Genomic DNA, 129,632 nt, shown 5'->3' on the forward strand with positions numbered 1-129,632 from the left:
CTTATAACAAAAAGAAAACAACAATTTTTACAACACAAATTCAAGTCGTCTATTTTTAAAATTGGCAAAAATATCAATAATATGATATATTTGATCTAGAATATCTACTTTATGATATGCATTAATTAGACATAATGTTGATAGTCTATCATCAGTCATCATTGAACGAAGCCAGGTTTTTAGTCCCCGAAGTGTGGAGAAACTTCTTTCAACCGTCATAAATCTATGGCACTATATAAATACTTGTGCGTGTCGTATGAAGGTACATATTATAATATGCATTTTTTGTTAACAATATACATTTTTTTATAAATACGGTACGGGATTGGGAAGGGGCCACGTTACCTAGGGTCCTCTCCTGGAGCCGCTTCTGCGGTGACGATAGGTAAGCATCGCATAGTCGGAGTCCGACTTGGACGCAGCCGTATATGCAGGATTTTCGAAAACCATCCCGATCGCTTTGTCCGAGTGTGCCGTGTTCGGTGGTCGTCGTAGGGCTTGAATCTTTCGTCTATTACGCGTGAATGTACACAGTACCATCATGCAATCGATATTGTTATTATAAATACACAGGGAACGCCTTCAAAGAATCGAGCTGAAGCCACCGAAACGAAAAATGTAGACATGTCCTTGAGTTTGTGTACCCGCGAAAAACGAAATCATTCCGGTTAAAATTATTTAAAAAACAATAGACCATCGAGTTTTGGAGTGTTTGGTTTTGTTAATGTTCTGTTTCTACGATTTCCGTGAACCTGAAAGCTAAACAAACCGCATTCGATCAATTATTTCAATCGGAGGAGGTCTGGTCCGTGAAATACGTAAACAAATTTAACATCTATTTTAATGTATTTATCTTATCGAAAAATCGAAAATAACCTTTCTCTAGTACCATATGCCCGCGTTCTGCTCTCAATTTTCGACTTTTTATTTTTATTTCTGGAATAATGGTTTATATAAATATAACCCCATAGGGCTGGAAATTTTATTTTATTTTTTCAACATGACAAATCGAAATCAATTATTTGCACGTCATTAGTTATTTAACATGCGAGTAATAAATTGTTGGTAGAACAAATGTAGAACATAAACTTGAGGGATTTAAGGAAAATACCTCAAGTCCATTGCCAACATTTTACAAATTTTGTTGTTAACAAAGTGGAAATAAATTGTTTTCCACAATGTTGTTTTGGTCTTGACGCGCCTTATGAGGTCTCGGCGCAATGCCGGTAAATCTGATGACCGACACTATAGGATTAAATTTTGGTAAATTTTACTACCTACACGCGCGTAATACGAGTACATAAACCGAATATTATTTACACTTTAGACGAGTATAATATCTGCTTACGCGAACGGCCGCTCGGGTAGGATTTTCGAGATTACGTGACGTTTTTTACGACAGAGAGGAAATTAATAATAACACTGCATGACGGTACAAGTAAATAAGTAACACGGTATACACTACTGACTACTCATGCATAGCACGGGATATTTTCAGCTCGACGATTACGAACGAACCTACCATAAGCTGTATACCCATTTAGTTTCATATATTACAATATACCAACTATAATATAATAAACTATATTAATCGATAAATTTTTATATGAAACAATTTGAGAATACATTAGCTACAGAGGATTAAAATTGTTATACGTTATTATTTTAAAATTGTTCGCAAATCAATTAGTTGTATTGAATTGTAATGTTTTAAGTGCACAACAATAATATTTTATCATAACATTTCATTTACTCAAAAAATAAACCGTGGGACGTAATTCTGTATTTTTAATTCAACAAATTACAATAAAAAAATGAATAATGTTGTGTATCATATGAATAATTATAAAATTTTATTTTTTATGTATTTTCTTTGAAACCGTTTTTTGATTTTTTCAACATTACACCTGTGAAATTTTAAAACAGAAAAACCACTTATAAGTTTTATCGTATAATGTTGACGTATTATATTAACTATTCTATAATAATAATGCTGCACAATTTATTTTGAAAAATAATTTTCGCCTATCTTCTGAAATTATTTATTATTCTATAAATATATTATTTCAAATAAAATAAAATATACGAAATAATATTAGCTAAGTATATATCTTAGTAATAGTAAAGCTAAATAATCTTTCAATAAATAAATTATTAGTACATACTTGTAAATATTAATAAAATAAAAGCATTTTCATTACTTATCATCACTTATAATAGTATATACCAAGTTAATATACAATTTACATACTATTTCATTATTAGGCATCGTTGAATATTTTTTAAAAGAAAAATAATTTAACAATACATGTACTATAATTAATCATATTTTATAACTAGATTATAGGTATGTTAATACAAGCATTCTGTACTATAAGACAGTTAATTATTAGTTAACAACAATATATAGTTGGAAATACGTTAGCTTTATATATTTGCAAACCATTAGTTTAGTAAAAATTATTAATATTGCGGTACATTATAGTTGAAACTTTATTTAACTTGGTCAAATAATAGAATATTAAAATTAACTTAATTTTATGTTAAAGACGATCGAATATTGTATGTAGTAGTATAAGTAAGTTATAATCAAACATGACCTTTTGAGATAAATTAAATTTAAAGTCACAAGAAACTAATGTCCGTTTACATATCAATCAACATAAAATGTAATTATAATCGTGTATACTCTATCTAACTATAATAATTATATTAATTTTTCTTTTGATGTACATACTTTAATCAATTTAGAAATTCAAATATGAGGAACTTCAATAATTTTGAACGTAAAACGTACGTATTTACATAAAAGTGATTCTATGGAAAATTATAGCACAGCAGTCTATATTCATGATAATTAATTTCCATTCAATATTACTTTATGGCGAAAGTCAAATTTTCTAAAACTCAAAGACAGCTATGAAGGATTTTTCCCAAACAAAATATGACTAATGACATTTTGTTCATTATATCATATTCAAATAGACGTAGGCGTATAGTAACCATTAATTTGAATTTCAATAATTGACAATGATAATTAAGCAATTATTATATTCATTTAGAGGTCTAAATGCTCATAATTTTTTATTTGTTTTTTGTTGGTAATATTTAAACGAACAAAAAACATTTTATGATATCATTTGTTTTTCAATTGCACAATTATTGTGAAATTATTTTTATATATTTAATTTAATATCTAATCTAAATGTATTTTGTTCTAATTTTGAACATATTAATCAAACGTGTGCACATTATTTACATAAAATATATTACACATTGTATTTGTTGAGTAAAAAACAATACCTAATTATAATAATTTAATATTAAGACAGGATGAATTAAAACGCAACAATATAATAAATTTGTAATTAGATACTATTTCTGGTACATGTGAGCAAATTGTAATTTAATATTGAAATAATTTTATTCTAGATATGGATATGCACTGGAAAATAAAATAACGTAAAACATTAGGACCTATAGAAATATACATCTAAGGCGTATATTATTTTATTTTTCAATAAAACTATTAAATTTATGAAAACCATGTTTTATATTCGTGAATATATACATAGAATTGTATTTATTCGTAATTGTACGTATAAAAATATAGACGTTATGTAACCAGATAATATTAAAAATGCAGTAATTACTAATGAATGATAAATTATTTAGTATTCTATTTCAACATTCGTATATCATAGCAGCAATGATGAATATGGCTCAAAATTAATTAATTACATTATAATGTTATAATATGACAATATGTGATTTATGTTCATAAGATGATATACAGTATGAAAAAGACCTTGAAGACAATAAATATTTCTTGTTACACATTAAAAACTATTATTAATAAATTAAAAAAATTAATACTTGTGTCATATATTTATATAAAACAAATAACAATTAGACATACGACTTCTTTAGATAAACAAAATCGATGTCAATTTCAATTTCACGCATTCATTGTTAAATAATATATACATTATACATGGAAAGAAATTTAATTAGACCGAAAAATGGAACAGATAATATTTGTTGCAATTAATAACTGACAATATAATTGATATTACTAATATATAATAAAATTTATTATACAAAACAAATATAACCATTTTGTGCATTTTTCTTTTATAGTTCACAATTTGTAGTAATTATAATTTACTAATTATCGTTGCCCAATATTTCTCTAAATAATACAATAATTTGTGTTTAATTGATATTATTATATGAACTCCAACTATGAACAGAGGAAAAAAGAAGAAAAGTTGTTACAATTTTTAATATCAATGTAAATTGTTTAGCGGCTAGTTTTATATTCGATAATATATTTTGAAAAAGCATAATATTCAAAATACTTTGTTTCCCTTTGAGTAAATACTGATTGAAATGTATAATTAAGCGTACAGTTGCGAGGGGATGATTAGTAATAAGTACTCTTAATTAATAGTTGTATATTTGCTAGAGTAATCATGATTTATAATTTTTCACGCTTACTATGAAACATATTTTACATTTTAATAAACATTGGACGTAGTAATTTTTATTTTTTTAATTTTGTACCGTGACTGATTTAACTAGCATAATATGTCAAACAATAGTAAAGCAACGAGGGTAAACAAAGTTACAAAAAAATGAATATTTATATTACTTGCTGCGCGTATACGAGAAAATACAATCGTATAATATTTCAACACTACAAATATATTAAATATTTAATGAATAATAATTCATTTTTATGTTTTAGTTAACCGTCGAGATTGTTTAGGAGTATAACGTTTGAAATAGTTCCACGCGACAATTTCTGGGGAACATAAAATTTAATTTCGATTATAATTAGTAATAGCCCACGTGTTAGGGAAAAAAATTGTTTTTAATCGGATGTGAAAACATTGAAACGCAGTGCACGAGGCAAATAATTAATAATTGAACGCGCATCAGAATATTTTTAGGCGTAGCCACGGTATTTATACGGATCTAAAGGTATTTGATATTTATAAATACAAACTTGTACAAAGTTGAAATATAATAAATAATAATACTATGCGAGTGCCAACAATCGTTAGCTGTAATCGTGTAACTGTTAAAATCAATACACCTCGCGCCTTACGGATATGGTGAGTTCATAATTGTAATAGTTGAAAATGAACTGTTTATTTAAGATTTTGACTATTAGGTAATAATTCTAAAACAGCGGAATTTAACTTCTTCTTCTCGTTCGACTTTCTCGTAACTATTTGAGGTCGGCCACCCTTGTCCTAAACCTACACTCGTCTCGATTTTCTACATCAATTACCTAACGAAACTATTGAACCATAATATTAATAAGCATAGGCGTATACGAGCATAGAGACAAATATTGTTATAAGCTTTAATAAATGTATTTATACGATTTGTATTCAATTTACATAAGTGATTTCTTATGTTTGTAAAATAATATTTTTTTAATGCGTATAGTGTTGCAAGTAAAAACTATTTAAACACATTTTGAGTTACCAAGGTACTTTTTTTTAATCACACTTTATGAAAACACAAAAACGGAACAGATATGTAAATTCTAGATCCTAAAGGGTTGTTCGGGCTGTATATAAAAACTTTGCTGGCACCCAGAATTCCTAAAATACATATTACACTAAAGTTGTATGTGTAATTAATTTATACAAGCTCTATTATATTTGTAAATATTAATTATTTACCAATGTTATATATTTTGATGGGGCGTGATCGTTTTTTACTAAATACTTTTAACACTCGTGAATTTGAATGTATAAATATATGTTATTAGTTTTCGATAACTAATAATTGTTAGAACATTAATTGTATTTTTTTTTCGTTATTTTTTTTTAATCGTGAATATGTTAAACATAAAAGGTCAACACACATTATCGGTTCCGCAACGGAGGCACAATGTCACCTTAGTTATACGTTTCTGGATATATGTCTCTGTCATACGCAAATAGTATATCCACGTATAAAGATTAAAGAGGTGGTACATCTTATTATGTACGTCGAACACATATATAGTAAATTTACATCAAATATATTCATATGAGATAGAATGTGCACACTGCATATTAAACTAGAAACCATAAGCATTACTCTCAAATATTTTTGAATTAATTTTCCTCAATATTATAATATCTACTCATTGTACTGGAAAGGGCAAATAAAACAAACGCGTAGTAAAAAGCTTTTCATTCCTAAGTAAAACTATATTTCCTGACTTCATAATTATTATGACATTTAGTTTAGAGGTATTTTTTGTATTTTTATTTTCGTTGTATGACGTTTTCATCTTCCAATCCTCACTATATTATATATATAATAATTAGTATTTCCTCTACGACAAATTTCAATTAGATTCGATAACTTTTTATAGCGATAGAATATATAATTGTTGAAGTAGTTTTTTTACATTGCCTTGAAGCATAATAGCATCATATTTAAACTTGATTTTCATTAATATTGTGCTCGAATTCATTAAGTCGGATATAACCCTTTTTTAATTTCTAGTAAAACCAACAGTTCTTTGTATTAATTACATATCAAAAACTGAGATAAAATTTATTTAGTTTTACGAGTATACTTTCCATGCTACACATGGCTTGTTTTTGGGTTTTTTAATGAGCTTAAGTTAAATATTCACACTTGTTAAACACCATTCTTGCACCTCGAATTTAATTTTTCAGTGTAATCTTGCAAATTTTTCTATAGTAAATATGTGTTTTATATAATTTAAAACGAAAATCTAATGAATACATTATGTTTCGTGGTGAAAATATTATTATTAATATTTATTAATTATTAATTTTTAATTATTATAATTATATATGAAGATGGTAAGTGTTTAAGACGCGATGGCATATCTGACGTCAGTATAAAGTAACTTACATTATATAATATCACCGATCAAAGTGCAGTTACCCTCATGTTTAATTGTACAATTACTATTCACACGACTGTCTGTCAACATCACAGCTCTTGAACCAATCGTTACAGTATGTACAAGATAAAGACTACATTCCAAACACATATCATAATATATATTAACTAGTATGCCATCGAACAATGTTATTATTATAATCATGAATAGATGGTAATCGGTATAATTATAAAGGTAAGCACTTGGAAGTTGGAAGGCATTGAAAACCGAAATCATCGTTATTAGTTACAATTCCATAATAGATTAATTATATTTTATACACAATGATATTTAAACACTATGTTATAAATTATTTGGTGCTTATTTAAAATTAACAATCAAGCACATAGGCAAACATATTTTTCACATTAATTACGAAGAACGATAAAATGTAAACGAATTACAAACATTATTTTATGATTTTTGTAATTGTTGAAAATATGTTTTGTGTTTCCTTCAAATTTTAATCTGAACAATTGAATACAGTGAATAAATTAACTGTATTTGACGTACATCAGTAATACGAGCACGGCCGAGAGCAATTAAATACAGATAAAATGTAACAGGCAGTGAATAGTTTATGCGTTAGATTTATTTAGAGTTTGGTTACAATAGACATGTCAAATTCAAAGTATCTAGCAGTCTAAATATATTCAATAGTTAACTACTCGGGAAGCACATAAAAATTTAACGGAAAAAAATATTTTATATTATTATTATATATAAATACACCTATACACATAAAATAAAAATTTTCAATTTTTATTCCAATCATTTTTAATTATTAATCGTTTTAATCATTTTTAATCCAATCATCAATAAAACTTATTCGTTTATAGTTTATCAGAATATAAAACATAATAATGTACACCAAATATAAAATTCTCTAAGAATTTAAGGTAGTTGTGATACGAAATTACTATCTTATATTTTTTTTTACCATTCATTTTTTATTTCACCCATTAATATCAAAAGCTACGGGTCATAAAAAAATTAGCTGCGGGCCACATGTTTGACATGCCTAAGCTACAAGTAACTGTTTTCGTAGACGGATTATATTATTTAGTTATTTATATTATGTTATTATACCGAATATAGTTGAAATATAACTTCGAGACAAAGTTACAATGATCATTATAACCGGTCATTCAAATATTTTGATACATGTCGCCGATTACACCGCACAACCTTGACTATAAGCATATCAAAAGAGTACATATCATAATAGGAAAGATCTGTATTTCAAGATCACTACATTTTAAATGGCTAATGACTTCTATATGTGGATTCTACGTGATTATTTTATGAATAACATACAATATCACTGATTGAATTGTGTATTGATTTTTTAAATTAATTGTTGTTTCACGAAGTTGTGGTTTTTAATTAAAAGTATTATTTTATTTATTACATGGGCATGTGTTCGAAATGGCACAATAAAAACACAAAAACGGACATTCATGTGTATTAATAGTTTTCATATTTGTTTTTTAAGCTACATCTAGAAATGATTCGGAAAAGTACATTGTTTTGACTATAATACGAATCATTGTGTTACGTTTATGGTACATGAATGTTCAATAAGTTAGTGATGTAACGCCGTGAAACGACGGAAGAACAAGAATTCCCTAAACGAAACGATTCGAAAATGTGTAAAAATTTACATTATATACGTGTTCATATGCGTATCGTTTTGTGATGTTCATCGTAATCTGTATTGTTCGTAAAATAAAGCTCATCACCGCGGATACTGCAAAACAATACCATAATATTGGGATGTGTACGTCTCTGCTTATAGTCATTTATACATAGTCATAAGCTTACATAATATTACAATAACGTATTACGTGTAAATAGTTTTGTTTTATTTTGTTTTGGCTTCTTATACCATTTTTTTTTTATTTTTTTTTATGTTAATACCCTTGGTAACGTGCATCATTTATTATACCTAAACGTAATAAGTAGGTACTTGCGCAATACACAATAGGTGTCTGTGTACATATATATATATATATATATATATATAATACGTCCAGGTTCCTCGGGTACCTACTGTACTGTGTCATTATTATTCGTGTGTATTCTTATAACATATTATCACCTCTGTAGTTGTATTGCGTGCAAATCAATGTTTGCTCGCGATAATCTGTTTTCGATTGTACCGTTGGTACGCGTAAAACAGATAATCGAATTACGTACAGTATTTATCGAGCACAGGTCAACGGTATAGGATAATTACGTTATCAATGGTATCCGTGACGTGGTTTGTCGAGCGCATGTCTCGAGCCGGGTTCACACTACACCGTGACGTGTATTTTACTAGACCGTGTGCTTTGAAAATGTGTGCTACCAATATAATATATCTTATGGTGATGCTATCAAATTTTGATTACGTATTTCGTAGTTTTTTTATTAGATATGAATTATTTTCATAAGTTTCAATAAATAATAACTTAGGCAGTGCCGCAAAAACCGGGTGTGCAGAGTGTGCCGCGCACACGGACCCCAAGGCTTACATACATTTGTGGGGCCCCCCTAGTCCCAGCCTAAAATAAACTACATTTTACAAATACACAATTATTTAATAATTTTATATTATTATTTTATAATAAAAAGAAACTTTTTTTAGAATTTAGGTAAGGATGTTATAATATTTTAGAGTAATATAATCAGTGGCGCATTTAAGAGGGACGGACGAAAGGAGCAAATGCCCCAAGCGGTAAATTTTTGGAAACGGCAAAATATTCTAACTTTTATTATTGATGTGTTCATGTTTATTTTATTATGTATATAATTAATAATAAATATAATATATTTAATCTAATGAAAAACCATGTATTGTTAATCATTATGCATATAATAAGTGTTGATTCCGTTTTCTATGTTTAATATATATGGTATATATATTTTTAAGAAAGGAGTATTCACTTTTAAGATTTAAAGATTAGGTTAACGTTAGGATATGTATTATTATAAAATTATCTAATACAATATCGCAAAACAATTGATTTATGATTTGTTTCATAAAAATAATTTTTTATTGCTTAACTTTGAATTTATTTATATATATATATATATTTTTTTTTTTTTGTATGGGGGAAGAACGGAAAAATTATTTTGCAACGGGGCGCGTACATGTTAAATGCGTTACTGAATATAATATTTATTTAACAATGAGTCCATTGATTATTTGAGTAGGCATACAACATACAACAATTGTAGGTATTTAATTTGATATATATGCATATATCATACAGTAAGTGATGTGAAACGTGTTTTAAAACCTAAAAAAATTGATACCTACTTATAAATAAGACGTACAACAAAAATAAATCCTAGGAAAGGGCCTAATATAATTACTGCACACGGGGCTCCTATTTTGTAGTTGTGGCACTGAACTGCTGAATATTAAATTATATAGTAGACAGTATGTATTATATTATTATAAGGGCTCGGAACTTAATGCACTTAAAAAGTACTAAATATGCATGCACTTATGCGCTTAAAAAAGTACAAATATACTGCACTTAATTTTTTTTAATGCAAAAATGTTCATAAAAAAAGATATTTTATTAAACATAATCGTACATAACAGTACAAATGTTATTAGTATATTATACTAAGCTAAACATAATTTCTAGGTATAGATATATAAGATAAAATAAAATATAAGTAAAATAAATAATTTGAAATTTGAAATTTTCTTTCAAAATGTTCCCATTAGGTTTTTCATAATGTCATAAAAATAATTTCAAGGTAACTTAGCAATAAATTGAATAGCCCAATAAAATCAGCAAATGCAATACCTTCTGAGCCCTTTGTTATTATGAATAATGTTATCAAAGAATATTAAATTACTACTACATGTATTAAAATCGGTAACCACACGTTCAAAAGTTGGATAAAATCAACTTCACGGTATCTTATGGTTAGTGAGGTAACTTGTGATTTATTATAAGGTATACCTTAATGTAACAATATGGTTCAATCGATCAAAGATAATTATTTTAGAAGACACGACACTGCACGGTGTAGCGTGAACCCGGATTTATTGTTGTATGCCGGTTGTGTAGGTGCAACGCGGTTAGTAGCACGCGGAGATGGAACTATAGGAATTTTTACGCCCGGGGAAAATGTTAAAATTACGTCCTATTGTAGACCAAGGATTAAATACTCTTCTCGAGAAATTTTTCTTTCTAACAATTAATATACAATCATTGCGTTTTAACCTAATAACGGTGTTTGACAAGGTCAAAAATATCAAATTAACTGTAAATAATTACGAAAATTACACCCTCTACAATTTTACGCACAGGGATGAATCCCCGTCCTCCGCCCCCTAGTTCCGGCCTTGGCGGCACGCACGTTAATACGCGAGTTACGGCGGTCTAAACGTATCGCTCCGCGTCAACAGCGATTGGCGAAAAAATACGTAATTTAAATATTACGGCACGTGAAGCATTATAAGAAGTAATGACGTGCGCATGAGTACCTAATCCAACATACATTACAGGCGCTATGCTCGCGCACGCAAGGTTTACCGTATCGGAATACTGTCCCACGGGTCTTGTTTGTATTATTATATTTCCGTGGGTGGGTATTACGTGGATCGGAGATTTTTATCGAAATACGCACGGAAAAAAAAAACAAAAAGCAAACCACCAATAATTTTCGTACGTTTGGAATCGGTCGAACGACACCGACACGAACACTTTCCAGCTCATTGCATAACTCGTTTTTTATTCATAGAGTCAAACGTTCCAGTGCGCTGTGCTACTGTGCACATTTCGTACGGTGACACGATTTCGGTTCGTGTGTTACGTTTATGGGTACAACGGTCGTACTGCACTTACGTGTCTGTCTCCACGTCCGAACGGGAAAACACACACGTCGTATGTTTTCAACATTAAACGTCATTATCAGACTTGGTATATTACGGTATATATGGAAAATAATATTTTTTTGGGTTTTAATAAGTTAAAAGTATTTGCTTTGGATTTTGACGGATCCCGAAAATTTTCAAAATTCTCAATGTGGCCCTCCAAAAATATTGATTTGCGACTCCTGGTGTACGCTAACCGTCCCGATTATAAAATGTTTAAGAAATAAGCAAACGTAATAATACAAATCGACAGCTGCGTGCCAACATTTTCACAAATTGTTAACCTCATAATTAAATTTATGAGTTTTTTTTTTCAACTCCTAGTCACGAGGTTTTGAAATTACAATTTAACCGTATCACAATGTATTGTACACTACAATCGCTTTTATGGCGTGTACAACTTATGCTACCAATGCTAATTGGTATTGTAATTGGTAATTGCTGTTTTTAACAAAAAGTGAAATGTACAAAATTTCACGTTACGAGGTAGCTGTCGAAATGTTTTGTACAATGCTCTTAATTATAATATCGAATATCTTTATAACCCAAAGGTTCATAACAATATAAGATTACAGGAGCAAAATTAAATCAAATGTCAAATATTAAATCTGTTTTATGTATACATGTTTTTTAAAACATGGCCTATGGATATAAAATTGTGTATAAAATATAGAAAAAGAGCTTAAATCATCTGAACATTTTAAAATGTGTAGAAACTCTTTTTCATTATACAACTATTTTATATAACGTAGCCATTATACATTAACAAATTTATTTTATTTTACATTTTATATATATTTTTTATTCTTGCTTTCTTATTATTAACATGACATTTAATTCCATAGTATTATTTCTTTTTACTTTTTGTTAGTGGTCAATAATATAATTTAATATAATTTAATGCAACGAACTCTCTCTTTTTAGCACAAGGCTAGTTTTTAAAGAGAGAATCAAAATCACAATATATATCTTTTTTCTACTATGTTATTATAATTATGATTATTATTAAAATTCGTGCGGCGGTTGTAATGTTTGGATTTTTTTAAAATCGGTATATTTGTTTACAGTTATATGTTTTTACAGGTATTTCATCATTATCGTTAGAATATTATACTATCAATTTTGGTGTACTTAAGGTCAATGGCGTGATTGAGCGGTTACAAAGGGTCACACTTGCGACCCCAAATATAATGCATGGGTTGCAAAAGTATTATTTTGCAATCCCTGAAAATTCAATATTTATGGTTTATTGCTAGATAGGAAAAAAATTAAAATAAGTAATTATTTAGTTAAATAATTATGTAATAAAAAAAGTTGGAGAATGAGAAAATTGAGATGATAATAACGTAAATTACGATGACATAGAAGTTTAATCTAAAAACAAATTATATAATATTAGATATAATATCGGTTGTAATTATATTATAATTATAAAAGATTATGTGATTTAAAATTTAAATAAAAGTAATGTTTGTGGTTATGTATTTATATATAAGAATTATTTATATTTATAATGTACTTTATATTAATAGAATATAATACTATGATTATATTAAAACATTGTTTTATAAGGTTGGAAGTGTAAGGGCAAAGCCCCCATGAGTTTGTGTATTCTGAGTAATTTTTGCAACCCCTGATATTTTTTTCGAATTACGCCACTGCTTAAGGTATTTTAAATACAGCACATAGGTACCACATGTATAATACATGTGCTATTTATATAAACTGTAACAAAGGCTATGATATTTATGTTTTTTTGTGCTTATAAATTGTTAAAACATACTGTAAAAAAATCTTATCAGTATAAAAATGTATGAAATGTTCAACTTAGGAAAAACAAATTTATAATCTTCTAATAAAAATTGACAGAGAGTGAAAGCTAAATTTGATTGTGATTTTTCTTCCACAATGACCGTTAGTCGTTAAATTGTATAATAAATTAAAAAATACCTAAATTAATACCTTTTAACCTTCTTAAAAAATTAATGTGATTACTATATAAACACTATAAGATTATAATAAATATAATTATAATTTAAAATAAATGATTAACACATGAAAAATAAATTTTTTCACGCAATCTTTAGCTAATAGATCGAAAATCTAATTCAGTTAAAAACTGCCGTATAAGATCAGTGAAGTGTTATTATGGGTATCATGTAAAATCATTCGACAATCAGATAAGTATTTTAACCGTTCTAAATTATATTAGTTAGAATAATTTATGTTGTTATTTGTTAATTTAGAACATATTTTCCAGAATTTTAGAAAATGTCTTCATTTCTAAATAATTAAATCTACCTCCAAATGCTTTAATCCTAGTCAGCGATATACACACCATATTTATGGAGTTAACAATAATTGTTAAGAATAGTTCTTAGTCCAACTGTATCAAAGCAAGTCAATGAAAAAACAATCGAGTTCAATATACTTTTATAAAAAAAATTCTAAGACTTATGCGTTAAGTGCAATTTTTTTGAATTAAGTTTGCTTAAAATCTTATAGTAAAGTTTCGTTTTTAAATACGAGTAACGTTAACCGGGTAAGTTGTTTTTATGTTATCATATTTTAGACAATTCAAACATCGAATAACACTCTTTCGACAATCAAGTCATAACTTCAAACCAACCAAAGTCATACAAAGTACAATAATAATCATGCACAAATAAGATATTATTGCAGCTATGGTTTGTTATCTACGAGTACATAAATCGCAGTACAAAAAAAAAAGTTAAATTTCAACCAGATAGGTACATATTGTATATTATATGATTTTCATGCTTTATATAAATATCGATACCTTAGTTTAAAAATACCTATATAACAGAAAACGTGTAGGTAAACGAAAAATACCTCGGATGCATATAAAAAAATATGATGAAATACGACTCTTTGAGAGCCCCCACATGGCAATCTCTAATACCTATCCAAAAAATTAACTTATCCAACACATTCAGAAATTGATATCTGAAATAAATAACTTTACAAGTTTCATGTGGGTTCCTTCATACATTTAGGTACCTACTCGAGCTAAAATAAGCCACTCTCATCTAACTCATGTTTGTCTAATTAAAAAAGAACCTACAACAATACGTGGTACTTGCAATATAATTCTTGTTTAATGTAATAATTGAACACATTACCATCATCTGCCCCAAATACATCGAAGCATGCAAGATACTCAAAACTCTTGTTTCACTCCATCAAGCATTCAAAGATGAGAACACATCTGCCATCAGTATATTTTTCTTTAGTATAAATTTAAGTAACCTATTGTAAATAATGTAGTAAAATTTGTATCAACATGTATAGTATACATATATTGTTTTTTCTTGTCTAACTTTTGACAAAACGTAGGCTAAAAACTTGTTATTGAAACCTTAATAAAAATAATATTATAAATAAAACCCAATATAATTATATCTTATCTACTCTCTTCTTTACTTTGTCAATTTTATTTGGGTATGACAGTTGATTTTAAAATACACAGATTGTTAAATTTGGTTGAGCAAATGTGGACGCAGTGTCACTGGATATCACTGTAATCATTTTCATTCATTCAACTCGATAAAAACAGGTTTTAAACAATAGAAACAACAGTTTTGTAATGTTTGTACATTATAAAATTAATATTACCTATATAATTTATTATATTATAACATACACATAAATCATAAAGCCTAAACGTTTTTCTAAATACAATAAACAAATATAGGTAACCCAACCTTGTTACTGAAGAATAAAATTAATTTAATCACATTAAAAATATAATATATGATATTTAGTACTTATAAATGCCTACTGTATTGTATTCACTAGGTAATCAGACCAATATTTTTAAATAGTTTATACATATATATATATATATATATATATTGTGGCCAGTAAATGCATTCTATGAAATATACTTTAATAATATTTCTTTCGTTATAATTATTTGTTGTCAAGTGCCAATACAATATAATATGATGCCTACTTGGAACAATATTATTGATTTAGTTATACAAATTGGTGCTATTGTACTATATTTGACTTTTGATTATATATTTTATAATTAAGAACTAAAAATAAATGTATGCATAAGTTAGTTTAGGTTAGGTTAACAATGATTGAACAAGAAAAACGAATGCCATAAATATTATACATTAAAGTCAATTTTCTATTTATCTATAATTATAATAATAATAGTTTAACATATTACATATATACTGGACAACAGAGTAGGTTTTTAATAATAATAACTTTTTTTTAAAAAAAAAAAGAAAAGATATTTGATTCATCTTTAATACATTACAAATAATAAATCATTTTATGGCTATTATAATATATTTTTAAGTACTAGAAAGATTGCTCTATTTTGATATAACTCTATAGTAGACTATAAATGTCGATTGGTAGGTACATTAAAAACTATTTTTATTAACGCTTGTATCGGTACTGACTGTGCAACTAACAAATTATTACAAAAATTTGATTTAATTAAACAATTATTTATACAAATCATTTAAAATCTGATAATACTTAGCATATAATCGATATAGCAGCACAGGCAGTATTCATTTAGCATTATAATTATGTATTATTCAATAATACAATTTTAAAACTAACATCAGTTAAAAATAAATAATATATTTTATGATGGGGACATACATTTGTGACCAGTCAATGAGTATATAATATTTCATAATGATTCTACACAAAATAAAAGCTTTAAGTGTTTAATATTAAAATTAGTTCGAAATTATTCTATACAGCTACTGTGATCAGGTGATATTAACTAAACATTTTCAAACTCGACCATCAATAATAATTGTACAACTATAACTTGGCCAAAAAAAAAAAAAAAAAGAAATGATTAACGTTATAATTATTTAATTAACATATTTTTTTATATCTTAAAATTTATATATATTTATATTTATTTTAATAATACCTAAACTATATTACCATTAAACTTAATAACCCATCAGCAACATATATAATATAAACAGACTGAACGCGATAATCGGAGTAATATTTTTTTAATAATACTTTTCCCTCATCATTTTATAGCACAAACATTGTATACGTTATTAGTAGATAAAAAATAAAATAAAATAAAGTAAGTCTAAAAAAAAATTACATGTGATAATAATAACAATAATGATACAAGTAAAAACAATATTAACTTTTAATGTTCATTGCAATAATTCAAAATCACCAAAAACTACACTCAATGTCTCAACAATAACATTTTTGACTCTAAGTTAATGAAGAAAAAAAAACAATAATAATTATAGACATGATGCATCCTTGTCCATCAACAACTAACCAACCTTAACAACAATTTTCCCGTTCAATATGAATACGTATCGTGAAATAAACAATAAAACAATCAATAATATATATGTATTTTATCACACGAAATGATCCGATTTACCATCGTTTGCTGACTGTAAGTAATACACATTTTGTAATAATATGGAACGAGTCATAGGTAAGACGATAGCGTAAACAAGATCTGAAGTTGGCATTGCAGCGAGTTAAATAAAAAAAAAAAAAAATGTTTACAATGAGAGAACGGGCTAAACAGGGTTGGTAAGTTACGGTTGAATTGGTACTAGAATACGTAACATAAAAAATTACTGCGACGAACACGTTGTACGTGGATTGCGTTATTTTCAAGGGTAGAATGACAATTGTGATTTATGGAAATCTTTGAAAGAAATAAAAAAAAAACCAATTATATTGACTTCAATCGGCTTTGGTAGACTATATTCACATAGTTCTGTAGCAAAAAACAACTTAGCAGGCGTGTTTGGAATATTTCGATTTGTTCGACATTTGTCGTATAAGTCAGAAGATGAAAAAAGTAATTAAAGTAAAAACGATTCGAATCGAATAAATGATTACGACATGGCTGAGCACCGAGTTGTATAATATATATTTACAAGGTGTGTTTGCGAGTGTAGGACATTTTACATTACGATCCGACTTAGGGGAGCAGTATTTAGGATTGTATTTTGATGGCAACCAGTAAATTATTATTGAATGGTTTTAATAGATTATTATACACCTATTTAACATTATGCATATCGTGTCTAAGATTACTTACATGCATCAGATAACTATTATTCAAAATTTAGTATACAAATATTAATAATCATAATACATATATTTATATAAACTTTCAACATTAAACATATCTATCTATTTTGACAAATTTTTTGTTCAGATTTTACTTAATTTTTTTGTATTTTTTTGTTTTTAACCAACTTCACTTTAAAGGTATAACTATAATATTGTAATATATTTTATGAAACATAAGTTTCGAAAATTAATTTGTTGATTTTGAAGCTAAATATAAGTCTCCAAAATGTAATTTCCATTATAATTATCTATGTAATATCACTTATACTATAATTTGAGCGCATTCCTAATAATTATAAAATGCCACGATTCAAAGTTTATATATGTCAATTAAATAAATTGTAAAATATTTATATAATATAGTGTTAATAGTATTACATAAGAAAAGTTAATTAAGAAGTCGAAGAACATATTTTATAGGATTTAACAGTGATGTTTTTTAATGTATTTAATATTGAGATTTAATTTAATGAAGTGATTGAATTATTTTTAAATATTATATTAACTTGAAAAGAAAAGAATAACATTGATAATCCATATATTCATTTATTTATTTAACCCAACTAAATGAAAAAAAAAATACGAGGACTCGTATACCTCTGAGATCACTCCGAGGGTTTATCAATCGATCAAAAATGTTAGGGACACGAAAAGCCTAAGAGATTCGTTTTTGTATATGTACAAAACAGATTTCCGTGTCACCGGGACACAAAGCTTAATTAATCGAATATATATATATATATATATATATATATATGTGTGTGTGTGTATGTATGTTTGTATATATATATATCACACACACACATATACACACATATTTATAAATAATAATTATAAATATATTAAGCAATATGATAAATAGTAAAAAAAAAAATTAAAAAAAAATAGAAATACAATATAATAAAAGCCATTTGAAGTAATTAGTCATTAGAATGATAAAATGGGAGTAGAATTTTCTGTGAGTATAGCCGTTACAATTGCTAAAAATTATTTTTGTCCTTAACGGACATGTAGAGAGCGCAAGTTAATATACAAACAAATTGATTAACCCACACGCGTTTAACGATTGTTCAAAGAGCCTCTCGATGGATTTTTTTTCACACTTATTGAACACAATCATGTTGGACTAGAACTACTTTTGAATTATAACTATAACACATGTAATACTAGAAACAAACTTAACGTGCTTATGCGTAACGTACGTAATGTCTACTTTAACGTTCAAACGTCTTCTATCTAATGTGGAGCAAAAAAAAAATATTACAATAATAAATAAATAATAATAAAAAAAAAAAAATGTTATAAAAGAATCAACTAACGAATATCATCATAATAAATAATCCTAAGATGATGGATTAGTGGCGTCCGGTTTAGCGGCAGCCGACGACGCGTTTGTGCCTAAAAGTGTGATTTTCTCTTCAGCCGACGCATCGGATGTACCTTGAGGTGTTCGTGAGTATGATACGGCTATTGATGGATTAAGTTCTCCGTTATTGAGAGATGCTGCAGCATTGTTCGAAGTTGTCGATGGCGGTAATATTGTCTGGAAATGGTACGCATTTGATTAGATATACGTTATTTCTATAACAGTGGTATAAAAATAAAACATTTAATGTTATGTAAAACAAGTTTTATAAGCTCGAAGTACAACAATGAATTATGCGTGTATCATACAATACATAATTAATAATATTGTGTGATGCGTGTGTATGGAATGAGAATCTTTGTTGTGAATGGTAACAACTTATCGCCAGTAGATTGTAACTTTGTACTGTAAAACTGCGAAAACTATATAATCGTTAATTATTTTGATTGTAAACAAATAATACAGTGATTACACGTATTAATAACAAATAGCGAATGTGCGCACTCGAGTGCTGTACTAGGTATACAGAAGCAAAATAGTTATTGAAATTATTAGAAAATTGTACTGTTCAACTAATACGTTTTTCTTAGCTCAATTCAATGAGTTACCTTAAGATTAAATTTTCGATTGTTGTTCTATTGTATTGCATTCGGAGAGAAATTTTAATGAAGACTAACTTAATATTATTTTTTTTCGTTTTTCAATTCGTTGTTCTGATATACTGAATTTTTTTCTCTCTCTCGGTTTTCCTTGTTAATGAATGTGTACAGAAAATATGTTTAAAAAGCTTAAATATAGAATGAGAAATGCATTGTATTTAGTATACGTCGATACAGTATACTGATCTAGTAGTATACGTAAAAGTTTCAAGTCGAATGGTCCAATTAAGATAATACACCTTTGTATTTAAATTATTGGCATGTTCAGACAATATTTTTTAGCGAAGCTTATAGAATTTTGATACAGTGATATTTTCGATTTTTGACACCATATAGTAGATGGATTTAAAAAAGTCGGTAAAATATCGTTTTGAAATATAGGATTTTTGTTGTATTAAGTGTTTTTTTTTTAATTCACTTAAAAGTAGAGATAAACCGTTACATTGAAAAAAAAAACTTTGAGCTAAGGTTGCATCTGATTTACATTATGAAAGCTATTATAAATAGCTTACAAAAAAAAAAAAAAAAAAATAAAACCAAAAAAATAATACATTTAACAAATAACATTAGAAATTAAAATTGCTTTACTCGAATCAAAAAATGGACGGAAAATAGTTAGACGTTAATTTAAGTTAGTCTAGCTAGTCAGTTCAAACTATATATGCAGAAAACACATGACTGATTTAAATACTTTAAAGTACAAACAAAGCATTGGAGAACTATTTTCAAATAAATGTTAAAAAGCATATTATTAATGTAGAAAAAACCAAATTAAAACCGTATTCAGTAATTTTGGTAAAATAAATGGGATGTTATCATAAACTATAGTTGAAATTAAGATCGTCAAATCAATATCAATCAAAACTCTAACCAATCAAGCGCAAAATTGGTTAATATGAAAACGTTGAGCATTATTCGAACCACACACTCTCTCGTTCCTACTACCTCATATAAACAGCTCGTTGCTGTTTCTTTTCGTATTACTCGAGCGTCCTTCAGACTTGAGGGGGACAAACGAACTTTTACGGTGATTGATCTGCGAATGAAACATATCATTGTACATAACAGTATGTAGGTAAATGGTTAGTTCCTCGTCATTATGTATGTGTAAATGTAACAGTCCAATGTAATTAAAAAAAATTAAATAGCAATGACTATAGTATTATATATTGTTTATTCATTCGCATTAATTTATCAGAATGATTTTAATGGTAGCAGTTTAAAAGTTTACTTGAAAAATATAAATATATGTATCAACGTGGAACAATTTAATAAAGTTTAAAGCGTGCTTTTCATAACCGTGTCGGTAAAATCATGATGTACCATAAGAGTTTTTAACTTTACGTTTCTTTTTCATTTCAGTTTCCCTACTCACCATTGAAGAGTTATACAAGGTAAATATTTTTATGTTTTTTTTTTTTTGTTTACAGACTAGTTTCTAGCAGTACAAGTGTTCGCGGACTGGAAGCAGCGAACAAATCCACCTAAATACGAAGTGCGAAATCTGAGATGTTGGGCTGAAAACGCGTTTATACCAAAAATATTAAAATCACAGAAACTGCAATTAAGTTTTTTCTGTGTGACATATTATTGAGCACTCTTTTCGTATGAAGTTTCAAACGGCGCGTTGCATATTACCTGGGATGCATTTCTAGTAACGTCAGGAGATCCTTGAATGCTTTTTCGATCTTCATCTCCGTATGAATGGAATAGCTTTAACAAAAATAATAAAAAATAATCAAACTTAATACTAGTTGTACAAATTCAAAAGACACATAAATATCATGTAAAATTAGATAGTTAAAATGAATAATTTAAATAAGTTCATAATACTTTTAAAAAGTTATAATATTTTTTATTTCAGAACTTCGTATAATTTAAGAGGTATCACAAATGTGTGATTTCTATCTTACGTATTATTTTTTTATGTTGACAGTAAAAATTACTTATTGTACGCTGGTACAGATAAGAATATTTCAAATTATTACCTTTTTTTTTTAATATTTACTATGTCATCTAAACATGTGTTACAAAAAATTAACAAAATTCATTAATATGGGTTATATTCTTTGATTATTTGATAAAAATGAGAAACAAAATAATTCCTTGTTAACAAATAAAAACTTTAGTACAAGTTCCAGTAGCAAGCAAGATCTTAAATCGAATTTCACGACAAACAATTAAAAATACAATCGGCATAGTCAAATAAATACACAAATATATCCATACGGATTTGGTAAGATTTCTACATCGCTCGTGCGATCGGATGAAATTAATAGTCATGTAAAAAATACATTTTAAAAGTACAGTTATCTCTCATTATCCGTGGAGGTTGCGTTCCAGAAAAGTTGCGCGGATAACGAAACCGCGGATAAAAAAACCATAAATCAATGTAAAAAAGGAGATTAGGTTTTATTTTCTTAATCTTAAAAATCACATACATATTTTTACCATTTTTTAATTGATTATTTTCAATTTATCTAATTTATTAATTATTTATACACATACTGTACATACATATGTATTAGGAAGAATGGAAAATTTAAATTAAATCACACTAAATTTATTAGAAGTAATTGTACCGTACACGTGTCACGCAAAAATATCAAGTGTAAACAATAATTGACGATTATTTATTGTACATGTGTAGTCTGTAAGTACCTTATCTGTGGTATTTATCTATAATAAATAAAAAGTACCTACGTAGTTGTATTATCTACAGTTATTTAAAATAAAAATTATCTACGGTGTCCGAATAATAACGATAAAACATTATCGTATTAATAACATTTTATCGTGGACTCAACCGCGGATAATCGAAATAGCCGATAAAAAATCCGTGGATAAGGGATTACTGTATTCAAATACAGATATCTGTTTTCAAAAGTATTTAAAATACGTATATGAATACTTGATAAAAGAAATTATTCAAGTAAGAATGCAGATACTTTAAAAAAGTATTCATAGATACTTTTAAATATTTAAAAAAATGTTGTAACGTTTTTTACCTTATAATTATAAAAAACATAAAAGAATTTTAAAAATATATTTATGTTTTCCATGGTTGCAACAAATAAAATAGTTCAGAGTTTCTCAGGACATAAATCGGAATTAAAATGTAATTAGAAAATGGAAATACAACGAATTTCAATTTTGGTATGAAGTTGATAATTAATGTGGGTAGTAATACAGTATCTGTATAATTTATTCATAACAGTGTATAATTTTGTGGATTATAAATAGAGTTGTTAGATTCTGGTATTTGAAATGGAATTGTCTGAAATTGGATCTGCACAGAAAATTTCTTATTACATGCCATATATACACACATATATAAATATTGATTTTATTTATACAACACGGATGGTTGATAAATCTTATTAATATAAAATAAATGTGTAGGTTACTTAATTTATTATTTTAATGTAGTACTGTTGAAATAAAATTTGTAAAAGAAGTAATTGAAAATGGTACTTGAGTTTGAATACAGATACTCTGAAGTATTTAAAATACGTCCAAGTATATTTTTCTATTTAAATTATATTATTAATATTTAAATTTTTTATTTGAGTACGTGAAAAGTATTTGAATATTTTTACTCGAGTACTTTATAAGACTGGAAATCATGCTTTTAAGAGCACGTTAATGATATAATGTACGTTATAAAGGATTCCTTTTGAAAATGTGCAACTATATATACACTCACGATAGTGTCGGGCAATGGCGAGGAAACCTATATTTATATGCATGACGAGTCATAGTAAATATTCTACTAAATGTAAATGATTTATTCGCTAGGTATACAGTGTACTTATCAAACATTGAAAAGGTTGGGTACCAATTATAACTGGTTTTCTTAACTTAATATTCAATATTTTCACAAGGAATATTCTTTCATAGGATTCAACTTAATTTTAGTGTCCCGGCCATGGGGTGACCATTACCAAAACAAAATTGTATACGTATGACGATGGACTTCGGCTTCATTGGTAGTTGTTCGCGTGAAACTAGTAAACGGAGAAACAATAACATATACGTGTCTTATTGTCGTGCGCGTTATATTATATTATTATATTATATATTCGCAACCGACGACATTTTATTCGAAACGCGAGTTTCAGCGCCGTAACTAGAGGTTGGTGAAATGCGCAGCAAAGTAAGGGGACCCGTTTGAATTAAAATTAGCCGGTTTCCCCACACCCCCACCTCGTATAAAACAAGCGCAAAAATAGAATTCGCCACGGACGGTAGGTAAGGCATAGTGATGGACATGAGTAACTAATAACTACCGACTAAATCGGTTGTACTGAATAAGTTTATTAGTCGGTTTATGACAAAAATATTAATTGACAAATAATTTAGTCGACTAACGAATAGTAAAATTAGTCGGTAGTATTTCTAAAACTGTAACTAATATTCGATAGTCCGAATTATTCGGTCGTGCTTATTATTAGTCGGTAGTATTTTTATTCGACCAATTAGTCGGTAATATTTTTATAAGTATAACTAATAGTCGGTAGTCCGAATTATTCGGTTATGCCCATCACTAGTGAGGCACCGGCGATCCTTGTCTACCGCCGCACGCGGATCCGTAACACGTCAGCGGGACGTTGTCATCATCACCTTGTCTACTTCTTCGTCGAACTCTCCGGCGTTGGACATCTTCTTGGAACGTTCCATAAGCGTGGCGCGTTTTGCCGCCATGTAGAACGAACGTTTCACGCGCAAGTACATCACTTCCGTAACCGCGCGCACCGTGTAGTCGGGCACGAACGTGTAACGCAACATAGCGTCGATGTTGACCGATTGGATGCTTCCCATGTTGTTGACGTTCGATGTGGCCATCGTCGGGTTGGAGCCGGACGGCGGGGACTCACCTGAAACAGTTATATTATTATTATTATTGGCTTGTAATGGAATCAGTGTTCGGTCTAAGTTTAGGGAGGCTAACACCGTTTGGAGTAACAATACATTTGCTCAACATAACACTTGGATATTTATTTAATACACGTGACCTATCAAATAACTATAGAAAAAAAAAAAAAATAAAAATAATAATAAATTCAAGTACCTTAATTAAAAGTTAAATTAAAAAAAAGAGCGAAAAAAACAACCGACAATCTTCAATTTTAGATTTTTGTTTTAGAGGTCCCGGCGAGTTGCGCCCCCACTAAATCCAGCACTAAATGGAATCGTTGTCAATGTAAAAAAACCGACATCGACCGCGTTGACGAACTCACCGATGCCGATGTTCTGATGCAAGGCTTGTGACCCGAAGTACGTGAACGGACCGCTTTCGAACACGAGGTTCTCCCGGCCGACAGTGACTTCGACGCGTCCTTCCAATATCAGCACGAAATAGTCGACGGGCTTGCCCTGCTGGTAGATGACGCTGGCCGGGTCGGACTTGAATCGTTCCTTGTCTTTCATTTTTATGTGGAATATCACGTCCTGTTTCAGCAGACGCATCAGGATCGTTTCCGACACGACGTCCGTCTTGAAAGCTTCGACGCCTGTGGGGAGGAAAACATGATGAAATCGTTGACTCTGGCAGCGCGTTGTCTTGTCAGCGACGCATTTTTCAAATAAGACAAGACAACATAGTAATTTTCATGCCACGTTTTTATTTAATAATTGTATAAGATATGCGCATGTATATTACTCGACGATAAGAACTGGAATGTGGCCAAAGTGAGCTGCGGGGAGATGTGAATGCGCTGGTTCTCGCTGCGCTCGGCAAATGCTGTGAAGTCTTGAGCTCTATACGAGCGCTGTTGTCGACGTTGTTTTGACCGGTTGTCAGCTGGAAATCAGAAGAAAACAATTTGTTTTTAACAAATGTTTGAAAAAAACATTATACTGTAACACTCGAAAGTCATTATCAAAACACTACTCACTGTAAACATCGGTTTCGTCCATGATCTCGGCTTGAATCAATTCTTCAATTACGTCCTCTAATGTTATAATACCCACTGTTTCATAAAACGGATCACCTTCCCCTTCATTATTTACGCGATGAACAAACGCCATATGTCCTTTTATACCTGTTTTTTATTATTATATATTATTATTATCAATTATCAAATATTATCAAATATAGCATTATATAACTTATTAAACGGAATAGGTATTATATATTTCTACATGAAAAAATTAAAAACATATTGCCAATCTTTATCACCCATACGTTAATATAATAACTAAACGCTTAAAATCATCAATAATATAATTATATAATAATAAAATAAAGAACAAATTAATATAATAAATTTGTAAAAATATGAGCAATTCTTTGTGTTCAAGTTTTTCAAGAGCATATAATATTTTCTCAGATTCAATTGTTTTTATTGATATTTATTTAAAAACAAAAATAATTTAAACAATTGTTTTTTATAAATAATTGTCAGTGACTTTGACTATGAGTTATTAAAATCTTCGTGGGTTTGAAATTAAATTTAAAAACCTCTGTTCGAGTAAAGACTTACGTTTTTAAACGGCTATGTTTTATATAAGAAAATAGTTGTATTTTTGTTATCTAATGCAATTTTAAGAGGAAATTTAACTATAAAAAAAAAAAAAATCATAATTCATTTGAGACAATATTATCAACACATACAATTATTTTGTAGCTTGTTTATGTTATGTTACAACTTGATCATTTTTCGGGTCAAGTCCAAAATTAATAACACAAGTTTAATTAGCTATTATTATCTTCAATAACAATGAAAAATAAACATAATATTTTACTTGAGTATAACTGAGTAAGAAAGAGCAAATAGTTTTATTGTTGTTTTAAACAACTTGTTATTACAAACGTTCAGTAAATATTAATTTACCTTTACCATTCACAAAATGAACAAGTAATAGAAAAAAAAAAAAATTAAACAGTGGGACAAAAGTTTTATCTGAGAACTTAACTAGATACTGTAAGAGTTTCAGTAAATAAATCATATGTTAATATTATTATTTTGAAATTCTTTCGTTGTATTGAGTTTTATTTTCCATTTATTTCTATACCTCATACATTTATGTTCTCAAATTTTCAGAACACTGCAATATAATTTTTTTTTTTTAGAATTGATTACATGATATTTTTGTAGAGTATTGATTTATTATTGTCCTTCGTCTGGTTATCAATAATATGGTCACATATTCAGACTTTGTACTCTTATTAAACTACATGTTGAAATCAACCACTGAAGAAATGTTAAAATGTTATTCACGTTATTATTGAAGAATAAATATACGTATTTAATTTTATATACAACGCTTACTGTATAAGTTCTGTCAATACTCTGAAGAAATACCATGTATCCATATGAAACGAATATATGACGTATTAATTAATGATCAAAATTTTAAAGGAGAAATACGATTCTACAATAAGTTTGTGTCTAATAAATTTTAAAAGTTCGAGGTCACATAAATTGGTAGTTTTAGTAATTTGGTAGTTGAACACTAAAACAAAAATAGAATTTCTAAGTATACTGAGTAAATATGAATAATAATTCAGCAGTTTTTTAGTCATTATAAGTCCTTACAATTTTAATTAATACTATTTGATCTGGAATCATGATTACTATTCATTTTTTCGAATCTGGTAAAACATCCTGAATTTAACGTTGAATATTTTAAAGCTATAATATAATAGACAAAATAAGTATGCCTATGTTGAAATTTCAGAAATAGATATTTGTTATATAGTGAAATTATTACAGTACTATTCACAAATTAGGAAAATTACTTGTAAAATAATTAATATTATGAACCACAAACAAGTAACGATATCTATTAAGTTTGTAAAATTAAATATTTATATTATAATGTACTTATTTTCTGGTGTTAACCATGTTAATTTGCATATTTAAATTTTTTAGTAGTTAGGGTATAATTTTTGCACTGAAACTCGTTAAAAAAAAACTTTTCACTATGATGAACGTTTTTAACCACTGATATTATTGTGCTACTATAAATAAAAAAGTATCGTACCAGTACAAAAATTTAATTAAAATGAAAAAAAATTAAAATGCACTTTACATAATTGATGAATAATATACGAGACGATATGCCGAATGTTTATGTGAGGTAATCAAAGTATAATTTTACGCCCAACACATTTCGTGTGTAAATAATCATATGCCACAGATAATTTTATTATTATTTATTTTTATTAGACAAATAAATAAAAAATATATATCTTAATCTAACTTATACTAAAAAAATGTACAGGGTCGCTCCACATTAAATATCTTAGTTAATCCTGTTATAAAAAATGTCAAATTTTCAATTAGTAAGGTAGTTCAGTGCATTATCTTTTATTATTATTATTATTAATTTACACCAATATTTATAATTTATACTAATTTTACGATTGTATTCCGAACGCATAGTATGAAACTCAAGAAATCGAGAAGCTAATCCCTCTTTATTTCACCAAGCCTACTAGGTTATGTAATTATACATAGTTACGAACAAACGAAACGCAAACAAATACGGTTGGTGTAACGCTGCAGTGACGTAATCCAGTCTTAAATCTTAGGGGGTTTATATGGCCTCACTACACTATAACCTAAAAGTATGGTTCAATTAATTCTGAAAAACGAATTTCGATTTATTTCGCAATGAGATGTTATGAGCAATTCTTGGAGGTGGCCCTCCAAGCTTATTTCTGTCCTTTTTATTGAATCAATGCATTTGTATTTTTTTTCCTTTCTACTCTCACGGCACTGGTGTACGAGTGCAGTACCTAATGTAATTCATTACTGCTAAAAGTGCGACCGACATTACGCCTGTGTACGACATCATCGACTCACCTTCTTTGAACTGTTTGAAAAGCACGTCGAGCGTGGTGTCTTCGAATACGAAATAACATGGATTCTGGTAGAATTGGCACAGCGTTTTAAGTAATGTGTTATCGTCGGGATCGACTAACGCCAAGTCCTTGATGTACAACATGGTGACAATGTTTTGGCGGCTGTCTTCGTAAACGGGTATCCTCGAGTATCCTGAACAATAACAATAAAAATAAAATAAAATTCAAAACTATTATAACTGTTGTTGTTCTCATGCGGACAATGCGCGAAAGGATGTGTTAATGGATTACGCGTGCGGCAATTGGCAATTAAAAAAAAAAAAAAAAAAAAAAAAAAAAAAACCGGCAACGAACAAAATCCATTAAATGCTTTGAAAGATGGTAGGGTTCATTGACGAATGGATGAGAGCATTAGGGGAAACGGAGATAAAATATCGATGGAACTATTTTTGTGGATCCCAGATGCAGCATTTCGCAAACAAAAATTGGTAAAATATACGATATCTGCGAATATATATATTTATATATGAATATGTATTGTACTCTCGGAGTCCCACATGTGTTTTGTACTTTAAACGTACAAGCCACAAACCACCCTTGGGTCGAATGAGAAAAAAAAATGAAATTTTTCAACGAATTACTATTGCTCAACGTCGTCGCCACGACGGCGTGATATTTATAGTTCGGTAGTAGCGGTGGTGGCAACGTTTCGTTGGCCCGGTGCCCGCAGGCGCCTCAAAACGGATTTAATTTTAATTTTTTTTTTTTTTTTTATATATTTTAGTCGTTATCCACTGCCCACTTATGTACAACGGTGCACCATTGATACTAGAAATATTTATACGAGTGTGCATAGAGCTGAACAATTTTTCAAATATCGTGCGCGCACCTGCTACCACCGCTTGGGAAGAATGTAAAAATGTAAATTTAGATCGTACGCTAATCGTAGTGTGATGGACGGGATGTGCATTTCACACGATTGCCAAAAATCGATTTAAATATATTTTTTAGATTCCACAAATCCTACGTATTTTATATAGGGCCGTTTGTCACCATCGCGACCGGATTGTTACCATTCTCCGCGGTTTCTGGGAGATAACATTTTGTTTACTGACTTAAACACGACTTGTTATTTTTGTCACCATTATTGACGTTTCAAGAAATAATAAATCGCATCGGTCCGATGAGTCGTTTAAAAAATTAAAGATCAATTTATTTTTTATTTTCGTTAAGTTTCTACCAATACACAGAAAGTAGTAAGAACTGTAATCGAATACATAAAACATGTTTTTAAAAAACCGTTTTCACAATTATTTTTTATTCTGTATAATTAATAGAGTATAATACACATTATACACACTTTTGGTTTTAAATGTATAACAACCATTTTTCAGTTATTTTAAATTCGTAGACCACTGCAGAAAACCTTGAATAGACATTTATGACATTAAAATATAATACAACTAACTATTGTTCAAAACTGAATAATCGGTGACAAACAATGAATTAACGATAGAGAGAAGAATGTTTTTACTGCATTAAAATGTACAGATCATATTATATATATTGTATCCTGTGGTTATATTTTGTTATATTATTACAGTTTGGATTCAAAATAATTTACTATTTTATACTATTTTTTAGACGAATCTGCATGTGGTATTCGATTGAAGAAAATAATTAGCAGTTGATCGAATAGTCTACGGACAATATTTATTTTAACACCTATATATATATATATATTCACATGAATTAATATAAGTATGTCAATATAAAATATAATAAAGAACAATCTATCATGAAATTATTTAAACAAATGTAAATACAAATTTATTCAACAAAACATTTTACGAAGGAAATAGTTAATTAAGTTCACAAAACAAATATCATAATATTTGATTAAAATAATTATTAAGAGAATTAATTTTAATAGAGTTAACTGGAAATAAGTATTAAGTGTAACGCATTATTAATTTACTGAGTGGGTTTTCGTTTATTATTATAATCTTAAATTAAACGACATTGGCAATATTATATGAACACAGAACCACAGGACATCCAAAGTTAAACGCCCGAAAGATAGATTGATCGTGTAAAGAGTAATGAATTTTGACTTTACTACATGTACTAATTTTAACTGTTTCTTTATGGATGATCGTTACAAATTTTAAAATAAAGTATTTAAATAATCAGGTTGTCTCACAAAGATTAACTAATTGTAATATGTGTGAATAAATGAATGAAATATATTTTTTTTTCTTTTAAGTAACTCACATGATTAAAGACTATGTTTATTATTATTATTATTTTTTTTTTAATAAATGTGAATACACAAGTAAAATTGTTAAAAAATGACTTTTTTTATGCGTTTAAAAATAGTCATTAAATATACTCTTTTCGTCAGAAACTTTTGACTTCTTGTTTTAGAATTTGATTTAAAAAAAGTAATGTTGTTTAATATCATTTCACGTTTGCGTTTTATTATTAAATAAGTGCAAAAATATTAAATTTAGTTCTCTATGAATTCTCACCTGAAAACAATTTTTCTAACTAAAAAAATATTCAAAACCAAAAGTTTTGAAAAATTAGGAATATATACTATCGACATTTATAAACTGTATAAAATTACTATTTTTAACGCAACATTTTTTTTTTAATTTTTGACTAAAAAAAAAAATAAATCTGGCTTCTAGTCAAATGAGTTTTTAATAGAAATTCGATAAATAATTATTAGGTATTAAATATTATGATAATTATTATTGGAAAAAACGTAATTAACATTAAATAAAATTAATATAAAATTAATCATTAAACAACACCATTTTTAGCTAACCAAAATTATATATAATATATAAAGCTTTATATAATATGCTACTAATAGAAATCGAAACAAATCAATCTTTAAATAGTTAAAAAAAAACTAACTGTAACAAAAATAAAATATAGAACTTTAAATATTTTATACCTACCTTTAATATAGTTGATTATTTAATGTATTTTATTATATTTTACTAAACTGAAGTTTCTTTTAACAATTATTGTTATTTAAATTTTATATTTTAATTAGCTCTTTTTTATAAGCCTATAACTCTAAGATAATTAAAATGTAAATATTATTAATATGATTGTATACCTAATTATTATAATATAAATTATGAACTCATGGGTCCTTCCACAAAACTGTTGTGTGTGGGCCCATTATATTTTCGAAGAAATAAACAGCAATAAAAATAACAATGTAAATATGTAAGTTATAATATATACATAGATACATACCCGATTTCATGATTTCTGAAACGGTTTCAAAGTCCAACACTGTATCGTATGATAACATGTACACATCCTCCAACTTGGTCATGACATCACCGACTTTCTTACGATGAAGTTCAAGAGCTCCAGAAATTATATTAACTTCATCTTTTTCCAAATCGTTGTACTCGTCACCAGTCATCTAAATTTAACAAAAATAAAATAATGTGTGAATAATATATCCCTAAAAAAATTAAATATTTTTTATAAAAACTTGAAATTTACTAATGAGTACGTGTTTAAGTATTATTATTCAATACGTAAATACAGTATATATAATAAAAGTTAAAGTCGTTGAATAGCAAAACAATTAAAACTTCTAATATAATTATAATAATTAAATATTTTCATTGCAAGATGTAGAATGACATTGTCCAGAGAAATACTAATTTTTTCCAAGTGTTTATCAATACATATAACTCAATCTTATTTAAAAGTTTGGAAATCTTTAATTTGTATCAAATACCACGTATGATGGAATATGATGAATAGGTGATTTTGTAAGTACGTAATGTATAGTTACGGGCATATATAATCAATCGCTGTTGAGTTTTAATTTTTACAGGTCATCGTTATCTTACGTTATCAAAGGCCAAACTATAAATTAAAAGTTTTTACGTTTATGGGATTTACACTATATTTTATTAAAATTGTTTATAATAATTTCTACATTTAATATTTTTTTTTGGATACCTTATTAGGTAATAAATGGTTTGCTTTTAAGTAAGCTTGCTAATGTGTACGGTCGATGTAACCTTTTGGATTTTGTTAATGATGTTTCGTATCACTGTGAAAATACGTCCCTCAGCACGCATACTTGCAGTAATCATTAAATGGTTAAAACATGGCAAGATCAATAGTTCAGTTGAGTGTCAGCTTACGTCTTTTGTTGACCTCGAGAGAGTGTTGTTACAAAAGCGCGCGTGATTTTGATCGTCAACATAGTATAACAATGCGATTTGACATAGTAATTTTCATATCATTTTTGATTTGATTTTCAGCTCAAGTGGCGTGCAAACACCACGAATCAATTTAATAAAATTCTGACATGTTTTCTGTGTTTTAATATAAATATAAACAACTTTATTCGTATAAATATATAAATACAGCGAACTGCTCACTTCGTGAGTAGTCTTACGACACAGTTTACTTTTTTAATACATTTGTGCATAGCTTATAAATTTTAAATAAAATAAAATAGGTATTTTAAAATAAAATCTTGTAGGGCAATTTTAAATCCTCGCTGTCAATAAAAAGATAAATAAGTACAAGTCACTGTCCTAAGAATTAAAATTGGAAGTATTTTCGTTAGGAGCATTACATATAATTTAACCAATCATATTTCAGCATTAATTAAGCTAGGAACATTTTTTTAATTTTAATTCAAATGTACGTCTTAATTAATAAAACAAGAGAAACGACCGTTCGGTTAATATTTTCATTCGTGTAACAATATAATATGTTATTAAAGAAAATGAGGAGCCATTAAGATGTACAGTCTTGAATTGATTGATTAATTAGTTAACCTGATTAGTATAAAAGGATACTTTAGAATGTTTCTAATAGATTCTAGTTTTTTACTCTTTACAAATGCGTACGTATGAAACATGACACATGAACTAAAATATAAATTAATTATACTCAAATAACGTTTTTATCTTTATGAACCGATGATACAACGAGTAAAGTTGATGGTGTTCGATCTAAGCTGATTTACGGTTGACTATAGTAGACAAGATTAGAATCAAATATTTAAATATGTTTTATATGAAAATATGATGGTTACTTATTTTAGATGAAGTAAAAGGTTAATCTATTGCACCGATTCAGTTTACAGTATTTAATTAATTAGTAGTCTTACACACTAAGATACACTTCTTATAGGAAACTAATCAAACTTGCTATTAAAATGTTGACGGTTGTTATGAATAGTTTAAAAACTTTTAGGAGCTTATATTAACTTTGAGACCACTAAACTACACTCAACCACATTAATCAATCTTTTAACGTTTCTAAGCGAGTTCTAGTTGATGTGTACCTAATTCAATTAAGAACATGTCTAAGACTTTGTTGAGGAAAAAGACTATTTTTTCTCTTCTTTTTTTTTTAAAAAAAATCACGTGTCCGACGACCATAAACGACGACCATGGCGTTATTGGCCATGTCAAGTTATTGGTCTATATAGATTCGTTTAATTCGACCGATGGAATATATAAATTAAAGACAAATACGTAATTGCAAAGTTAAATCACTTTCTTCCAATACCTACCAAAATTGTTAATGAAATGTTTAATTTATGTTGTATTTCCATCGTTTATCAAATAATGTTATACAGTCAGTGTTATACATAGATAACCAAAATATTATCTAGATAAAATAATAGATAACAATTTAAAAATTTATCTGAATGGATAAAAGATGACTACATTTATCTAGATAAAAAACAGATAAAAGTAGATAAAAACATAATTTTTAACAGTTTCATCATTCAGAACTTACACTTGTAAAATGGTTATTTTTCTATGAATAAAAAATTAAATATTAATTATGATTTAATTGGTTTAAAATAATTTGAATTAATTTTGGGAGATTAAATACTGTAGATGAATAAAAAATCTTGTAAAAAGTTATATCAATAAACCTATTATGATATAAATATATGAGTGACAGTTTGTTTTTGGTTGTGTTGACACGAAACAACCATTTTTGATTCTTTGACTGAAACTATTTTATAAAATTTTCCGTCCAACAGATAGTTTTGTGTTTCGTCAATGATGGTATTTTCTTTAGTTGTAATTGTACATCCAGCCGTTTCAGTAACCATTTTTTTAGATGGCCTAGGTTGCCCAAGCCTGGGGATATCTGTTGTATAAGAAATGTTAGAATCATCTTCATGAATCCGTTTCTTCTTTCGAGAAATAAATTTATCCATATTAAATTGAGAAATAAGGACAACTAGTTACTAACGTCGAACAGCCGAAAATAACTAATAACAATGATGATCGATGGAACGTTAACGTAGCAAAGTATGAATGTAGGATACTAAAAATAGTATTATTAATGTTATTAATACTGGTCTTTGACGGACAATTTATAATTTTTAATGCATATATATGTACGTAGGTATATTATATATATAAAACTCATTTTTGATTAACCTTAGTTTGTACATTGTTATTTATGGAACGTTCCAGCCAAAGATTGACGTTTTATGTCCATGTGTTAACACAATTATTGTGTATATTATTATTATATGAGTATAATATTAGCTATTAGGTATATGTATATTGAATTTCGGACGTATGCATTGGGCAGCGGGTATCGCCCAACTGTCGATAATATAGAGAAAAAAAAAGTTAATCGTTATATAATTGAATGGTATTATTTGAAATACATTCATTTTTATATGTTTTCTGTGTAAATAATTATTCAATACCTTTTCTTCGTTTAAAAAATATGTATATTTAAAATTTAAAACGTACATGCGGTAATACTAAATATTTATTATTCCTCGTTTCACTTCCCACAAATGTTTTTATCTAGATAAATCATCTAGATAAAATTATCTAGATAATGCACAAGACTGTATACAGTCAAGGATAAATAAGAGCATAAAAAATGGTTTATAATTCACTTTTAGTGACAAATCCGTTGACCAAGCTAAATATTTTAAATATTATGAACGGGATAAAAATTTCGTAGACTGGTGTACAATAATGATTCTTTTTTTCGGGTCTTTTGAAGTTTCGGACACATGACAGGTTCCATTTACATAACGAATATTCACAGCGTTGCTGTTGGGAACATACCGAGTACTTTTAGTGCTTCACAAACACTGTATTTATATTAATTGGTTTTTCCATTGTAATATATTTTAGTGGCGGGAATTTAAGCTTAGATTTTTAGTTCATCGACAAGTGACTGATCCCGAATGTCGAAAAACCCCGTAATTTCAAAGGATTTTATTCTATAAACCAGTAAGTATCATTTTAATCGGTATTCGTTACCGTTACGCGCAATTATTTCGAATATACGATTTACATCCGTATCAGATAGAGATTTAAATAATGTTCATATGATATATAAACGTATACAATACGTTCAAATCAAAAACACGGTGTCGAAATATACTGCGACAAAGATAGTAAAACGACGAGAGGGAGCGCACAATTTGGTTTTCGAAAATCTCGAGTTGTAAACACGGAATCGTTTACAAAACACAATATGCTATTCGGGACGGATAGAAAACGTTTGCCTTTTCTCCCGTGGCGATCATTAGAATTCAATGTAATGCACAATACACATGCGCGTTGAATTTTTAAACGCACAGTCGAGTGTCGAAAACTCCAAAGGATGAAACATTAATTTCAGTTGCATAGTTATGAATCTACTGTAGACATTTTCAAAAAGTCGGAAAAGACTTTATGTTATTTCTGTGTTCGACGTATTGATAGTCAAGTTATCACGTACTTTGCTGTAGGTAACGATGATATGTGCAGCGCTCAAAACTTCTTCGCGTGAACAGTCAGTTCGCGTCGTCATCGGGGACAAACCGTACGGAAAACGCGTCGTCTTGTTTGTGCGGGGCAAAAAATATGAATCCGAATTCCGTTCACAAATATCTCTTCGGCGGCATTAGTCATCCGAACCGACTTCGGTCGTGGTAGACGTCGTTCTTGTCGGAAATGACAGCGACATCACTCGTACCTGGGGAGAGGCTTACCTTCGCGGCAGCTCGACACCGGCGGCAATAACGATCATGGCCGGGAAAACGATTTCGTGGGCGCACGACTACGACTCACTGTACCGTTCGGCAACGGGGCGCGAGAGAGCGAACGGAAACGTTTCCCGCGGAACTGCGCCGTTTTGCGAGGGTGGGCGTGACGATTATTGTAACGACAAAGTCCGTACAAGCCGATGTACCTACACGTGTACACGGACACGTCCCCGTCATTTTTCACCACCCACTCGCGATTTCCCTTTTACCTCTCAAGCAATGTGCGTATTTACGTGGGCCGTACGTACCACAATGTGCGCGCCGCAACGTTCGCGTGCCCTACGAACGAGAAACGCAGCCGAACGTAACGTATTATAGCCTACGCAAAACGCCGATTCATTACTGCTGCCGCGATTGCAGTTGCCGTCCCGCGCGTGCACGATATTTCTATTGCGCGCAAATCGTTATCATTTGATACGCGTGATAAATATTCATTTACGAGTATAAATAATTTGATAATTTTTTTGTGTTATTATATATATATATATATATATATATATATATATATATATATATATCCGACTTAATCGATCTATATACAGGCGTGCATCTAGAAATATAACCGTGGGCGGAGTAATTTTTTCGAAAGGGCAAAAGGTTAATATGCAATTGGAAAATAATAAAACTAAATTATGAATTAAAATTAAAACTTTATACTTTATTAAAATTAATGTTAATTTTTAATTATAATTATATTTATATTTACTCGTCAACAATGTTATCGTCGATCAGCTTATAATCCTCATTAATATTCTTAGAAGTTTAATGGAAATTATTATTTTATGAACAAGTGGTGATGAAGTTTAAATGTATTTAAATATATACATGTTGTATAACATTTTTAGTATGAAGAAAAATCTAAAAAATTAAAAACAGCAGTTTATGCATAAATTAATTTATTAATAAACACAAAGGACTTTATCTTAATGTTTTATTTTTCGGAGGTCATGACTCTCATGACTCCCCTACATCCACGCCTATAAATATATAATTCTTAGAAAAATATCCCACATTTTCTGCCATATTTTGTGTAGTAACTTGTTTTATTTTATACCATTATCTTTATGCCATTAACTTTTCTAACTTACTCTTGAACGATCATTAAAGATGAAAAATATTAATTTGAATCAAACAGACATATAATGCCACTACTATCGTATCATCGAAACAGCAATTACATACACTATAATTATAACTTAAAAGCAAGAAAAGTCGCTAAATATCACTGCTATACATACATGATGTATAAGTCGAGAAAAACTAATTATTTTAAAGTGCGTATGGAATTCAGTATTAAAGTAATATTAGCATCAAATATCACCTTTGCAGGTTTTGACGTTAATCTTATATTAAAATAAATATGGGATTAGAGAATTGAAATTTCAACTTGAATAGTTAATGCACCTAAGTTTTTCGTTTGATAATGCTTATTTACTTTTTTGATTTTTGATCAATTAATACTAGTACTGATTTCATTAGAAGGTGCTATTTTAAGTCATACTTTTAATCGTAAAATATTTTCTAGTTATAATTACATTAGTTTCATTACTAATCGTACTACTTAATTACTTAAAGAAGTTGTAAGTAGCACTTAAAGGAGCTTGTAATTTGATTTTGATTTTTAAATTACTATAAATTCAGAAAATGTTTTTTCAAATTATCTTTAACTGATCATTTGTTTTGAGCATTCAATAAATAGGTGAAAATGTAGGTGATGAAGGTTGTCATAATATATAAGTTTAATTTTTCTGTCATAATAATTTCAACCTCAAAAGATAATTTGGTGCAGTAAATGAAGCAACTAAAATGTTTACGTAAATAGAATCATCATAAACATAATTTACAAGTATTTACAGAACTATAAAATTAATATGGTTTAGGTATTATTAAAAATTATAATTTATTATACATGATACAAGAAATAAACTATTATTGTTCACATAAAATGAACAGTGGTAAAATTAATTACGAAGAAATTAAAATCATTATTTATACAGAATTATGATTTCGTAGTTCTTTCTATGTGTTTCTTTTTAAAACTGATAAAGTTATAAATATTTCATAAATTATAAATAACAGGGAAAATGTTTTTTTTTAATTTTTTTTTTTTTTATTATTTATAAAGAGAGCATTTAAAATTATCTCATACATAAATACATAATAATTTATCTTATAGATAAAATATAAATTAAATATTATGGACATAAATATATGAAAGAAGTTTATTAGATTCATACTAGCACTTGAAATTCTTATAGGATAAATAATATTTACTTTTTATGTATTTATTTGTTAATTTTAAATATTAAGACGGTTAGATAATTTGTTGAATGTTTATGAAATAAGTATTTTAATAACCTCGAAAGTCTTTTTAAATTTATATAGTCAATTTTATACAGTTTAATAGCATTTTAATTTTTATTCACAATATTCTATTAATATAATTAACTATAGGAATTAACAAAATATTGATCTACGTACACAAATAAATAAAAACAAATAATAAAAGGTAACAGTGTTAATGGCTTTTTCGAACTTCAAATGTAATTTATTAGTTTTATTGTAAAACATATTTTGAAGATATCTATGTATAGTATTTTTGGTATAGTTTCTATGTTATTAGTCATATAAATAAATTGGAGAGCATACAAATAGATGTTCTGTTAATTCGTTTGTTCCATATTGATCCTGGATTATAGAATGATTGTAACATTTCACTAAATAATATTATTTTAAAAATAAATTCGAGTTTAATGAACATTAATTTAAGAAATTGTAGTGTAACGATTAACTATCAGCTATAAAACCACAAGAACCGATATTTTTAACATCAAGCATAATTTAACTTACATTTGTGTGTTTATTATTATAACATAAAGAATGTTCCGCTCGAGTCATGAACAATATTTAAGTATTTTTTTTATTAAGTCCCATAAATAGTATGTCATTCGTGCAAATCGCTTGAATTAAGTAAGGCTTTAGATTTAAATTTAAGATAAAAAAACAGCAATAATTCATAATAAATAAATAACCTATATCTAACCTTATTTAACCTCTATGATTCCAATATTGATTGTTGAGTCAGTAGAGTATATTCAGCCAGTTATTGAATTCGCTATTCTTAAAGGACCTTTAATTGGTCTAAGAAAACTGTTATTTATTAAATTATTTTATAATAGGAAGATTACGATCTCGTATACGAGAATGTATTTGGCTTCTGGCATATGGTAGGTTTGAGACAGGGACTGGAACCGAACCGTAAAGAACTGGTTCTGGAACTTTTTAAATATTAGGAATCGAAACCTTTATATTAATGTATTAATTAGCGGGACCGAAAAGGAATTTTAAATTATAAAGGTTCTTTTAGGTTCCAAAAATAAAATGGGTTTACTCAATATAACTAATTAGTTATTACTACTTTATTTATAAATACTTTGGGATCGATTATCATAATATTTATACATATAACCAGGGCCGTATTTAGAAATTTAACAGCCGAGGTCAACAATAAAAAACGCTTCATTATACCAAATACAAATTTCTGCAGATCGAAAAAGATTTTTCTGAAGAACAATTCGTTGCTGGTGTACGCAATAACATTTTAAGTGCAATGTCAACTAAAGATAGATTGTAAATCTTTAGATCTATCGACAGTAACCTAACCGAATATGTGTGTGTGTGTGTGTGTGTGTGTGTGTGTGTGTGTGTGTGTGTGTGTGTGTGTGTGTGTGTGTGTGTCGTGACGCCGTGATTGGCGATATATATATATTTTTTTGAGACATTTTTTATTTTGTATAGAAGTTTCATTTCAAAAATATTAGATCGTTAAATATTGAAAATATAAAAAATTTGCCGCCCTCTCATATTCAACCGCTCGAGGCAACGGCACTCTGTAGCTCCCCCCTAAATACGGTCCTGCATGTAACTATACATAACTCGCATTCTGGATGGGTATCTATTTAAAATTATTATATTTTTGAAGATTATTATACTTTTACTTTTTTTTTTTCAAATCTATATAATCTATAGTAATTACAGTTAAATACCATTTAATTTTATTTTCAGTAATTTCAGCACTCCCAATATTTAGGCTCTAGTTGCGACCATGTTCCCAGTATACACCATGATTGGAATCAATATTATATTATCTTCGAAATAAAACGATGATAATAATAAAATAGACACACTGCTCATTAGTGTGTTATTATGGAGAACGATACGTAAATGAAGCGTTTCATCAATTGAAAATATTATCTTGGTGACTGAAATTTTCAATTTCATAATAGTACCACTGTATGTGTACTTCATACGTTGATCGGCAGCAATATAATGTAAAATAATTTATAGTTTACAACTGTAATATTATCATTATAATACACTCAAACGGGTATTTAATAGAACGATGGTATATTATAATCTATTCACTAAATAAGAAATAATATTAGACTTTATTGATAACAGGAACCGGAGCAGTTATTTTATTTTCTGAGAACTGGTACCGGAACCGGTAACGATAAATTCAAACGGTTTCAGTCTCTAGTTTGAGATCTTGCCTGTGGAGAAACACTGGAAAACTTCCACGAAACAATATGTTTGAAATTATGTTGTATAAGCTAACATTTACTTAGGAGATATATTGAAGAATAAACTATACTGAATTATATTAGATTTTGTATGTGTACACTGTTGTATGAAAATGTTATTCTGGTGTTTGTTCAACTAACTAGAATATTGAAAACATAAATTTAAGCAGTGCTCGTATACTGATGGAAAAAATGATTTCGATAAAAAAATAATTATAAAACAGATGAGTTTACTAGGTTAACTAGGTCCGATAAGATACAGAGATGGGTGAAGAATGCGTAAGATTACTGTATACTATATACCAATATACTGATCTTTTAAACTTGAAACAAATGAACCAATGCTCTCGAATCTCGAAATCATTCTGAAGAAAAGAGGTCGAGTAGATAAGTTTAGACTTTCGAAGGTGGTTGATACAGTAGAAATACTAAATAGACAACATTTCTTATCAAAAATCTCAAATAACTGTAATGATTGAAACAATTCCTTTGGTCGCAAAAAGAACAGTGTATGACAAAATAATTTTCGGTGAGGGTTTGAATACCGATAGAAATTTTTTGTAATTTTTTCTCCGTTTTTTTAAATTGCTCGGAAAAGTGTTAAGAAATATAAAAATGAACCTTTCAAAAAAGAACTAAAAAAATATACACTTCTTATTTTTTACCTTTTATTCAGAAATAATTAAATCAATCCTTCAGGACAAAATCGTGTACAAAAATACACAAAACGAAACACACATCAAACAATTTATCACTTAACAAAACTAATTTATCATGTCATAGAAAAATTATATTTATATAACACATAAATCCAAGCCCAAATTATTATTTTTAAGAGAGAAAAATGTGGGAGGACGTGAATGAAAAACAACGATTATGTTGAGTATTATAATTACGTAAATAGTGCAGTTTTTTTTTAAAGTAAATAAATGGTTATTAATTATTTTACAAATATTTAAAAATTTAACATGGAATATTCTAATTAGTCAACGAATAATTATTGGTTATGCACATAATGGGCGAGTCTAAAAATTGGTTGAATTGCAGTATATTAGACCAATATCAGAATCAACAGTGAAACAGGTATACAAAATATAATAAAACTCGTATTTGTTTAGCATGACATGGGTTGTCATCTTTTTAATATTTTACGGTTCGGATTAAGGGCTCAACTATACGATTGAACATTATATGAAATCGTGTAGTACCTATGTCCCGGAATTCCGTTCGGTAGGCTTATTTTCATCGTGTCCCGTACAATTTCATACGATATATGGTATATAAAGCATGTGTGTACAAAACTATCCTTGAAGGTCAACAACGGAAATGAAAGGAAAAATCGTGCCGAAATCCTGAAATGTAAACCAAAAGTTTGCCAAATGCGCCGGGAGGGGGACTCGTTCTCGCATTCTCGCAAAATCTCTGTCGTAGAAATACTGAATGCCAGCGTTATTCGTAAACCGAATAATCATTATTTACAGATGCGTGTGCGCGTTATAAATAGATAAACGGAGAAAGAGAGACATAGTGAGAGAAAGAGAGAGATACTGAAATAGTGCAGGAGACGATTAAAGGGTAGGTATTATGTGTACCACTTAATGCAGTATATTATTATAATATTGTCATAAAAGATTAATAGCAGTCACGGCTGCAACATGTACGCGAACGTTATCACAACAACGATATTATTATACACTTCATTGCGAAACTATAATACACCATTTCCGTCAATAATCAACGGATTCCGGTCTACTATTTTATCACTAGGCTGTAAACAACAGAACGCGCAGTGTTTTCGGACAAAAAGAAAGAAAGAAAAAAACAACGGATACGTGTCGTATCGGGTTACCGTAAAACCTACGGTTACTATAACGTGTTGAGATATTTTTATGAACATGGAAAAAAAAATTAAAAAACTACCTACAATGGAACCCGAGAAATAGTCGAAACGATTGGAAACCTAATCGGAAAAAAATTGAAGCTGCACGGCGTGTATACACGTTGTTTTTCCCGTATACAACGATAATTCTGTATACAATATAGTATTCATTGAAAACAAAGAGACTACACAAGGATAACGTTATAACGATGTGCATATAAATACGAATAGTCGAATAGTAGTCCTAACCTACACGCTGTAGTACTGTGAACACGACTGTGCTGTTATAATTTTTAATCTGATTAGAGATGGGTAGTACACGACCAAGGCGATTGAAAAAGTCTGCTCATTGAGACTGAACGAGTTGAATATTATGACTTGTGCCAATCGAATTGATGATTCATTATGTCTAAAACGAAACATATAGTTGATAAGAGCTTATTGAATTGGGAGTTGACTCTCGCTGAATCAATTCATTGGAATTAACTGAATCATTGATCATGAATTTCCACTTATAATTGATTGATTCACGCCGTTATCGTATACTGAGCTACTATGCCACTGCGCCCTCGAACGCTACTGCTTGGAAATCGACAAGATCGTCGTCGTCGTCGGCCCGCGGTTACGATTTATCGGCGCAGATAAACTTCGGATAAAAATAACTTGCTCGCGTCACGCGTGGCAACGGCACTTGTCGCTCTTACCGAGACGTCCGTCCGTCCGCTGGGGTCTCCTTCTCTTTGTCGCCGCCGCTTTTTTCTCGTTCAGTTACCGACGCGTTTCCCGTAATAGTAATCATTGCCGTTCCGTGCGGCGGCGTCGTCCTCCGAGGGTATACACCACATTTTTCTAATACACTATACGGCCTCTCTCCACACAGAGTTTATTTTTCAGTCGTAAACTAATATTGTAGTGACTGTTAAGTATTTTTTTTTCTTACAATTCCGACTTGGAAGAACACGGAATAAAATGAAATGGTTGATTGTAGAACACACATTATACAGATGCGTCCAATCGTGTTGTTAAAATTAATATCGTCTACGTGGACGCAGCTACTAGACAACATCGCTGTATTCGTTTGCATTTAATTTGAACAGAATGGAAAGTTTTTTATTGCTGAAAACCTGTTTTTATTAAGTTGAACGCAAACGATTACAGTAAAGTATAGTGGCTGTGCCCATGTAGGTACTACGAACTTTAACAATAGAATGGTGCATTAGTTATATTTCATTTTAAATCCATGAAATAATGTTATTTTTTTAAAAAAACAACTCTTTTCTTTTTTTATTCGCTGTGTATAATAACAATAAATTATTGGTGTTGCGCTAATTTACATAAATAAATGTATATGAGTATTTTTCTTCGTAACAAACATCTCCCCTCTCAGACGATAGAAAAATATTTAAAATACACCTCATAGATCCTATATTACACTATATCTTGGCCACGCAGCCGTACTAGTGAGTAAATAGATAATTATTATAATTATTAATGCATTATTTCGTACAACATTTTGAGTAACTCATAATATTTCACTGGTTACAAAAAAAAAAAAAATATACATAACATATAATGTGGTATGGTGAATAAACAAGATAAAAAGTAACAATACATATATTTAAATGTTAAATTAATACAGTTATAGCAATAGTTCAATATAATTCAAACAGTGCGAAAGGTAGGTTATCCTTATCATCACTATGGGTTGAATTACATGTGGTTGTATATTATACACATTCTTTACCGATTTTTATACACGAGGTGATTCACACTCGTATATCTAACGAGAAGATACTCACTCGTCCATCTAAAAACGTTACAAGTGTCTCAGATGAATCACCTTTGTTATACATGTAAGATGTACCTATTTGCATTTATAAGTACGTATGTGTACCATAAATTTACGTTCAGTAGTACCAAGGCCAATACGATCAGCGCACGCCAGACATTTTTTTTCATGTATCTCTGCTGCGTAAAAAATACTAAGTCGCTTTTAACACGATCATAAAATGTCTGTATGAATTACACACAAATAGGTAATTAATAGAACATCGTTTTACAACATTATTCAACACGGGCGTACCATAAAATAATCGAATTAAGAAAATAAAAAAAAATATGAAAATAAATTTATAGTAAAATAAACACACTCCAAGATAATAAAGTTAAAATCAAATTTTAGGTAGCATAGTACGTATTCTTCGAATTCGCTTTTTTTTACGTTGCGATAACATCATGTGATGGTCGGTGGTCGATAGTAATTTACATAGTAAATACATTTTTATTAGACAAGAAACCGGACATAATAATTATTGTGACCGTTGTTGGATTGTTTTCCACCATTATTTTTCTTTTTTTGGTTCAGAGCCACTGTATACGTCATACATTCGCTGCACGTCAAAGATGACTCGCGATAGTTTATTTAAAATAGTTGCACAGCAAAGGATAATTTATTGTCGTTATAAAAAACCAATCATCACTTTTCTTCACACATTTCTATATACAAGTGTAATACAGTCTTGTGAGCCATGTAGTAGAGTAGAATAATTTTCCAATTAGACATACTTTTAAGCGACTACAGAGAGCAATAGGATTTTAGTTTTCAGATGCAGAGACACACACACTCACACGTACATATATATATCTATATATATAATACAAATCGATGAAAATGTAATAAAAATCATATTATATTTAAGTTGATACATGAAGTTGGACTAAAAATTCTAGAAGTATCAAATTTCCTACACAACGTTATAGTCATACAATGATTGTAAAATGTGTCTCGTAGCGTGAAGCGGAATATATTTAATGAAAAACGTTTTTGATTCTGTCTTTGGTTGGTTGTTGACGGGATTGATTTATTTTTTTGACAGTATGTATTTGAAAGTCTGAGAAAAAAATCCAAATTAAATTGACATTTTTGAAACATTTTCACATTGAATTATGTCTTTGAGATTTCTATATAAAACATTTTTCGTTATTCTTAAAGGTATACCAATTGTAATTTATGTATTGTGAAAAATTATATAGTCAGGACAAACTTCTGAAATCCAAAGCAGACATTTCAGCATTATTGGTATTGACTCTCGTTGCTACATTTACTTGATAACAATTAATGGTCTATATAATCTAAAGGATAACTCACTTCATTTAGTAAAAAATATTAATAATAATAATTAATAATAGTAAATTATTTTACTTACAATATTGTGTTTAGCGTTATGAAGCATGGAATATTAAGACATGTCATAAGAATTGAATAATTTGAAGAGAGTAGAGAAGAATGATGTACAGCTCATTACCTTAACATTTTAAATTATTCAAACCTAATGACGTATAATGCTGTAATTAAAAACTATATGTGAATGTTAAATAAATCTTTTTTTTGTAATATATCTAATTTTTTTCGCGTTAAAACTTTTTGCTTAATATTTTAGTACATATTTACAAACTTTACATTACTTTTTTAGCAATACCTAAAAAATTTATTGAAAAATATCCCATATTACAAATTAATTTACAACTATGGAATATTTTTTAACTGATTAAGGGTCATCTTCTGTGTGCCATATAAATCTATATGTTTATATATAAATTGTATGGAAAACTGTATACAATGAAATATCATTAGATCTAAATATCAACGTGCAATATAAATTATACCGTTTTTGACAAGATTAAATACGATTTTAATTTTAAACAGATTTCCTGCGTACTCAGGAAAATTCTACTGCAATACTTGTTTTTTATTTTCATGTGCATAGTTAATAGTATTGCTTGTTCTTAATCATATTATCATTTGTATACATGAATTTTTGAATTTGTATGTTTTAAACTTTCAGTATCTACTTTAATACTAGTAAATACATTTATAAATTCAATTAAGGCGTATTCACACTTTAAAATAGTAGTTAATCAATAAATCAAATAAGTGGAAATTAAATGAAAGTTATATTATATAGTATTTCCTTGTTACGTAATTATTTTATCACATACATGTGATGACATTGGAACACGTTTTCATTTTGTACTGCACATATATAATTTTTATCTTAATAAGGAAAATTATAATGGCCTTCAATACTCGAATTATTGATTTAACTCGGATGAATACCTATAATAAAAGCCAAAAGGCAAACATGATGCAAGATATTTGATACTAGTTTTGATGAGGTGTACAATTTCTACAAGCTGATTAAATGTGTGTACTGGTTAATAATTAAAAATAGTAATTTACATCTTTGGTGTTTTCACGATTGAACTTTATTAAAATGAAACACAATGTAACAATAAATTATTTTTAAACTTTTTTAAGGTTTTTTTTTTTTTGATTATAATACTTAAGAATTTCAAATTATTTATTTTATTTTCAATGTTTATTTCAGATTAACTCTCAGACGTATAAAAACAATAGAAATATTTTTCTAACTCTTTATTAAAAAATATATTTCAAGTTTTATTATTTTTAATTTATATATGGAAATACATTGTCTTATGCAGTATACAAGAAATGGGATTTATAGCATGTGACTTAGTTTTTATAAGACTTTGAATAATATTCGTCATCAATTATGATTAACAAAAGCATATTAATACTTATGTTTATTGATGAGGCTTCTATAAAGAGCTTATTCTGATTGAAGTTAATTATCATATTAATAAAAAAACATTTCTTAAGTAAAATTCAGTTATCAATATGATTGGTATATAGATTATTATATCTTGCACGTGTATTTTAGCCTTTAATTTATAATTGCTCGGTTGTGATAAAAATATTTGGGCACACACAATGTCAATTCTTAGAATATATATATTTTTTAAGTTAATTGGTCAAGGTATGAAAAATATATTATTGATTTACTAAATTATTGGAATAGTGTACTCTTGCCTCGTTCAGTATTATAGGTAGGCAGTTGGTTCTGTTCCAGTAATTGAAGAAGGGTTAAATCGTAGTGGATGAGCATTTCTTTTTGGCGAGTAATTTGATAAGTATACCTAACCGCCTGATAACACCTGCCATCGTCCCTTGAATATTTATCCACTATTTATGATATTTATGAAGCTGTTAGTTGGCAAGATATATTTAATACGCATATTTTTTTGAATCTACAATCGGGCTAAAAGATTAATTACATATTAACAATAGAGTCATCAATTAAAAATTTACAAAAGTTTATGTTCTCAAAACGCACTGCCAATAATTTAGGTTTTTTCGGTGCCAAATGAGCGAAATTACTGTTCGTGAACATTAACGGAACATTTCTCTGCGACGAATGAGCTACAACTTCGGTTGCCCGATGCGAGTCAAAGAAATTTGGCTGTATAAGTTTTTTGACGATTCTAACAATTTACAACGATGTTGTTGTACTTACACTTTGCTTACGTAAACAGTTTTATAAAAGTCTTATAAAAGGATAATTATTTTGATACTTCCCGTGAACGTGTTAAACATGCAGATAAGATATGCTACCAAAAAGCTATATATTATATACTGAAAGCATTGGCGATAAAGCTTCACATTATATTATACGGGGTGTAATTCCGCCATTTGTCAAATACTTAGCCATGTACAGTATTATTCAAATCATAAATCAATCATATACCTAACTGAATTGAATATTATAATTTACTCTCGTACAATATAACATATTATATTAATTACAATTCAGTTGTAAATACTAATGCATTGCATTTAATGCTTATACAATTTTACATAATATAACATCGTTGCATGAATGTTTTCATTTGTATGATTATACAATTTGATTTTCATATTTTTCATTTTCATAAAATACATAGGTTCTGTAGAGTTTTCATTCATTGTTTTATCATTATTGTTTTAATTATTATTCAGATAAATGTACGTTTAATATAACGTATGTATGTGGTTGTATACATTTGGTTATCATTTGAGAATAATCCCTAGGAGAATTGATAAAGTAGACTCGTTGAAAAATGCGATGCCATTCATAAATTACTTCGACATGCTTCACACGCCAACATCCATACAATTTATATTTTTCCAAAATAAATAAAATTAGAATTATAAATTTTAATTGAAGTTTTTAATTTTTTTAAAAAAAAAGCAATAATAATGAACCAAAGGAAAATAAAGTGTATGTATTGTTTGTCAAATATTCAAAGTAAATGAAATTTTAAGCCAAAAAAGGAATAATAGTTATGCATTATAACCAATTAATAGTACCGTAATATTAATAGTAATTGTCGAAAAACGTTGATAATAATATTTAGATAGAATTTATCATTACTTATCAGCTTAAAAGTATAAGTATTTGTACATACTTAACATGGTTCCATAACACACTAGGTATATTATATTATATATTATCGATTTTAGTTACTGAGCTACTGTGATTTAATTTGTTAAAGTTAAGTCATAATAATAACTACACATCTCAGTTTATATTAATTACTGACTGGACACGATTCCATGAACTTGTTGTTAATATTAGGTATACAAATCTAAACTCGTAGCTCATAAAATATTATAATCCAGGGTCGGGAACCTTTTTTAATTTTTTTTTTACTCATAAGTTTTCGTCGCATACGAGATATTTTTGTTGTCCCATAATGTTTTGGACAAATAGAAGAGTATCAATCCATTTACTTCTAAATCCTCTATTTTCCTCTACAATTATATTATATATTATAATATAATATAATATAATTTTATTATTTTACGTTTTTTTGTTTATAAACTTCTCGTTCATAATATTGTTATGTTTTAATACGGTGAAAAGTTTATAGAAATGAATAATAAATATTATGGGGGGTTATTATAGATAAAATATTATTTTATTTTTATCTGAAATAAACATTGTTACTAAGAAATTCAGAAATATTATCACTATAATAACGTAGGTATAATATAATTTATATTTTACAGGTCTCAATTTAATGCATTTTCTAAAGAGCCACTTGTTAATGAGCTGCAGGATTCCGGCCCCGCTGTAAGCGAAGACGAGGTAAATGATGTTCACTTTTATTCAGGCTGGGCTTAAGTAAAATATTTTACAGTCAGATGGACAATGCTTAGATATAAGTATAAAATAAATAACTAAATAAAAATAAATAAATAAAATAAATAAATAATAATCTGTGTTGTAATGTGTAAAAATATTATATGGGGACAAAAATTAGATAAACGATTAAAATATAAGTATAAAATAAATAACATATTTTAATCGTTTATCTAATTTTTGTCCCCATATAATATTTTTACACATTACAACATAGAATAGCAGATATAATCTATACAGTTAAGAAAGCTATGATTTAATTTTATGAAAAAGTATACGGAAATCAACATTTTTTTATACATAAGATTTAATTTATACATACATTTCAAATGTATAACAATTTAATATTTTTAAACAAAGCTTTGATTTTAATGAACACTAAGATAAAAGTATTTATAAGTTTTTCATTAATAATGACATATTTTAATTAATAACTTATTTTTTATGCTACAATACACACAAGTGACAAATAATTGCTTATTTCAAGATCACATACTTATTTATTAAACTTAATATTTTTCAAGACATATAAAGGAGCAAGAAGCATTTAATTCAAAAACTTAAGTGTTCTTATTATCATTTTCAACAAGTCAAAATTAGTTTAGAATATTAAGCCATACTACTACATCTAGAAAACTAAATAATATAGAAAATAGGTTATTATTTAAAACACCTGCATTTCAGTATTTACTGTGAATTAAATAATTTCTATGATATATTATTAGAATAAATCATTAAAACATTAAGAACTTTAATATTAAAATTGGTATTTGTGAGAATGATTGATTGATATAGTTCCTAGACTTAATTAAAAAACTATCTTTGTCACAATTATCATAACCTAAGAAATAATAAAATAATTATGGGTATTAAAGAATAAAATAAAGATATCAATCAAATATTGTTAATATTAACCAAAATATTAAACGAACTACATTTTTATATCAATATAAAATAATTATTAAAAACATTCATTTTTATTTGAAATGAGAAGAAGCCAAACGTGAGAAAAACATTAAAAGAATATTTTTTGAGCACAAATTATATAGTGCTAGGTACACAAAAAAACATTAATAAGTAGGTCAAATGATAAAAATAGATTTATGTTTTAATTATAAATATTAAAATTGAATATATACACGAAATATTTTCACATTTTTAATACTTATTGAAAATAACATATATATTTAATAAAATAATGTTATTTTTTACTTTATACTTATGAGATAACATGTTAAAATTGAAATAATTTTTAACATTTTTAATTATAAATAAAAATGAAATAAACAGTTTAAATAATATTAAATTTTTCATAATAATTTTCTTATGGATAAATATAATTTGATTATTGATTTGATATATTAAAAAAAATATTATAGATAAAACTTCTCAAAATTTGTTTATCATTATATTTGTATAAAACTGAACATTTATATCGGCTACGTATCCCTTTAAATGAATCATTTTAGAGTTAGTGTCAGTTAGTTAGATTGTTTTGCAATTATCCATAAGTCAAAATAAATAATTTAAAGTATTCTAAAGCAAATACATTTATTAGCTTCGAAAACGTATATTTACTAAGTCAGAATTATTTTTAAATTAAAAATATTATATAAAATTAAAAATATCTTTTACTATTGAATCGAAGGTGTATTAGTTAATTATCTTGTCAAAAGTATACTTATTTTAAAATTACTTAAAAAACATATGCTTTTAAACTACGATATCAAACAAAAAAATTAACTTTATAACTATGGGTATAAAATAAATGTAAAAGTATGAATTAATTTACACTATTAGTAAAAGTTAATAAAAAAGTGTAGTTATAGAGCCTCATATTCAAGAACAAAATAATATCATCAGCAAGCCAGTTTAGGGACCAACAATTATTTAAAATAATTAAGTCAATAAAAGTTTTGAAATTCAATGAATTCCTAAATATATACATTTATGTTAAAAGTTAAAAACATAAATCAAGAATTAATTTTATAAGTATTAGAAAATATAACTTAAAGTATGAGAATTATTAACTTGAGTTAAAATTATTTTCCACCGTATGATCTTTATACTTCCAAAACTATGAACTTATCAAACATACATAAAAAGTATTGATTATATTTGTTTGTGGATTAAAAATTAGAATATCTACAGCAAAACTAAGAATTACTAATATCATCCTGAAAAAAGTTATATAAAATCTGAATTGTGGGCAGTACCCAAATCAGTAAAGATTTTACTGATGTTCGTGTTTTGAAACAACATCCTTTAGGTGTATGTCAAAAAGTTGTCCAGAAAGAGTTAACTTTTAGGGAGAATGATAAACTCCAACAAATGTAGGTAATTTCTTACATAGACATAGACATCTCATACAAAATGAAAATTCCTCTTTAAGATATAAATCGTAAGATTATTATAAAACATTAAATATCAAGAAAAACCAAACGTCTTAGATACAAAGGCAAAAAAACGAAACCAAAATAATTATTTGAAAATTAAATTATAAAAATATTATAAAAATAAAATAAAATAATATTTATACTCTTTTGTATACGCATAAATTTATATTTTTACATTGTTTTTGTCTGTCAACATTGTGTTATCAAAATCGAAAATTAAAATCAAAAATTGTGTACTCAAATTAAAATGTTGGAGTGTAGGTTATTTCTAGAATTTTTGTCATAAAAAATGGTCTATGTAGAAAATGTAGAAAATTACAACGTATCAAACAAATATTCAATTATAAAATACCTTTTATTTGCATTTAAAAATTTGTGCAGGATTTTACATTTAGCCAACTTTAGAATAAATACCTAATTCCATTGTTAAAGTATAATATTTCGGTATTGACGACGCTTTTTAAGTATAGATATTACAGTTTTATAAATGTTGATGATTTATTAAAAAATAAGACAGTTTTATTTTCTTAAATGGTTGTTCATACAAATGATTAAACATACAATTATCACAATAGAATTTCTACGTTTAGATTATAACTCATAAATGTGTTGATTAATAAATACAATATACCTTTCCTCACAATGAAAAAAATAAGGTAAAAACCTTCATTATTGATTTAATAAGTTTATTGCTATGGACACAAGAACATGATGTATGATTATTATCTAAATAAAATAAACTCGTACAATGTTTATATGAAAAATATTTTAAAAATTAAATGCTTTTTAATATATTAAAAAATATTTGTATTTAAAAATAATTAATATTAGTATTTTAGTACTGATTCTTAAAAGTGATTTAGGTTTAGACTATTGTTTATTTTTCTATGCAATAATTATGAAATGAAAAATGAAAATCGTGTGATATTCAATTCACGTTGACTTAAATTATTCCACAAACGATAATAGATAATTACTGGCAGAAGTGGTTTTTTCCTTGGTGGTTTATACCCAGTTATAATTCTTTTGAAAAAAAAATTTGTCAACAATACGGTGGTTTTTATTTTGATGATTTAAAAAAATGCATGCAATTAAAGAGTGAGTTTTTTTCCCCCTAGATTCCCTTAATATTGAAGTCCTTTGATGGAACCATGAAAACTACCTTCAAAAAAATCTAAGCCTGTTTGATCCCCGTGCATCAACTTCAATTGTCTTGTCATATAAAAACATTTCAAATATCAATAGACATAATTCATAGCTCAATAATGGCATACATACGTTTCATATTGTAAAATATCAGTTTTACAATTAATTTAATGTTAATTGTGAAGGCGTAATTAAATAATACAGTTTATTGAAATACACATATTGTTGTATGAATACTTATGATATATGAATATTTGTTTATTATATTGCTTTTTATATCAATAAATATTTATTGTAAACAATTAAAAATATATTATAAGCACTGCTTATTAATCAGTGTTTGAAAAGAACGACGTGTGTGAATGCACTTTTACGCGTTCACATTCATATTTTGTGAACGTCACGCGATTGTCAATCGCTTTTTTCAAATAGAACGTGAACATGAACATTTATATTTTTAATGAATTTGAAAGTTTTTTGGGGCGTTCAAATTAATTTACCATTTTAAAAATAAATGTATAAATAATAAATAATGACTATATGTTTAAATATAGGTTTTACTAACCATTAAGTAAAATATATCTAATACATTTTTTAAAAGTCTCATTTTTTACAGAATGCATCTGCATTCCTACCTATCTAGGTAGGATTCGTAAATATAAAATAAAATAATTGAAATTAACGGCTAAATAAATGCATTATTTATCTATAGAACTTGAACGTGAACTAGTTCTTTTTTTATTCGCTGAACATGAATTTTAACGAGTTAAGTTTTTAAGTAAACACTGATTATAAGTAATATTTGTAAATTATGAATTTATTTAAATTTTAAACTTTTAGTATAAATTCATAAATTACAAAAAAAATATATGGTAAAAACTATCAATAAGATAAGATATAGATAGCACATATTTTTTAATAAAATTAAGTTGGATAGAGAAAAATTTACTTTGTAAAAATAAAAAGTTTGTAAAAGAGATATTAATTATTAATATATATATATATATATATATATATATATATTCATAATAGTTTTGTTTTATATATTGTATTATATTTTATAAATGTGATAAATGTGAAGTTTTACACCTGAATGTTTAGAAATAGTTGGCTAAAATAATAACCAGAATTTTTTTAATTTTTGTTGAAATTAAAAAAAAGAAATGAAAGAAATGTATTTAGTGAAATCTATCTACGGTATTCCAAAGCTTAAATTATTCGGATAAACAAAAAAAAAACTAGATAGATTCGGGTGTCATATATTATAGCTAGATTATAGGTTATTTGTTAAAATTTTTTTTTGACATTAAAAATTCTTATTTAACTATAAAAACCTTCAGTTTAGTTTTTGAAAATTAACATGTAGCCCTTAAAATGTCTTACTGATAAAACAAAAAATAAGAATATGTAATAAATAGTAATACATTTTTGTCTTTTCAAGTAATAATCTGAATCAGCACATTAATTCGGACGTGCATATCGTGCATTATTCGTGATACCGCGGTAACCGCGTTAATATACATAACAATTATTTTAAAATATCCGAAACGCCATTAATCAATATTATGAAAAGAAATTAAGATCGGAGAAAAAAATAATGTAGGTAACCATTATACATTTTAACAATAGAATGTATACTGTATAGGCGTATTTAATATGTAACTTTATTTCATCATTGCAGGATAACGGGTCGTGGTTTGAATTGAATCATTTTAATAATATTAATAAAGTTATTGTTTTTAAGACATGAAGAACAAGAAACATAACTACTAAGTTTGTTCTTTTTCGAATTCCTTACGTGGATCCATGAAAAATTAATAAAATAACGAAAAAACATTTGAAGTAAAATAAGTAAAATATGCAGAAGATTCAGTCGTGAAGAAAGAATCATACTATTAAGTCGCAGAGTACTATAATATAGACGATTTAGGTGAAAATATCTATATTTAGGTTAATTTCGGTGAGCGAATGAAGGCGCGTATAATGGGAAGCGTGATGTTGAAACTTTGAAAAGGTAAGAAGCGTAAAACGTTAAGATTAATTAGAATTTCGATTAGTATAACGTATGGCCAATGAAACGCAGACATTAAATCAATAAGTATTATGCGTACTCTTATTTCTCGAAGAAAAATATATTGAAGTTGTGTATATACTGTATAATATTAATGTTTTAAAAACTAAAACGTACATACGTATATTGTACTTTTATAAAAACAGAGGTACGAAATGCCATTGCACACACGCACACATCCCTTCTTCATATTTAAAATCGATACACTGCTGCTACACTACTATATAGGTATATATGAAACAATAATGACATAATAATACAGTCAATAAATACGTTTGAATGAAAAAAAAATGTTTCGGTGATTGAATAATTGAATAATAAAAGCGAAATAAATAGATGTACGAGTGAGTATATTATTTCGAAAGTGAAATGCGGATACAACGTGTTCTTAAATGTAAGAGTAGGACCGATAAAATAACTTGCTACATTTTACAACTTAAAAACTGACTGAAACGAAAAATAATCAAATCATAAAATGTTTTCAAACACTTGAAAAATGTCGACTCTTCAAACTCGAGCTCCCCCGCATTGTGTAGTAGTGTATAAACGTTTATTTTCGTATAGCTTACAGAATTCTGTAAACAATATAAATACATAAGAACAAACATTGCATCGATACTCGGACACATGTTAAATCGTATTTAATAACCTATCCCAATTTAATAGTTTTTTTTTATTATTCTGCTCGATTCGTGGGCATATACGAGGCCTTAAGTTCCGGATGCTGTTTTCTATACTGCCAGACTTACTATTTCGATTATTTTCTTAATGAAAGACGAATTGAATATCATAGATTTAAAAAGAAAACACTTCCTGTCATGTTTCATTATTATTAATAAGTCAAACTTATTAAAAAAATAACAAATGCAATCAATTAAATATACTGAAAATTAAATATATTTATACATATTATTTAATATAACATACAGAACTAAAATATATATTTCTGGAATGTTAGATAAGAATATTTCTTAAGTTGAAGTATATTTGCACATCTTTCTGAATATTACTGACAATTACAAAATCCGGTTTTGTCTATTATACAATACGTGATAGCGAACCGAGTGTATAACAAATTACAAATTAAATTTATTAGGAGCTTGAAACTGCAAATATAAAACAACATTTGTGATTACCTAACACACAAACAACAAACAAAATAATCTCTATATGATAATTATTATGATAATAAGAACAAAATGTATAACGACATGTTGCATATGATTATCGTCATCATGGTTTTTGCATAGAAGACACTGAATAATTACGGCCGTGACATGTGTCAAACTTTGATTAGTTTATTTTGAATACGCTTATTCTGATAGCTGGAAAAACTTAGATAGCTACCATACGTTTGTAATACACAATTATAATTTTCAATTGATTCGTCACGACCGCAATCTACGTATATCGAGAAGAAACTTTTGGAGCAAATGTACATTGTCTCAGGAATGCATTGTTGTCGAGAAAGGGAGACAACATAGAATTTGAATTTTAATCTTCTGAATACAAAAAATCGTCAAATATTTTTCGTACTCTGTATTATTACAACGGATTCAAGCCTCATAAATATAGTCCGCATAATGTATTACACGTTGAACATTTTACTCAGTGTTTCAATAAGAATTTATGTGTATATCCAGAGGGACAACTAAAGGACTCGGCTTCTAACTTTTAAATATTCTGCTCAACCTTTGTAGTTTGATATTAAATATTTATGGTTAGTACCTATTTATAAATTCAGACGTAATTCACGATGCTTCTGAGTTCCCGTCTTTAAGGAACAGAGAAGCAGTAAATATGTAATTCTAAGACTACTAGACTACCACATTTAATATAAAGGAACCGTAATGAGTACATACGTTTAAAAGATGTTATATTGCAGTTGTACCGTTAGTCCGTTAGTTATTAGTTCCTTATTACGATTGTTGATATTAAATTATGTAAATACTGTAGTATTAAAAAAATATAATAATTTGATAAAGATATGTACAAAACAAAATGTAAATACTTTATTTAAAGGTGTAGATATTGATTTATTTAGGATTCCTTTCAAAAACATATAATAATTTTAAATTGCAAATTGATTGACGTAGTTATCAAAAATGTAATAATAATATATCAGAACACAACTTTAGAGACAGCGTATTAAAGAGATAGATGGAGAGAGATTTTGATAGTAACGCTAAATTTGAATGGACCATTCGGATGAAGAAGAAGAAGTAATTGCAAATGTAATTATAGTTTATTGTTTAGAATAGGTACGTTTGGAAATCGGATGCTCGTATCATGGACTTTCCTAACATGTTTACTATCTCAACAGTCGAACAAATAGTATTAATAATAGTAATAAATAAGCGATGTTAAATATTGTCGATGACGAAAAACGTTCTCATAATAATTCGCTGCTGACAAGCCCGGATTTAGGGGGGCAGAGGGGACCATGGCCCCGGACCCACAACGGATATCAAACAATAGTAGGTCACTGGTGGATAGTAGGTATGTTCGTTTTTTTAACTCTTTTTTTTACCGATGATATAATTAAAGGGTCTGCTTCCCAAAAAGAAAGAAAAAATTATTTATATAAATAACAATTTTTATTTTTTGTATTAAAAAAAGCAAGAAATAAATTTATAAATTAGAATATAATTTTTTTTTGTCCCTGAAATATATTTATGTGTGGGTCATCAATATTTCGGTTATGGTTATGGGCCCCTAAAATTGTTTGGACCCGCGCTCCAAATTATCGTAATCTGGGACTTGGCTGCTATACAGAATTTGATGTCGCGTTACGTATTGTACACAACATAGAGATACTTCACGAATACTACACGCACACGTATACAGTAGCGAGTGACCGAAATGCAACGAGAAAAATTGACTTAACGCATTTACATAATACGGGGATGTATTTGTTCGCCGTTCGGCACAACAATGTCCCGCGCGCGGGTGTCGGCAAGTCAATAAGTGGTCGCGGTAGTCATGTTATGTACACCTCGTCACCGACCGTATCGATGCAGCCGGCGCGTATAATATACACGTGGAAAACGTCGCGGAAAGGGTTAAACGACGCGTACGGAATAATGACAATAATAATAATAATAATTGCGGCCGCGTAATATTTCGAGCGGGCGTTCGCGGCGGACGGACTTGAAATGCGGAGGGCGCGTGCGCGCGATTAAATGTTGCGGGCGGCGAACGGCGCGGGGTAGTCGTCGGCCGTAGAAAACGGCAGCGGCACCGACGAAACAGTAACGCGCACGCGCCGCACGGTATTGACCTATATCGAAGGTTATTTCGGCTCGCGTTCCGTCGCGACTCGGTGCCGTCGGCATCGCGTGCACCGCCACCGCCACCGCCACCGACACAACCCTGACGACGACTTCTCGAATTCGTTTCCCGTTCCTCCGCCCCACTAGCCTACCGAACCCGGTTAGGGTTAACTGCGCTCGATGCCCTTTCGACCGGTGCAAGACGCGCGCTGCAGCCGTACTACACACGTTTTCGCTATAACGTATAGTGATCAGAACAGTAGTCTCGCGTATACGATTCCCGTGTGTTTCGGCGCATCGGCAATACACCGTTAACGGCACAACCACCGTTTTCGACCGGCCTGTGACGTGGAAATCAATTCCGATGTCTTAGGCCGAAACAATAATATTTACACGACTTTTCTACGAAAATCCATGGTGAAACTGACGAAAACATGCGGTCATAGTAAAAGCTTATAGGCGACTGACCTACATATGCAAGGGGGTTTTCAATACCGTCGTTTCCGAACTCCGATTACTGCAACGGTTAACCGATCGATCGACAACGGTTTGGGCACAGGTAGTAGACGGCAACATTAAGTGGCCATAGGCGTGTCTTCGGCGAAAGCGTATAGGATTTTCGACTGGCGCACCGGTCAACCGAATTTGAACGTAGGATGGGTCATAAGTTCTAAAATATGCGTGCTGATATGCACTAAAAATCGACGAAATATGCTTTTAGAAGTCATTTTTATCATTAAAATTAATAGCAATGATTTATAACTTCAATTCGAAAAAATGTCGATTCATAAAAGTTGTGCCGATCATTAACTAGGTTGTCGCTGCAGACCAAATAAAGTTGCGCCTAACAATATGTTAAAACACCAACAAATAACATGTAATTACAAAAGGTTGGATAATGAAAATGTTTGTGAGTCAACTATGTGGAAGCGGAAAGACGAGGAAACGAAAAGTTTAATACCGTAACGATTGATTTTGATGATGTCGCATGTGTGCGAACCAAAATTGTAAACACCCCCGCAGTCGAGTCGGCATACGCGCCACCGTAACCGTTAATAACGGTGCAGCAGTGGGACAAGAGCGACGACGACGATCGTACACAGGTTACGGACCGCGAGAAACCGGAAAAGTGAACGGTCCGAAAAAACAAGGACATTTTTCATGACGAACGACTGATCGTCTTCACTAACGATAATGGTTGCCCTACCGCCGGCCAAACTGCAATCGATAGCCGCTGTTTTAACCGCACATCATTGCGGAATTATTTAAATCAATAACAGAAAAAAAAAAAAGTACAGCTGTAAAAATCTAAATAACAAAATAAAATCTTGGAGTGGAGTATTACCAATGGACGACTTCCCCATGTGATTCGAGTTGTGAACCAAACTGTACGTCTCCCAACGACTAAACATATACGAAACGTGTGTTGTACGGGGTTGTCGTTACAAAAAAAAAAAAAAATTTGATATTTATAATCGGTTAAGCTAATACAAGGCAATTACACGGTATCAAGCCCAGTGCCCATTGTAGGTCTGCGGCGGACAGGGGCGAGGTTTTTATTTTTGTTTCGTACAACTTTGCGCGGTCGGTAGCACATCGCAGTGCAGCCGCATCCCAGAGTTTTCCCGGACGGAAAGAAACCGCTGGCCCCCTTCTCCGCACAAGGGTTCGGAAGGTCCCGCGAACCCGCAGGATTCGAACGTTTCGCCGTGATTTACGCCGTTGTTGCCACGCGTGGAAAACCAAGTCGACGTAAACATGACGACGGCGGCGGCGGCGGCGGCGACGACGACGACGACGACGACGACAACGACGACGATGCACGTGTGTAGGCGTCGAATGTTTGCGCATTCGTTCTCGACGCGATTATTTCGCGTCGTCGTCGCGTCACGTTTTCCACTCCGCGCTACCGATGTACCTACTCGTTGTATGTTTCCGCCGCCGCTACTGTTCTGCGCGTGCAGCCGCCGACCGGTGTAAATAACTAATTATACGTCACCCTACGGTCGCGTATTATTATTAGCCATCGGTCGCGTGCACGCGACATACAGAGCGGTTCAAACCGTGCCTGGGGATCAACTCCGCTCGCCGTACGTGTGCGCGGAAACTCCATTGATGACCCGTGTAATAAACAGCTTCAAGTCCATTGTTATTGTTCGTTACGACCTGTCAAAACCATGTTCAACGCCGTCGTGCGCACGTCTTTACGAACGGCCGATACCTGCTGCTGCTGCTGCTGCTGCGAAAAACGTTGCTCTTCCCATTGCCAACGATAAAACAATTGGTTTCGAATACAGTTCGTTCCGTTGATTCGTATGCAGGTTTACAGATTGCCGCAAAAAAAAAAAAAAAAAACAATGTTTGTTTACATATATCGTTATGGATTAGCATTTCTGTTTAAAATGGTTCCATAACCGCCGCTGTTTTAATGATTCAATGTCAACTCGCTTATTATTATACTGTAGAATGAAATGAATTGCTGCTGATCGGCGTGAAAGAGTCTACACGAATGTTTGGAACAACAAGACTATTAACGTCTGATTTTTCTCTAAGTGTTTTTCAAATATACATCATGAATGTCTGATCATCACAAAAATGTATTAAAAATAAAAAATAAAACGTGATTTTTAAATGTTCGTAATTAAGTACCCAATTAATATTTAACCCCTTGTGTATGTCACTATGGAATGTATACTAGAGACAATGCACAATAAAGAGCATACAAAGATTCGTATATTCAGAAACGTGCAATGAACGCAAATACCATATCACGGAATTGAACTTCATTGACTTTGCTAACTTACTGCAATGAACCTATCGAGAAAATAAATTTAAAAAATACACCCATCAGAGTGAGAAATACTTTTTGAGGAGGATTTTTCATTGTATTATATATGTTTTTATGATTTTATGTTTTATTATATATATATATATATATATATATATATATGTTTTTTATAGAATGACCAATGTTGGTGTGCTTCATTTTTTTCTTTTGTGATCATACGCCTTATAATAAGCAAATATGCATATAATATACCAAAATGTCACCCTATGATGATCATTGTTAATTACCTATACTTATATTGCTTCTAAACAAATAAGTCATAAACTATTCGAAATTTCAAACGCAGTATACTTATAGAAAATATATTATTATTATTATTCCTAATTATTCCTATCATTCCTTCATTTGTTGCTTAAATTTAAATACTTACTTATATGTAACACACAAATCAAAAAATTATTAATTTAAATCTTAAAACTAAAATACACACAGCAAATAAACAATTTAAATTAAGCATATAACTGGACACCATATTTATCCAACATTCTTTAATTAATAAAAATATATTGAATAAATTAAATATTTAACAGTATGATTATTTTGAGTTTTATAAATAATCGTAATATCGTGTACTTAAAATCCAAGTACCAAGTTAACATGAAAAAAATCAGCAAATAGTAACGAATGAAATGTTCACTTACAAATTATGATTTACGAGCGAAATAAAACATGCCTATTATTTTAACTCAAGCATTTTATTCAATGTGAAAGCTGGACATTGTTGCAGTGCATCAAGACATGTTTTTTATCAACATATTATGATATTTTATTTAAAGTTTAGCTGAAAACTTATGTACTTTTTCCTTGTCTCAGGTCGATGTTTGTGGAACGTTTATGTTGCGGCGGTTAATATATTGATGTTTTACTTAACTATCAACATTCAAGACTATAAGTGGAATTGCCAAAAATAATATTAAAATCGTATGTTTCAAACAAAAAGTATATACGCAACACGGAGCATTAACTTATATTACATCCTAATGCTAATTTAAATATAAATTGTGTTCAATATTTTATGTATAAATTTTTTGGTCTTTTAATTTCTAAACTGCAGTTCATAAGATTCAACATCGTCAATAGTGTGCCATGTTCAGGTACATATTAAGATAAAGAGCCTACGTCATATATAAAATGTAACTAATATATGGTAATTTACTGATATATAGGTATGCGAGTGTGTGTGATATGAAAAAAAATATTTTTTACATAATTTTATCTTTAAATCGCATCGGTAGTATACGTTTTAGGCACATTTGAAATTGTTTCAAATTGCATTTTACGAATGATTTGCGGAGAAAAGTTATAACCGTAAACGACGAGTAGATATCGGAGACCGATTGATTTTTCGTTGTATGTAGAAATGTAACATAGAATGTTTTAGAAGTGTACGGTGCCTATTTTCCACCAAATAAACTACATCACTGTTGTGCATTGATCACGAATTTGTGTTAAATAAATACGTTGACTGTGTTCAAACAAATACTTTGAATTTTAAATACAATTATATCACAGTCTATTATCGATACTACCATTCAAATTCTCAACAGTCTAAATGCAATATAAAGTAAACACGATTTATGTTTTTAAAAATTATAGAATTAATACGTTAAATACTCCAAGAACATCCCACAAACGATACCAGTTTCGATTAATTATTGTTTAAACAGTTTAATGTATAATTTAAATTGAAAAATTTAACTTCTTCAACTGTAAGCGTTTTAAAACCACATAATTCAATCTTGTCAAACAGATTTAATCTACAATTTACATAATCAGAATGCCATGCAATATTCTATGTAATAACTCAATACAGTTTACGGTCAGTATCTAATAAGTAAAATAACGCAAAACTACTATTGAATATTTAACTTTTCAGCAACACTTTTCAGCATGAAGATTATTTTAAGCGCCACTCTTAATATTTATACATTATGACTAAACATCCGTATACATCATTTTATTAAAAAAAATTTTAGTATGAGGCAGGTAATTTATTAACATATTAATGTGTTGATATTTAAATTATTTATAAATTGTATATGTTATTGAAAATCAAACTTTAAAAATTGTATTTTTAAAATATTTCAAACTTAATTCAAAATAATTTCTTATTTTTTTTTTACCTAAACAGAAATTTTTATTTTATAATTAATGGATATATATACATATTCCATACAAAAATCTATTGTTTATGAACATTATGTAATATATATAATTATTATAGTATGTACGTCAACATGAAAATAAATATATTTTATGTTCATCGTGATGTTTGGTATTTTATTTATTTGATTCATCGAAAAATTTGTTCAACAGCGAATTAAAAAAAAGTTATTTGATATTAAATTAGGTTATAGTATCGATGTATAAAGTAAATGCAATTGTATCTGCCCGCTTAAGAAAATTAATTTAAATTTATATCTCTATAACTTATACCTCTAACTTATGCATTACTGCATCTGTATAATACAAAATAATAATATTTGCTGAAATATGTACTTAATTTCATTTTTGTTTGATACACTTGAATATAAGCAATTATTATTGTTATTTGATTATTATTTAAAACGTATTCACAATGCCTAACATCAAACTGCATACCTACAACTTGTTTAACTGATAAACTTTGATAAACTATGGTCGGATCCGGATAATTATGTATGTAATATACATATCTATATACTGCACACAAAACAAAAAGTTACGTATCGTCTTAAAACAAAATTATATTTGTAATTAAGTATTTTATTATTAAGTTATTTGCACGGTTTACGTAAAGATGTAACTATATTTTACACTGTTCTTGAAAATGTGATTACTTTAAATCTTAAAATCGTATTTTAAAAATCACCGATAAAACCATAAATTTTATAATTTTATAAACATAATTCGTGTCAAAAACTACCAGAGAATTCAAATTCATGTAATTCATACTTACGAGTATTTCATAAAACGTTTATTGTTTTTACCTTAACATAACGTGTTATGTTTAAAAAGAAACAAAAACTATACAAACAATGCTAAATCTTTTTGTCCTCATGTACGTAAACAGATGTAGGTGCACCTACGACGATTATACACGATTTTTTATTAATATACATCTGCCAACGATATCGACCTAACCATAACGATGAGAGTAATGTAAAAATAACAATAACAATAAATTATACACATTTTGAACATGATGTATTAGATACTGTTGGAACAAACACGAGCGGGCAACGGTGTTGAGTTCGACCGGATTGGAACGTTGAAAAAACACACTAAGAAACTAAATGGGCGGAAGATGCAGGACTTGCGAGTACGGGTTATCCGCAATATTTAATTATTGCTGCAGTGGGCCGGTTACTTCTGATTCACTATCATCGTCATAAAAATTGGTAGACTGTGACAAACATAGGCGAATCTAAAAGTTCATCGCAGGGTGTACTTTTACCTCAAAGAGGCCTTATGTAGTTCAATATATCTCTTGGTTATAAGTTTAAGAGATGTTTCCCATTTTAAATAACAATATTAATAATATTAAATAATAATAAGGTAATGTTCATTGACAATATATAAAAATGTATTAAAATTTATAAATTGTTTAATATTTAGACGCATAAACGTTATAACCAAAATGAGTATTATGGGCCCTACATAGGTTTACACGAGTCGTAAAGTATGCCTTGGCAGATCCTGTAGATTCGCTTATGGTGACAAATTTACACATCTGGATGGATGGACCGCTCTATACGTCCGTTATTTTCACAGCAGTTAACTTTATATAATATATTTATACGGATGTATTATAGTTGAACAATGGTGCGACCGATTTTACACCGACCGCATGATATAATGGATACAAGGAGCCTAGATTTTATGTTGGGCATATTATAACACAACTGTCGCAACAAACAGTTCTATTGTAATTTATAAAAATTGCAAAACTTGGGGTCTACCGAAACATTATAATTCAAAAAAATTCAAATTTATAATTCAAAATCAAAATTATAATTCAATACCAAGGGTGTGATGCGAGTTGATGCTATTTACAAATTTAAATAGTATATGCATAAAACATTTCATGTTTTTGTCGAATACAATTATATCTCGTCAGGTATTTTGTAGGGCTTACGTATTTTACGTATTTAGGACTTATAATGTTCATTAACGATTGCCTTCCAGTCATATAGACGGTGCAATTAAAATTGTATTTGTTTGCTAATAACGCAGAAAATATTTGTAAAATTAAACGAATTAGAGGTTCTACAGTTTGATAATTCACTTTAATTATAATTGAATAATATTTTTTACTATTTTACTTAGATAAACGTCAAATTATATCAATTATAATACACGGCAATATAAACCCTATAATTTTATTACCGAATTAGTAGGTCTTCTTACCAAAGTAAATCACTTACCTACATCGAATGTTTAATAATTTATTTTGAGAGATAAATCTTTTCAAATCACTCATAATATAGGTCATAAATAAACCATATTAATTGTTAGATTTTTTAAGCAAAAACACACACGATGTTCAAAAATTATATTTTTCTTTAGTCAGATGGAACCTCTATTTTATCATTTTTTTAAGCAATTTCATTATCTATTTACGTTTTTAATAACTTGGCTAATTGAATTTACATTTCCAAAAATAATTAATATTGTATTGGCCTAAATTCTCTTTAGAAGCAAATCAATAGATATAATTTTGTTTTTAATTTTTCAAATAATAATTTTGTTTGTTTTACTGAAATCGCTTTTCGAATTATATACATCAAAGTAAACAAAATTAAGAAATTTAGTAATGTTTAAATTCTGTTCTTTGTTATAGCATATCTCTTTTTATGTAATTTCTTACATTTTAATTCTTCATACAAATAATGTATTGTTTCTTCTTTTCTTTCAACAATCAGATATACATTAATATTTACTTATAATAAATAAATATAAAATCCATTCGAAAACAGCGCATAAACTATAAAATAATTAGGAATCATATTAAACATATAAGGTTAGGTTATATTAATAAAAATATATACTGTTTATATATATCTTCGCAAGATTAATATAACAATATAGATCACTTGACCTGCAATTAATTTCCGCGATTAATAATACATATAAAAATGTAATAACGTTTTTCCGTCTCTTATTTGTATTAACGTTTCAAATTCATTAAATAAGTTAAATTTACTTTTTTAAAAGTTTGCAGAACTTGAAATTACCTTAATGTACACTTTTATCGAAATACATTTTTTGAACCATATACTTATGTATAAAATTATATTTATAACATAATTTTCTAATAAAAGAACAGCTTTTAATTCATTCAAACGTAAAAAATAATGTATTTAAAACTATAAAAATTGTACTTTGAACGAAATTGATTAAATTAAAATCAAAAAAATCTTTAAATTCATTATAGTGATTCATAATAGTAAAATAATCGATAACTTTAGGTAAAATATGTGGCTGTATTTATATGCAAACAATTTTAAAATTTATAACTAATCCGTACAGTGAAAATGTTTTAAATAACATACTTTACTGTGTGTTTCAACACACCTTTAGGAACACACCTTTTTATTGATTTCTTGAAAACATACAGACAAGGTGTATTTCATTATATATTTTTTCGTGTAAAACGAACAATATATATAATATAGATACTAAAGACTTATAGATGTAAAAACAATGATATCAGTTTCAGTAATATAATAATTTTTATAATCGTGCGTTTGGTAATTTTTCGATAAATTTGATAAAATATTTAATTATATCAGTGTGCCATTATAAATATATACACACATGGTTACAGAAATCTTTATTAATTTCCAATTAATCTCTTTAATTTTAATTGCTTCAAAAATACTCCAAGCGCAGATTGAATAATTATGAAAGATTATTAAATTTTTAAACCAATTTGAATTTAGAACTTAAAATCTTCGATAATGTCAATGGTTTTAGTTTCAAATTATATAGCGTAGTATATATATATATATATATATATAATATAGTTAAAAGTATCAATCATTAAGGTATTATAGGAATGTTCCTTGATTTAGTTATTAATCACGGTATCTTAGAATTATAATATTATGAATTCCGACGGTTGATTTAATTTATAATCTAACAAATAGAACCCGATTGTTAACATTTAATAATAATATTAGTTATTCTATTTTTGGCCACATTTAACGTCTCTTTTAAAGAGTATTATGATTCTAAATTCTTTATTAGTTATTTCATATTTTAACGCTTTCAAGAAGTCTAATTTTATTTTATATGCTTTAGTTCAAAGAAATTTTTTTAAATCGTAAAGAGAGGATAATTTTCATAGTTAAATTGAATTTTTAAAACATTTTTCTAGTTCAAAATTAGTCTCCATTATTATTAAAAGTTTTTAGATGAAAATTAACTAATAGCCTGTTAATCATTATTATATCTTATATGAATTATAATAATTTATTAAATAAAGTAAAATATTATTTAGATTAAATTTGCCAGTACTTCATATCAGACGGTATATTTTATTTAACAGTAAAACGTTTAAGTAAAAAAACATTGTATTAGATGAAATAAGTTTTTCAACAATTGTATTAGACGCCTAATGTCTTTGATAATTCTACTCATCTTATGTCATACTCCACCTTACACCTACATTTCTTATATATTGTGTACACACATCATTATTATATTATATAATGTCATTCAGACTATAAAACGTCATAATCGTCTATCTCTGTGCTTATGGTTTCGTAATATTTGGCATGATCTACCAATCTACATGATAAGCTACCAATTGGTGTGTGGAGGTTCACGACAGTTGCCCTTGCAAATAGTATATATATCCAAGGATTTATACGGATTTCAAGCATATACACTGAAGTTCTACGGAAATATTTATTTACCTAGCCTAACCAAACGCATCGTTCGAAAATTCAACTGTAGATATAAGTAATTTCGGAACGAATAATTTCTTATTCAATTTCTTATTCGTGTTAAAAACTTAACTAACTATATAATATGCAGTATTTAAAATTACAATCTGTGCAAATAATTTATAAACAAGAGCTTACTCTCATTAATCCGCAAGCATACAATTTAAGATTTGCAACGTAATTATGCACTGGGTATAACAGTTGTATTAAAAATTAACTTTTTAACAATGAATAATAAATCAAATCCTTCTTTAAATTTGTAAAATCAAGCCAAAACTTTATAGAATATCAAGACTATAATTATAACAATTAGTTAGAAAAATGCCTTTCATATGTTCAGTATAATTTCAAGTTGCTACTTTCTTATCATATTATAGATACGAAAAATAACAAAAAAATTTAAGTAGATAAGTTACACTTGGGTTCTCAGACAGGACACGGGTGGTGCGCGTATTTACAACATCAAGAATTACATTAATCTTAAGTAAAATTTAAAAAATATTATGCTTTGAAATATCAATATAAATTATATGAAAAATAATAGTAGAAAATTTTTATAAAAGCAATATTTAAATTTACAACATATAAACGCCTTATCAGGTATATTTAAATATATTTTTTTAGTTACCTAATAGTTAAACATATTAGCATAACTTAAATTTAATTTTTAACTGGAGTGTTTTTTAAAAAAATTAATATAATATGTTTGCACATATCTATATAATATTAGAGTAAACTCGTTTTTCTAGGATAATTAATATGATAAAAACATATTAACATTATCATTACAGCTATGCAATTCATAAAGAAAAGAAATAATAAAACAAAAGAAATTTTTCATAGCAATATCCTGAAAGTTAATGAAAGAGATAACAACCATCATATTTTGAAGTTCTCCTCAGATGAAATGATGAATTATTTTACTATAAAATAATAGTTAATAAAAAATTAACTGTAATTATTTTTTAATGTATGACAATAAATTCATATAATGATAAACATTAATGGATTTATCGGAGATCGTACACCCAAAATTCAAATGTCTGAAGCAGAAATTAAAAATAAATCGCTTATAAACTGATTCTTTGTTGTGTTAATCGCGTTATTTTGTATGAATGTTGAAGCAATTACAAACGATGGTATTCAGAAAATTGTTTTGAATGAAGGTCAGAGTAATGTGTGTATAAAGATATTGAATATCTAATCTAGTCCCAATTTGAATATACCAAGTAATAAAATAATTCTTATATTAAAAACCATAAAATTACTCATTTTTTCTAAAGAAATATAATAATTTAAACTTTAACATTACAGCCAATGATTTTTTAGGTTAGTTTTTGTTTTAAAAATACCTCTTAAAAATAAAAATAAAAAACCACCTCTCCATACTGCTATTATGATTGAATATTTGCACTAAGTTTCTAATTCAAAATGTCCCTGCGTGAAACGTTTACATTATCCTCAAATGATAAAATATAATAAATAAATAATTTATACATAGAAATAAGTAAATGCTTAGGCTGGAATATTATTATGTTTGTAATATACTAACCGTAATGTATTTACGAGTATTAACCATTTACTAACTTTTATTTATTATTATTTTTTATTTTTTTTTTTAAGTCGAAATATAATAATCATGTAACACGAAATTATCTTATTGTTAAAATATAAATATTCATTATATTAATACTTGTTTTTACTTCCCCAAAAATATTAAATATTTCTTACCAATCTAGTGATACATTATACTTTTACAGTTTATTTAGTCATTAAAGATTTCAATTATAACAAACTTTTAAATCAACTTTGAATAGTATATGTAAAATAAACATTTTTAATAATACTATAGTGATAATAGGTACATAGTCTTTGACCAATTAAAAATTGGTTAAAAATAAAATGGTTAAAAATATTAAACCACTTTATTCCAAAGAAATCCTGGAAAACAATAATAATTATTGTTGTTCGTAAAGCTATTTATGAATATTCATATCATATTAAAAAAAAATCAAAAAGTAAAATTATTCATTAGGATAATTAAAATCGAAAATATACTAAAATTATATAAACATTTTTTTTTTAATATGCTTTTGAATACTAAACAATAATAATTATAGTACATAATAAAATATTGTAATACAACAGATTGTATTTTTATTGTTTTCGATTGTATATTGTAAAATATATCAAGAAACAACGAATATAATAGATTACAAGCATATAATCATATGGTGAATTGTTTTAGATAAATTTTAATGGAAGGGTCTGAAAAAAAATATATCTGTACATAATATGTATCTTAAATAAAAAAAACCGATAAGTTATGCGACCTTGAAACAGCATAATAACGCAGCAACGATTCATTGATCTTATACGTACGTTGCACACGTAATGTGTGCGATCCAATCATCTTAAAACAACTGTCATTAAATGCATTATAGTCACAACATAAAGTTAAATAACTACAAATGCACATACTATTAATTTTATTACTATTATCTAATATAAATTTTCCAATGATTAAATAAGTTCTCGTCTGACGTATGTTAAACCTATAACACTTATATTTCCCAGAATCCATATAATTTTCTTAATATTTTTTTGAAAGTATTAATGTTTTATCTTATATCAAATGTGATTTTATATAGTTTTTGCATTAAAAAAAATCAACTAATATTTTTGATTTGAATTGTAGATAGAAATTTAAAATTTGTCTTAACAAAATATTTTCAATAATACTTGTAACAATATATAACTGTAGGAAGAGAATGAGAAACTCATTGGCATCTTATTATTTCATTAACGTAATATGTCGGCATATCCTTGTATGCGAATGAAATAAAAATAAATATTTATTTATTAATAATACAACGTGTAGTCGTTAATGATATTATATTACACGATAAAAGACGATCGTGAAATGGTGTAGATAAAAACAAAATTTATCATAAATAATTTTAATATTTTTTATTATTATACTTAATGGTAGAACAGCAAACTTCAAGGAATTTTGTTTCATAAATTCGAGTGTAGGAGGAAAAAAATATTGGCATAAAAAGGGCATAAACAATGATTGTGTAAAATATTTCTTTGTTTATAAGTCATTATTTTATACTACGCGGTATACAAAAAATATAACACCCAAGTTAAGAGTTTACAAATTTTGTTCTTAAATAAAGATTATGTGTAAATATCACAAATACCTATTATTTTATCGGTTTATATTTTTAACTTAAGATGTTAAATACTTGAGTCTGGGCTCAACACACATTATTTTAAGGCCAATAAAAAACCTATAATATGTACATTAATGAATAAAGTATACTTTATTTGAATAAATAATAGGGTTTTTAAATGGACTTCTAAGATAAACAAAAGACTGTTGAATTTATTTATTACAATTAAACAATTTTTTAGAATAAGATTATAACTGTTTGATCCTGATTACTTTTTATTTTTTATTATTTGTTTAACCTGCGACTTACAACTATCAAGTGTAAAAGAGGAACTGAAAGTTTTATGTCGGTTTGTGGGTACTGGGTAGGTCGAAACACATGTGAATGCATGATCATCGATTTGTAGTTAAATATTCGGGTGATCACACATCCAGGAAATAAAACCGGACGTAGTTTAACCATGACCCCGAAAGACAATTGTGGCTAACCATTATATGATACCGTACCCCATTTGCTTATTATTATTATAAGAACAGATGAAGCATAATTGTATAATGCTCCATTAAAAATTAGCCTGAAATAAATTGTGTTTTTTTTTTTTTTATATTATCTACATAATTCAACTTAAAAAAAAAAAAAAAAAAATCATAAATACGATTTCTGCTAAAAACACCCTAAATATTTTGTAATAAGTTAGTACATATTTAATACTAAAATGGTTATCGGTGAAAAAAACTATGGTGGAAATTATTAAATTATTCGTATCAAATTATGTTTATATTTTCATTGGTTTTACTACAGATGTGCAATCCTATTGTTACTATTAAACTAATTATTATACCTACTTAATAATATAAAGTAAAATAATAAGTAAGTATTGTTAGTACCTATGATGACGCAGCCACTAGACATCGCTGTAATATTTTGCAATTAACTTGATAAAAAAGGGTATTTAACAACCAAAATATAATAGAAAGTTCTTTATGACTGTATACTTATTTTTATCTAGTTGAATACAAACGATTATGATGACATCTAGTGGTTTTATGCTGTAAGCACAACATATTTTAACAAAATTATGGTGTATTTTTATATTTTAAAATCAATAATATGATTTTTATACAGAAACAAAATTATAAATAATTTTTAATAGATAAATAATCAACTGAGTGAAAAGACTATCTAGCTCTAGTTAGAACCTACCAACTTAATTATCAACAATAACTTTTTTCAGTTAAATTATTTAACGTTATTAATTAACAATAATTTTATACAATTAATTTATAATTAAAATATAAAAAAACATATTTTATAATTAAAAAAGTTAAATTTTTTTAGGGTATCCTAACTGAGATACCTGCTAAGTTGATAGAGATAACCTAGTCCAATTGTTTTGTAATAACTTATATTTTAAATACTAAAATTATTTATTTTTTTATGATCAATATTAAAAACAGGTAATATTTTCTTAGAGTTAAATATCTATTCAAAATTTGAAATATTTAATAAGAAATAATTTCACTTAAAATTTCTTATGAAAAATAAATTATATTTTTTATAGATTATATATTGTTTTTTTTTAAAATTAATAAAAACTTATTAAATTTGATAAATGTATGCTTTTATGTTAAACACAAGTTATTGAATTACATTATAAAAATAATTAATAGAAATTAAAAGATTAAATTTAATAGTAAAATAATTATTATGTATTAGTAAAAAAAAAAAAAAACACTGATGTTTCACTCTGCAATATTATTTGTACATTACCTTAATGTTCCATGCATCGTCAATTGCAATTTATATTAAGTGTTATTGAATTAATTAGTTAGTTAATATTCTACCATGAATAATTTATTCAATAAATAAATTATCAAAACTGAAATCCATACAAAAAGCCATGTATTATGAATTTTCAGTTTGTATACTTTGTTAATGTGATAACAACACAATACATTTTGTCTGTTTTAAAAATATAAATTATAAGCTGAGCATGCATTTTTTAAATTTCATATAAATTGAAGAGAACGTGATACAGCCGAAACACAACCATGAGTAACAATACGTTTTACCCGGTACGCAACCATCATAAATAACATATAAATATAAATAATTATTTATAATAAATATAATAATGTATAAATATACGCACCATGTATCTTTATAATGAAGGGTCCAATTTTGTTTTGTCATTAACAGCAGAACATTAACTACGATGTAGTATTTTTATTTATTTTTTTATTTTTATTAGGATTAATGGATCCATAGTTATTTTTTAATATTATTTCTTAATATATTTTTTTTATAAACAAACAAAAAATATTAAGATAAGTTATCGAAAAAATAAAAATGATTACATCATAGATAATGTTCACTTCTTTGGGAACATTTAAGTATTATGTCAGCAGACCAGTGAGGAAGGGGTTCGAGAAATCTGATAGTACCTTATATGGAGGGAAAGAGGCTAAATCTCAAACTAATGTCAACATCATATCAATCAAAATTCGAATAAACGCGAGATAAAAGCAAAAGTCGATCAGTTAACGACAGCATCGAAGACGTGCCATCTTATAATTTTTATTATTATCTTTATTTTGATTATTGAAGAAATTAATTTGATTAATAACAATAAAATAATTTAGGGGTTTCATGAAAAACGTTGACGTAAGATAGGAGGAGGAGGAGTCCTGTCTGACGTAATATTTGATTGCTCTCTTAAAAATAAAAAAAGTTTCTGCTACAATTTTACATTGATCAGTTATGTCCGCAAAGTATAATTTTCCTATCTAATAATCGTAAATAAATGTTTTGTTATATTTATAGGTTCACTGAAGGCTCTACCTGAATTTCGTGTTACGCACTCACATGTATGCTCACGTAATGTAATCCGTATTTTCATTGATCTAGGTATCTTTACATGCGTACACCTTTGTGTATCACGTCCTCCTAACAATCATTTGTTATGAATAATATAAATATAAATATAATTATTTTATATTTAATTTTAAATCAAAAATTATGGATGTTAATTTAAATGTATGTATAGACAATTTAAAATCCTATTATAAATCAATCATTAATTTATCATTAAATGGAATTCTTCTGGATAGAATCATTGATTGAAACTAAATGTTTAAACATTAGCTTGACACAAACTAATCAAAATAACATTATCATTTATTAGTTACACCACTAATACATGATAATGTTTTCGAATAAAGTAGTTTGATTTCCTATTAAAATATATCGAAGATAAACTTACAATACTGTCGAGTTATAATTTACACTTATGTTCAAATTGCATCAAATTATTTACAAAACTAACTTAAGCCCTATGTAAAATAATAATTATTTAATTATAAGCTTATAATAGTAATTTATAGGACAAGTAATAGTTTGAGTTGAAATAAAGAACATAAGGAACAAAAAACATAAAAAATAGATATATAACTACAGTCCTTTGCATCGTTATATTTTAAACATTTAAGAAAAAAATTAAACCCAACAATGAAATATATTAATAAAATTAGTAGATCAAACAGTGGTATTCAGATTTACTAAAGTCACTGATAACATACTGATATATATTTATTATATTATTTATAACCATTGGACTAAATATCTATGACCAATTGAAAACTTGACAATTATAAGAAATCCATGCAATTCTCTTTGGTTAAATACTAATACATAACTATTATGTAGTATGTAGTGTAGTGTATGTTTGTAAGTGTTAAAATATGTTTCGTATAAAAGAATGAAATAAATATCACTAACCTTGACTAACTCCTTTAGACGTTCTCTGTTATACGTGCTACCGATTTCCTCGCCAAGTGCCCAATCCAAAGCTTTACTTATGGGCCAAGACAGCGGTGTGGTTAATACCATTACGGTTTTCGTGACGTATATGGTTTTGGCACCGATCATCAAACCGTGACGTGAACAAACAGCTTGCGGAGTGATTTCACCGAAAATAACAATGGCTAGCGTGGACGTTATAACCGCCACCAAGCCGGATGTCAAATCGTCCAACAGAATAGTGAATATCGAATTGACCATAACGTTTCCTAGCAGAATACTGCACAACAGGTAGTTACCGTGAATACGCACGGGCAGTATAGCTTTGGCGTACTTGCGTTCCGCATCCGTACCCGTATTACAAATGATCTTCAAGTCCATTCGATTTAATGACATTAAGCCCAAATTTAGACCAGAGAAAAGGGAAGAAAATGACAGGCATGTGAGAATGATAGCCACTTGCAGCCAAAACGGTAACATTTTTTCGTATACTCCCATCTTTTTGTAATATTCGGTACCCATATGTGTCCAAACCGAGGTAGGGATATTACTCTCTTTCGAGCAAAAGAAAAATATTGTACCAGCTTTACTGGCTTGTGGTAGGATAATGCTTAGCTGAACTGTGTTTGGGTCTTCGCTTGAAATGTTTACCTAAAAAACACCACGTAGGAATAATATTTAATTTTAATGGTATTTGGTTTATGCAATGGGTAAATATTCAAATATTCAACGAAAATTATTGATTCACATTATTTATAAATGTATGTATACAATTTAACTATAACACGGATGTTTATTATTGACGGTTTCCATTTTAACACATTTTGTATAAATACACTTGAGAATCCGAAACAATTTTTATAAAAAAAAAAAAAAAAAATGATGAACTTATATTAAGTATATTTAATAAAAAAATGTTACATACTTTCTGAACCTCCCCGATAGGAAATTCGCATGGACCACCTCTGTCACCAGTTTTTTCAGTAAGGACAAATAATGTATTCTCAGACCAACCACTACCGAATAAACGAAACAGAGCCATTCGTTGTACCAATAATTGTGGCACACCTTGATCATCATAGTCTACACCTGCATCTGAATATTCCATCCGCAAGCCAAATAAATTTACTTGCGACATGTATGCTGTAGCTAGGGGTGTAACATTTTTCAACATATGACCTTGCTGTCTCCTTTGTCTGTTAAATATAACGAAAAATAAATTATAATTAAAATAAACTTTCATCCCAAAAAAAAATGTGAAAACAAAAAATACAAAATTCAATGAAATTAACATTCTCCATATATTTAATAATTAATGTAATGATACCAAAGTCAAGTAAAAAAAATCCTACCTTATTAATTCAAAACTATACTAATTATTACCAACTAATATTATGAGTTTTAGTAAAATAGCTTATAAGTCAATACATCAGAAATAATTATTTTTTTGTTCCAAAAATGTATACATATATATTGAAACGTACCTAATAATAAACACCTAATAAATCAGAAGTATAATTGAGTTTAAAGCTTTACTGTTTCAGTTTAGCGTTCTATAAAAATAAGTACTTAATCTCAATAACTATTAAATTTGATTTTAATTTTTACATATTATTATTATAATGTTGATTTTTAAACATGTACATTCTATTTATATATATAAAATCAAATTATTTTAAATTATAAAAAGCTCGTATTGATAAAATAACAATACATTGAAAATAAAATAATACAAACACACGTATTGAATAATCAATTTAATTTAAATGTAACAACAATCAATTGTAGATCATAACTTGTTTTAAATTAATAAGAATATACTATCAGGTATAAAAAAGATAAAAGAAAAAATGTTGTAAAATATAAATAAAATACTAGAACATTTTTTTACCCCGAGACTTAAATAAAATAAATGGAATATTATTTCTGAGTTCGAACAATTTAATTAAATTCATTCATCGAATGTAAATGTGTAATATTCCAATTAGAATAAAAGAAATTCTGAATAGCAATAATACATTAGAACAATTTATTTCGTGATTCGAAAGACACATTGTTTTAAGAAGCCCAACAACGTGTAGCTATTGAAAGCGAAAAGTAATTTTTAAAATCGAAATGGATTCGCGTGCATATTGTTAAGAACAAAACTAAAAGTGCAACAAACGCCTTGTATAACAGCAGTGCAACATAATTTATTGATAGTTCGAGGTCGCTCACCTGCTGAGCAAAGAATCCTTTGAATCGGCAGACTGTATTACCATTTCATCGGACCTGATGACAACAGAATCGCCCTGGTTTACCCATCGGCCATCATTATTATCACTAAAACCATTAAATATGTTCCACAACGATGATGTCAGTCCGTTGGATGGTTTTCGCGACTCGTACGCACATAGGTACATATTTCGTGTGGTCAGGTCTCTGTCAAACTTGAACGTGATACTCATCAACAAATATGTGCCGTTTGTCCATAACTGAAAAAATAAATAAAATAACAGTAGCCGTATGATTATGGAAATTTCACATTTTATTCAACATATGATGTTGTGAATTTGAGATTTTAGGGACCGAGCTACGGTGTGAAAAATCACTAAAATGCCAACGTGAAAATTACTATTCACAGTATGTTCAGCGATAACATTTGATAAGTGCTGACGTTATTTTTAAAGTAAAAGAACAATGCCGTATTTTTCTTTAGTTTAACTCGCTCATCTTCTGATAATTTATTGAATTTTAACTGTACAAATTCCACGAAACGATTTAAAATGAATACACATAAATTGAACGCACTAACATGCATTTTGTAATGCCTACAACAATTTTAAAATCCTAAATTATTTACCTGAAACTTGATTAGATTCAAAATATAATCACAAATTAAATGATTGCATAAATTAAAACTATTTCGAGTTTTGAAAAATATTATATTTCTTATATTCTGATGTATATACATATTAATGACGTTAAATAAAATGTTAATAAAAATCAATTAGCCATGAAAATTAATCAAATGTTGTATTTTTAAAATACATAAATATTTGAATAAATACAGAAATAGTATAAACATACGATTTTTGAAAAATTTATCAATTATTTCTAATACACAGACAAATGTAAACATGATAGATAACATTTGTGTCCAAAAGAACTTTCAAATATATTTTTATAATAATTATTTTTCTTCATCAAAACATCTTAGTAGTTCACTTTTTACTATTCAAAATACTTTTATAAAATTTAAAATAAATAAAATATGAGCAAAATTTCAATAAAAATATATAAGTTATCGTTATTTTAATTACGTACTTTTATCAAATTCTTAAGAAATGGACTTTTAATCACAATAAAATAATAATATTATATAATAATTCTTATATAAAAGCATATCAAATTATTATAGGAAAAAAAATAGCTCCAAGAAGTTACTTTACAGTGCTATTTTACAGAATGATTTTAAATTAAAAAAGAAAGGCGCTTGCATACTTATGTTAATAAATGCAATACTCTTAATACATCGAAGTACCTAACGTCTTCGCATGTTCATTTAAATTGTAAATATAAATAACAGTACCTAGTTATATAAAAAAAAAATTGGTTTCTTATTAATAATATGATTTTATTAAATTTGTTAAATCTACCTTAATAATTTATTTAACGTGTAGATGTTCAATTTGTTTAAAATATTTTCAACGATAAGCATGATAGAAAACATAGACTTATTTTTAATTAGAGTAAAAACTGATTAAGTTTTGATTTGATTCAGAGAAAAAATACTAACAGATATCTCATATATTAATGTATTCAAAAAAGCATTAATATGAATTTAAATTTAAATTAATAAAACAAAAAACTAATTTTTGAAATTTGTCAAATTTACAACAAATTTATTTTTATTTTTTTTTTAATTTAAAATAATAATTGATTATATAAGTAAATAAAATAAAATTATAATAAAATCAGAAAATATTATCAAGTCTATATTATCAAGTCTATATTATCATGAATAAAGTGACAAGAAAAGATAGTAATAATAAAGAATAATAATAAGGAACAAATATGTGAGAGGTAGTATTGGTATAGCGTCTATAATGGACAAGTTGAGAGAAAATAGACTGAGATGGTTTTGGCATGAGGCTAGAAGAAGCAAATGCAATAAGAGTTGTCATGAAAATGAATATTGAAGGGAAAAGAGGAAGACCAAAACAGAGATGATTGAATACAATTGAGAATGATATGTTGGTGCGTACGTAGAGGATGCAGAAAATCAAGATGAGTGGAGGTTTAGAACAAGAGTGGCCAACCCAAAATAGATGAGAGAAAGACAAAAGAGAAGAAGAAGGTATTATCACACTATCTTAAACTGAGGTTCTCAACATGTTTGTATCATAATGACATAATTCAACATTCAATTTGACAATTTAAATTATAAATAGTATACTTAGTTCAGTTTATCACTGTTAAATATCAGTTTGATTAATATTTATTGATTTAAACTAATTAATACCATATAACTGTTTAATTGCTATTTTATTTAATTTTTAATATTTATTGATACGATTTTATGATAATATAGTAATTTGCAGGAGTGCATTATTTTCAAATAATTATTGATAAGTATTTTAAAGTATTTAAATAGTAGAATTTAGTATTTATAGTTTCATGATAAACATTGATTGAGATCAGTTCTAATGAGAAACAACTGAATAATATTTGAAAAAAATTACAAGATCGAATACAGCTGTTCTATGAGCTCGTTTTTGTAAAATAAATTTATTACGCTAATCATTATTAATGTACTTATATAATTATTTAGATAAATAAAAAATTTTAATTGATTTGTTATTATACTTTAACTTACTAAGTAATTATAAATAAATATGAATTATAAAATAATAACGAGTTTCCATAAGCGAAAAATGTATAAGAAGTTTGAATTAAACTTTACACGATTACATATCTTTAGTAATAACAACAGTCAACAGATAACCACACGTAATATATGAGCATTTACTAATTACGTAATATTTAGTTTGAACAGTGATTGTATTACGTGGCACTGGAGTTCGTTCATTACTTAACTAATTTTCTAGGACTCATAAAAGTAAATGTAACTGAGTATTTTTAATCTCATTCTTTATAAAACATTTCCAAGAATAAATAGTTTTTTATTTTATTGCAATTTTATGGAACATTTTACTTATGTGTTATAAAATAAAATGTTAATCTTAAAAATGTAACCAAGAGACACAATTTTAGTAAAATATTTCACTTACATTTTAAGCTATAAAAATAAGTTCAAAGAGTCCAAATTCTATTATACCAACTTAGTATATTTATTTTTTATAAATTAAACTAATGTTTATTCTCGGTACTTTATTGGAAATCGCTTTTTTTTACTACTAATTTTATAACATTACACGTTTCCAATAATATACAGTTTTTTAAAATTGTATGCTTTTTTTGTTCCAATCACTCAGTATTACCTACCAACTTCATAATTAATATTGTAATGTTATTTATTCTGAAAAATGTTTTGATAATTTACAGTGGGATTTAAAGGGATAATTTCTTAAGAGTGAGAGAGTCGATTTTAAAAAAATGTATTCAAAAATTGGATAAAAAATATATCTGAATAATCATGTTTATGTAACAAATTATGTTATAATTATATAATTATATACAATTATATATTTTATAATTATGATGGGCATAAACAAAAAATTAATATTTAATGAGAGCTTAAAAAACAATTAAGCAGTGTAAAATATATATAGTTGAGAAAAAAACATTAGTCATTTTAAGTTAAAGTTTTTTTGGTGGTTAAAATAAATAATATAATAAAATAAAATAAAATATTTACAGAATAAAATCATCAAATGATTTAATATCAATATATAATATAAAATGATTTACTATCCAAAGAAAATATCATATCAATTTTAATAGTTAGTTTAATATTAAATTTAAGTATTACTTTATATTTTAAGTATTCACATTTTGAAGTATTAATTTAAATCAAAGTTAATCATTGAATGTTCTAATGGTGTTTTATCATTTTTATAGGTACCTATTTTTTTTTTTTTTTTATATAAATACTGAAAAAATGAACCTTTTACAAAACCCAACACCTAAATTATTTGAGTTGAATTCAAAATCTTTTTTAAATTCGATAGCAGCCACCTTCAAATCTAACATAATATCAAGGCTTACTGAAGAGTTATTCTAAGTTTATTGAAATATCTTAGATTTACTCGGTATATCTATCATAACTACGTATATTAGATATAAAGAATTTTATGAATTTATATTAGATTTCAATAATTATACAACTTAATTAATTCAATTTTAACTATAATATGTTTCGTGAGGTGAGGTTATCTAAATAATTAAGTAGCTTTGTATAAATTTTCAATAATAATGAGTAGTAATGAATATTTGTGGTCAAATTTTTTAAATTTAAATTTTAACAGAGAACTATAATTTTATAAATTATTTAATTATTTTATAAAATAATATTATTATCTTATAAAACTAGTGAAGACGTAACTATAAACATGTATCCAACCCTGTTTAATCCAACCCATTGAAAATATTGACTTACCTAACCTTTGTAGACTACGTACGTTTTTTATACTTAAGTAAAATATGTTAATGTAAAGAGGCAGAATATATATTATGTAACATTACAAAAGGTAGTCTAAATCAAATATAAGACTAATATACAAGATATTGATTTTTTCTTATGGAATACTATTCTAATTGTACAAAATTATAAATATGATTTATATAATATAAATATAATAATAATATAATAAATATAATCATATAATCATATAATATGATTATATTATAATTATTAAATTTAATTAAATTCATTAATACTTAATATTAATTAATTTACTAATATATTATAAGAATATAAAGAAGAAAGTATCGATTGTTTTGTGTACAACAAGTTTAATTGTTAACAGATAAAATAAAAATATTTTCGACGGCATTATTTACTTTTTAGTACTTTTACTTATTAGTATTCACTTTTTTTTTTTTTGATTTAAAAAATAATAATTTATAATTCTCAATATTATTTTACTTGTCATCGAATTATTAAATTGCTTTCCCAACCAACTACAAAAATATACTCAAATCATTAAAAAGGAATAACAATAACACGAATGGCAATAATTTTGCTATAGATGTATTGACGAGTATTCGTAACATGGACGATTGCTAACATTTTACACTTGATTGCTCTCAGCTACATTGCAAGAAACTCAATATTAGTATGTTAGTGAATGTAGCACAAATTAAATTGAATTCTAAATAGACAAGTTCATAAACATAAACTTACACAAAAACGTACACGCAAACACACAAACTTAAATTCATTCAGATCACAATAATAACAAAGCCAAAATATACGATATGAACCTAAATGATATGGACACGATAAATAACAAAAAAATTATGATATTACTATAGTAATATATAGAATTAACTATAACTATCTAAGTCTGTGTAATCAAACTTCTGAGTATCAAGAAGGAAATAAAAATGAGAATAACCTATACAAATTGCACAATATTGTATAATTTAGGTATATTCTATATTATACGTTAAACGCAAAATTCAAAACTATTTTGTATCAACGTGCCAATTTTTTTTTGAAGGCACTACTAATAAAATATTTCCTATCGATTGCTATCAACTTGTTTTAATAATCACGTAATTATTTTAATTTCTGCATTTCATGAATAACATGAATTTAAGAATTTATAACATAAAATATTTAAAAATTGTTAAATAAAAAATATTTAACTAACATAGTTTTTAATTATATTGACAGTCACAAGAAACATAAATATAATAAGTAAACCATCAATTTGTTTATACTTTTTTTGAAACATTAGTTTGCAATACTTTAAAACATTATACATTTTCTTATACAAATACTCGAAAGAGCAAACTATATTCTTAATTTTTTTTTTTACACAATAGTTTAAGTAGAATTTTTTTTAAATCGATAACAGTTAAAAACTGATAAATATCAAATGTAAAAAAAAATATATTAATATAAAAGTACTACTCTGAGTCACACGAGGAAGAAATGCTTTCGCAATGATTTTTTTATATTTGTTTTTTATCAATATTTTTTACATATCAATAGAGTAAATTCATAATTCATGCGAATGAAAAATTATCACAAACTATACCTTAAAAAGTTATTTTTCCTATTTATTTGCAATAAAACATGTTTTTACAACAATTATGGGACGTTTTTGTAAAGCTAGAATATGCGCTCGAATACCTAAGTGACGAAATTGTTTTTAATAATTAAATTATTAGTAAGAGTTAAATGTAGTAAGATTTGAATTATATCATAATTTAGAATTCAATAGCAGGGTTAGACATTGTTTCTTCGTTTTTTCCGAGTCATTAACAATAAACGTAGTCACTAGAACATACAATATTTATTTATTATATAAGATTTTAAATACCTAATGAATACTTAAATATTATCTAATAATACACTATTATGTTGAAAATAAATAATTATTTTCCTCGGTCAAATATTTGTTAAGTCATCAAAGTATTAAAATATATTAAAACACAAAATTAAATGAAAATTGCATAAATCGATAAAAAGTAATCATAAATTATTAAAATGTAAAAAAATATTACAAGGAATAATATACTTATTCAGAAAAATACAAAATATAGAAAATTACCAGGCTCAAGTAAGTACACTAAACTGGAATTCAATTTCAATCAAAATTAGAATAATATATCATCTTAAAAAATATTTTTATTCTACCAGTAGATAATATGTAATACATACATACTGAAAAAAATAACTCGAAAAATACCGACATTTTGACCCTAACAGGAACCCTAATATTTTTAAATATGTAAAAACCAAGAATGAAAATGCTCTTTATTACAAAATTATACGTTTAAAAAACGATTTAATGGGAAATTTACTTAGTTCAAAAAAAAAAATTCCTGTTGATTTTGATGAAAATAATTGGTAATAAGCGTATTAAAATATAATAATTAAGTAAATTCATTACTCATCTTAAAAGAACATGCGCTAAATTATAACAAACCTAACTGAACCTAAAATAGAAAATAAATAATATTTTAAACGTCTATTTTAAAATACAGATATTAAAATAATATGTAAAATATTCATAAATGACATAATGCATTTTCTTCAGTTATTTTTAAATTGTGTCATTTATCATCGTCACTACCTTGTCATTTTGTAAGACCTAGTGGTGTATGCTAAAAAATCTAGAAATCTTCGATACATACTTTACAAATAATGTTTAGATTTTGACGTGTTGCGGTTGGACCTATCGAACTTTATTGTATACAAAGATTAATAACTTGTCGACATTTTACGTCCCTAAAACATATTCGTATAAATAAAGTTAAAAGAATATTATTAATATTCAAATATATTTTTCTCGATGTTTTAGCACATAGTAATTAGATATTAATATTCTATTAAAAATTACAAAAGTTAGTAATTTATGTATTATTGTAAAATATTGATAGTAATGTTTATTGTTTTTATATTGAAATTATATATCTTTGTGAAAATGTTGATGTTTTTTATCAATTATGAGGGCGTATTAGTAATATAGAGTTAAAATAATTATGTATTAATATTGTAAATACTTCTGCATGATGAGAGACTAAAAAGTAATTTATATTTATCAAATAATAATAAAATTACAAACATTGTAATAAATAATACTTTGAGTATATAGTAGACGTTAATGGTAGTATATTAGTAGTAAATAAATTTTTTCATTATTATTAAGACTATAGTAATTCAACTAATTTTTATCGCATAATATTATTAAAATATTAAAAGATTTTTTTTTAAAAATCCAAAAGATATTTCAAATTCATAAATTCTTGTGTAGTTACTGATTTGCATTGTACAAAAATTGAAAAAATAAATATAAGTTTTTACTTAAATCGTATCTAATTATAAAATTCTACTTATAGAATCACAAGTGATCGTTAAAATCATTAACTATTAAAATCTCAAATAAATATAAAATATGATTACAATAACATATAAATCAATATGTGTCATATATAAGTATACATATTTTTTATATAATTATATAATTACAAATAATTAGTGAACATTTTAAATAAAACAGTTTATATTATCAGGTGTCTCAGCATAAGAAGTATATAAGTGCATTTTATTTGTAAAGGATTAGATTGGATCCTAAGGATAAGATGATACTCTCCAATTTATTTAATCCAGTGTATATTGTCAAGAAGCAAATAAGAATAAGAAGCACTTCAGTCTTAGTCATTCATTTTTTTGCTTGTGAGTAATAAAAGCAATCTATTAATATTTTGTCTAACATTTAAAATAAAAATCTTGTTTACCTATTAGAGATCAATAAATATATTAGAGTATTCTGAAAAACTAAATTGATAAAAGTCTAAAATATTTTATATGAATTTGGCCAATTTTCTAAACAAATTATACGAAAGTAAAGATATATATATAATAGTTGTAAATATATTTTGTAATCGACTAACTATAATGGTTATAGAATATATCTAAATACTGTTGTGTCGTTCTTTAGAAATGATTTACGACATACTACAGTAATATTAATTCAAGAATTATAGGAATTTAAATTAAAAATATTTGATCAATAAAAGTAGTTGAATTGGAGTTTTTCAACTACAATAGATAATTTAATGCTAAATAAATACACATTTTATTAACATAAATGATGCAACAAAAACATTTCTAAATAAATATTTTTATTATTATTTTATTATTTATTAGATTTATAGATAATTATGTTATTTAAAAATTATAATCTATTTGAGTCCCCAAAAAATAATTCTTTTACACAAAATATATTACCAATTAATGACTCGGCGATGTGAACAGTATTATTTATTAGTAGATAAAATAAATAAAATTACATTTAAGTGATTAAATAAACCAATTTAAAATAGTAACAATTTTCTCCAAGTTATGAGAAACATACTTTTTTGTTATTGGCCTGTCCAGTACTAATCAACTCATAAAATAAGATAAGATACTAGGCCAGGTGCATTTTAAATCCATAAGATCACTGGCTTATCTAGACCAGAATGAAAGTAAATCCATTAAGTATTAGACTATAAAGTGATGTCTCGAGCTAATAAAACACTATAGAAAATAAATGTTTTCCCATCCTGCAAGGCTATAACTTATTACATTTCCATGGTATAAAATTTTCAGATCTGATGAATTGTAAGGAAAATGCTGGACCAAACAGGTTATAAAAAGTAATATTATTTGGTTCTAAAGAAGTCTTACTCAGCATTAAACAGGAATGAGGAAATATACTTCTTCATTGAGTTTCTAGACTATTAAAAATCTTGAAAATACATTTTTTTAACTATAATAATAGTGATAGTAATACAGTAGTGTACACCAAATTCAACTCGTAATTCAATAGTCTTATACGAACATATAGTCTTATCCCAATTTTGTAAATAGTACTGTAATATTATTATTATTTATCATATTATTACAATCAATATATATTGTAATGAGCATTATAGGTACCCAATGAAAAGTTATTAATTAGAAATTTTAAAATCATTTATAAATGATATAAGATTGTTTCTTAGAAAGTTTTTAATAACAAATTATTATTTTAAATGTGATTTTTAATTTTTACTGTTGAATTCTACAAAAATTTGATATGTACTCAATTTATTTAATTAAAAAAATTAATAACTGATTAAATATCATAAATATGGAAAAATGGATTGTTAAAAAGGGTTATACTATATATTTATACCATAAATATTAATTAACTTAACAGTAAAAAACCATAAAATAAAATTTTTCTTGGATAAAAATATATTCATAAAAATTGCAATAATAAAACAAACAAATAAAATACCATATCAAGGTGTATTTCAAAATGTCAATCATTATAAATTGGTACAAGACATACCTACTACAATTTTAGTAAGATAGATAACATTTTTTAACTAATTAATTAATAATAAACATATTACCATTAACACTAAGTTTATTCTGGTAAATTAATTGTACTAAATAGTCATTTTATGAATTTCAATAGTTAGTTATAACTCAAAAATTTAGATATTTACAAATACTTACTTTAAACAATTATTTTTATATTATTCCAATAAAACAAACTCAATTTAATATTGCTTTTATTTTATCCATATTAAAAATATAAAATAAAAACAGAATTTATGCGGTTTGTTAATAAGTAAACATGTACTTTGTAGTCTAGATCTATACTTCACATTTTTAAAAAATATCATATATGAATTCATCAAATATTAATTTAATACAATTACGTAAATAAAATTCAACAAATTCATTCAATACTTAACACTTTTATTTTATTTTTTGTAAATTTAAAAAATAACTGGTTTGTGGCATCTAAACATAAACTTCCTATATCTTGATCAGCAAAATCACTTTAATACTTTAATAATTATAAAATTGAATTTATATTAATTTTACTAATCATTTCTTGAAAAGTGACTATTTATATATTCAAACTGTATTATAATTTTGACAATACAAAATCAGTGCTTACAAAAATTCTCAAAAAGAGGTAACAGTAAGCAAGTATTGCATTTGTTAGCTTTATTTGGATATTTATATTATACTTCTAGAACTTTATTTATTGACATCATTAAAGTTATTCAACAAATAATCTGTCTTTTACTATTCATATTTATTTTTCATAAGTAAAGATACTGAATCCCATTAATAAGCCTTAAATGAAGAGCCTATATATTCTTAAAAAAAAAATCATGTAAAAATAACTAATTAAGTATTAATAATAATAAAATAATATTTTAACTTTATGGAAAAAAAATATAGTTACTTCCTTAAATTTAAATAACTTAAAAATAAGAATATATAAATTGTAATGTATTATGTACATAAATTAAGTAAATTTAATATTTTGTAAGGGGAGAAATGTTTACTGTAGTTTCTTAATAAATGAAGTAAACTGACTAGCTCGAATAATAGGTAGGTATATGTTACAATGAATACTTAAGGTAAATTAATGGTATAATAATGGTAATAATGGTATTATTATACAAATACACTCAAAATACTTTAGATTAAACAGGCCAAGAGAATATTCTGAAAACAGATTATTTGAATTGATTTATTATATAATTCATTATTTTTATTTAAAATAAATTTAGATCAGTGAATGTATAAATATACTGTAATAGAAATGTATTAGCAAATATATTTATTAAGTACTGTAATATTGTAAATAAACTAAGTTAGGCAAAAATAAATCATTTTTAATAAAAATGATTTGTTTAACAAGAAAATATGAACTAATAATAATCAAACTTGTATACAATATTATCCACATAAAACATTTATCATTAATAAAAAAACTATTAAATAATAACTCGCTTAGGTACTATATTCAATAATTTGTTTTTTATGAGTCAGTTTTTAAAGTCAAAACGCAAACTTTAATAAGTCAAAAAACAATGTATTCAATGTACATAATCAATAACTGTATATTATTAAGTACATGTATTTACTGTGACATCAAAATTTAAATAACCTGTTTGAAAATATGATTGTCTGAATCAATATTCTTCATCGGATGATTCTTGTAACATTCAGAACCACGTAAAGCAACTCTTGAGGTAGGCCTGATTTTAAGATTTTCGTTGAGTCCTCGGCCCAACATGGCTACTGTGATATTGACATACAAATCTCCGGAATCATCCTGAGTGAACTTTGTATGGTTGACCACTTCCACAGAACTCACAAACGAACCGCCGTATGAAGCCGACACAATTAACCCGTTGCACAACACCAACGATAAAACAAACGCCAACGTACTTTTTGGGGCCATCGTGGTATTGATTCGATTAAGTGGCAAGAGAGTGACTGTTTGACCGATCAAACGTACTGACAAATACTACCGACGTTAACTGTGCGCGTTCAACATCAACTGAAGCACGAACATTGCGATTTAATTTACTCGGACAGTATGTTCAATATTTATTTATTTATTTATTTTTTAATTCAAGTGTTCGTAACGTTTCGTCCCAACTCGTGGAAATCTGTAAACGCAACAAGAGCGTGGGAGGGAAATAATTAACACCAAATATTTGCGTGTTCGTCGGGAAACGAATCGAGATTAAGAAAAAAGAGAAGAAAAAAAGGGGGAAACAGAATACGAAGAGCGATGGAAAAACGAGACGGAATCGCGCGACACCGGGCGTATGATAACGATTGAGAACGACGGCGACGTGCGGCGCGCGACTGGCTGGTCGCTAGGAAGCGTCGCCGCGGAGAGAAAAAAAAATTATACAATAACGATAAATACGGGACGACGCGGTTGAGTGGTGGGGGGTAGGGGCAATAGTATGTGCAGCACTGTCTGGAGACTGGAAGCTCGCCGGCCGAGGTAAAACTCTGAATGGCGAGTGCGCGCGCGACCGACGGGCGGCGGAACGACGTGACGGGCAGAGCGGGTGGGAGGGAGTTATTGCGGGCCGGATGACGAGCTAGCGAGCGAGCGAGCGAGCGGACGAGCGAACGAACGACAACGGCAGTAGCAGCTGTGGCCTGCGATCGTCTTCGCCCCCGCGGCGACCGGCGGCGGCAGAAGAGCGCACTCGTTGATTGGCGGCGGCGGCGGCGGCGGCGCGCGCCGTTATCAGAACTATTTGTGCGCGCGCTCGTTCGCCAGTCGCTGCGGCGTACACTGTTCGGCCGACGTTCCATTGCGCGTGTGCGCCCGTAAACGTACGACTGTAGCAGATCGTTTGTTGTCGATTTTTCGTCCGGTTGCTCTCTCGAAATTACACGAAACGAGCGTACGGCTCGTCGGTAATCGTTTCTAACGGAGAATGGTGATATTGTGTAACGTCCTGTCACAATAAATTAGTGAAAAATAACGAGAAATAGTAAATAATATCTAAAAAACAGCCATCGTGTACAGGGTCTGATTTACTACCAATTCGCGTGGGTCCACCACAAATTACAATCTCGGGCCCCAAAACGTCTCACCTTTATTTCCTTCGACGCTAAAATAAAATGTATATTTAAATTATGTTGTACGTTATTTATGGCTTATGAGTGTTAAATCATAGAATCAAATTGTTTAGTTAAAAATGAATTGTTCAATATAAAAGAATACTTTAACTTGTCAGTGTGGTCAATTAATATTTTTAATAAAATATAAAGTAAAGATTAATAAACAAACATTTTTAAAAAATAATCCATTTATAATATCGATCTTAATTACTTATACATTTAAAAAAAATAATGTTTTCAAGTAAAATTTGATTTAAAAAAATATTCACTAGCATTTTTGATCTAAGAACTTGCTAATAATATTGTCAAAATTTAGGATTGCTGTGGCAATTGATTGATCAGTGGCGTTATCAGTATTTTCTCGAGTAGGTTTTTCAGTCGGTATACTCATATAAAATTATCAACTTGACGGCTTATTTTACCAAAGTGCCAATTAACGTTTGGGTACGGGAACATCAAATCAGTCAAAAAATATAATAATTTGTACTTCGTACATAATTACACATCTTATTTTTCTGATTTATATGGTGATATAATCAGTGGCGTAGACATGATTTCTGAAAGGGGGGGGATCAAAAAAAGAAAACGACATAACTAAATGGGATGGAAAAATTGAAAAAATCTCCCATCCTCACAATTTTTTTTTACTATTTTATAATTTTTTAAAAAATTTTAGATAGTAAAATATTTAACAATAGGAACAATCTGACGTCTGACGGCACTGCTATTTTTGTAAATGTGAGTACAATTATGAACTCTGTTTCTCCACGAATCCATGATAGGTTCAATAAATTATCAATTATCCCGTGAATTTCTTTTTTTTTTAGGTTTCAGATAAATAAATAGAATGTACTATGTATACGCGGTGAACTAAATCCGTAACGATAATGATCTCATTCTCTTTTCTCATAACAACGATAGTATCCGATAATATTTTAAAGCCCAGGTTACATACATATTGTTATATACATAGTATTGTCTCTATAAATTATAAGATAAGCTATAATAAAGTATAATCATAGTCGTCATTGGCATTTCGACCAAAATACCAAATAAACATTACTCTGCTATAAATAAACGAAAATAAAATTATAATGATTTTCAGTGTTGACTAAATTGTCAAAATTCAATAGCTCGATAGATTCACATCACAAAATATTTTTTTATAGTGCATACTATATAATATAAGGAAAAACAAAAAATAATTAAATAATAAAAAGCTAATGGGGGGGATTTAACCCCCACGTCCCCCCATGTATACGCCACTGAATATAATGGCTTTATAAAACACGTATTTATATTTTGATGATGTTCCGACTTATGAGTACCTATCTAAACTCTAGACTGTGTAATATGCATGTTGTTTCCCCCCCCTAAAAAAAAGACGCCACTGGTTGTGATATCACTTCCGATTGAAAATATTCGCAAGGTGTTTAAATTGTTTTGGTCCTATGCAGATCGTAATCTATTTTTTATTCTTTTAAATTATGAAAATAATCTTTTACTAGAGCACTATTTGTAAAAAGTTTTGTCAGAAAAATGTGTAAACATTTTTTCACATTTTGATATGTATGTAATATTTTTGTACCTTTAATACATTTCAGCTAGCCAACACGATTTTTTTATATTTGAGAAGACATTTAGAGTGAAATTTAAACTATTTAACTAGATGATCGGAATCCAAATCTGGTTCGTATAGGTACATACATTAATTGTATATTTTAATTTGTTTTTTATTCTCATTTCTATGTCCATTTTTTTTAAATTCAAATTCTTCCTCAACTTCAATGTATACCACTTTGCATTTACATAATTCAAGTATATTTCTATCACACATCACAAATTAATAACGCTAATAAACTTCGTTCTAAAATATAATTGTCTTTCTTTTAAATGAGTATCCTCTAAGTAACTTTTTTTTGTGGTTTTATTTTCTTGTGCCCTTATAGTTAATAATCTTATTAAAAAGTGCCATAAATTCACTTTCACAATCATCAAAATGTTTTTTAACATATTGTACGAAATATAGTAAGGACATTTACATTAAATGCTTAATACGTATAAGTTTTCAATTGAACTTTAACCAATAGGAATTATAACCATTATTGAATTATTCATTGTGCCTATTTAGGGTAAATGTTATGTGGTAATAAAGGTCTGTAACTGTCTTGAAAACTTTGACTTTAATTTTAATGATGAATCTAAGCTTTGCCATTAATACTTGGGTTTTTAATTAATAAATTGTGTATTTAGTTTTATAAGAATTTTTTTTATGTTTTAACTAATTCTTTATTGTATGTTATGCAAAAAATACTCATTATATCTTATTGTAATCTTTGTGCATTCTATTGCCCTTTATTTAGACGTCAATAAATATATTATTATAAAAATCAGTAGCACCGAACTCAGAGTTTAAGTCTGGTTATGACTAAACTATATTTTTATGGTGATGAGTGATGTTGTGGTAAATTAGTGTATTCGTTCAAGTAATAAGTAAATTAATCGAATTAACTATAAATTATAATACTATCCATTTAGTAATTATTATTTAAAACGATTAAGTACAAAAATGCTATCATAAATACTAAAATAGTTTTAGCATTTTTGAAAAGGATTGAACTCTCAACCCTTTACAATACGTCACTGAGTGGGGTGGGTTGTAAGTTGTAAATTGGCCGGCTATTCAAAATTTTGTTCAGCGCCACTGATAAAAATAAATAAAAAAAATAGTTTATTTATTATATTATTATTATTATTATTATTATTATTATTATTATTAGTATTTATATCGTTTTATTAAAATGTATCGTGTATATTAATTGTTATAATAATTTAATGTTCTGTATGCATTTCAGCAGTGAGCATATACTATAATAACATACATCAATATACGTATAATGCATTAGTTATAATTAATTTAAACACACGCATATTTATTTATAAAAACCATTTAATTACTAAATTGTTCTCATATAGGTAAGTACCATATTTATTTATTTCGTGGGTTAAACCTCATACGTGATAAATTGTTTACGATAAATTGATGGTACCTATGCTAATTTATACTGGCTATTGTAAATACATTACTTTTGATGAACCATAATTAATTACTTAACATTGACAATTTACTAGAATGTAAGTATATTTAAAATTGATTTCTAAATATTGTATAACAATATTATAACTATCTAGTAACTACGGTTGTGTTATTTAATAAATTTAGTAAATTTAATTATTTATTATACATGATATTACGAACAATCAGAAAAGTCATAAAAAAAAAAAAACAATTTTTTTAATCAATTAATTACCAAATACTTACTTAAACATTTTGTTAATATATTGGGAAATTTTTGTTGTGTCCCACAGCTCTTCAAAATTATGAAAAAATCAAAAGAAACAGAAATGTTCTTAACAAGTTTTTCGATTTTCCTTTGGTTCGATAGTTGAATCCGAATAATAATATGAAACTTGAATCAATTAGACATAAATAAATTACGATTCAATTATGGTTAATTTATTCGTAGTACAATATATGTATCAATATAAAATAAAGTTCAAATATATACAAATTAAAGTTTAATACATTTTACATTTTTTTTTTAAATTAAGTTTTCTTTCCAAAGGAATTTGAATTAATAAATTAATTTGGTACATATAATTTTTATCGAATGTGTAAATTATTTTATTAGTATTACATATTTAATATAATTAATTTTATAATAGTATACATAATTATATAAAGTTAGGAAATTACAAAAAAAAAAAAATATATATACAAACAAACGAATTTTAAGTGATAAAGTGAGATATACCAGTAAACAGTGAAATTCCCATGGAATATACTACGCCGTATACTCTCAACATGATTTTGAAAATTCATGGGTATACTATGTATCAGTGGCGTATATGGGGGGGGGGGGGCTTAGTAAAAATTCAGATTCAATTAAAACATTTCATGCATATTGCTTAATATAAAAATTATATTATGATATTATACATAAAAGCTAAATTCGTCAACCATAGCTCGTACCTTGTTGTGTTGTTTTCGAGGTATACAATTCACGTTACTGATTGATACCATGGTCCATAATTGCGAATCACTAATAAAAATACCAGAAAACAATGATAGCACATGACAAATTATGCTTTGTATTTACGTTTACATAATACATCGATAGGGCGTTCAATTTTTAGGAATGAATTTCTGTTAACGATTTACTATTGTTGTAAAATGTTATTAATTTATCACAATTTATCACTTACTACTTTTGCTATTAAATTAATAAACAAAATTGTTTCAATTTTCGACATTCAAATAATAAGTATTCAACATGAATTTCAAAGAAAAATTGAAAACATTTTTGTTCGTTCCTCGTAAATCAAAATAAGTAAGTATTTATTAATTACTTTTTGCATATTATATTATTATATAATTATTAGCTTAAAGATATTCAATTTCAATGGGGCTTGATAACGATTCATCGTACCCACTTTTAAATTTTAAAGAAATTATTAATATTTTATTAAAAAAAAAAAAATTAATAAATAAATATAAAAATGAATTTTACATAATATTATATCAGTTAAACGTTTCCATGTTGATTCCTCAAAAACATTTAAGTCTGCCTAGAGCTTAAAAATGCTTAATTTACTATATATTATCTAATGTAATAATAAATACGTATTTATAAATTAAAATTCCTCCATTTGTATTTTGTATTATTTATGTCATCATTAAAACCACTTGGCCCCTAAAAAATGTCTAGTTGTAGTTATGGTGGTGGTAAATTGGCCCATAGTGAAAGTAATTCCTACATACGCCATTGATTTGTATACCCTCAAGTCTCAAGCATATCATATAAAAGTATTCAATCTAATTAGTCTTACAGATTTCAATTTTGGCATTATTTTGAAATAAATATTCAGTTTTCCTTTAGACAATTAGAGTGTTTTTCATTACCATACAAACACGACCCAATACCGCACAAAATGTATAACCCAATACTACACATTAAAAGAGTACGATACCCCACACATTTAAAAAAACATATAGAAAAACATGTTTAGTTTAATTCCGAACACAAAAATAGTACGATACCGCACAGATACGGTTAGGTACATACAAATATTCAGCCTGATTCTGTACACACAGTGGCACACGCGGGGGGGGGGGGGTTTAAAGGATTTAACCCCCCCCCTCTGAAATCTTCTCCGATGTCTAGGTTAAAATTTACAAATTTTACAAGCTTGAAATATGAAGAGCTAATATTGAATACCTAGTATCATTGATTATAGAATAGTCTATTATATTATCAATGCTATTATTTAAGTCAAAATATATTAAGTATTTGCATAATTTTGTTAATTGTAAAATGTGTTATATTTTTACTTTGACCCCCCCCCCCCCTGAAAAAAATCCTGTGTGTGCCACTGTGTACACAACAATATTTAATGAAATAATGAATAAATATTATATTGGTTTGAAATTGGTATTTGTTTATTCAATATACCTACTTCATTACTGTCAGTGCATCTATTAATAATAGCGAGAACTGATATACCAAATTTCCATCTTGTTCCCGATCGGTTTGTTTCCGCTGAATTGATTAAGTTCTTTTTTTGATTTCTTGAATTTCTGCTTCATCAATCACTTGTTGATCTAGTAGAATATCAATCTAAAAAAAATATATACTTATTACTAAACCCATTTTAAATAAATAGTTTTCATACGACAATTTGAAAAATTATTGGATGTGGCATATAACACTCAAACCGAATTTGACTATGGTATGATTCAGCATCTTTTGTCGTTCTTTTCGTACTCTTTCTTTATTTTTTCTTTCTTTTCGTAATTTTAAAAATAAAGTATTAATTTTAAAGTTTTGTATATTGAAATTAAAAATTCGCTTTGTTTATAGCCTAGATAAAATATCAATGAATTCATACGTAGGTCACGTAAATTCAAAAGTTAAAGTCAGACAACGGGAATATTTTTAATTTTCCATTGTATTGAAATAATTTATAACTATAACAATAATTATACAATTATTTAAAATAAAAAAACACTCACCAAATAAGAAGATGTGTAGATATACTAAAAAATATGAGCAGCACCCTATGATCGTTGTCTTTAACAATTATCTGACGAATATTTAAAAGAGAATCTTTTAAATTGCATGTACAAATGTACCGTAATAATATGTACACTTAATAAACTTCGCATTGTCGTCAAAAGCAAACTATTTTTATCACTGATAATTTGTTCGATTAGGTATTAACATAATCCTCTAGTATCCACTTCAAGCATTCAAAGTTACTTTGAATAATAAAAACGTAGCCAAAGTAGTGTGATCGAGTGATGGTAAATTTTATGGAAAGAATAATCACATGTAGGGCTATTAGGAAGGGTCATATGACCGATATTGTTTTTCACTGTTAAACCTTAACTTCTCCTGAAAAAAATGATATATTTATTTTATTTTTTTTTAAAGAAATTCATTTAATTTATAGCAGATTTAAATCTTGTGTTCTTTTTAAGACATCCTATATATATGTTTCAAGATAGTGAAAACATATCTCAAGAAAATCTGGAATGCCCAACAAAATTAATTTTTCAAAAGTAACTAGTTAATAGTGAATAGCTTACAGCAAGAAATAGTTTTGTGAGAAGGACAAAATGCATCACGATAACCCTAAAGAAGAGAGAATCGAGAGCAAAAATGTTTAATCGAATATTTTTTTCCATTTCGATACAAAGATTATTATTAACTTTTCAAATGTTTGTATACATTTTGGAATATATTATAAATTACTGATAGGTTATAATTCATAAATATCGGTCATATTCAAAATACAGTAAAACCTCTTTATGACGAAATCACTTGACTTTTCCAACACACGGAAATTAAAAAAAAAAACTACTCAAAATTAAATATTTATATGTATAATTTCAAAACTAAAATTATTTTCCGGTACAAATATACTTTTTTTTTATTTCATAACAAATTAGTTATTAGAGTTCGACGAGTGCCTACGGGACTTTGTAAAATTGTTGTACTACTTGATTTAACTAGATTTTAATCGAATTAATCGACTTCAATCGTGAACTCGATTTGAATCAATTATTCGAGTTAATTTCATTACTTTATTGAAATATAAATGTTAAAACAATAAATAACTGAAATCCAAATATTTATTTTAGAAATTATCAGGAAGGTTAATAGTTTTAATTAATAACAATGGATTATTATTGCTTTGATATTTTATTATCATGATAACATTTTATACAGCTTATTTTATAAAGGTAACCACGACTTTTTTCTCAAGTACACGACATTTTTCAACTACAAGACTTTTTTCTGAGTACTTGACCTTTTTTGAATACTGACTTTTTTCTCGAGTACTCGGTATTTTTCAAGTACTCGAATTTTGAATTCAATTTGACTCGACATAAAAAAATTTTTCGACCGACTCTATTAGTTTTTCAACTTTTGTTTGTATTCGATGTTTAAGGGTGTAAAAGTGAAAAAATTAAATTTTAACAAAACGATAATGTTATGAAAATATACTACATTTTTCGTAGTTAAAATTTTATAAAACTTTTAATTTATTTTACTTAAGACTTGAAAATTTGATACAAATTTTTCATAAAATTTTCTGTGTATTAAAAACAACCTACCTACTGGAAAATCGGAAAAATTATCATAAGGGTTACAAAATGAAATTTCGATGAAATCAGATATTTCAAAAATCTTCATTTAACGATATCAATTATTTAGTTATATATAGGGCAGAGGATTTAATGCAGTTATTCCAAACCTTTTTTACTTTATGCTCCTCTAGTAAATTTTTAAAAATATCTGGTATTTCTATCTTGGTATCTTGCGTAACATTTAATAATTTTTTATATCCTACTTTAACGTCAAAATCAGTGTCGGTCTGACCCACTGGATACGCGGCAATCACCAGGGGCCCTAAGATTTATTCATAAAATAGGGGCCCAACCAGGAGCGGATCCACAGTTGGAGAACTGTGGGTTAGTCTATTTCAAGAGACCACTTATTAGACTTGAAAGTGGATTATAAATGTATTCCTTGTAACAAAAAAAAAAACAATATGATCATATAATATTTGTTTTTTAAGTATATTCATAACTATAATTTTAAGGATCCTTACAAGGGATCTGGTATAGAGATGTTTTATTTTACTATACAATTAAACCAATGACATAATCTATGGGGGATGTGGAAACTGGGGCATTTACCAGTTTAATTATAACTTCAATTTATAGTCGGTACTTTAAAAATATAAGAAGTCTTCAAGAGGTCAATTTTGTCAACAAATATTCATTGTGGGTCAGCTGACCTGAACCTTTCCTAAATCCGTCTCTGAGCTCGAAGCAACCACACTAACATGAAAAATCATATCAATTATTTTCCTGAATTAAATTAAAATTATTTTATTGTTAACTTAATCTTGAAAAATTATTGACGTGATTAAATAGAACTAGGTATAATCAAGTGTAGCTATTAAGTGTATGCATTTTTGTTCTTTGGATCAAAATCGAACAAGTAACAAATACTTTGAAAAATTGAGATATGCCACAAAAACTGCAAGGGTAGCAGGGGCAATGCCCCTGTAAAGGAGTCTCTTGTGGTTGGTTTCAGGGTCTCACCTCCCTCTAAATAATTTCAATATGATAAATTACATAAAAATTATTTAATGTATTTATTCTTATAATTATGCTATTGTTTATTTTTATTGTATTTATTAATTACAATTTTATTAAACGGGGCCCTCCGGATCGCATATATACTATAAGCTGCAATAATATTTTAGATAACACATTATAGTGTTATGCAATGAGTTATTTTTATACATATCATTGGGATTCCCGAAATAATTATTGTAATCGTCGTTCGTGGCATATTTATATGGGCATGTAGCGAGCTAGACCCCACCCCTCATCATTGCTTGTCCGACTGTTTGAGTGACGATATTCTCATAGTCTCATTGTTTTTACGTCTTAAAGATATTATACCTAATTAGTTATTAGTAAGACTCGGAACTTTATCCGCTAAAAAGTACTAAAATATGCACATACATATGCGTTAAAAAACATCAAAATATATGGCATAATATGCAGTAGAAACTTGGAAAATAATTGCTTAAAAAATAATAGACTGACTACTGAATAGTGTACACTGTACAATGAAGTCGCTTGCATGCAGATGTATGCAGTATTATAACGAACAGTAATAATATTGTGTATAAGCTGATAACCTAACGGTTAAACATAATTGTTTACGAATTACCTATGGTTATACAATTTGTTAATGTCATGTTACAAAATATTAATACAGAGGTAAATTTGGGTGTGGGTGAGTTGCGGCCCGGCGTGTCGTTTCCGGTGTTGGAGATCGGTGAATTCCGGCCCGATAATATTTTAGCTATAGGTGAGTTGCGGCCCGAATAATTATCATTACCTATGTACCTATTGGCTAGTAACTATATGTACGATGCGGTGTTGGCTATACATTTAGTAATAAACGAATTGTTCGATACGTATGGCAAGTTATATATTTATATAATATAGATCGTTTTATTGTATTATCTGTTGTAATATTATAATATGTATATATAATAATTTATAATTATTATATATTATATTTTAGAAACACAAAATATTATTATATTTATAAGTTTATTTTTCACACATTTTCTTTTTATTATTATTATTTTAACCAAAACAATAACTAAAAAATGAAATTACTATACGGCATTATTAATTTACGAATACTTTTATTTTATTTTTATTCTTGAAGTGACAAATATTAATAATATACGACAATACTAGAAAATACGTAGTATTAATAAATTTATATTGTGATGTTTATATACATGTACTATGTATAGTATATATTATATATGTAGATAGATTATTGTATAGGCCGCAACTCATACGTACCTCTCATAAACTCGGGCCGCAACTCGTACGTACCTATCATAAACCCGGGCCGCAACTCGTACATTATTTAGGCTTTGGGCCACAACTCACCAACACCGGTAAATTTGTATAAAAATAAATACTGGCCGGCGGTAGTCACTATTACGAGTTCTCGGTACTATAAAGATTATAAAATATTGTTAAGTGCATTGGGAGCCAGAGCAATACAAATAATTTGATGAATTAATTTATTTTGTCAAACAATATAAAACTTAGAATTTTGGTTATAATATATCTAATATTTTATTATTAAGCTATACATTTTTTTAAAAAAATTTGTTAAATCTATGAAATATGCATATAAATGTTTTTAACCCCAAAATATGCGCATTAGTACAAAAAGTAATAAAGTATACAAAATTATGCAACAAAAATTTTAATATCTGATATATACATATTATGAATCGAATTTGTATCGAATCAGAATTTCAATATGCACTTTCTAGACAAATATGCAAATGCCTAAAGTTCCAAGCCCTAGTTATTAGTAAATAGTAATCTTCCTGGTTTTAAAAATTATGTCAACGTTAAGGTAGTATTTAAGCAGAGCTACTAAAAGAAAACAAAAAATAGAAAAATAAAATGAAAACAAAAAATCGCTGGATTTTCCGCTCAGAGCCCCAAGAATCCTAATTGCGACACTGGTTAACGGTTACATCACGAACACAACGATAATATTGGTTTAGGAAAAATATAAAAATAAAAATTTGCAGTAGAGTTCGAGCGATTTAGGTGCGTGTTTTCGAAAATCAAGCTTTAGAATGTCAATATTTAGAAAATCTATATTTTAGAATATGAAACTTTTAGAAAAATGTTAAATGGTATTTTAGAATATAAAATATTTTTAATAATTTATTATCATCCTGGTATACATTTATTTATCTCCAAAATTCAAAAAGAACAACATGAAACTGAAGCAACATTCGAATCGTTGATTTCAACGTAGGTATTCAAGAAAAAAAAATGCAATGAAACACGGAATAATAACTTATTGCAAATATGTACACGAATAGTTGATGATTCTAATTATAATTTGGATAAATTTATGAGAGTTATTGCTAATAATCTTAAGTATTAACAATTATTATATTTATTTTTTATTATAAAAGAATTATTAGAAAACATTATATATGCGAGTAAACATCATAAAAAATTTCTAAAAATTTAAATTCTAAAAGTTTTATTTTCTTTAACACATTGTTTTTACAACTCGATATTCTAAAACCTAGCATTTTAAAATATGATTTTCTAAAACCTGCCTCAATATCTTTCAACGTAACATACTTTGATGTTACGCCAACATGTTACGACAGGTATGGACACGTCTTCGAACATCTTCACGAAATTAAACTATTATTATATATAATCAGTTTTTAAGTTTAGTTAACTGCCTACAGTAGGGTTACCAGATTATATTTTTCCGAACCAGGAACTTTTGAATGGATAAATATTATACATATATAATATTATAAATATAATATATTTATATATACATTATATATTGTATAATATACAATTTAATTTTTTACAAATTATTTTTTTTTCATATGGCGAGATATATATATATATATTATATATATATATCTCGCCATATGAAAGAAAAAAAAAATATATATATTTTTTTTAAATTAGTTACATGTTGATTTGAATTTTCCGTTTTTTTAAATAATTGTAAAAAAGTACATAAAATTCATCACATTAACTTTCAAAATTAGTTCTATTGATAATTCCTTATCCTCAAGTTTTGTTACGAGATTTTCAATTTCTACCGTGAGAAACCGATCTTTTCTTTTGTTTTCAATTTTCTTGATATTTTATCGAGTAAAATTTTGAAACCGGACAAATCGCTATCACGAAACACTGTCTCGGAACACCGAGACACTTGGTTAAAAACCAGTAGTATCCCGGTAAAACCGGGACGTATGGCAACCCTAGTCTACAGCCCTTGTAGCATAGTCATAATTTGTCACGTTTAGAATATTTAATTATAATTAAAATATTTGATATGACAAGCGTCTATACTCAGCGATAGATTGAACTACTATGAAGTTCAATGGCGTCATTTCAGTTTTTGATAGGGGGGCAACATTACATCGGCCCATACTACCGGGGGAAATATAGTTTCGCTCACACCTTTTAACTTATACTTAAGGTACATATTTTATTTATTATATTATTATAAAACTTGAATTTCTGCAAAATATAATTTTGTATTTTATAAACATTACCTAAACAAAGTTAACTTAATCCTAAATTAATCTAAGCTATAAGTAGTATCTTCTATTTTTCATTTTTGAAAATACATCTATTGCATCATCATCATCATGATTTTTGCAAAAATATCACTTTCAATAGCTATAATCAACAAATTACTCAGCTGATTATTTCTCAATGTTAAGTGAAAATAGGTTTTAATTAAGTACTTATATAAGCATTTTTAAGACATTTCATACTTTCACAATAATTAAATTTGTGCTGTTTATTGGCACTCGAAATTTTAGATTTTTTCTTTTTGCAAAAGTTAGAATATTATAAGCAGAGCTCATAACTTATTGCTCTAAAAAAAAAGTAGTTATAAGCTCAATAATATGCTCTTAAAAATATTTATATAAGCGCTTAAGTATGCACTAAAAATACAAAAATAAATATAACATGAAAAAAACAATTTTCATTTTATTTATTTTTTTAATGCTATACAAGCCGTTGAGGCATTTTGCATGCTTCTACCAAGTATCTCCATCCATTCTGGTCTATCGCGTCATCCAGTCGTTTTGAGTTATCGATATCTAAAATATCCTTCTTCACTTCCTTCTAACTATCTCTGACGAGGTCTCCCACTTGGTCGTTTTTTTGAGGGATTTTTTGTTAAGATGTTTCTTGTAAGACTTTCGGCAGCTCCCCAAATGTGACCAATCCACTCCAGACGTTTTGCTTTTAGAAATAGTCTAATATTAGGCTTGATAAATAAAATTTCCAGATCTTCATTTTTTCTTCTCTGATATTCACCATTATGAAGTCGAGCAGATCTGTAAATTTTCATTTCAAAAGTGAGTATTTTTTTTCATTTCCCTGTGTTGTTGATCACGTTTCATATGTATACATTACTATCGGACGTAGAAAAGAAGTATACAATTTTTATTTATTATTAAAAAAGACGTATCATGTATAGAAAAAAAATTTAAACTTTTATTATAAAAACTCGGATCGCGTCGCTAAATGATACAAATAAATATATAATATAAACCAATAGAAGAAAAATTAGTTAATTAATATGAATTAATTACAAATATAAATATTAATACTACTATAATTACTTGTTAACATTAAGAAAAAATGTTTTAAACGCTACGAAACTGAAAAAGACTTAAAAAAGCAAAATAGTACTTATACATTGAAATATGAAAATATATGCAACATACAATTTCATATTTAACTTTTTAGTTATTTAAAACAAATGTATAGCTCACATAGGTAATTCTAGGACCTGATTATAAATTTAACCTACTTTATTAAGAAATTTGGTTCAACATCTTTAGAAATATAAAATAATCCACCCGACTATAGAGCCATAGGCTATTTTTTAACTACCTTACGTATTTTAATTTATACAATAAGAAGTCTTTATGGAATCTCGATTAACAGTATCTCAATTATCCGTGTTCGCGATTAACCGTGCTCGTCTCTTCCAAAATTATCGTCGTTTGAAATTGTTCGTATGAAAAATTTTATTAGGTCGGACGAACGTATTTTTATATTATGTACATAATACACACTATCATAACATTGTACACATTTAATATGCATATAATATAATACATTTTTCAACATTTTTTTAATAAAAATCTCGAAAAAGCGTATTTTTCATTTATCTCTGTTATTCTTCCCCACCATTACTACGCAGTGGCGGCTCCAGAGTCTTGATTAGGGGGTGGCCAAGTTTTTTACAAAATCTTATAACAAGAAGAAAACAATAAAATTTACAACATAAATTCAAGTCGCTTATTTTTAAAATTGGCAAAAATATCAATAATATTTTCTATTTGATCAGGAATATCTACTTTATGATACACATTAATTAGACTTATAGTTTATTTTCAGCCATCGTTGAACGAAGCTAGGTTTTTAGTCTCAGAAGTGTGGAAAACTCCTTTCAACCATCAAAAATTTATGGTTTTATCTACATACTTGTGCATGTCATATGATAGTCCATATTATAATATGCATTTTTTGTTAACAATATACATTTTTTTATAAATACGGTACGGGCTTGGGAAGGGAAGATGGCCCCTAGGGCCCCCCTTGTACCACGGATAATCAAGTTCTACTGTTCAATGAAATGAATATAAAAAAGTTAACTATACTTAAAATATAGACAGTAAATATAATATATATTGAATATCTAAATATAGTTGGGGTTGTTTCTCCGATGAGATTACTCATTTCTTTTTTAAATTATTTGAACTTAATCGTAGAACTTCAAATGTTTGAAGCACCTGATGTCTTTTGAGTCATCAGGGAGTTGTTTAGCAATCACGTTGGTGAATAACTATGTCTAGTAACAAGTATTTAAGCAAATTTCTTGATTTTGTCCTAGATTAATGATATCTTGAGTTCATGATGAATGAGGTTATTCCTGTTGAATTTGTATACTATGAAAGTAGTTTAAAGAGAAGTATTATGAAAATATTGAATGATTTAAATTTTAGGTTTGCTGATATAATCACACACTTATATGCCATAGGTCTAAATTAGTTTGATGATAGCTGATGTTTGAGAGACGTTTGTTTGTCAGATATAATATGCAATTTATTTCAACTAGCCAGCTCAGTTAATACATTTTTTAATTCTGGATATGGTGTTTCCCATTAAATTGGAAGATGATTTGTATATTCAGGTATTTTAATTGAATATAAACGTGTTTTGATATCCAAAAATTTGATAAAATGTCCTACTTTTAATACCACCAATATTTAATTTGTTTTAGGTACTTTTTTATTATTATGAGTTCCATTGTTTTTTCTAATTTAAAATATGTACATTGAAATGAAGAAAATTTTTTAAAAATTGTAAAAAGATTATTACTCATTCTCTAATTTACTATTTAAATTTAATAAATATCAAGACTTATTTTAAAATATTATCAATATTACTCAGTTTTGAAATTTTTGATGGTTTAAGGATTGTATTATTAGATAATAAATTATTTTCTGATTCCTGATCAAGTGATTTGATTTCAGATTTTTTTCGTTTTTTCAATTGTATTGCATTTTTTCTCATTTCTCGTATATTTTTTAAATCATTTTCATAAATTGTCCAATCAGTAATTTGGTGGTTTAAATTAGTTGGATCTGTTATAATTTCATATTTCTCAATATCTACTTCAAGTAGATTCATTAGAGATAGCATCAAATCATCTACATATGTATGAATAACTAAATCTGCTTTACGGTCCTATATGAAATAATGAAATATTATTATATTAAAACATCATGTAATACTATAAATATTTTATTAAATAACTATGAACCAAACACTTACACATTTTGTTTTTTGTAAATTGCAAATAACAACTTTTCCCTTATTTTTTTTCGCATTAAATGGAACCAAATTTATTGGTTGAATTTGTAATGATGTACCCAAACAAATGCATAAATCTGCCATTCTGTAAAAATTAAAATAATAAAATAAAAGCGTATAGTTCTAAATAATATTATTGTTAACTTAACTAAACAAAATATGTTTGAACAAATTAATTGCGAAAAAAAACCAGAATTCGATTTATCTTAAAAAAAATATTCCGAAATAATATTAGAAATTAAAAATGTAAAATCGAACCGAAAAAAAAAAAACAAACACAGATTACTGACATTTGAAAAGATATAATATAATAACTATTAATGAGGAAGACGAATTTATTTATCCTGTAGACTAATGATTTTCAACCTGGGGTCGTGACTCCCTTAGGGGTCACAAAAGATAGTTTGGGAATCCCTAAAAATAATTAACAATTGGTTATTTATATCAAAATATGTTAATTTAAAAATCAATTTAACTATAACCAATGTATATCAAATAAAATAGTGTATTATTAAAAATCCCTACAGTAAAAAATTTTTTTTATATTTACTATTTAGAAAAAACTCAAATTTAAAAAAATTATACTTATAAAAATATAGATAGTTATAAATTAAAAAATGTATACATTCTTACTTAGAATGCAATTCGGCAAGCTCTAATTCTTCAACAGGTAATTGATGTTCCCAGTCTAGTATTGTATCGTATAAAACTCCTCGACATTGGTTACCACTCTTATTTTTTCCAATACATTTTATGTTTAAACATAGTTGTCCAACTGTTTTTACAGCTGTTTTACTTACATAACTCCTAAAATGTAAAGAAAACAGTAAAATTATTATTTATCATTTGTTCTTTATGAAATGATTGATATTATAAAAAAATACCCATTTTTTTTATGGGCATCATAACTTTTTAAGCAAAAAAAAAAACTATATAGAATAAAAGAAAATTTTAGAATATATTGAATTTTCGTAGAGATATATGGTTATGCATAATTTAATTTCTTAAATTATTCCACTCCAATTGTAATTCATAAATATATTTTAGTAATAAGATAAAAGTAACTGAAATTAAATAAAAATGTACCTTTTGCATTTATTACATTTCATAGTAAACATATTTCCATGAACTTCGGAAATATATTGACGAAGTAATCCTGACTTTAGATGCAAACCATCAATATTTTGAGTGACAACATATTTAGCATAACCTAAATATATTAAGTAGTTTATAAAATAAATTCAGTTATAGATATGACATACTATGAATAGGATTTAAAAAATACAGTTCTCTTAGTTTGAGTAAATTTATAAATTATAGTTAAAACTAAGTATATATGAGCAATAATTTGGCTTAAATTGGTCTAATAAAATTAAAATTTTATTTTGTTTTTATAATCTAAAATGTAAATATTATTGTAAGTTATAATTAGTCTGGTAATAAACGAAATTGCACCTGCTATTAGTAAATTATTTATGATAAAAATATTTGCTATTACAATGTTTAAAATTTAAATGATTTCAATATAAATTATTTTTTCTCATTGAGATTATTTTGTATCATTATTAATCTTAGTAGTGATACCATGATAATGATCAACATTACCAAATATAGCAATTTAAAAATTAAATTAAAATTAAAACAATAAAATATTAACTAAAACAAATTAATCCTTTTATTGACCATTATTTTTCTCTTTTCAACCCATGTAACTTTTTAGTTGAAATTTACTTTAAGTCTGTCAGTCAAAATAAATCTACCTAAAAATTAACAAAAAAATTAACAATCTATAATTTTAGTGATATTAGTTCATATTATTTTTTACAATAATCAATTTAACAGTATAACACTAAGTAAAATAAATATTTCAAATAAGTAATTAGTATGAGATTAGCTTGTTACTAACTTAAATAATCAAATGTACTAAGAATACATTTGTATTATATGAAATTTTATAAATATTATTATTAAAAAAAAAAAAAAAAATGTATTATCTATTATATCAAAATCAACTAATCATTATTAATAAATAAATAAAATATTTATTTAATAAAATGTTAAACTACATTTTTATTTTTATAATTGTTTAAACATTATAATAAAATATTTTTTATACATCATAATATATATTTTAATTAATGGATATGTATTATGAAGATTATTAAAATATTCAGAGTAAATTTCAACAAAAAATATATGAAGTAAAAAAATAAGAGAACATTTTAGCAAAAAAGGTGATGCAAATTAAATATTTTAAATACACTCTAAGTATACATATATAATATTAATTTAGATTTTAACAATAAGATTAAAAAGTGAAAAATCATGATTATACCTTTGTTAATCATACTTTTGATTGCCATGTGTGTTAGTGTTGGTTTAGCATCATTAAAATCTAAGCTGATTTCTGGTTTCTTTCCTTCTTTTTCTAAAGTCCATACACCTTTTGGCCCTCTAAGATTATTTCATTATTAAACAAAATTTTAAGTAAAGGTAAATTTAATATTAAAAAAATCTTTAAACTTCATCTTTAATAGGAATACAAAATACATTAGAAATATATACCAGAAATAAGTATTAACTTTTATTCATTATTATAATTTACAATATACTAACTTAACTTACGCTGATTTTTTTAATAAATATGAAAATTTTACAATAAGTAAAATGTTTTATAAATAAGACATTACAAAAGAAAAAAAATCAATAAATTATAGTAACATTATGTACCTACATCTTTTAAGACAAATTTTAATACATTTTTAAAAAATTGATTGTAGATTCATTTACTTAAAAGATGAAAATAATTAAAATAGTTTACCATCAGTTTTCATGAAATAAAGCCATTAAAATATTATATTGTAATATTATAATTTGTAATAGAAAAAAAATAAAAAATTTAAATAGTAATTTTTTTTTTTTTTTTTATTGTAATTTGTAATTTATAACTACTATTTAAAATTATAATATAATATAGTCTATTTTATGGTTTTATCTATGGCATATAAGTCATTAAATACTAATTACAGTTATAGTACAAGTCAAGAAATTATAAAATTTTCTGCACTAACAATTGATAATTTAACAAAGTAATATATTTGAAAATGTTTATTTATGATATACCTAATTTATTGATATTGAAGTTCCAAGAAATCAGACATGATCGATTTATAATCTTTTCATTCAATAAAAAATGTTAAAAATTATAATAATGATAAACAACCTATTCCGGATTTTAACCATAATATATATTTACCTGAAATCAGGTATACCTGCAGATGTACTTATACCAGCACCAGTATGAAAAACTGTATATTTAGATTCTTTAATCCAATCTGAAAGTAATGAAATCTTTTGTTGTAAAACATCCGGTGGATCAAAAACCTAAAAAAAAAAATAATAGTTTAAGATAAAAATGTAAAATTGTATGATATTAACCATTTGTTAATAATATTTTGCTAACCTCTTTCATACCAACTTTCCCTTTATATTCATATGGAGATAAACCATCTGCATAGTTGGAAGACATTTTCTTTAAGATTATGAAGATATAATTAACAATCTAAAAAAATTTAAATAATAATAACATTTTATAAATAGTAAAACTATACAGTTAGATTGTCTTATGTAATAACTACTTTTTAACTGATTCCGATTAAAAATCTAAGCCGAAACATAAAAACAATTATTTAATTGTTCAGATTAAAGAATATGAAAAGATTAATGTTATAATTAGCTAAATAAGCGTTAAACAAAAACAATATTAAATACAATTTAAAGTTTGGACTATTTACATTTAGTGTTCATATTTTTAACAATCAGATAGTTAAGATTTGATCCAAAAAATGTTCGTTTATTTAACCAACAATAAATAATGAACGAATAATCAACATTAATTTCGCCGATTTAGAGACGTCGATATAATTGGCATTATTGTTATTATTTCAGCTATTTTTTTCAGGACTTGACATAGTATATATATATATATATATATATATATATATATAAATAGATATAGGACATAGAAAATAATGATTTAAATGATTTTTATTTAACGTTATCAACAATACCGTAATTTTGTTACGATTATCAATAAAATGCTTTGACAATATCATTGTAGTATATACCACGATTATAGATAGGTTATTGTAAGTTCAACCAATTTATAATCGTGGTACTAACGTAATCAAAGTTTAATATCAAGTTGGATATATGATAAACGATATCACTATTGAGAGATAACAGTTCGCAAAATTATTATTTTTGTCTACTTATATTAGTTATTAATTTAATATTTATATTTATAAAAATATTTATATTTTATATATTTTTGTTATTATTTAGATGTGAAACTTTTGTTTATTTTTTCTTATTTTTTAATACAAAATAAGGTTGTAAAAATTAAATATTTTTATCAAAAGGTATGCATACTATTTATTATTTTTGGTCTTATTTTCTCTATTTCCTAATAATTCTACAGATTTACTTGTAAATCATTTTGTATATATAGAAGCGGATCTAGGAGGCCAGTTGACTTGTAATCAATATTTGTTGACAAAATTTGGCCTCTTGTAGACTTATTATATTTTTGCCGATTTTTTTATTTTTATGTCCACCAACTATAGATAATGCCTCAGTCGCAACCTTCCAAATGATGCCACAGATTTAATTGTATAGTACAGTAAAATATCTCAATGCCAGATTTCGTGTTAAATGGAAACCTCTATAAAATAAAATAAATGTTAATGTTTTCAATGATTTAATCATGAATATACTTAAAAACACATATTATATGATCATATTGTGTTTTTCTTGTTCCAAGGTATACATTTACACTCCAGTTTCAGTCTTAATAAGTGACCTATTGAAATAGTATGAGTTTTGTGTATGAGAACTGTGGATCTGCCCCTGTATATATATATATATATTTAAAATACATTTATGTAGATTTATTTAAAATATTTTAAAATATATGTAAATATACATTAAAAATATTTATAATATTACTAATAGTTTATATGATATAGTATGTGTATACATATTCAAAGATAATAACAAAGACTTTATCAGAAATTATTACATAGGAAGTATGTAATTTGTAACAATGTCAATTATAACAAAGAAAATATTTATAATTTATAATAATTAACAATTGTATTAATTATTATATTAATATGAGTACAATATTATGAAAATATCATATTTTTTTGTATAAAACTTTAAAAAAAAACTTGTTTTATTAAATGGAGTAGGTTAAGTTAAGTAATAGTGATTTTCATAGTCTATGTTTTTATAGATTGGACCGGACCAATTAATCAATGCTTAAACTGAAAATTAAACTAAACTGAATTATGATTTGACATTATGAACCAAGCTAAACCAATTTGTTTAACATATTGAGTAAACCAAACTAGACCATTTAATTTTTTTAATAATTAACAGACTAAACTAAAGCCATTTAAATTAAATGAAGACTAAATTAGACCAAACCAAATTCAATTGACTTAATGTTAGACTGAATCAAACTGATATAATTTGAATTTGATAAAAAAAAAAAACCCATACTGGATTACAACTTTTTTTTCTTCAAATATTTCATTATAATACCATATTTTCTATAGTAATTTATTGTTTGTAAGATTCTATAGGTACATAGTTCATGAGAATTTAAAATTGTACATAACATTATAATAACATTTTATATTTATACACTGTTTCAATTGTTATTTATTGTTATACAACTACAATTTCAGCTCTAGCTTGTAATTATTATCTTTATTAGGTACTATTCCCATAAATTATTTGAAAAAACTATTTTTCTACTATAAGTTGATCAATCTCTTGAGAATATTATTTCTAAAACGCATACTAAGTTGAAAATATTTTTTAATAATAAACTTAAAATATTTTCAATATACATTTTGAGAAGGTATTTATGCTTAAGTATTAAATAATAAATAGTTAAATTATTTAAAATATATTTGTGTTACGAAAAAAAATAAATATAATTAAAAACTTAATAACCATAAACATTAAATATATTACAAACCACATAAATTAGTTTGATAATAAATAATATTAGTAATATTAGATATTTCAATTTATAATTATATAGTTCATGTTTTCATTTAAAAGTAATTGTGATTTTATTGATAAGAATAGATAAGATAGTTGAATTATTTAACTTATTTCTTGGATTTAGTATATTTTAATATTAAATGCATCATCTATAATTTATTATAGTATTTATAAGTATTTCTTTGAATTATTAAATTAAATATACATATTAAGCTAAATTAATATGCATTTGTATTATATATATTTTATTTGATATTTATACTAACATTTTTGATGTACTTGGTTTTTTCTAGAGGCTGTTATACTGATTAAATATGGATATAGATCAGTTGGGTACAGATGCAAAACTGGCTGCAACAAAGTATTTTACCAATATGCTTAAAAAACCAGGACAGCTGGAGAAAGTTGAACAATTGAAGAATCGTATTTCACGTAAGAAAACTTCTACAGAAGCTATGTTAAAAACAGCTATGCAAAGTCAATTGGACGGGGTTACAATTGGAATGGAACAATTGAAAGATGCATTAGATGACATTAATAAAGTAAAATCAATTTTAAATCAGACAAAACAATCATTTATCAACTTACCATCTCTTGGGTACAAATTACAAGATGTCCGTACCAAGCAAATGCAACATTCTCAATATTTAACAGCTAATGAAAATATGAAACACTTATTTACAGTACCCGAAAGCATCGAAAAAACTAAACAGTGGATAAATGATGGAAAGTTCTTACATGCTCACCAATGTTTAATAGATCTTGAAAACTCAAGAGATGATCTTCTGTTTGAAGTACATAAGTTACCAAATCAAGCACCTAGCGATAAAATACTACTCAAAGCATATTTTGAAGACGTTGAAGTTATGTCTAATATGCTGGAAAAACAAATAAAATTAGTATTAAGTAGAACACTAAATACTGTTAGAAAAGAACCTATGGTAATTGTAACTGTGCTGCGTATAATAGAAAGAGAAGAGCGTGCTGATATATTTGCTATACAACGCCAAAAGCAATCTGGATTTTTGCCTCCGGGTCGTCCAAAAAAATGGAAAGAAATGGCATTTGATGTGCTCCAAAAATCGGTTGACCAACGAATAGAAGGCACTCAGGTGAATGAAAGATCTGACAATAAAATGTGGCTTGTAACATACCTGGAACTATGTCGTCAATTAATACTTGAAGATTTGCGAGTTGTTAAAACTCTTTGTGTACCTTGTTTTCCACCTTCATATAATATATTTGATAAATTTGTTAATATGTACCATTCTAGTCTTTCAGCAAATTTAGAAGATATTATATCAAATGGATTAGAAGGTAACGAGTATGTTACAATTATTTCATGGGTAACTAATACATATTCAGGAGTTGAGTTGATGAAGCATCCCGAATTGAATATAGATATTGGTAAAGTTGGTTCTTTATTAAAATCATCAATTATTTTTGATTTACAGTCAAAATATTTGGATTATATCAAAGGCAATTACAAAGAATGGATGTTAAAAACATTGGATACCGAAAAGAATGATTGGTATGCTGGCGCTTCACCTGAAGTTGGTCCTGATGGATGTTTTCATACAGCGGCTCCAGTTATTATATTTCAAATGATCGATCAAAATTTACAAGTCACAAAAACTATCAGCCAGCACTTAACGCATAAAGCATTATTATTAAGTGTGGACAGTGTTAGTTTGTATGGATTATCTTATAAAGAGGCTGTTATTGAGTTTAAGAAAAAACACTTTGAGGATAGAGACAAAGTGCCATTTTTTACACATTGTATAATCACAGTACTCAACAACTGTTTGCAAATTATTGAGTTGGCCTTAGAAATGAAACAACATTATTGGAGTAGTGATTTTAAAGATCAGTCGAGTACTGCTTATGAAAAATTAATTAAGACTTTTCAAAATCTTAGAGATGAAGCAGCACAATTTCTTTTAGAAGAAGCATTTCTTGATCTGGATATTCATTTTCAAGATTTGATAACCTCAAAATGGCTAACCAGCTTCATATCCATTGAAACCATTTGTGTGACCTTAGAAGATTATTTTCAGGATTATACTCATTTAAAACCTAAGAATTTGGAGTATATAATTTTGGAAGCTCAGGATATAATAGTACGGCGCTACATTATAGCTATGTTACAGAAAAAAATTAATTTCAAGACATATGAAGAGCGTCGTACAGCAGCTGATAAAATGACCAAAGAAGTTGATCAATTAAAATCATTTTTTATGCGTGTTGCACCTTTAGTAATACGTGATAAAGATTCACCTTTTGATGCTGTTATAAAGTTATCTGAAGTATTGAAAAGTGAAGATTCTGAAATACTTTCTTTGGATCTGCACACGCTTGTAAAAATGTACCCTGATATAACTGAGGATCAAATGACTAGATTGTTAAGTTTGAGAGGTGATTTGAGTAGATCAGACATACGAGAAAAAGTACAGTATGCGATCCAAAATAATAAAGAACTTGCTGGCACTACATTAACTAAAAGCATATTTCAACAAATACACTTGTAGTATAAAATTAATTTATAAAACTTACTATTTAATAATAATTAAGTTATAAAGCATAACTAAATAATTGTATATTATTATTATTTTATAAAATATATTTATATATAATTTTATACTCCTAGTATGGTAAGTTATTCCATTGTAAATAATTTAAGAATATGTTAATTTATATATTAATAAGTATTTATTCTTATACTTAATATTTGTTAATACCATTTATTATACCATTTTAAGTATATTTACAATACTTTTAATGTGTTTGTTTATTTTTTTAAATATTAGTCACTTGTTTGAACTAGAGTCAATATTGGTTTTTAGTGGTTACTTAATGAATTAATTTTTTCATCATTTTATGATATAAAATGGCTTCATTGTGCTTACATAATTCTATATTAGATTCATAAAAGTTAAAATTTAGAGATTTAAATAAATGTTAAATGTTTTGAATTATTCACAAGAATTTCTTATAATGTTGCTCATTATCAACAACTAATTTGTAAAAATTATACATTATGGTTTTTTAAAATCTATTAACAGTATGGAAAATATTATCTTATTTTTAATTGAATTAGATTTTTTCTATATTTTTTTATATTCTAAAACAAAATTGAATAACTAAATTAATTTATTATTTATTTAATAATTTTTTTCATGTGGAAATACTAATTTTATTATTATAGAAATCATATACATCAACCAAAAACAATTCAAAAAGTATGTTTTCTAGTTTTTAGATAATTTTATTGACTACCTACTGTATGATATGTACGGATATCCTACATGGTATGAACAGCATTATTTTTGAGATCATTACTAAAATAAGCGAAGGAAAATTGAGACGTTTGGTTGTTGATAATCATGAAATAGTGACCACGTAATCATTTGATAACTAACAGTGCATATAATTATAATAAATAGAAAAGTTCAAGATTGATTTAGAGACATGTTAACCAATAGTCAATGCAAACAAAATAAACAATGCTAATTTATTACACCCAAGATACATTATCGTGCATGATATTTTACCAGATTCTCAACAAAACCATCAGTTGATTATAAGTACATTTTATAAAAACAAATTATCAAAACACACATTACGTTCAAAATATTAAATAATTTACCAAAGTATTAGTACGTTATTATTGAAATGTTCAGTGGAATCTAACAAAAATTGAAAACCTACTTATATAAATTTGATTTGATTTTGTTTCAAGTTTGTCTATTAAATTAGCAAAAAACAGGAATAGTCTTTAATTCCGTTTTGAATAGTTGGCACAATAATATTTTAATAAAATTTGTGTATTCAAATTGAAATATCAAAAACAATAGATACCTGCACTTAATATAGATATATTTTTTATGGGTGATTTAATTCTTAAAAATGAATGAAAAAAAAATTGTAATAATTATTTTTTTTCCAATTTTTCGTTTTTTTTTTTTTTTTTTTTATCAAAATATTCAATATCCTAAAATTTTGTTTGCAAAATGAAAAAAAGACAGTTTTTCAACGTATTATTTGAAATTTGGTTGATCAGGAAAGAAAAATATTTTCAGACCACGAGTAAAGACTATGTTTATAAATGTTTTCTACTTTAGTTTTACTGTTGTGCTCACGACAACAATACCGTTCACATTTTTATTTACACAATATCGCACAATACAAGGTTACTAAATTGAACCATTGCCTATGATTTTAGTCTTGGCAGCCTTCTGTTATTTGTATTTCCACGCATCAAACGCATACGCTGTGGAAACAATTTTTAAAACCCATCCGGTCTAATTTATTGCAAGCATTTTGCGGACGGGCAAGAAAAAAAAAAGAAAAAGAAAAACATAAATAAAATATAAGTGTTTCGAATATTGTCCTTCGTACCATTCTCGCCGCACCCTTTTGTATAATGTTTCCGACGAATCACTGCAAAAAGATACACAACTCTCTCATCGAATAATAAGCGAAATAATCTACAATAAATTTGTCGCAAAGATTTCGAAATCGTTCGATCACCATGGACTTGATATTAAACAACGTTCATGGAAAAAATCTGTCTAATTGTACCTACGTACAACCTCATATAGAGCGTGCCCATGGATTGGTTTTGGAGATCTAAACCACCTCAAAATGGTCTTTTTACATTTTTTTATCTTATTTTATTTATAAAATAAAAAACATTACCTATTCTATTATATTACACAGTCACAGTGAAACATAAATTTATATATCAATATTTGACGAAACTTATTGCACATATTGCGTTTTATTTTAAAATAATCAAGTTGGTCACCTAAATCTAGAACGTGTAGGTTTTTTGATTTCAAAGGTATTCGTTAAATCAATCGGTAGAAAAATGCTAAGCCAAAATTTAATTTATACCAAAGTAAAAATTTAAATGAAAAATTTAAAATAATATCAGAGGATAGTTTCGTCAAACTTGACGAGCTATGTGACATTAAAATGCCACGTAACAGAAAAAAAAAAATTTGGAGTAGCGTACCATCAACTTCTCCTTTAAAATATTATAAAATATCTATAATATGCATAACAATAATACAAGTATTCATACCATACCATTTCGTAAATTGTAAAAAGATTTATATTAACGTTAAAAAAATTAACTACTATAAAAAAAAATTCTGAACACTCACTGAGACCCATTATCGTAATCCGATCAACGGCAGTTCGTTGAATGGATAATTGTTATTTGCTTACACACGAAACACACTTGTGCTACATTGCACACCGTTAGGTTGATATTGCATATAGATATGAACCACGGGTCGTATAGCCCCATTTTTCTAATTTATTCCTTTGACCGTACTCCATACGAGTCTACGGAATTTAAAGTTTTTCAATTTAAATGTATGCTTTGTTATTATTACTATGTGAAATGAATTGCTCGCGCGATACCGGTAAAATTATTTAATCCGACTGTCATCCTTGACACGGCCAAATGTAAAATCGAACAACCATTTCACCAAACCAATAAAATTGGTGTTATCTACTAGGTACTTGGATATTTTTACCCAACTAATGGAAAATGACCTTTGTCTTAAAAAATGTTCTTTTATCTGTATCAGCAGTCATCAAATGGCGGGCCGCGGACAAATTCTATCCGGCTCGCAGGCAAGAAAAAAATGTAAAAATATGCCGTGCATATTTTAAAGTTTGAACGGTGAATAACTGTCTACGGAATGTGCCGATTACGCGTTAACGCCAGTTCGTCAATTACCACCAACCCTTTTCGATTTATTGCCATTGTATAACATTGTTACTATAGACGTGCGCAGACCTGTATTTCAGGGGGTGCTTATAATTTTTTTGAGCCCTATCTCAACAAAAAGTGTTGGCATGTTTAATAAGTTGTAATGCAAAAATAATTATATGAACATAACTTTAAATTTTTATTTAATATCGTGGTATACTAATCCTAATAAATATGTTTTCCTTAAATCTTGAATATTTTTCTCAGATAGCTTCTGTTACGAGAATTTTTTATTTTTAGTCAATTGTAGGTGTTATATTATCATGATAAGTGTTTGCACGAAATTTGAGAACATTTCGTTTTATTTTTCTATTTCGAAACATCATTTATTTTTTACTAAAAATGTTAGAATAAATTTAATTTAATTTGAACATCTCCAGTTAAAATATTAAAGGCCCTATACTCTTAGACTTAAAATGTTGGGCACCATTTATAACATTTGGGGGGGGGGGTGTCCGAGCATACATGGCAACCCTGTGTGCATGTTTATGTTTATTACGTGCTTCGTTTAAATTTGTTTCCGTCCGTAATTTGTTTTTATTTGATTACGGATTGTAAAAGAAGAAAAGTTGAATTTGAAAACAGATAGTTTTTGCCCGAGTAGACGGAATAATATTGTTTTATTTTATTAGACCGCTCAGGGGCAAAGGTTATATTTAAGATTTAGCCATCTAGCGATAGAAAAATGTTGCCATCTCTCTTTTTTGAATTGCAAAACTTAAAATAAGTGTCTTCAATTGGTATTCATTAAAAAGTCGCTCGCTACACCCGAAATTAATTTTCCCTGTTTCATTGCACTATTAAAAAATATTTTTAATTAATATAAAATCAAAAATAATAACCGAGTTTTAATCATCTAAATAAAGTTACAGAAAATTGTCTTTTATGAGACCGATTGATAGGTACCCTTTGGTCTGAATGTCGCATTCCCGTACAAATCAAAATTGAACCCACACATCTATCTGAATAAAATACCTCGTAAAACAAAATACTCTTCAATAGATATAAATTTCATATTATTTTTAGATTTTAATAAAAATAGTATTAAATTTAAATGTTTAAAGTTCTTAAATAAAAATGGAATATTATTTTACTTAGACTTTGCTTCCCTTTATAAAGCTTATGATTTATATTGATCACCATTATTCATAATTTATATATTATTATTCTCAAATAAGTGTGAAATAATAGTTATTTGAATTAAACATTTTAAAATCATGTTAACAAATATTTTTTGAAAATAATTAGTTGTTAATTTATTTTTATACGTTACTAAATAATATAAATAATTCTATATTATTACATTTATTCTTTATGTAATTTTATTTATTTATCATTCATAAATAATTTTCCATTGAGAATGCGAAAAAATCGATTTGTTTTTATTTAGAATTACCGTAAAAGCTTTGCCATCTCTTAAATATTTTAGGGGCTTTATTGTCTCCTCAAACTACCCTTTAAATGAGGTCCGGCTCAGAAGTCATGTGGTTTGTATTTTATATAACTCCAAGTCGAAAAAACATAATAATATTGTTATGATCAAATAAAAAGTTGAGTAATTGACTAACGAAATCGAATGATTCGATTTGTATTGATAAAAACAATTTTTTTGAACAATTTAAAATGTTCGAAAACTATTTCAAAGAACACATTGAAGAATGGTATAATATATCACTCGAAGAACATTGGTTAGTTTAGCTTAAAGTATTATAACGTGCGTTTTAATAATCGTATAATCAAAATATCAGCAAAAGTTATATATATATATATATAAGAAAATTAATAAATTAATTTGTCCCGGTTTTTGCTAAATAAAATATGACAATCCTATACCAAACAGTAGCTATTTTTTTATGTTTTCAACATTAAACGTCATTTGAGACTTAATATATACATAATTTGCCAACACATTTTTACAATATAATAATTTAAAAATATTTGCTTTGAATTTTAATGACACCCAAAAATGTACATTTTCAATAAAGCCTTCGAAAAATATTAACTGGTGACCCCTAATCTATACTGTCAAATGCTAAGTATTATATCGTTCAATAAACATATTATACTATGTATATGACGATATGACTGATTTATAGACATTATACATTTATATTACCCTTTGTTATAATTTTTTATTAATTATTAACTTTACTATTTATTTATTATTTGACGGTTTTCAATCCAAAATGTAGAAGGGAAAAAAATCGGTCATTTTATAATTCATTGAGTGTATCCTAAATCGATTATCTGTACTACAGCGTACAATAATAACTATCTATTGTCGGGAATTCGATGTAAACATAATCGATTTAGTTTTTAATTTCATATGTCTCGCTTGGGAATTTGATACCATCTCGTGTAGCGGTTGATTCTATATCACATGTGGGTCAGCGCTACGCCAAGTACGTTGAACAGATCTCGCCCGGTTCTCTGTTCAAACACGAAAAATAGGTCAACGCTATATATCGACGAAAGAGATTACCTATTTTTGTAGGAGTTAAACGCGTGGTCCGATTGTCGTAGTACATATGAAAATATAGATAGTAATAAATGCATCGGACAGAACGGTCGTGCACGATGTTCGAAAATGATTGATTGGTTTGTGTTTCACGTTAAAATACCTACCGAAAGGATAATAATAATTTCTGTGCATTTGTGTGTACCTACGTATATATTTGTTTTTAACGCGCATTACCCAGAATTCGCGAATGATACGCACATAATATGGTTATATAAATACAGTATTCCACTTGTACCGTATGTGTCGGATGTCCTATGAGGATAAGAAAATATTATATAATCCGATTTGTATACCGCATGAATATATGATGCATAATGATGCACGCGTGTGAATTAGTAAACTCTCAAAGGGCACCTCGAATATAGATTTGGAATTATTCAAATGTCCGAGTGTTTGCAGATATTTACGTTATGTATAAGAAAAATGTTACAAAACTAGTGGCGTGGTGAACTTAAGATTACGGAGGAGCAGTTTACGTTTTACTGACAAGCGACAAGCACCCATCACCTTCTACCTACCGACCAAAACTCGTGGCATATCTATGATTTCGGAAGAATTTTAAAAGATCGGGTATGGATTATGATTTATTTTACTATCTTGAAATATAGTACAATCTATAGTCAATGGTTGCACGTCATACGTATTGTTTAACAGTAAAAAAAAAAAAATTAGCTTAGGTATTAAATTCAATTCGAATGTATTAATGTATATATATATATTTATTTATTCGATTTTATATTGATCTGTACAGTATATATTTTAGCGATTTTAATAATTCAGACACATGAATTTTCTGGGCGAACTCGGACGTTTTACAAGATTTTAATGTTCCGTTACTATCATTTATTGTTACCTATCATTTTTATTATTATTACAATTCACAATTTGTCGATAAAGAACTAATTTGATAAGACTTTGAAAATTATTCACTATATGCCAAAGTTATAAATATGCTGATTTTATTGGGGCTTAAAAATCTTTAAAAGAGTTAAATTATTATTTTATATTATGTATAATTTATACATAAATAATAACTCAATTATCATTCAAATACAGATCAAACAATGTAAAATAAAGGCTAAGTAATGATTTAAATATTTTAGTTAAAATATTAAAAGTTTCGTTATTATTTCAGATTTAAAAACAAAGAAATTTTGACAGTATAATTCATTGATATAATTAAGTAAGTACTGAATATTTTAAGTGTGATTAATTTTATTATTTTTAAATTGTTGATATTTTTATCTTATAAAATCAATAATTAGGTATCATATTTTCTTTAATGATTAAATTTATATGATAATTTGACTGAATCTTTTTTTACATTTTTACTACGAGTTACTTTTTGTTTCAAGGGATATTTGTGACTTGTGACCTTGTGAATTGGGATTCGTCAACACCATTATTATACCGATCGACTACCTATTTAATTTATCGTATAAAACATTTGTTGACTTGTTATTACTAATCACAATAAATTTCAATACGTCTTATTATTATTAAAGTTTTAATTATTTTAGTCAATTATTCTATCCAAATCTGAGTTCTTTGGTAGTTTTGTTTAATAAATTATTTTTGTAATGCGATAGCGTAAACTAAAAGTTTTTAAAATAATTTACCTTTTTATTGTAATTTGCTTTTTTTTTTAAACGACAATAGCTATGTGGGATTACTGATGCAGTGATTTAATTTTTATCACAGAATATTTTTTTAATTCACTTATTAAAATGCATTTTAAAATTAGAATAATTATTGTATTTTTAATCACTTTACAATTTTTAGCGCTAGGGGGGCTAAGACCTGTACCTTACATTTCTGGGGAGCTTAGTCCCCTTAAACTCCGATTTCCGCCTATGAAAATACCTATGTCTATTATATTAATCTTAAGATAAATTTAATTTAATAGGATTATATTAATTTTTTGATTCTTTTGTAAGTATTTAAATTATTTTCTTGGTGGTTATCACAATTTTAATTTCCTTACTTATACTTTAATCACCTTCGTAATTTACTAAAAAAAAAAGCTTCAAATGCCATTCAAAATTTTGCATGCCATTCAAAATTTTGTTAAGTGACACATACCCAAGTCATTACGAATAATACGTCAATTTAAACAAGTTTTTTCTTAATAAATTTGAATGAAATGCACTATTATTTTCAAATTTATATTGATATTTTTAATTTTTTTTAAAAATAAAAATTAAGAAAAAAAATAACTCGTTAGGCTAAAGTAAATAAAATATTACAGTTAATTGAATAAAAATAAATAAAATAATACTCGTTCAATAAAATTAACAAAATATTAAAATAACATCGAAATACAATCGAAAAAAATCCTTTTTAATTTTAATAACAATTAAAATTAAAAAACAACAACTCTTAAATATTGTTACCTCGTGTGATCCACGGTTTCTTAATCAAATTTGATAATTGTTTTGTTTTCATCATCATCAATATAAAAAGTAATAATTGTTATCATAAATTATTTTGAGGTTTAAATTATTATAAATCTCTTAAGCTCTTAACTCTCCAGTTGTCACAATCGTTAAAATTAAATTGAACTAATCTAAAAATTGTTATCACTTACCGCATTTTTTCCTTATTTGTTAGATATCACTCATTTGTTTACATAAAAAATATGCTATAAGCGACGAATTAAATTGTTATAAACGACAATATGTCGTATACGTCATTATAAAAAAAATTGGGTGCCTAATAAAAAATTATTACGTCACTAAGTGCTCACTCAATTAATAAGTATGTCACATACATCAAATGTTGTCCTTTACACCACACTTTTTTCATACCTGTCGTCTACAATCGATAACACATTATAAAATTATGATATACTATAATAAAAGCTAACTATGGATCCAGTAGAATCATCGTCTATAGTGCTAGATAGCAGGTGATTAGATTTTTCGAATTATAATTTTTTCAATATTCAAAGTAAATAATGTTGTGGATCTATTGAAAAAAGTTTTAAATTTATTATCTCATTGTATTACTTATCAAAATTAATTACGAGATATTAGAAAGTTACAAACAGACGGTTTACCTATTTATTAATAAATAATTATCGTTGCATAGAATAATATTATGCTTATATGTATAAAGTAATAACAGTCTAGATTAGTCGAATATTGCTGATTGTATCATTATTTCAGATTCACAAATTGTTCGACCGTTTTGCTACAAATTTTTTATAAACATGAATTATATTTAATAGGTACTTAATAGACAAGATAGATGATATATTCATTGTAAATTGTAATATATCAATAAACTTATAAAAATAATAATAATAATAATAACATTACAAATTTACTTATTATATGTATTACACTATTACAGTTTACAACACAAAATAATAAAAACATAAAAAGATTTGACTTTTATTTTTCTGAACTGACAAATGGACAAATAAAATAGTTATTACCATAGTTTTACTAGTCTAAATAACTAACATAAATTAACCCTTTTATAATTAAGGTTACGGTTTTTCATTTTTAGAAATAAAGTTCCGGTTTCAGTTACGGTTCCAAAATTTTAAAGGTTAACCGGTTCCAGTACCGGTTCTTTTTGGTTACGGTTCTGGTCCCTGGATAAAATTACATAAACATAAAGTATTATTATACATTTATACTATTGTAAATTTTAAACTAAAATTATTACAACTTAAGATTTATTTTTGCTTCTTACTTTCAAATATCTTTTTCAAATGTAAAAAATTATAAATTTAATCAAAAAGAATGTTATTGAAACAGTTACATTTCCTTGATAAAATATGAATTAGTAAATTTTTCAGAAAAATTACGTAAGAATCGAAAAATAAGCTTTTGCGTATTATTTATGTTCTACTGAGCCATAAGAAAGAAACTTTTGGTGTTATTTTCGTATCAAAATAATGTTAACAGAAAAAAATATGTTTGTGTCATCACAAGAATATATTTTATATATTCTTAATTTTTTTATGTTCTCGTTCGTAGGTAATACGTATAAAGTTTTATTTGTAAAATAAAATCACAAAAACATATTAAGCTTTTGATTATTTTTGACGTTTGATATTTTATTAGAATTTATATAAGAAAAAAATAGATTTTATAAGAGAATACGTCGTAACTTCCATTCAGCTATACAGATTGTTCACGTCAGTCAGTAACTATAACTAAAGATAGTCAGTCTGTTGAATACACGGATAGACGGATAAATGTCGTAAATAACCTTAGCAATTCACCTAGCATTATGGAATATACTAGAAATCTTAAAAGCTTTAATACCTCTTAGTAGTGTTCCGCCGATAAAAATATAAGTTCTAAATCTATCACTCATGAGTGGCGTTTTATATTTTTTGTTACGATAACATGTTTCATTATTTTTTACGTTTTGAAATTTTACTTATGAGAACAATTTAAAAAGGTAAAATTTAAAAGGTAAATTTGATTTTGAAGATATTTCTTACATTAATTCTACTAATAACATTATATTTTTTTCCTTTAAACGTCTGCAGATATGCTATGGTAATGTATAAATATGTATTTTTTTATATTATTGGTGAATCGGAAAAAAATATTATTCATAAAAATTAAACTATTCTAATAGAACATATTAAACGCTTTAAACCCGTTCTTTGTTTACACTTCTGTATAACAACACATTAATTGTACGTTATAATTTTCAGATTCCATTCTTTTCAAACTTAATGTACAGCTATCATAGCATAAGTTTTTTGCTTTCTGACATTTACAGAATATATTATTTTCTTTTAGTCCATAGTAATTTATTGTCACTTTAAACTTTAGTATTGTCATCGTCAACATAGATGTGAACAAACTACGGTTGTACCCTAAGGTAGCTGCTGCTAAATAACTTCTTGATAACTCGTGAGACGCCAAGCGCCTCAAACGGTTGAAGCCCAACGATTTAGTTTAAGTAATTTTGGCTAAAGAAAGGGGTAATATCATCGAAAAAGGGCTCCAAATTTAGATATTCAATGTATATTATATTTATTGTTCACGTTTTGTTTAAAGTTTTATATTAATTTTATTTTACTTATAAAAATACATATCGTTTAAATTGAGATGTTTAAATCAGTTAAAAAAAGCGGGCATGAAACTCCTCGTTTGGGTGAGGCTTCACGGTCGGGTGAATACAGGAATAGATTAATGATAGTAATATAAATTGATCTCTAAGCTCAGGCCCGTATTTAAAAATTTGGCGCCCCCAGGCATATAATTTATGTCGCCCCCCCAAAAAAAAAAAAAAAAAAAATAATAATATACCTAACACATTATTTCGTCCATAATCGAGATTATTTAATATTAAAATATAACTTATAAATGAAAATCGTTTAATACTTTTTTTAATTAAAAAATTAAACAAATTATAAAATAATAAAATATACAATTTCCTTTTTTTTAATTAATAAATTATAATATAATAAAAATACAATTTTTTTTTTAATTTACAATTTGTAACATAATAAAACATACTATTTTCTTTTTTTTATTGTTTTTTTTTTCATTAGTAAATAATTTTTAAAATTAATTTTGCTAAAATAATTTGCCACTCTTGAAACTTGACACCCCTAGTCATGTGCCTACCCGTGCTCCCCCTAAATACGGACCTATCTAAGCTTGAAACTATTGTACTATTGTTCTTGTAAAAACGATTTTTAGTGAAAGAGGTCGGATGGATCATTTTATATTTCTAAAGATGATTGATGTAGTATTAGAACTAAATTTCTTAATAAGGTAGGTTAGTATAATAATGTTCAAACTTCTGCAGAAACAAAAAGAATTTTCAAATTTGGAAAAATCGTAAAATTTGAAGTGCTAATAAACAGCAGAAATATAATCAAAATATTTGATCGTGAAACTATGAAATGTCTTTAATTCAAATGCTATTATGGATTAATGAAAATTTCGTTGGAATATTCAGTTTCTACAAAATTTTATTTTTTAGCAATTATAAAATTTTTTGCGACTTTCCAGTAAAATTGTTTATATTTGGTTTTAAATAAAATCTTATAAAAATTCTTGAATTAAATTTTTAAACTTGGAGTATAAAGTTCTATGCATTTTTAACTAGTATAATTTAGTGGGTTTTCGTGATTTTAGTTAAGATTTAATTTTTCGAATTGAATTTCGACTACATTTTCGAAAAAAAACTATAAAAACATAAACATTTAAAATTTCAATAAATAAGTCAGAAAAATCTTTTGAAAATTATACCATATATAGAAAAACGATGATACACGTATTTAGCGAATATTTCAAGGCTTTGTGATTTTTACATTTTTATTTTTTATTTTCGATGAAAACCAAAATTAAATTTCGTTGAAAACTGGTATGTCATAAATACTGCTGAATTGATTATAACTTTTCATCAGTTCATCAGTTTTTCGCAACTATCGTAGAAAACCGTTGGGAAATCGTATAATGATGAACCAACTAGACAAAATTTCCTATTAGGAATCTCTTATGATTGCAGTGATCGGAGCAATCATAATAGTTGAAATAGTTTATAAAGACACATACAAAAAAAAAACACACATTTCTTGGTAAAACCAATACATTCATCGTGTTACCCGAAATCCAAAAAAAAAAAAAAAACAAAAAAAAAAATGTTACATTTTGTCAATAACATAATTGTGTAATATTATATCATAGTCTCATAGGTAGTATATAATCGTGGAATTTTGAAATATATATAAGTATATGTATATATTTTTTTTGATTTGATACTTGTAAAATAATATCAGATTTCACAAATTTAATATCTGTATTGATAAAAACAATATACAGCACAAAACATTAAAAGTAGCCACTTTTTACGCATTAGTTTTTTGGTTGTTTTATATTATTAAATTATGAGAAAAGTTAATATATCGAGAAATGAAGCCATGACAATTTTAGTAAATATTTCATGAGTTATTTTGGACTCGAAAGTTCTGGGTAGAAAATGTTTTCGTGAGAATAGTGAAAGTTAAATAATTGTATGGTGGTTTTTCAATATTTCAAATTGAAATATTCTAATCAAAATTACATTCAACTTATTATAATAATGTATTTTTTTTAATGAAAACAGAGGAGTGTATTAAATTAAAAAATGGTTAAATGTAAACGATTACAAAAATGGAAAACTGTTGTGTTTATTGTTCAAAAATTGTTTTTATCAACTTGAATACAAATTACTACACAGCGACGTCTAGTGGTTGTGTCTACGTAGGCGTTACAAATGTTAACAATATAATATGGCTTATATGTACGTTTTAAAATCAAAGGTAATACAATACAATACTATAGAATCGACAGTATTTTAATATTATTTGCAGAATTTTAAACTTGAAAACATTTTCTGAAGACTTGAATGTACCTGAACTAAAGAGTATTATAATATATATATCAATCCGTGAAAGCTTTTTTTCTAATCCTAAATCAATATTCAAATTATAAATGCATATTTTACTCAACTAGTTTAGATTCTTACCAGATTTTCTTGGATACACTTAAGATTTATGATTTATTCACTCTCGTTTATTATTTATTGTAGTTCAAAATGTTGCTCTTACGCATAGTAATAAAGCACTATATTAATAAGTTATACACACACACACACACACACATATATATATATATATTATACACAAATACATACATCTATGTGTGTATGTATATGGGTGTGTGTGTGTAAATACATTTAATATTTATTTATATATATTTAATAGGTCAATGTTATCACCACCTGTCACATTATGTCAGTTCAATAAATCCGAACTTTGGGGAAAATCCATCAACTACTTCGTCAAATTTAATTTGAACGTGCCATGTTTTAATTGTTATCCATCTGAAACTCTTATAGGTATTTATTACCTTGTAATCTAATATATTTCGAGAGTGCTGTATTTATATTATCAATTGCTGAGCATTTTCCTTAGTTTGTGAAGTTTTTGATAATTTATTTAAATTATTTTATATACTAAATACAATGTTTCTAATAAATTATTCGTACAATTTTTTCATAAAAAAAAAGTTAAATGTTTGCTTACTTATTAAAGTTAGATTCAAAATGTACTTCTTACATCATGTAACATTAACTATGTATTATTGACTAAATTAGTTTGTTTTGTATTTATTTAGCTTAGTTTTGTATATATATATATATATTAGGGTGTCCCTTATTTAATTATAATTTTTTTTTTTTTGCATTTTTGTTAGTCTCACCCACTTAATTTGTGTTTATGCCTAAAAAAATGAACTACAAAAAATTTTAAGTCAATCTATTAAGGTTAACCCGTGCCGACTTGAATTTGAAATTTGAGTATATTAATTCATTCATAATTTAATGATATATTTTACATTTTCATATATAAATCATTTACAATTAGGAAAATTAATATTTGTTATATAATATATTTTAAATATAATAAAATTGTCTATAAATTATGTTCTTACATACTTCTTATTTATTATAATTTACAAGATATATTGAATTTTGTGTATGAAAGTACTATTTTCTCAAAATTATATTATGAATTTTTAT

At 26.9% G+C, this 129,632-nt stretch overlaps 3 protein-coding genes across 6 annotated transcripts; 1 reads left to right on the top strand and 2 right to left on the bottom strand.

The window, feature by feature from the left end:
• Window positions 1-18,779: 18,779 nt before the first annotated feature.
• LOC112681264 (metal transporter CNNM4) lies at window positions 18,780-90,657 on the bottom strand. Of its 3 annotated transcripts, XM_025551535.1 has the most exons (13): window positions 89,632-90,657; window positions 78,224-78,480; window positions 76,932-77,202; window positions 75,986-76,657; window positions 32,050-32,224; window positions 28,775-28,966; window positions 25,859-26,005; window positions 25,624-25,764; window positions 25,202-25,474; window positions 24,585-24,838; window positions 21,600-21,674; window positions 20,907-20,997; window positions 19,393-19,479 (listed from the first exon to the last, which is right to left on the bottom strand). In XM_025551535.1, exons 1-12 carry the CDS (start codon window positions 89,926-89,928, stop codon window positions 20,908-20,910), a joined length of 2,844 nt encoding a protein of 947 aa, XP_025407320.1. In that variant the 5' UTR covers window positions 89,929-90,657; the 3' UTR covers window positions 19,393-19,479; window position 20,907. The 3 variants fall into 3 exon arrangements, with proteins under 3 accessions (XP_025407316.1, XP_025407320.1, XP_025407325.1); XM_025551531.1 differs by lacking the exon at window positions 20,907-20,997 and having other exon boundaries at window positions 18,780-19,479; window positions 89,632-90,656; XM_025551540.1 differs by lacking the exons at window positions 19,393-19,479; window positions 20,907-20,997 and adding an exon at window positions 21,339-21,478.
• A 15,594-nt stretch (window positions 90,658-106,251) lies between these two features.
• LOC112681351 (NAD-dependent protein deacetylase Sirt6) lies at window positions 106,252-110,691 on the bottom strand. 2 transcript variants are annotated; one of them, XM_025551618.1, is made up of 8 exons: window positions 110,499-110,691; window positions 110,168-110,266; window positions 109,961-110,088; window positions 109,040-109,158; window positions 107,791-107,914; window positions 107,338-107,511; window positions 106,666-106,789; window positions 106,252-106,578 (listed from the first exon to the last, which is right to left on the bottom strand). In XM_025551618.1, exons 2-8 carry the CDS (start codon window positions 110,231-110,233, stop codon window positions 106,252-106,254), a joined length of 1,062 nt encoding a protein of 353 aa, XP_025407403.1. In that variant the 5' UTR covers window positions 110,234-110,266; window positions 110,499-110,691. The 2 variants fall into 2 exon arrangements, with proteins under 2 accessions (XP_025407403.1, XP_025407408.1); XM_025551623.1 differs by lacking the exon at window positions 110,499-110,691 and adding an exon at window positions 110,343-110,444.
• A 391-nt stretch (window positions 110,692-111,082) lies between these two features.
• Window positions 111,083-115,352, top strand: LOC112681344 (exocyst complex component 3). The gene is made up of 2 exons (XM_025551611.1): window positions 111,083-111,125; window positions 113,076-115,352. Exon 2 carries the CDS (start codon window positions 113,097-113,099, stop codon window positions 115,308-115,310), a length of 2,214 nt encoding a protein of 737 aa, XP_025407396.1. The 5' UTR covers window positions 111,083-111,125; window positions 113,076-113,096; the 3' UTR covers window positions 115,311-115,352.
• The last annotated feature ends 14,280 nt before the right edge of the window (window positions 115,353-129,632 follow it).

This window comes from Sipha flava, unplaced genomic scaffold, assembly GCF_003268045.1.
Source record: "Sipha flava isolate LNK unplaced genomic scaffold, YSA_version1 102_pilon_pilon, whole genome shotgun sequence".
NCBI lineage: Eukaryota > Metazoa > Arthropoda > Insecta > Hemiptera > Aphididae > Sipha > Sipha flava.

Bases quoted from the DNA above. Each gene is read 5' to 3' on its own strand.
- LOC112681264 (XM_025551531.1), bottom strand. From the start codon at position 89,928: ATGGCCCCAAAAAGTACGTTGGCGTTTGTTTTATCGTTGGTGTTGTGC. The intron at 25,765-25,858 runs GTGAGTAGTGTT...TCTGATTTCCAG, and splicing joins GGACGAAACCGATGTTTACA to CTGACAACCGGTCAAAACAA. The intron at 21,675-24,584 runs GTGATGATGACA...TTTTTGTTAAAG, and splicing joins TCGACGAAGAAGTAGACAAG to CTATTCCATTCATACGGAGA.
- LOC112681351 (XM_025551618.1), bottom strand. From the start codon at position 110,233: ATGTCTTCCAACTATGCAGATGGTTTATCTCCATATGAATATAAAGGG. The intron at 107,915-109,039 runs GTATAATCATGA...TAATATATTTAG, and splicing joins CAAAAGTATGATTAACAAAG to GTTATGCTAAATATGTTGTC. The intron at 106,790-107,337 runs GTAAGAATGTAT...TAATTTTTACAG, and splicing joins CTTGCCGAATTGCATTCTAA to AATGGCAGATTTATGCATTT.
- LOC112681344 (XM_025551611.1), top strand. From the start codon at position 113,097: ATGGATATAGATCAGTTGGGTACAGATGCAAAACTGGCTGCAACAAAG.